This window comes from Chlorocebus sabaeus, chromosome 1 (assembly GCF_047675955.1).
Source record: "Chlorocebus sabaeus isolate Y175 chromosome 1, mChlSab1.0.hap1, whole genome shotgun sequence".
Taxonomy (NCBI): Eukaryota; Metazoa; Chordata; class Mammalia; order Primates; family Cercopithecidae; genus Chlorocebus; species Chlorocebus sabaeus.
In genome coordinates, this window is record NC_132904.1 from 31,874,876 (window position 1) to 32,000,852 (window position 125,977).

At 39.8% G+C, this 125,977-nt stretch overlaps 1 protein-coding gene across 1 annotated transcript; it reads right to left on the reverse strand.

Moving 5' to 3' along the window:
- Positions 1-12,278: 12,278 nt before the first annotated feature.
- On the reverse strand, positions 12,279-96,870 carry QSER1 (glutamine and serine rich 1). The gene is made up of 13 exons (XM_008002673.3): positions 96,573-96,870; positions 60,035-60,147; positions 59,181-59,342; positions 51,583-55,272; positions 39,007-39,329; positions 37,485-37,601; positions 36,755-36,888; positions 34,813-35,030; positions 26,552-26,689; positions 23,801-23,898; positions 19,699-19,851; positions 17,923-18,018; positions 12,279-16,920 (listed from the first exon to the last, which is right to left on the reverse strand). Exons 1-13 carry the CDS (start codon positions 96,773-96,775, stop codon positions 16,780-16,782), a joined length of 5,586 nt encoding a protein of 1,861 aa, XP_008000864.3. The 5' UTR covers positions 96,776-96,870; the 3' UTR covers positions 12,279-16,779.
- Positions 96,871-125,977: the final 29,107 nt, after the last annotated feature.

Here is a 125,977-nt window from a genome sequence, read left to right on the forward strand (position 1 = left end):
TTAGAAAGTCACAAATTATGGAAACTGACTTAAGAAGAATAGACTGAATATACATAAATATTCAATAAATCTGCATAGACCTACAACAAGCAAATATATTGAATTAGTAATGAAAAGAGTACTTACAAAGACAAGTCCAGGCCCAGAGGTCTTCACTGCTGAATTATACCAAACATTTAAAGGAAAATTAATACCAGTTCCTCACAAATTTCTTCCAAAAGATAGAAGACAAAGGAATACTTCCAAACTCTATTTTTATGAAGGCAGTTTACTCTGATAGCAAAACTAGACAAAGATGTCACAAGAAAAAAAAAATACAGACTAATATCTCTTAGGAATATGAATGCAAAAATTCTAAAAACATAATAGCAAACTGAATCCAACAACATGAAAAAATTATACGTTATGATATCCCAGAAAATGCAAGGTTGATTTAACATTAAAAAAACAATTAATAGGCCAGGTGTAGTGGCTCATGCCTATAATCCCAACACTTCGGGAGGGCAAGACGAGAGGATCACTTGAGCCCAGGAGTTGGAGGTTGCAGTGAGCTATGACTGCACCACTGCACTCCAGCCTGGGTGACAGAGCAAGACCCTGTCTCTAAACAAAAACAAAAGCAAAAACCAATTAATATATCAATAAGATAAAAAACAAAAATCACACTATCATCCCAATAGATGCAGAAAAAGCATTTGACAAAATCCAATACTTTTGTAATAAAAAAAACACTCAACAAATTAGAAATAGAAGGGGGACAGGTAGTTCACGCCTGTAATCGCAACACTTTGGGAGACCGAGGTGGGAGGATCACTTCATCTCAGGAGTTTGAAGCCAGACTGGGCAACATAGGGAGAACCCTGTCTCTGCAAGTATTACGCTGGTACAAAAGTAATTGCAGTTTTTGCATTTGACAAAATGCGAAAAGCCAGTTAATATATCTAATAAAAATCTAACAACAACAAAAAAATTCGCTGGGTGTGGTGACATACACCTGTGGTCCCAGCTACTCAGGGGGCTGAGGTGGGAGAACTGCTTGAGCCAGGGAGGTTGAGGTTACAGTCAGCTGTGATCACACCACTGCACTCAGCCTGGGTGACAAAGTGAGACACTGTCTCAGAAAAAAAAAAGAAAAAGAAGGGAACTTCCTCAACCTGATAAAGGGCATCTACAAAAAGCCCAAAACATAATGTCATACCTAATGGTGAAAGACTGGATGCTTTCCACCTAAGATCAGAAACAAGGCAAGGGTATCTGCCTTCACCACTTTACCACTGTCCTGGATGTTCTAGCTAGGTGATGAGACAAGAAGATAAAGTAAAAGGCACACAGATTGGAAAGGAAGAAGTAAACCTATTTGTATTTCCAATGACATGATCAAATATATAATATCCTAAGAAACCTTGGCCAGGAGCGGTGGCTCATGCCTGTAATCCCAGCACTTTGGGAGGCTGAGGCAGGTGGATCACTTGAGGTCAGGAGTTTGAGACCAGCCTGGCCAACATGATGAAACCCTGTCTCTACTAAAAATACAAAAATTAGCTGGGCATGATGGTGCGCACTTGTAGTCCCAGCTGCTCGGGAGGCTGAGGCAGGAGAATCACTTGAACCCAGGGGGCGGATGTTGCAGTGAGCCAAGATCACACCACTGTACTCCAGCCTAGGCAACAGAGCAAGACTCTGTCTCAAACAGAACAAAACAAACCCTTAAAAAACTATTACAACTGCCGGGTGCGGTGGCTCAAGCCTGTAATCCCAGCACTTTGGGAGGCCAAGACGGGCGGATCACGAGGTCAGGAGATCGAGACCATCCTGGCTAACACGGTGAAACCCCGTCTCTACTAAAAAATACAAAAAAAACTAGCCGGGCGAGGTGGCGGGCGCCTGTAGTCCCAGCTACTCGGGAGGCTGAGGCAGGAGAATGGCGTAAACCCGGGAGGCGGAGCTTGCAGTGAGCTGAGATCCGGCCACTGCAGTCTAGCCTGGGAGACAGAGTGAGACTCCGTCTAAAAAAAAAAAAAAAAAAAAAAAAAACTATTACAACTAAGAAGAACTTTCAGGGAGATTGCAGGGTAAAAGATCACATGGTTTATTTTTCTTGAATGAGCTTTGATACTTTCTGTTCAAAGGATTTATCAATTTCATTCAAATTGTCAAATTTACTGGCATAAAATTTATACTTTCTAATGTAGTTTAAATAGTATAAATTTCCCCATAAGCACTGCTCTAGCTACATTTGACACAGTTTGATGTTATCTTTTCATTTAAATACAGTTGAAATGTTTTCTACTTTCTTTTATTGTTTTCTTCTTTGATCAGAGGCTAATTTGTTTAATTTACTAGTATTTGGGGGATTTTCCAGCTATTTGACTTTTTTTGTTTTTTGAAACAATCTTACTCTGTGGTCCAGGCGGCAGTGCAGTGGCAGGATCTCAGCTCACTGCAACCTCCAGCTCCCGAGTTCAAGCGATTTTCATGCCTAAGCCTCCCGAGTAGCTGGGATTACAGGCGTGTGCTACCATGTTCGGCTAGTTTTTGTATTTTTAGTAGAGATGGGGTTTCTCTATGTTGGCCAGGCGGGTCTCAAACTTCTGATCTCAAGTGATCCGCCCACTTCGGCCTCCCAAAGTGCTCTAATTACAGAGGTGAGCCACCACACCTAGGGGTATTTTTCTGGTATTGTATAATATAATTTAATTTTATTGTGGTCAGAGACTAAACATACCCTTGTATGATTTGAATCCACTAAAATTTATTAAATTTTGTTTTATGACCCAGAATATGATCCATATTGGTAAAACATTGTGTGTGTACTTGAAAAGAATGTCTTCTGCTGTTGTTGGGCATAGCATATTATAAATATCAATTAGGTCAAGGTAGTTGATAGTGTTATTCAAGTCATTTATATCCTTAATGATAGTCTGCCTACTTGTTCTGTCAGTTATTGAGAGGGATATTGAAATATCCATCTATAGTTGTAGGTTTGTTATTTTCCCCTTTCCATTTATTTATTTATTTTGAGACGGAGTTTCCCTCTTATTGCCCAGGCTGGACAATGATGTGATTTCGTCTCACTGCAACCTCTGCCTCCCAGGTTCAAGCGATTCTCCTGCCTCACCCTCCCAAGTAGCTGGGATTACAGGTGTGCACCACCATGCCTGGCTAATTTTTGTACTTTTAGTAGAGATGGGGTTTCGCCATGTTGGTCTGGCTGGTCTCAAACTCCTGACCTCAGGTGATCCGCCTGCCTCAGCCTCCTAAAGTGCTGGGATTACAGGCATAAGCCACAGTGCTTGGCCATTTTCTCCTTTCATTTATATCAGTTTTTGCTTCATGCATTTTGGAGCTCTGTTATTAAGTTTTCTTGATGCACTGGCCCCATTATCATTATGAAATGACTCTCTTTAATCCTGCTAGTAGTCTTTTGCTTTGTAGTCTACTTTTATAGTAATATAGGCCATCCAGTTTTCTTGTGGTTAGCATTTACATGGTATATTAGTTTCCTAGGGCTAATATAACACATTATCACAAACGTGGTGGCTTAAACAACAGAGATTTCTTCTCTTACAGTTCTGGAGGCTAGAGGTCTAAAATCAAGGTGTCCGCAGTGTCACACTCCCTCCAAAGGCTCTAGGGGAGAATCTTTCCTTGCCTCTCCCAGTTTCTGGTGGCTCCAGGTGTTTCTTGGCTTCTGGCTGCACAACTCTGGTCTCTGCCTGTGTCTTCACGCCACCTTCTCCTCTGCATTTCTTCTTCTCGTCTCTGTTTTATGCAGACACTTGTCATTAGAGTTAGGATCCACTTACTAGGATAATTGAGGATGATCTCATTTCAGGATTCTTAATTTAATTATATCTGCAAAAAAACCTATTTCCAATTAAGGTCACGTTTATAAATTCTGGAGATTAGGATGTGGGCATATGTTTGTGGGGGCCACCCTTCAACCCACTATGTATAGTATATATTTTTTTCATCTCTTTACTTTTAAGTATTTATATCTTCTTAGTAAAGTAGGTTTCTTGTAGGCTGCATGAAGTTTTTTTAAAATCTAATTTGACAAAGGCCGGGCACGGGGCTTATGTCTATAATTCCAGAACTTTGGGAGGCCAAGGCGGGTGGATCACCCGAGACCAGCCTGGCCAACATGGTGAAACCCCATCTCTATTAAAAATACAAAAGTTAGCCAGGTGTGGTGGCAGGTGCCTGTAATCCCAGCTACTTAGGAGGCTGAGGCAGGAGAAACGCTTGAACTTGGGAGGCAGAGTTTGCCGTGAGCCATAGCACTCCAGCCTGGGCGACAGAGTGAGACTCTGTCTCAAAAAAAAAAAAAAAAAAAAAGTCTAATTTGACAATCTCTGCCTTTAGTTTTTTGTATTTAAAAGTAAACATTGTATATATTTAAGGTATACAACATGTTTTGATATATGTATACATTGTGGCTAAATCAAGCTATTGAACATATGCATTGTCTCAAATACTTACCATTTTTCCTGATGAGAACACTTAAAATCTACTCTTAGCAATTTTCTCTCTTTCTCTTTCTTTTTTTTTGAGACACGGTCTTACTCTGGCTATCCAGGCTGGAGTGCTGGAGTGCTGGAGTGCTGGAATACAGTGGCACAACCGTGGCTCACTGTAGCCTCAACTTCCTGGGCTCAGGTGGTTCTCCCACCTCAGCCTCCCAAGTAGCTGAGACTATAGGCACACACAACCATGCCTGGATAATTTTTTGCATTTTGGTAGAGACAGGGTTTCACCATGCTGCCCGGGCTGGTCTTGAACCCCTGGATTCAAGCAATCTGCCCACCTCAGCCTCTCAAAGTGCTGGGATTACAGGCCTAAGCCACTGTATCCGGCCTATTTTCAAGTATTTATTGTTAATAACTATAGTCACTATGATTACAATAGATCTCTTGAACTTATTCCTCCCGTTTTACTGAAATTTTATGTCCTCTGACGAAAATCTCCCAATCCCTTCACTCCCAGCCTCTAGCAAGCACCATTTTACTCTCTGCATCCAAGAGTTTAGCTTTTTCCAATTCCACTTATTAGTGAGATCGTGGAGTAATTGTTTTTCTGTGCCTGGCTTATTTCACTTAACATAATGTCCTCTAGGTTTGTCTGTGTTGTCAAAAATGACAAGACTTCCTTTTTTAAGGGTAAATAACATTCCACCATGTGCATATGCCACATTTTCCTTATCCATTCATTTGTTGATGGACACCTAAGTTGATTCCATATCTTCACTATTGTGAATAATGCTGCAATGAACATAGGAATGCAGATAACTCCTCAACATACTGATTTCATTTCCTTTGGATATATACCCAATAGTGGGATTGCTGGGTCATATGATAGTTGTATTTTTCCTTTTTTTTTCTTTTGAGACCAAGTCTCGCTCTGTCACCCAGGCTGGAGTGCAATGGTGTGGTCTCAGTTCACTGCAACCTCTGCCATCCAGGTTCAAGCGATTCTCATGCCTCAGCCTCCTGAGAAGCTGGGAATACAGGTGCACACCACCACACCTGGCTAATTTTTGTATTTTTAGTAGAGATGGGGCTTCACCATGTTGGCCAGGCTAGTCTTGAACTCCTGACCTCAAGTGATCCACCCTCCTTGGCCTCCCAAAGTGCTGGGATTACAGGTGTGTGCTACTGCGCCCGGCCTGCATTTTTAGTTTTTTGAAAAACCTCCATATTGTTTTCCATAATTGCTGTACTAATTTATATTCTTACCAAGTGTATGAGGGTTCCCCTTTTTTTTTTTTTTTAAGATAGAGTTTCGCTTTTTTTTGCCCAGGCTGGAGTGCAATAGCATGATCTCGGCTTACTGCCACCTCCGCCTCCCGGGTTCAAGTGATTCTCCTGCCTCAGCCTTCCGAGTAGCTGGGATTACAGGTGCAGGCCACTAAGCCCAGCTAATTTTGTATTTTTAGTAGAGACAGGGTTTCACCATGTTAGCCAGGCTGGTCTTGAACTCCTGACCTCAGGTGATCCACCCACCTCAGCTTCTCAAAGTGCTGGGATTACAGGCATGAGCCACCACACCTGACCAATGCTGATCGTTTTTCTGTATACCTGCTGGTCATTTGTACGTCTTCAGAGAAATGTTTACTTAGGTCCTTTGTCCTTTTAAGAATTGAGTTGTTTTCTTACTACCGATTTGTTTCCCTTCTCTCAAGATTACTGTCCTGTGCGGCACATTGTTCAATGTTTGAAAACAATTTTCACTTCTTTTGTCCTCACTTTTAAATGAAGCAGAAAGATATATCTGGCCCTGTTAGTCCATGATGGTTCAAAGTAGAAGTTTCCATTAGCGTTTTGGCCTTTATCCTAACAACAATAGGTAGCATTGATGGATTTCCAATGGGACTCACATGATCAGAGTTGTTTGAAAATCAGACTGCTTTGTTGAGAATGGACTGAAGGAAAGCAGTTGGGAAGGGGGAGGCAGCAAGCAGTTCAGAGATTACTATAGTAGTCCTGGCATGAGATGATGGTGGTTTGGACCAAAAAGAAGATAGAGGAGAGAGATAGAAAAAGGTAAGATTTATTTAGGAACTGACAGAATACAATTCCCTTTGTGAAGTTCAAAGAATATTGCTCAGTGGCAAAGTCTCTACTACTGGTCTTTACTGTCTGTGCTAAAAGTTATCTGTGAACATCTGAAAATCCTACAGCAGAAGAGAAGAGTGTAAATAAATGATGGTCTTGCTTCTGGATAGACTAGAGAGAATTTTAAGCCAATCAGTGATGACTGTCTGCAAGGCTTTTACCTTTTCTGTGATGTAGCTGACACCTGTCAGTGGTTGTTATGGACTGCATGTTTGTGTACTCCTGCTATTCTTATATTGAAGCCCTAACCCCCAATGTGGTAGTATTTATTTATTTATTTATTTATTTATTTATTTATTTAGAGACTGAGTCTTGCTGTGTTGCCCAGGCTGGTGTGCAGTGGTGCCATCTTGGCTGACTACAACCTCTGCCTCTTGGGTTCAAGTGATTCTCTTGCCTCTCAGCCTCTCAAGTACCTGGGACTACAGGCGCCCGCCACCACGCCCAGCTGATTTTTGTATTTTTAGTAGGGATGGGGTTTCACTATGTTGGTCAGGTTGGTCTCGAACTTCTGACCTCAAGTGATCCTCCTGCCTCAGCCTCCCAAAGTGCTGGGATTACAGGTGTGAGCAACCCTGTCCAGCCCCAATGTGATAGTATTTAGAGATACTTTTGAGAGGTAATTAGAGTTCATTGAGGTCATGAGGATGGGGATCTAATTATGGGAATAGTTCCCTTATAAGAAGGTACACCAGAGGGCTTGCCATCTTTCTGCCATGTGAGGGCTGTTTGCCAGCAACTGACTCTGCCAGCCTTGATTTGGGATTTTTAGGCTCCAGAATTATGAGAAAATAAATTTCTGTTGTTTAAGCCACCCAGTCTATGGCATTTTGTTAGGGCAGCCTGAGGAGACAAAAATAGTGAGGCTCTCAGCTATAGCAGTCACAGCGATGGCTTTTCTTTTTCTTTTTTTTTTTTTTGAGACAGGGTCTCGCTCATTCAGGCTGGAGTGCAGTGGCGTGATCATAGCTCACTGCAGCCCTAACGTCTCAGACTCAAGTGATCCTCTTGCCTTAGCCTCCCAAGTAGCACCATCACACCCAGCTAATTTTTAAAATTTTTAGTAGAGACAAGGTCTTGCTCTGTTACCAGACTGGTCTTGAATTCCTGGGCTCAAGCAATCTATCCACCTTGGCCTCCCAAAGTGCCGGGATTACAGGCATGAGCCTCCATGCTGGCGGACTTGTATTTCTCATTTGGATGGCAGAATATTTGTTCATGAACAGTACGGGCACAGTTAAAGCAAGTTTTTGTTTTGTAGTGCCTTTAAAAGGTGCTTTAATGTGTAATCTTTTTGATAATGGATTGTTTGCAAACTCCTGTGATGATGTTAATGCATTCACGTTAGTGTCGACTATGAAAAACCCTAACTTCCTGACTTCTACTTAAGTCAAATATTATAATAAACTCAATGGAGGACTGACATTATAAAGATCTACTAAGTGACCCATAAACGGTTCTTAAGTCATTGATAAAGTCTAAGTAAACAAGGTTAATTTTAAAACTTCATTCGAAAGCCAGGTTCTTTCTGTTAGCCTGTTGCTAGTGTTTTGAATTCTGTTGCTTCACTGCTCCAAGATACCTGCTCTCTGATGATAGCCCATTCACTTCCATGGATTAAATAGAAATTCAAAATACAAATTAGGAGAATAGACTCTGGTATGTTGTGAAGTAAGCAGAGTGAGGAGAATTAGAGAGTGATATGAAAATAATTGGTACTGTAAGAGAGGTGCTTTCTCTTAAAGACAGAAAGGGAGGCTGGCCATGGTGGCTTACACCTGTAATCCCAGCACTTTGGGAGGCCAAGGCGGGCAGACCACGAGGTCAAGAGATCGAGACCATCCTGGCCAACATGGTGAAACCCTGTCTCTACTAAAAATACAAAAATTAGCCGGGGGTGGTGGCAGGAACCTGTAATCCTAGCTACTCTGGAGGCCGAGACAGGAGAATCACTTGAACCCAGGAGGCGGAGATTGCAGTGAGCCGAGATTGTGCCACTGCACTCCAGCCTGGCGACACAGCAAGACTACCTCTGGGGGAAAAAAAAAAGAAGAAGAAGAAGAAAGGGAAAGCAGGGAATGTACCACTGACAACAGGGTATTTTGATCTATTTTAAGAGGCCAGCTTGAACACTTTAAACTGATTCCAAGTAAACTCTCATTTATATATTCACCCATCTATGTTACACATACCTATTAAATACCTATGGAGTCAAATACTTTGTGCTGTTGGAGATATAAAAATGAAGACTATGTGCATACAGACCTTAAGCATTTCAAAATTGACTGGCGACACTATGTTTCTAATTAATTTTACAGTAGTGTCACAAGATGAACTAGATGGCTAAGGTGTGTGTGTATGTATAAAATAGCTTTTAATGGTTTTGAAATAAATCTTGTAAGATAGTGAAAAATGTAGTAAGTCCTTTCCATTCTTACTATTCTGCTGCTCTGATCTTCTGGTGCTGCTAACTGAGCCTCTTTGCATTTCTATCAACATTCCAGTTTATCTAGAATCAAAGAATATTGATAGCTTTAAAAGACTGTTTCTTACTTCACTTTGAGGATGAGAAAACGGATTCAGATTAGGTTTCGCATGGCATGCCTGAGGATCGAGCCAGTTTAGTGGCAAAACTGGAGCAGAAACTATTCTCCTGAAAACAAACTAAGCATTATGCCTTCTTCATCAGCCAGCTCTGTTAAGTCTTCCTAACCACTGAGGTTCAGCTAATCATTGTTGTTTCCACGAAGTCTTCCCTTACCCTCCTCAAGTAGATGAACTCCCCCTACCAGAGTGTTTAGTTCATGAATGCATCTCACAGAAACTGTTTCTTTAAGACAGTGTTGCCCAGCTTGAGTGCAGTGGTGAATCATAGCTCACTGCAACCTTGAACTTGGGCTCAAGCAATCCTCCTGCCTCAGCTTCCTGAGTGTGACACCACCTCAGGCTAAAAAAATTTTTTTTGACAGTACTTTCTTCCCCAGTTATTCTATTGGAGAATCTCAAGCCCCAGATAGAGAAATGTATGTCCCGGTCCCTGAGATCTTTCTGCATATGAGGGTAAAATGTAAAAAATGATAGCTACTGCATTTCAGTCTTTCATAAAATATCAGCAATTTTTGTTGGTGTAGTCATTTTCTTCTGAAGTTGCAATTCTCCTAAAGTTGTGTCTTTATTACAAAATCCAATGAATACTTTCCTGTTTTTAACCTTTTTAATATTCCCTGTGACTTTTTTCATATGTCCAATTATTTGCCAAATGTTTAATGAAAATATATTATGTTCCAGACAGTGCATGAGATGATGGGGATGCAGTGGTGAGCAAAACTCGTAAATCCTATTATCAGAGGATAGGAGCCAGCAGCAAAGAAAGTCCAGCAATCACACAACCACAAAAAAGCATCAAACATGCTCTTGCTGGAGGAACCAAGGGCACTTGATCTGGTCCATTGGATTAAACCCTAATCTGGGCTGGGAACAGTGGTTCACAAGTATAATCCTAGCACTTTGGGAGGCCAAGGCAGGAAGATCTCTTAAAGCCAGGGGTTGGAGACCAGTCTGGGCAACAAAGAGAGACTCCGTCTCTAAAAAAAATTTGTAAATTAGCTGGGTGCAGTGGTGTGTGCTTGTAATCCCAGCTACTCAGGAAGCTAAGGCAGGATTGCTTGAGCCCAGGAGTTCAAGGCTGCAGTGAGCTGTGATGGTGCCACTACCCTCCAGCCTGGGTGACAGAGCTGAGACCCTATCTCAAAATAAGGGAACAAACAAACAAAAAAACCTAATCTGGTTCAGTAGAAGTGAAGTTAAAATGAAATCTGAAGACTGAGACGTGAAGAAGACTAATTCAACAGGAGGAACAGGAAGGACTGGAGGCAAGGAAAAAACCATATACTTTAGGGAATTTAGATGCCCTCAGGCCTGGGCCACCATGGGTGGGAAGGCAGGCAGGTGAAAGGTATTCCTGGATGTGGTTTTAGAAAAGCTTTTCTACTATGCCCTTTATTTTTTAATCTATGTCTTAAATTATTTTTGTTGTTGCCTTATTCTAAATACTTTAAGGAGTAAAATTAAAAGAAAATCCATACTTTAGGTGAAAATAGTAAACTTTACCCACAGGTAAATTATATGCAAGACACAATATTTTTGTAAAGCAATATCTTGACTCCTGATTAACATCATAAAATAGATAAGGTTTAACAATAGACCAATTGGTAATTGTATCTTCCTTTAATTTGAAACCAGTCAGCTCTAAATTATTCATCCTACCTAAAGAAGAGATATATACATAACCTAAAATGATCAATAACCCAGATCATTTTTTACTTCACTTCAGAACGTGCTTTTTAATTTACACATTGGTATGCCAAATTTAGGAATTCACTTAAAGCTATGCCACACAAAAGGAACAACCCATAGTACCAAATCTTGTAACCCATCCCATATTGAACTGAAAGCATGTTTTAGGCCTGTATCAAGACTTAGTATGGCCAGGTGCAGTGGCTCATGCCTGTAATCCCAGCACTTTGGAGGCCCAGGTATGTGGATCACTGGAGTCCAGGAGTTTCAGACCAGCCTAGGCAACATGGTGAAGCCGCATCTCTACAAAAACTACAAAAATTAGCACGGCGTGGTCGTGCATGCCTGTAGTCCCAGCTACTTGAGTCTGAGGTGGGAGGATTCCTTGAGCCCAGGAGGTGGAAGCTGCAGTGAGCAGTGATTGCACCACTGAACTCCAGCCTGGGCAAGAGAGGGAGACCCCACACCACCTTAAAAAAAGGCTCAGTGGAGAGTAGTTTATATCTCTTTCTTTACACTTTTCCATATTGTTTTGAGTTTTTAAAAAACAAGCCATGAGTAGCTTTACTATTTTTCGAGTAAAAAAAAATTTCTATTTGGAAAACCAAAGAGTAGAAGTAACCTCTTTCACTTCTTCCTAGAAAAGGTTCAGGTTGAGTTTATAGAGTGTGTCTGAGACAAAGTATGGTAAAACAAAACCAGACAGCAGGCCGGGCGCAATGATTCACGCCTGTAATCCCAGCACTTTGGGAGGCTGAGGCAAGGGGATCACTTGAAGCCAGAAGTTTGAGACCAGCCTGTGCAGCATGATGAAACCCTGTCTCTACCAAAAATACAAAAATTAGCCAGGCGTGGTGGCTCATACCTATAATCCCAGCTACTTGGGAGGCTGAGGCTGCAGTGAGCTGAGATGGTGCCACTGCACTCCAGCCTGGGCAACAGAGCAAGGCTCTGTCACAAAAACAAAACAAAAAAACAGTAACAAAAAATTAACAGAGCAGTGTAGTATATGTGCTGTCATTCAGGTTTATATAGAGCACTCGAATAATGACTATTTTCTAAAGTATTTTGTGGAAAGAACTAAAATGAACAGCAACTTCAACAACCAATGGAGAATAAAACAGATGTTATAGAAGTAAAAAAAAATTTTTTTCAGACTTTACTGAGATGATAAATATTTGATACAGATCACTTGTTACATTATTCATTTTCTAACTGTATAAAGGCATGAAGATTCACTGCATTTACAATCCAAACTACAAGATAGCAAGCACATTGACAGTATCTTCACTTGAAATACTTAATATGCTAAAAATATTATATGAAGATTAAGGCAGAATCTAATTCAGAAAATCAACTCACTAGTCCAGTCAGGACACGTTTTTATTTTTTTAACTTACTCAACAGAGATGACAGAAATAGCTTGATATTATCAATTACTTCTAGTTATGGACTATTTTCAGATAAAACTAGAAAGATATAAGTTAACAGATTTATACGTCAATGGATTGATACTTTTTTTTTTTTTTTTTGATGGAATCTTGCTCTGTCACCAGGCAGGAGTGTAGTGGCGCGATCTTGGCTTACTGCAACCTCTGACTCCCTGGTTCAAATGATTATCCTGCCTCAGCCTCCTGCATAGCTGGGATTACAGGCATGCGCCACCATGCCCAGCTAATTTTTGTATTTTTAATAAAGATGGGGTTTCACCATGTTGGCCAGAACAGTCTCGATCTCCTTGGCCTCCCTAAGTGCTGGGATTACAGGTGTGAGCCACTGTGCCCGGCAGATTTTTAACTCTTTATAGGTAGAAAAGGACTAAAAGAGTTATATCTTAAAACAGAAACTCTTAAATATGGTCTGCTATTGTTAGCTAAAGATGCAAAGTTCATCAAATACTAACTTAAAATAATCTGAGAAAATAATGGGTGGGCCCTATACCATTTGTAACTAATAACTGTTTAGTTTGTGTGAGGAATCTGTAACATGACGATGATTTTGGCTATATGATACCTGTTTTCAATTCTTAAAAAAACAAACAACAAAAAAACCCTCAAACATTTTGATTTTCTTGTTTAAAAAAATTGTTTTCATTTTAATGATCTGAGTTAGTAACAAACAAATGTACAAAATTGTCTTTCACATTTCCATACATTGTGTTATGGACCAAATGAAAATGCTGGACTACAAATGCAGGTTTCTTTATATCATTAACTTCAAATATTGTCACTTATAAATAAAGGTGATTTGCTAACACATGCATTTGTGAACACAGATGCCAAAAATTATACATGTAAGTTAACGCACAACCAAGAGTATACACTGTTCATTTGTGCAGTTATGCGTCAAATGCAACTGACACAGAAGCAGTTATCCTGGGATATTTTACTCTATATGAAAAGCATCTTGGAGAAATAGATTGAAATACAGTTTAAAACAAAAATTGTATTCTACAAATACAATAAAATTTGCAACTTGCACATCTGAAGCAACATTTGAGAGAGCTGCTTCAATAACCCTGCTGTTATATTGGTTTTACAGGTATCTCTCCAAAGTCATGGGTTGGGATATAGCTGCTTTAAAGAAAATAAATATGTATATTAAAAGGAAAATTACACTTTAAAAATGTGAAGAAAGCTTTGAAAACAATCTTAATGCATGAGTCCATCTACATATTTTCAAGTTTTAGAAACAAAGAAATTTAGAATTTTCAACGTAATCTGAAAACTTTCTAAGCCATTTTAAAATAAGACTTTTTTCCCCATCTTTCCAATGTTTCCTATTTGATAGTGTAATACAGAAATGGGCAGTTTCTAGTGTCAACTTACTGTGCTATTTCATAAATCATTACACATTTATGACTGAGAGGTCAAGTAAGTGGAAACTGGGTTTTAATGAAAATGACAAGGGGGCCCTTCAGCAGGCACTCATCTGAACTAGTAATAAACACCAACACAAACTGATTTTTTATATTAAATTTTTTTTAGATCTCTAAAGGTAGGAAAATCCAGTCTTTCTTAAAAATACTTTCCTGGGTTGTGGCAACATGTGCTTTACCTCTTTAACTCTACCTAAAACCTAAAGTTATTTCTATATTATAAATTTCAAACTCCCTGGCAAGGAATGTAAATGCTAACCAGCTAGGTATTTATAGTCATGCGCCGCGTAACAACTTTTCAAAGACAGACCGCATATCTGACAGTGGTCCCGTAAGATTGTAATACCATATTCTTACTGTATCTTTTCTATGTCTAGATACACAAATGCCATTGTGTTACAACTGCCTACAGTATTCAGTACAGCAACATGCTGTACAGGTTTACCATACAGCCTGGGTATGTTGTGGGCTGTGCCACCTAGGTTTGTGTAAGTACACTATGATGTTCGCACAACGGAATTGCCTAACAATGCATTTCTCAGAATGTATCCCTGCTGTTAGGCAACACATGACTGTATTTAACTTCATAAAAAGCGATAACTCATGGATGGTTGTCATAATAACATTTCCACTTTTCTCTAAGGCCTGAGGTTGATGTCTTTGCCTATGCTCTATGGATCAAATGAGAGAAGATGATGCATCTAAAAAATAGGGTCTCTTTGAGGCAGTATCATAGACTTGGCCTCCCGTATTATGAAAACCTTTGTTGTGCTAAAATGAATATAACTGCAAGCAGTTTGAGGGCAACTGCAGTGCCAAAGGAAATGAGTTATTTTCTATGGGAAACATAAAATTCATCTTAAGGAAACATCTTTGTTTGCCACGAGGCATATCATGAAGAAAATGTGGCTAGTGAATTCAAACATCGACTCCAAGAGCCACCTAAATTAAGGTGGCTTTTAAAAATGTTTAAATTATCAATGATTTAGAAACATAAGCTGGAAGAGTAATATAAAGATGTATATTTATAATGCTACTTTAGGAGATGTAGTTCCCTACTCTGCATTTTGGAAATGAAAGACATCAATTCTGTCCAGAGTCAATACTATCAGAAAGAAATATGGCTGCTTCCTACTCTTCTCCACTTGGAAAATTCATTTTATGATGCTCTCACCATTGATACTCTGTGACTCTCATATGAGTTAGGCAAAATGAATCTAATAGGTTACTTTTGTTTTCAAAATAAACCACCCAAACAGGTTTTTTAAAACTTTCAAAAATGGAACATTTAACCCTTGAGAGAAACTTCCATTACTGAGTACCTAGTCTAATGGCAAGTATAGTATTAAGGATTATTGCTTTTAATAAGATAACCATCAGAAATAAATATGTAAGCTTAACTCAAATACTCATTTTTCACCCAATGCTACAATGTTTTCTTCTCAAATCAAATCACATTACCTTCAATTCTTTGCCAGTTTACTGAGGTTTTAAGTATAAAAAGTTGGCCTGTTAACTCAAAAGCAAGACAATAGCAATATCCACGTGTCTTATTTGGGCATTGAGCAGTAACACTGCTTTCTTGATAGGATTTAAGGCACTAAACGGTGGTAAAATAAACAAAAGGATGATGATTAACTTCTTTAGAATCCTAAAAAAGGAGATAGTTTAGAATGACACTAGTAAATCTTTTTCTCAAACAAATAAGGCATCCTGTTGGCAAACACAAATAAAACACAAGGTCATGTTGAACCTAATACATTCACTGTCTCAGCTAAACTACTTGAAACGCTACCTATCAAACCTAAGAAAGCTACAATAGTGTGTATAAAGGCTGGAAAGGCACCAAAAGGAGAGCTCTACAACTTCCAGTTCTAAGAGTTAAGGAAGCTGTGTTTAACACTGCAAATAGTCTAATTATCAGTTTTATTCTTCAAAATGTAAATGTAGTTAGATTTTTACCTCGACAAGTTAATCAAGTGCTAGTTTAGTAAGAAGTTTATTTTATGAATTAGAAAATTACTGCAGTGTCTAACACAGCCCTATTTATAAAGCTAAACTAATTCTAGTACTGAATGCATATTCTGGATAACACTGAAGCAAATTTGTATGAACAAAAATGGTTACCTCAAGATAGAATTCACAATAGAAATTCAACATATAACTAAATAAGATTTACTGAAAATAACAAAAGGTGTTGTAGAGATATATCAAACATAATTATAACCACAACATTTTCCTTGTGAAAAATACAACTATTAGTGAAATAAAATGTACAATTGAAAATTTTCCAAAGGAAAAAACACAGTATAAACGAAAATACTTTTCTTTGTGATAGGGAAAATAGTATGTCATTGTTTTTTTGTCACAATATAATTTGACACAAAAAGCAGTCAGAGAATTGCACCAATTCCACATCCAGTTTCCTGAACATGTTAAGAGTAAAAGGAGTCTGTAAAGCAGAACAGTTTCCAAATTTTATATTTTAAATTGATGATATTCTCATACAGGATGTCACACCACACCAGACCTCTTTACATAATGTACAATATTTCTGGTTTTGTGGCCAGATGTGAGTACAAACGCATGGTTTCTGCCACTTCTCTGTCATTCTGGTGTTTAGCCAGAGTCAGAAAAAAAAAAATCGTTACTTTAAGTGTTATTTCTCTAGCAATAAAGAAAAATTATACTTAGTGCATGCTTCATCATTTGTCAAAAAATGTTTCTGAAAATATAACTCAAGTTACCCAATGGTTTACAAAATAGAAAAATCATTCATTAGGGTAAAAATGTGGTGGGATTTAGGTCCATTTCCAGAGGACTAACTTCCTTCCTAAAGGCGCACCACTGTCCTTCCGCAGAGGTGGTGATGGCAGGTCCGTGATGGAAGCGGCTGGCCTGCAGACCACTACTTGACATCTGATTATCTTTGACCGCCCCATATCTGCCATTTCATTAGTGCTACAGAAAGATGGGAATTTTGTGGAAAAGTTAGGAACATTTCTGCTGTACATGATTTAGAAGTTCTCCAAATTTTTCAAAGAGGTCCTCCACCCATTTTACATTTTTCATACAAAGTTGAACAATTTCCTCCTGTCCTAAATCTTCATTTTTTTTCTGCACCGAAGAAATCTAAAAAAAGAAAATTGCCAAATTAGCTTATACTTATCACGTCATACTTAAGTTCAACTACAAGTAGTACTGGTATTTAATTTTTTTCTTCATTCTATCCATGGAGAATTATTATTTCAGATAAATTTGGGTGAGCTCTAATCCTCTCATCTTTGGCTCCAAGGGGGCAGAAAGGAAGGCTAGAAAACGTACTTCAAAATTCCTCCATTTCTTCCAATTACGTTAAAAGCCAAATGACAAATTTTGGAGTCGATTCTGCATTTTAAAGCATTGTAAAAGTAGTCAACCTATTTTGCATCACCATCTTTGCTTTGTCTTTTGCTATATAAAGGTTAGATTTATGAGCATCTTTCCATACCAGACTACTGTCAAACACATTAGATATAGCCTTGGACCAACTTAACCCTTTTTAATTAACAGAAGTGATAGTGCTGGTTAAATAGGTAGTATTGTCTACAACCATTTAACCTGTCTGTGGAAATTAATGCTTATATCCCATCCATGAGGTAATATTTTGTCATGTATAATTTCTGAACAACTGAAAAGCTACAATTAAATTTTAACTTTTAGTTTTTCATGCCAAGGCACAAAACCCCATTTCTCTGCGATTAAGTGGGATAAGGCCTTTCTAAGTAATAAGTAAAGCAGCGAGATGTCAAAGCAGTGACTGAAGTGAATTAAAGCAGATCATCATACACTGTGAGAGAACAAAACGCAATAAAACATCATTTATTATGGCGATGTAAAGCAAGCATCGACAGCTTTAAAACATTACCAATTATAGCTGCTACAAGAGGTGGTGAGGCTAGGGTAAATCTGAGCACAAAACATAGCAGAGAGACTCAGAACAATAAATCGATTCATTATTTATAGAACACATAGGCAAAATATATACACACAGGTGTTTCACAATTCTCTTTAAAACATTCCAAAATACTATAGCTAGAGTCTCCTTAACGTTCTGAAAAACATTTCTTTTTTAAATAAATGAGAAGAAATTACCTCATCCTTACATATCAGATAAACATGATATTTATAATGATGGAGTGAATGATACAAAGAATACAACTGTATTTTCTCTGGATCGACAGCAAACTCCTATAAAAAGAAAAAAGTTTATAGATATATTTCATGGAGTATCTGAGCTAAGAACACTTTGAGGAAAATACTGGATCAAAAGTCTCAATGGCAATGTCAAAAATGACATATATGGGTAGGTATTCAGTTGTGTTAATATGGAGAGACTTATTCAAAATAAGAATTTAAATTATATTTTAAAATCTAATTCTTTATCCTGAATATAAATATGCATTATTGAAAAAACTTAAGCATTATAGAAAAATTTAAGTAATAAACATATGAGATGATTTATAAAATAAAAGCTCCCTATAATCTCCTGCTTCAGAGCTAAACAAAGCCGATGGCATGTTATATATTTTTTAATGTTTTTCCCCTAGGTATAACATGTATGTTAATAACACTAATTCTGTATTGAGAAGGGAATCACACTATACATATTGTCCAGCAACTTTTCTTTCTTCCAACTTGTTTTTTGACCGAACTAAAAATTGGTTATCTTTTCATTTAGTACATATAGCTGTCCCTATATGAGGGTGAGGACTTTTAACCAGTTTTCACTGTTGTATCTTTAGTACTTAGAACTGTACTTGGCATGCTATAGGCACTCAAAAAATTTTTTTTGAAAGAATGAACAAATCTATCTCTTCTTTATAAAAAGCATGTAGTATGACATTAGGTGGCTCTTCATTTATCTAACTTCACACTGGTGGTACATAATTGGATTGCTCTTACAAACAATTCTACAACGAGCAAAGGTATGTATTTTTATGCATTTCTGAATCTGTTTCTACAGAATACTTTTTTTTTTTTTTTTTGAGACAGTGTCTCATTCTGTCACCCAGGCTGGAGTGCAGGGATGTGATCACAGCTCACTGCAGTCTCAATTCCCTGAGCTCAAGCAATCTTCCCACTCAGCTTCTCAAGTAGCTAGGACTACAGGTGCACGGCACCATGCCTGGCTAATTTTTTTTTCTCCCCGCAGGGTACATGGGGTCTTACTTTGTTGCCAAGGCTGGTCTTGAACACCTGGACTCAAGTGATCCTCCTGCCTCAGCCTCCCAAAGTGCTGGGATTATAGGCTTGAGCCATTGTGCTTAGCCCTGAATACATTTTTGCTGTGAAGCTGATATGTTGCCAAACTGTTTTCTGAAAAGGTTATAACAATTTATACTATGTTTGAAGATGAGCAAATTCCAATTTTAATGACTTTGCAGATATGAAATAAACATTTCATCTTTTTATGGAATGTGTTGTGCACACTCGCTTATCTATGTGCATGCATACCCAATTAAAAATATACCTATAATACAGGTAATGCATATGTTAATGAGTTCGAATTGGCCATCTCACAATATATACACATTTCAAAACATAACATTTTGTACATAATAAATATATGCAATTAAGAAAATAAAAAACTACCTACGAATATATCAACATGAACGTGAGATAATTTATTCCATATTAGTCAATTTAAGAAATTTGTGAGCACATATTATATGCCTGATACTGTGCTATAGAAAAAAAATAAACAACCATGCGTCCCTCTTCCTTAGGCCAGTGCTGCTTATACCTACCTGAAAAACCTTCACACTTAATGACAACATAGTAAAATATTTGCTTGTTTCAATGTTTTAAGTAGGAATTATATTAACAATTGGAAAAGGTACAGTTGCATTAATAATCAATTACACTTACTTGTGCAGATTTAGCGGTTGTTTTAGAGGTCCTTAGAGTTTTCTTATTATAAGCTTTGCCATTCATTTTGATTTTAGAAATAGCAGTTCCTCCACTCTTTGCTTTAGAGTCTCGAGTAATTATTGTTAGTTCAGGAAAACTTTCCAAAGCATTCTGGAAAACAATGAAGCAAAATAACTGACACCAGAAGAAAACTAATCTAAACTACTTCTAGCTATCTAAAATTTAGAAGTGTGTGTGCACACAAACACCTATCTGCAGAGAGGTGTGTGGGTACTGATGGGATGTGGTAAATATATACACATATGCATACATATACATACACAGGCTGGGGTTTAAACATGGTCACAAGTTCTTTGCAGCTCTTCCTATTGGATATGTAATCTATTTCCCCATCCCTTGAATCTGAGCCAACTCTATGACCTGCTTATTTAAGCAACAGCACACCACACTGGGAATCCTAGTAATGTCTAATTTCTAGTAATGTCTCTGGCTTCAAGGCAGGAGAAAGAGACACATATATGTTTCAGTAAAGCCCTACCACTTAAACCACTGCTCGCCCCGTGAAATGTGGCTGGACCTTGCTACAAAGAAGTCATCTGCCTCTGGTGAAGATGAGGACAGAGGAGAAGCAGCACTGTAGTGCTTCCCTGACTTCACTCTTCTCTTGCTTATTTTGAATGCGAGACAAGTACCTGTAAGATAAGATCCTAAAACAGAGCATGATGGGTTTTTTGACAGTGGTCATGTGGTAAAACCAATTCCACTCCATCCTTTAAAAGGCATTGGTGGCCAGGCAAGGTGGCCCATGTCTGTAATCCCAGCACTTTGGGAGGCCAAGGTGGGCAAATAACTTGAGGCCAAGAGTTCGAGACCAGCCTGACCAACATGGCAAAACCTTGTCTCTACTAAAAATACAAAAATTAGCTGGGTGTGGTGGTGCACACCTGTAATCCCAACTACTCAGGAGGCTGAGGTAAGAGAATCACTTGAACTTGGGAGGCAGAGGTTGCAACGAGCCAATATCACGTCACTGCACTCCAGTCTGGGTGACAGAGAGAGACTCTGTCTCTAAATAAATAAATTAATAAGCCACTGGCCTATTTATGCCCTTACCTACTTGGCAAATCATCCTGCCTGACTGAAAAGCTACAAACAATAACTGAATGATACTTGTAGTGACATTTAACTAGTTCGATTATGACTTTATAAAAATTAAATCAAGCTCCTACCATCATTTATTATTTTGACACTAAAAATGTTGACGTTCTCCTATAATATTTATGATTCAGAATGCAGTCTTCATTCGATAAGCACGTTTTGTGAACAGTTACAACCTTTAAGGCCACTCTTCTCCAAACTCATCTATTGTTTCCAAGCACCTGGTATTGGGGCCCTGAAAATGGTACCTTTTTAAAAACAGGCAACCTAAATTTTTCTTAGTATAAGTGTATTAAGGAACTCAATTTCATTTGATAGAAACAATAACACTTTTGGCATTTTCTACCAGAGTGAGCTACCATCACGTTCTAGCTTTGTTCCTTTCTCAGATTATTTGTGCTCTTATCATGTACTCTGGTGTTTTCCATTTAAAACATGCGCCTTGACAATTTTTGGATCCAGAATTACTATTTGCAACAAATAGAATTTAAAGTCTAAACATTCTAAATTTGGAAACAACGCACACTAAGTCAGTGGAGATGAAAGAAGAAAATTTAAATCTTTCCAATGACCACAAGATGCCTAAGATGATCCGAAGTACACAGATTTCAGAAAAAGGCAGAACATCATTACCTTGAAAAGGCTTCAGGACTCCTAACATCACGAAGATCAACATAGGAAAGCACACTAATTATTTCTAAAGAACAGAAAAACCTTTCTTCATCTACTATTTGTAATATTTTACTTCAAATCATTATAACTCTTAATATTATGTAATTTGGCTTTGAAATGCAAATTGCTAAGGCTGGGCATGGATTACACCTGTAATCCCAGCACTTTAGGAGGCAGAGGCGGGCAGATCACTTGAAGCCCGGAGTTCAAGACCAGCCTGGCCAACACGGTGAAACCCCATCTCTACTAAGAATACAAAAATTAGCCAGGTGTAGTGGTGGGCGCCTATAATCCCAGCCACTCCAGAGACTGAGGCAGGAGAGGAGGAGGTTACAGTGGGCAGAGATAGCGCCACTGCACTTCAGCCTGGGAGACAGAGTAAGACTCTGTCTCAAAAAAAAAAAAAAAAAAAGAAAAAAGAAAAGAAAAGAAAAAGAAATGCAAATTGCTTTATATGACAATTATCAAAATTAATAACTAATAACAGAATTAGAAATCTTGTTAAATAACTAGTTTGACGTTTCTACAGTGATTAGCCAAACCTGGTAATTTTTAAAATTTAGTAAATCTTTAGAAAACACCTATCTAAAAATGTTCCCTTGTCTCCACAAAATATAGTATTTCACAAAAGAGTATTTCATTTATTTGAAGGCAGCAGTTAAGTAGGAAACACTGGGCTAGAGCCAAGTGCCATGGCTCACGCCTATAATCCCAGCACTTTGGGAGGCCGAAGCAGGCGGATCACTTGAAGTCAGGAGTTCGAGACCAGCCTGACTAACATCGTGAAATCCCGTCTCTACTGAAAACACAAAAATTAGCCGGATGTGGTGGGGCATGCTTGTGGTCCCAGCTACATCCAGTCTGAGTAGGAGAGGCTGAGGCAGGAGAATCTCTAGAACTCAGGAGGTGGAGATGGTAGTGAGCTGAGATCACGCCACTGGACTCCAGCCTTGGCAAAAGAACAAGACTCCATCTCAAAAACAAAAACAAAAAAACACAAACTGGACTATGAGTCAGGAGACCAAATTCTTAGTACTGGATTTCTTACTAGCTTCTAACTTTTTTTTCCTGCTGCGAGTACACGGCAGTGAAGAATATATGACTACTATGATAGTTTACTGTCATTTAGTTTTAAACACAATCTAATAGCCTCAGTTTTCACCTAATTGAAATGAAGTCAATATTCACTTTTACATGGAGTTCACATAAATAGGGATGTGAACAAGTTATTCAAATGTATAATATTGTTACCATCAATTAAAAAATGTTCCCCAAAGTAGATATAACCAAATGATTCTCAATGTGACATACTTTGAATAAGAAAGGCTAGGGAGTAATCACTCTGTGATTCTCTCCCATGTGCACGTTAATAAATTTGCGTGCCTCTTCTCCAATTGAAATAAAAAGCTCGGCCGGGTGCAGTGGCTTACGCCTGTAATCCCAACACTTTGGGAGGCCAAGGTGGGGGGATCATCTGAGGTCAGGAGTTCAAGACCAGACTGGCCAGCATGGTGAAATCCTGTCTCTACTAAAAATATCAAAATTGGTCGGGTGTAGTGGTGGGCACTTGTAATCCCAGCTACTCAGGAGGCTGAGGCACAAGAACCGCTTCAACTCAGGAGGCAGAGGTTGCAGCAAGCCTAGGTTGTGCCACTGCAATGCAGCCTGGGTACCAGAGCAAGACTCCGTCTCAAAAAAAAAAAAAGCTAGAAATTTTTAAATTACTAAGTAGCTTCTATGATAAATTATCTGAGTTTAAATTAGCTCTTTTCTATATTTCTGATAACACCAAAACCAACTTATATTGCCAAGATATTAACAGATAGAATTATATACATTTCCTACCCTTATAAAAATCAATGTTTCCTCTGATATTGAATAAATGAGGCAAGTAAGGGGAATTCTGACAACTGTGCTAAGGAAAAGGTAATTTTAATTACAGACAAGACGTAAAAATTTTGAAATGTTAAAAGAAAAACAAAATTAGAATACAGTAGTTTAAAGGAAATACTTTCAGAGACATTTGGAAATTATTTTATAGAAGATACAAAATAGATAACTATAAATGCCTAAAAAATAAATTTAAGTGGAGAAAAGCAAATGATTAACACTAAAAAAGACAAACTAAATAGACTTACAATGAATAAAAACCAAATTTTTGTTAGGTGAAAAATTTTGTAAGTGAATGATTTTCATAAATTTCCTTCCTATTATACTGAAGACTATGATTGCCATTGAGTTTTGCTAATAAGTCATCAGAAGGAAATACCTTGAATGATTGATCCAAATGAAGATTCAAAAGAAGTCTCTTTCGGTTATCATTTAGCATGCCATCTATTTTTTTCATATGAGGTAAAAGTAGCTCATCTGAAACAACATTATAATTTAACAGGATAAACTATCAATAAATACTTAATAAAAATTCCAACTTTTTCTCAAAACATGTATTAAAATACACTAAATTCATTGGCATATGTAAAATATTGATTGCAAAAAACTGGACGTGAAGCTTTCTGAACAAAGGTTAACTTGAAATGTAGGTTTATAATAGCAAGTGAGAAAGAGGCAGCTCAGTATGATGATGGGATGAGCACTATATGAGGATCCAAAGTCCTAAGTTTTAGCTGAACTAGAACTGCTGGATAAACTAGAACTGGCTTTTAACTGAATAGAACTGATATGTGGCCGCTATGTGACCAATGGGCAAGCTGCCTAATTTCTTCAGACCTCATTTACCCTCTGAACAATCTGAACAATCATAGTATTACAAAATACAAACTGATCTAACAAAACACTGAGTATGACCAAGGGATATTAAGTCACTTTAATTTGAAGCAAAGAAAAAGTAGGGGAAGAAAAATGATCAAAACCCAGTACCAACAATATGAATCAAAATAGTTATTTTAGAAAAAGAGGGGAGAGTACAATTATGACAAAGACTCCTATTCAAAGCTTTTGGCTTTTCAGTGTCAACACTCTGAACTTTAAGTTCCACTAAGAAAAGCACTTTTAGAATATAATTAGTTTGGTGTAGCATTAAACATTTTAGATTATTAGACTTTTAATTTATCAGCATAGTAATTTATTATATTTTATAATACTAACTGCCTCTAATAACCTTTCTGGAAAAAAAAAAAATCCCCAGAATCCAGGTCACAAGTTTCACAGCTAAGTAAAATGGTTGTTTACATAGTCTTTCTGTTAGTGATTAAATCTGTTCTAATACTGTATTTACATTCTACAAAAACAAGTTTTAAACATTTGTGATTTAAAAATAATAACCTTAAAAATTTTTCTCCCCTTGTATTAGAGAAAAATCAGAAAACACTGATAAGCAATTTTTAAAAATCTTTCAGAATACAACTACACAGAAATGACTACCACAAAGAGAAGCATATTTTATGATGCAAGGAATATAACATTTAGTAGCAAAAATGCTGACCTGGGATTAACTGGGTTCTAATCATGGTTCTTCAACCTCTAACTTGTTATCTAACTTTAATCTCTTTTGAACTTTAGTTTACAAAATAAATGTTTTAGACTAGTTAATATCTAAAGTCCCTTTCAGCTCCACATTACTCGAAAATGACTGATATATAGGTTACTGTCTCTGATTACGTGGTAACAAGAACTGGACCAGAAATTAGAAGACTTTTTATTTTAATCCTTTCTCTGCCACTTTCCAGTTTGTGGGCCCTTAAGTCACTTAACCTCTCTGAACCTGTCTTAATCCACAAAATGGCTAAGTTGTTTTAAGGTTAAACTAGAATATGTGCCTAAGTATGTGAACATAATAAAACACTATATAGTCATGCACTGCATAATGACATTTTTGGCAATGACAGACCACATATGCAATGGTGGTTTCATAAGACTATAATGCCATATTCTTACTGTACCTTTTATTTTCTTCTTTAACAACAACTTTTGAAAAATTTCAATAGCTTTAGGGGTACAGGCAGTTTTGGTTTCATGGATGAGCTGTATAGTGGTGAAGTCTGGGATTTCAGTGCATCCATCACCCAGGCAGTGTACATTGTACCCCATAGGTAGTTTTTAATCCCTTACGCCTTTTCTCACCCTCTCCCCGTCTGAGTCTCCAATGTCCATTATACCACGCTGCCTTTGTGTACCCATAGCTTAGCTCTCACTTATAAGTGAGAACATGCGATATTTGGTTCTCCATTCCTGAGTTACTTCAGTTAGAATAATGACCTCCAGTTCCACCCAAGTTGCTGCAAAAGACATTATTTCACTCTTTTTTATGGCTGAATAGAATTCACTATATTTTCTTTATCCACTCATCGGCTGATGGTCACTTTCCATATCTTTACAGTTGTGAACTGTGTTGCAATAAACATACATGTGCAGGTGTCTCTTTGGTATGATTTATTTTCCTTTTATGTAGATACTCAGTAGTGGGACTGCTAGTAAATTAGTACAACTGCTATGGAAAACAGTATGGAGATTTCTCAAATAACTAAAAGGAATAATATTAATTGGTATAACCCAGTGCATTTACTGGTTTAATACTAATTGATTAGAAAATAATTGTTATGATGTATCTTTTACTAAATATACAAGTATATGATTTTAATCTTTATGCCACTTTTATCTGGTTCATCTTTTCAATTATTGGAAAATAAAATATACTGACATACAGACCTTCTATGTAATACCAAAACTTAGTAAACTATTTATGAAGATGATTAGATTCTAGAGTTGGAAGAAACTGGTTAGTAGCTATACAATTTTCCCACAAGTAGAAAGCAATAAAAGTTCAAATATTCAGAGAATGCATGAAAAGATATGACCATTTTATTGGTCATATCATAGAATTAAGATGATTAACTTAATCATAGAATTAAGATGCTATGTATTTAATTGACAATTTATAGGTATATATTACACAAGCCACCTATAAACATGTAACTACATATAAACATATAATTAATGGACAAGATTTCCTTTTTTAATTCCAGGAATTACTACCAAGAAAGTACTGCTTAGAAGACTGTACCATTGCTCTTCTCTAAGGCTTGCATTGTGTCAGGGTCCAAGGCAATGCTAACAAGCAATTCCATGTAGCTCTTAAAGGTTTCCTTCATTGCTCTTGTGTTCAAAAAGCGAGTGACAAAGGGAGCGGGAGGATCAAATTCTGGGAGGGAGAAAGGGTTAAATGTTAAATTTTCCTTCCTGACAATTTTAAAAACACTTTTCTCTATAACGAGACCCTAGAAGCAGATTGCAGATACAATTTCTTCAAATTCAAGACTTCTCACCTTACCTTTAAAAGGTCTGAGGTTCTCAAAGCTGGTTTGCACATCACAATGACTGCAGAGCTTTGTTAACAATAGAACAAAAAACGAGACTGCTGGACTTCCTAAAACAGAATCTTTGGTAGTGGTGGTGGTTGTGGTAGTGGTGATGAAACTTAAGTATTATGCTCTTAAAAAGCTTCCTAGGTGATTCTTTTGTGGGGTGTGTGTGTGTGTGTGTGTGTGTTTTTAAGACAGAGTTTTGCTCTTGTTGCCCAGGCTGGAGTGCAATGGCGTGATCTTGGCTCACTGCAACCTCTGCCTCCCAGGTTCAAGCAATTCTCCCACCTCAACCTCCCGAGTAGCTGGGATTATAGGTACACACCACCATGCCTGGCTAATTTTTTTTGTATTTTTAGTAGAGACGGGGTTTCACCATGTTGGCCAGGCTGGTCTTAAACTCCTGACCTCAGGTGATCCGCCCGCCTCAGCCTCCCAGTGTTGGGATTACATGCGTGAGCCACCATGCCTGGCCCTTCCTAGGTGATTCTGAAGCCCAACACCAGAAAAAGTAGACTGGGTAAGAAACTATTTGTCTTCCGCTGGATCCCACCACAGACATCTGGTGCCAGGTGGTGCTCCTCTAGTCTTGATGGTTTCTCTATGTTTAGTAGTAAAGAAATCGTATGACATTCAACGTATGAGTAATACATAGATTTCCATTTTATTCCTACACATAAATTGCTATAAAATTCTTGCCTAGGATGTATTAAAATTTTTAGAAGTATGCCAGGTGCAGTGGCACATGCCTGTAATCCCAACACTTTGGGAGGCCAACGTGGGAGGACTGCTTGAGCCCAGGAGTTCAAGACCAGCTAGGGCAACATAGTGGGACATCGTTTCAATTAAAATAATAAATTAGCCACGTGTGGTGGCATGTACCAGTATTCCCAGCTATTCAAGAGGCTGAGGCAAGAGGACTGCTTGAGTCTAGGAGGTTGAGACTGCAGAGAGCTGTGATTGCGCCACTGCACTCAAGCCTGGGAAACAGAGTAAAGACCCTGTCTCATAAAGAAAAAGAAAAAAAGAAAAAAATCATTTTAATGTAAACGCAGCCTGTGCACAGAGGAAATTTCATTCAAATCCAATGGGAAGAACTACGAGATTAACTTGTTGGGTGTGCTGGTGCACACCTGTAGTCCCAGCTACTTGGGAGGCTGAGGTGGGAGGATTTTGAGCCCGGGAGTTCAAGACCAGCCTGGTCAATATAGCAAGACTCCATCTAAAAAAAAAGTTTGTTTCAATTTTGACTTTTTGTATTCAAATGTATAATCAAGTCACACCCTTAAATAGCAGGTTTAAAAATATTTTTAATGTGGGTATATAGTGTGCATATGTGTGTGTGTGTGTGTGTGTGTGTATATATATAGAGAGAGAGAGATGGGGTTTCACTGTGTTGCCCAGGCTGGTCTTGAACTCTCAGTCTCAAGTGATCCTTCTGTCTCAGCCTCTGAAAGTGCTGAGATTAGCTGTAAGCCGCCGTGCCTTGCCTATAGTAGGTGTATGTATTTTAAACAGCAGTTCTTAAAGTACAGTCCATGGACCCCAGGGGGGACCCCAAAACCCTTTCAGTGGTCTCTGATACCAAAACTGTATTCATGATAATATTAAGATATTATGTACTTTCTTCACTGCACTGCCATTTGCAAAACCAATATTGGGTAAAATTGATGGTGCCTTACTTACCACAAATGAAGGCAATGACAACAAACTCTACTAGTAGTAATATATTTTGCATGGCTTTGTCATGTCACTACCATGTATTCGGAGGGGGAAAAAGTCAGTTTCACTTAGGAATAGTCCTAGGGGCTGGGCATGGTGGCTCACACCTATAATACCAGCACTTTGGGAGGCCAAAGTGGGAAGATTGCTTGAGGCCAGGAGTTCAAGGCCAGCCCAGGCAATCTAGCGAGATACCATCTCTACAAAAAAATTTTTAAGTTAGCTAGGTGTGGTGGCATGCACCTGTAGTACTAGCTGCTTGGCAGCCTGAGGTAGGAGGATTGTTTGAGCCCAAGAGTTCGAGGCTACAGTGAGCTAAAAAGGTACCACTCCTCTCCTGCTGGTGATAGAATAAGACTCCATCTCTTAATTAACAACCAGAATAGTCTTAGGGCCAGGTGTGGTGACTCATGCCTGTAATCCCAGCACTCTGGAAGGCTGAAGCAGGACAATGGCTTGAGGCCAGGAGTTTAAGACTAGCCTGGGCAACAGAGTGAGACCCAGTCTCTACAAAAAACTTTAAAATTAGCTGGGTGTGGTGGTGCATACCTGTAGTCCTAGCTACTTGGGGGACTGAGGTGAGAAGATTGCTTGTGCCAGAAGTTTGAGGTTACAGTGAATTATGATTGCACCATGCGCTCCAGCCTGGGTGACAGAGAGAGACCTGTCTCTAAAAATACAAAATTAAAAAAGAGCCTGGGCAAGGCCAGATGCGGTTGCTCACGCATGTAATCCCAGCATTTTGGGGGGCCGAGGCGGGTGGATCACGAGGTCAAGCGTTCAAGACCAGCCTGGCCAACATAGAGAAACCCTGTCTCTACTAAGAATACAAAAAATTAGCCAGGCGTGATGGCGGGCGCCTGTAATCCCAGCTACTCAGGAGGCTGAGGCAGGAGAATCGCTTGAACCTGGGAGGTGGTGCAGTGAGCCGAGATTGCACCCCTGCACTCCAGCTTGGATGATAGTGCGAGACTCCATCTCAAAAAAACAAACAAAATACAAACACAAACAAAAAGAGCCTAGGCAACATGGAAAAACCTCGTCTCTACTAAAAAATACAAAAAAATAGCCAGCTATGGTGGCACACATGCGCCTGTAGTCCCAGATACCCAGGAGGCTGAGGTGGGAGGATCACCTGAGCCTGGGAGATTGACGTTGCAGTGAGCCGTGACTGCACCACTGCACTCCAGCCTGGGTAAGAGTGAGACCTTGTCTCAAAAAAAGATAAAATAAAAAATAATAGTCCTTGATGAAGGAGTAAAAATTACTACTTTTATGAAATTTCTACTCTTGAATAGATGTCTTTTAAATATTCTGTGTGATGAAATAGCAGGTACACATAAAGCTCTTCTGTGTAAGTATAATGGGTATGACCAGGAGGAGCACCCATACAGTTGTGTGAGTTACAAGATGAACTAGCTATTCTTTCCCCCAACAAAACACCATTTTTATTTGAAAGAATGACTGACAGGTACACTATGGCTATCTAGACTTGGGTATTTGGCAGACATTTTCTTAAAAATAAATTAAGAGAATCTGTTCATTCAAGGAAAACAACTGACAGTATTTGCTGCCAATGATAAAATTTGAGATTTCAAGTGAAAATTAGAATTATAGACATCTTCTATCCCTACTGTGAGTTTGAGAGCTTCCCAATTAAGACTTCATTAATGAGATCATTCATAGAATTGATGAGTGCTATTTTTTTATAGTGTAAAATGAAATATCTGACCTTAAGAGCAAGAACCATAAAACTCTTAGAAGAAAATGTAGGAGTAAATCTTTATGTCCTTGGATTTAGCAATGGATTCTATGTGAACAAAAGCTGAGCAACAAAAGAAAAAATAAGTAAATTGGGCTTCATCTAAATTTAAAACTTTTGTGCATCAAAGGACATTATCAAGAAAGTAAAAAAGACAACCTACGAAATGGGAGGAAACATTTTCAAATTATATATCTGATTAACAGTTTAATATCCAAAATATATTTAAAAACTCCTACAACTTAACAACAAAAAGACAAATAACCCAGTTTAAAAATGGGCAATGGATCTGAATAGACATTTCTCCAAAGAAGATACACAAATGGCCAATAAGGACATGGAAAAAATGCTCAACATCATTAGTCACTAGAAAAATTCAAATTGAAACCACAATGAGATACCACTTCACACTTGCTAGGATGACTTTTAAAAAATGCACACACACACAGAAAACAACAAGTGTTAGCAAAAGATGTGGAAAAATTGGAACCATCACGCTTTCCTGGTGGGAATATAAAATGGTGTAACCATGTGGAAAACAGTTTGGTGGTTCCTCTAAAGGCTAAGCACAGGATTATATGTGACAACAATAACAATTCTGCTTCAGGTATATGCCTCCAAAATTGAAAATAGGAACTTAGATACTTGTATGCCAATGTTTATTACACCAATTATTCAGTTAGCCAAAAGGAAGAAATAAACCAAATGTCCATCAATAAAACGTGGTATGAACATACAATGGAATATTATTTAGCCATAAAAAGTAATGAAGTTCTAATATATGCTTTTACATGGATGAACCTTGAAAATATTCTGCTAAGTGAAAGAAGCCAGGCACAAACGGAAAAATATTATATAATTCCACTTATATGAGACATTTAGAATGGACAAAATCAATATACAAAAGGTAGATTAGAGGTTATCAGTAGCTGGAGGAAAAAGAGAGTAAGTAGTTGTTGCTTAATGGTTACAGTTTCTGTTTGGGATGATAAAAGTTTTGGAAATAGAGGTGAGGGTTATACAACAGTTTGAATATAAATAATGCTAATAAATTGTACACTTAAAAATGGTTAAAAAGGCAAATTTATATTTAACCACAGTGTTTTAAAGTGTGAAAAAAAAATACTGGAAAATCTATATCACCAAGCTAACTAATATTTTCACATGACCAATTAACAATGTTATAAATCCATGCATGGATGAGAGATATGTAAAAGTTAAGACAAACCAATAGATTTTAATGTAATAGCATGAAAACTCAAGAAACTACTACTTGTCAGTATCAGGAGCATCTATAAGTATCTGAGAAGGCAATTGAAATCCTCCTCCTTTTCCTAACTACATACAGAAGGAATATTTCAATTGCTTTCTCAGTTAAGTATGGATATTCTTGATACTTTAGCCAAAATAACATATAATAACAAACTGAATGTAGAAGCAGATATGTACTCATCTCGCTAAATACTGTTAATTTTGTTTTAAAAAACACACCTCACATTAATAAGTAATGGGTTCATTTTAAATAAATATTTTAAAACTTTGAATTGGTATTTAGTAAATATCAATAGATTTAGCACACATAAACCAAAGTATCTAGAATCCTCAGTGTGTTCGAAGACTTCATTGGAGTCCTGAAACAAAGAGTCTGAAAATCACCAGCCTATGAATATATGTTTGTTATCAATATTTGACTTCTTAAGCGAACTAAATCCATTCGTTAGCCTGAGAATGTAAAACAAGGAACAAAAAGGCACTAAAAGTGTTTGCTTAACTATTAGTGACACCTAGTGGTCACTCAAATTACCAAGGGAAGAAAATGTTATCTTGTCATTTGAAGAAACTATAATTGAGAGCAAATTCAGAACCAGACATTTTGATTCTAAGCAGTAGGCAAGACTGCTAACTGCAAAAATTATGTATAATGCCTTCTATGCATATTCAAGGCATTGAATTTCCTTATATATTCTGATGTATATATTTTTCTTTTTTTTCTTTCTTTTTTTTTTTTTTTTTTGAGATGGAGTTTCGCTCTAGTTGCCCAAGGCTGGAGTGCAATAGCACAAACTTGGCTCACTGCAACCTCCACCTCCTGGGTTTAAATGATTCTCCTGCCTCAGCCTCGCGAGTAGCTGGGATTACAGGTGCCTGCCACCACACCTGGCTAATTTTTTATATTTTTAGTAGAGACAAGGTTTCACCGTGTTGGCCAGTGACATCAGGCGATCCACCCTCCTTGGCCTCCCAATGTGCTGGGATTACAGGCATCAGCCACCACGCCCAGCCTGATGTATATATTTCTAAACAACCATTTACAAGTAGCTTTATTTTTTTATTATTTTTTTTTAAGAGATGGAGTCTATGTTGTCTAGGTTGGTCTTGAACTCCTGGGATCAAGTAATCCTTTCTCCTGAGCCTCCCAAGTAGCTAGGAGTACAGATGTGCACCACTGCACTTGCCCACAAATAGCATTTAAAAACAGTACATTTAGACTGGGCACAGTGGCTTATACCTATAATTCCAGCACTTTGGGAGGCCAAAGTGGGAGGATTGCTTGAGCCCAGGAATTTGAGATCAGCCTGGGCAACATAGTGAGACCCTGTGTCTACAATGATAAAAATTTAAAAATTAGCTGGGTGTGGTGGTGCCCACCTGTAGTCCCAGCTACTTGGGAGGCTGAGGTGGGAAGATCACTTGAGCCTGGGAGGTTGAGGCTACAGTGAGTCATGACAGAACCACTGTAGTCGAGCCTAGACAATGGAGTTGACCTTGACTCAAAAAATAAAAAAATTAAAATTAAAAACAGTAAATTTAAAGTAGACTTCAGCACCAAAGAATTTTTTAAATTATGGTTCTATTTCTAATCAGATAATTTCTAAGATAATCTCTCAAGCAATGATACTTGTAATGTCAGAAACCATCTTGGACATCAACTTCAACCATAGCCCCAACAACTAATTCACCATTCAAGTTCTGCCAAGATTACATCCTGAATTTCTCAGAACTGTCCCCTCATCTCCATCCCTGCTGCCACTATTTAGGCGCAGACTCAATTTATGCCCGAATTATGTCCTGTAATTCAAATTCAATTTCACCATATTGCTTCCCCTTTATAAATCCCTCTAAGGACTCTCATTTGTTTACAAGATCCCAAGCTTCTTAGCTTTATTATGGCATACAAGGTCTTTCATCATCCCTTACTCTTTTCTTATATTCAATTTTATGTTCTAGAAAAATAGGGGCCAGCAACCTTTTTCTGTAAAGGGCTATAGGTAAATATTTTAGGTTTTGTCATATGGTCTCTGTAGAACTACTCAAATCTGCCACTGTAGTGGGAAAGCAACTGTATGGAAATACGCAAATGAATGTATGCAGCTGTGTTCCAATAAAACTATAAAAACAGGCTGAGGGTCAGATTCAGTCTGCAAGCCATTTGGCAACCTCTGTACTAGACTACTGAACCACTTGAAATTTCTTACATATATCACACACCATGATTTGTGTGCTGGTATAATCTTATATATTACAACTATCTCAATTTTAATTTCTAATATAGTAAATATCAATAGATATACCTACATAAATGCATTTTAGGATCTTCAGTAATTTTTAAGAATGTAAAATGGTTCTAAGGTCAAGAAGTTTGATAACAGATTATGTCAACCTTTCCATTTTATAAAAAAAGAAAAAACTAAGACAGAGGATATCCTACCTTCGTCACAGGTACATGATTAGCTAGTGGCAGATATACAGTAGTAAGCATTTATTAAATAATGTAGTGGTATATGTTATTAAATATATTACTATATTATAATTTGAGTTCCTCTTTCCTAGGCTTAATTATTCTTTTCTTCTAGCATAAACTTAAGACTCAAATGTTTAGAACTAGGTGGGGCGTAGAGGCTCATGCCCATAATCCCAGCACTTTGGGAGGTTAAGGCAGAAGGACTGCTTAAGCCCAGAAGTTTGAGACCGTCCTGAGTGACAAAGCAAAAGCCCATCTCTTAAAAAAAACATTAGCTGGGCTTGATGGTGCACACCTGTAGTCCCAGCTACTTTGGAAGCTGAGGTAGGAGAGTCACTTGAGCCCAGGTGTTCGACGCTGCAGTGAGCTAGGATCATGCCATTGCACTTCAGCCTGGGTGACAGAATGAAACCTTGTCTCAAAAAAAAAAGTTTAGAACTAGGTGATTCTTAGTAATCATCTCATCTAACCTCCATCTTATCCAGAGTTGAGATAACTGGCATTACTAAGGTAAGTTCTGCCTTTTCTATTTACAAGGCTGCATGTGTGGGTCAACTGTGCTTCAGCTGGTATGTTCAGGGAATGTGAACTTACTTTCATAAAAACCTAAACAGAATTTATTAGGTAGATAAATTCCCTGAAAAATACATACATTTTGAATTGTCAGCATCACCGCTCCTCGCCACTCATGTAGATAATCTAAAGTTATCAAGATAGCCATTTCACGGAAAACTCACCCTCATCATCACTACTACTAGTATGGATCTCAGGAGATGAGTCAGATTGGGATGATGAAAATTCTTCTTTCCATTTTTTCCGTTTCTTTGGTGGTGGCTCAGCCTTTACTTTTAGCTGTTTAACTTTGGGTTTCACGGAAGGGGTTTTTGTAGTTGTAGTTTTTGATGCTGGAGGATCAGAAGCTTTACTACTACTACTTGGCTTAGCTTGAACAGTTCTGCAATGTTATAAACAAACTTCATTAACACACTGAAATCTTGTTAAACTAAAATAAAATACAAAAATACAAAAGAATCACAGAAGATTATCTAATTACCCTCACCAATACCTCCAAAATATACAGTCCAAGTCCTATACCTCTCAATGGTGATTCCCATAAAATTTTCTTAAAATACATTCTTTTCATCAGTAGCATTCAATATTCAGTTACTAGGGGACTTTTAGTTCAGCCCTTATTTCTACTTCCTCATTCCCCTCCTTGATTTATGGACTTATTTCCCAGAGACTATAAGGCTGTACAACAGATGATCAGTGGGCTTAGGAAGGTAATGAATGATATAACCATAATTGCCACATGTAGCTCTGACCCTAAGAAACTCTCACAGGCTCTGGTGGTGTCAGGTTTTGATGTAGAAACCCAAATGTGGCCAGGCGCGGTGGCTCATGCCTGTAATCCTAGCACTTTGGGAGGCCTAGACGGGTGGATCACCTGAGGTCGGGAGTTCGAGACCAGCCTGGCCAACATAGTGAAACCCCATCTCTACTAAAAATACAAAAATCGGCTGGGAGTGGTGGCATGCGCCTGTAGTCTCAACTACTTGGGAGGCTGAGGCAGGAGAATCGCTTGAACCTGGGAGGTGGGGGTTGCAGTGAGCCAAGATCACACCACGGCACTCAAGCCTGGGCAACAAGAGCAAAACTCAGTCAAAGGGGAGGGGAGGGGAGGGGAGGGGCCCAAATGCATCTGTCCTAGAGTCCCTCAAGATTTGCTCTATGCCATCTGGGTACGGTGGTTCACGTCTGTAATTCCAGCACTTTGGGAGGCTGAGGCGGGCAAAGTGCTTGAGCCCAAGAGTTCAAGACCAACCTGAGCAACATGGTAAAATCCCATTCCTACAAAAATTAGCTGGGCACAGTGGTGCACACCTGTAGTCCCAGCTACTTGGGAGGTTGAGGCAGGAGGATCACCTGAGCCTGGGAGGTCGAGGCTGCAGTGCTGTGATCACACTACTACACTGCAGCCTTAGTGACAGGGTGAGACCCTGTCTCAAATAAAAAAGATTTGCTCTCTGCCAGGTCTGAAGATTTGAGTGGATAAAATTCCATCATAAAAATAAGGTAAGCTGCTTCCAGTAGGTGGGAATGTTAATGAAACTGGACCTACTTGGCACTAGATTAAGAATATCTAGGGTCATACCTGCTTTCTCATATAGACCACAGGGTCAAGTCAGTTATCTTCCAGATTCATGCTCCAGACAACCCAGAGTCACATTAATACACAATCATAATTCTACTGTGTACACTTGTCCAGTAATGTAGAGTTCTCATAGTTTTTTTCTCAAAAATTATTTTAAATTTAATTTATTTGTTATTTACATTTTATAGATGAAAAAGAGAGCATCAGGGAAGTTGTCTTCTTTAGGTCACATAAAGCTGGACGCAAACTTTCTGCCTCTACAACTTTTTTTCACAATACTAGGGTGACACCAAAAGGACTCAGGGAAAAGAAAAGGGCACCCACCCACCACAGAAAGCCATGAGCTTTGCAGTGCCCATCTCATGCCTTCAAAAGAATCACTTATTTCATCAGGCTCTGAAATTTTTTGACTTGTGTATAATAAAAAAATATATATCTTTAATTGATATGCTCCTTTGTACATTGGTATCATTAATAATACACCAATATATATGCACAAATATATCATCTAAGAAAACACATACCTGATAGCTTGTGAAGGTTTATTTCTTGGCTTTTTAGAACACACTCTGACATATTCCTTCTTGTTTGCATTTTCAATGAACTTCACATATATTCTTTTGTATTTACTCTTTGCATCTCCAAAATATCCAAGATACTGAAGAAAGAAATACTTTGTGAGTTACATAATTGTTCAATCTACATATAAATGCTACTTTGTTGGTTCGATTGACTATCACATAGCCAACCTTCAAGTTTTTAAAATGCAGCTCTGGCCGGGCTAATTTTACCCTCTAAAAAACTATCCCAGGCTCATTATTGATTTCATATGTACAACCCCATATGACAAGCAATCATGATCATTAGGCATATTCTTACTTCCAGTTACATAAGTATGACAGAATAACTTCCATCAGTCTTCTGGTATATCAGGATATTTGACTAGTAGAATAATCAATATAAAGGAGCCTCTGAGTTCATCTGAACTCTTCATAGGCTAACATTAATCCCTTTCCTTTATTAAAAAAAAAAAGTTAAACAATAGTACAAGGTCATTTAATTTTAAATAGCTGATATTTAACAAATGACTTTATTTTTATATTAGACTATCAAAGAGCATCAATATTCTAGTTCAAATTATATGCAATTTTATATCAAAAATATTCAATATAAAATGCTTCTAAATTTAAATCATTCTGTTTTTTTTGGGACCACTGTCAAAATAAGGCTAATATAAACATGCATTTTACTTACACTATTTGTAGCAGCAAATTCTCTTTGACCATCTCGAATTTCAGGAACAAATTTCTGTAATAAAGCTTTTTGTACTTTCCAAATAGCTGGAGGTTCTTTTCCTGTTTTTAAAGCCTCCTGTAATAACCAGAATTAATGATACTTTATAAAACACAGCAACATATTTTAGATCTTAGAATGTTAGAGATGAAAGGAATCTGAAAGGCCTACCCTAGCTCAACCTTTTATCTTACCTCTCCATCTGATATTCTGCAATAATTCTTATAAGCTGATTAGGTTATTCAGTCTCTGCTTAAATTATTCCAGAAATAGGGAGTTCATTAACACACAAAGTAGCCCATTACCCATTTGTGCAGCTAAAACTACTGGAAAGTTTTCTTCTAATGACACTGTCCTATGTTACATATGCAATTTTATAACCATGTATACATATCTTAAAAGACCCTAAACAAACACGTTAAAATATTAAAAGTAGTTAATTGTGAATAATGAGAATACGGAATGTTATATTCTTCACTGCACTTTTTTTCTTTTTTCTTTTTTTTTTGAGACGGAGTCTCGCTCTGTCGCCCAGGCTAGAGTCTCGCTGTGTCACCCAGTGGCATGATCTCACTCACTGCCAGCTCCGCCTCCCGGGTTCATGCCATTCTCCTGCCTCAGCCTCCCGAGTAGCTGGAACTACAGGCGCCCGCACCACGCCTGGCTAATTTTTTGTATTTTTAGTAGAGACGGGGTTTCACCGTGTTAGCCAGGATGGTCTTGATCTCCTGACCTCATGATCCGCCCGCCTCGGCCTCCCAAAGTGCTAGGATTACAGGAGTGAGCCACCGTGCCTGGCCTTCACTGCACTTTTTAATGTCATTCCAATGTTTTTTAAAAAGGCAAAAGTGGCTGGATGCAGTGGCTCATGCCTGTAATCCCAGCACTTTGGGAGGCCAAGATGGGAGGACTGTTTGAGGCCAAAAGTTTGAGACCAGCCTGGTCAACATAGCAAGATCCCATCTCTATTTTAAAAAATACATAAAAAGGCAAAAGCAAAGCAAGCAAACAGAAACCCCAAAATATGTTATTTTAAACACAGCTAAAACTTACATAAAATTATTACATTTTCTTCATGGTTATACAACTTGAAATTATGAAATTAAATTTAATTTTACTTTTATGTGATAGTCTTGTTATTTTTGTTTAAACTTTTAAATTATATAAATAACGATTTTCTCCAAACTACTAATAATGAGTTGGGAACCTTGAAAAAAGTCAACATTTTAAAACTACTGTAATTACTAATACTGAAATGCAACTGACTACATTTGTACAGAAATACATACAACTAAGTTAAAGTTAAAATTATCTTCAATGATATCTGACATCTACTCTTAATATTTTGATTTTATCAAACACTTATAACAGGATAAAACTTTCTATAATTCAAAGTAGATGCATGCTATTAAAGTCATAATGAAGGCTATCACAGGCACACCGGCTAAACTATGACCTTTACACTGGTGAACACTGACATCACCTTAAAAGTCTCTATGTCTTCTATCTTTACCACAAATTCATCACGCTCTCTGTATTGGCCTTCTCCTCCGCTTTCTGCGTTCTCCTCATCTGTAAAACCTTCTATGGCAACAGTGTCCTGTCCTTTGGCAAATTGGTCTGAAGGAAGACCATCAAGTTCAATGGGCTTTGAGGATTCCGAAGAGCTTATATTTTCCAGAATATTCACTGCATATGAAGTAGAGTGGAGAGGTTCTTGCTTAACTGCACCCACAGTGGTGGAGGAAGTAGTAGCCGTACCAGTAGTATTGGCAGTTGGGCTAGTAGTTGCCACCTGTAGGGCTTCTGAAACGAAACCAAGCAAATGCAAATCAGTATTACAAATATTTAAACACTTACTTGTTTTGTGTAAAACTTAAACAGTTTAAAAAGACAGACTTGATTATTTTGTAATAAAATTGGTTGAAACAAAACCACAGGAAGAAATTAGACAATAGATGTTAATTTCCAAGAATCAAGGATGTGAGAATTGAGTCTGAATGACAAGTAGATTGCAAACCTGCACCTATCTACCTACCCTCCCGCTGCCAATTCCATGTAAGTAGAGCAAAACTATTTTTAAAAGAGGCTGGGTGTAGTGACTCACATCTGTAGTCCCAGCCCTATTAAAAAAAACAAAAAAATTAGCCGAGCATAGTGTTGTGTGCCTGTAGTCTCAGCTCATCAGGAGGATGAGATGCAAAAATTGCTTGGGCCCAGGAGTTTGAGGGTTACAGTGAGCCATGATGGTGCCACTGCACTCCAGTGTGGGTGAGAGAACAAGACCCTACCTAAAAAAATAATAAAAATAAAGACATGAAAGTGATAAAAGATAAGGAAGGGTCGGCCAGCCACAACTGTGACTCTTCATAGAAGATGAAAAACCAAATACATGTGGGGGAAAAAAAAAACCCAAAACATTCTGAAACAGCACTAGAGGCTATCAAAATTTAAATGATTATAAGGTAGTACTATGAAAAACTGTATGCCAACAAATTAAATAAGTTAGATGAAATGAACAAATTCCTAGAAAGACACAAACTACTAACAAAGATTGGGGGCCGGGCACGGTGGCTCATGCCTGTAATCCCACCATTTTAGAGGCCAAAGCGGGCGGATCACGAGGTCAGGAGTTCGAGAGCAGCCTGACCAACACGGTGAAATCCTGTCTCTAATAAAAATACAAAAATTAGCCAGGCATGGTGGTGTGTGCCTGTAATCCCAGCAACTCAGGAGGGTGAGGCAGGAGAACTGCTTGAACCCGGGAGGCGGAGGTTGCAGTGAGCCAAGATTGTGCCACTGCACTCCAGCCTGGGCAACAGAGACTCTGTCTCAAGAAAAAAAAAAAAAAGACTCGGGAAGAAATAGAAAATCTGAACACCCCAATACAAAGTAAAGAAAATAAAAGTAATTTCAAAACATCCCACAAAGAGAAGCGCAGGCCCATATGGTTTCACTGGATGATTCTATCAATAATTAAAGAAGATATCAATCTTTTATAAACTCTAAATAGGGGGAAACACTTCCCAACTCATTCTGTGAAGCCAGTATTATGCCAATACCAAAACCTGACAAAAACAGCATGAGAAAACTATAGACTAATATCCCTTAGTATATAAATACAAAAACCCACAATGAAATACTAGCAAATCCACCAACATACAAAAAGAATCATACAATGTGACCACATGGGATTTATCTTAGGAATGCAAAGTTAGTTTAACACCTGAAAATCAAAGTAATACACTATGTTAATAGAAAACAGCATAGGAGCACAGGATCATCTCAATAGGTGAAGAAAAAGCATCTGACAAAATATAATGCCCTTTTATGATAAAAACATTCAACTACCTGGGAACTTCCTCAACTTTACAGAGGACATTTAGAAAAAATCAGTAACTAACATCATACTTAGTGGTTAAAACTGTAAACTTTCTCCCTAAGAAAGATATCTGAAGAAGCAAAGCTATATTTGCAGATTACATGATCCTATATATAGAAAATCCCAAGGCCTGGGGGCAGTGGCTCACTCCTGTAATCCCAGCACTTTGGGAGGCCGTGGTGGGCGCATCACCTGAGGTCAGGAGTTCGAAACCAGCCTGGCCAACATGGTGAAATCCCATCTCTACTAAGAATACAAAACAATTAGCCAGGCATGGTGGCACACACCTGTAATCCCAGCAACTTGAGAGGCTGAGGCAGGAGAACTGCTTGAACCTGGGAGGCAGAGGTTGCAGTGAGCTCACCACTACACTCCATCCTGGGCAACAAGAGCAAGAACTCCATCTCAAAAAAGAAAAAAAAAAAAAAATCCCAAGGAATATACTGAAAAACTATCAGAACTAAAAAATGAGTTCAGCAAGATTGTAGGGTATAAGATCAATATATAAAAATCAAATGTATTTCTATACATTTGCAGTAAACAACCCAAAAATAAAATTAAGAACACAATTCCATTTATAATAGCATCAAAAGTAACATTTAGGAATAAATTTAACAAAAGAACTGCAAAACTTACATTGTAAAAACTATAAAAACACTGTTCAAAGAAATTATAGAAGATCTATATAACTGGAAAAACATCCCACGTTCATGGATGAGAAGACGCAACACTGTTAAGATGGCAATGTTCCCCAAACTGATCTATGGAATCAACCCACTTCCTATAAAAATCTGAGCTTCATTTTTTACAAAAATTGACAAATTGTTCCTAAATTCATATGGAAATGAAAGGGGCCCGGAATAGCCAAAACGATCTTGAAAAAACAAAGTTGGAAGACTGACATTTCTCAATTTCAAAACTTACTATAAAGCTATAGAAATACAGACTGTGAAACTGACACGGACATACATGGGTACAGATCAATGGAATAGAATGAAAGTTCAGAAATAAACTCCTATACTTAGGAGCAAATGATTTTCAAAAAAGGTGCCAGAACCATTCAATAGAGAAAGAATAGTTAACCATCCTACCATGATGGTTATAATTAAAAATATAGACATTAACAGATGTTACCAAGAAAGTGGAATGAATGGAGTCCTTATACATCACTGATGAAAATGTAAAATGGTACAACCACATTGGAAAATAGTTTGGCCATTCCTCTATTAAGCATGCAGATACATGATTGAGGAATTCCACTTCTGGATGTGTACCCTAGAGATAATAAACATCCATACAAACCTTTGTACATGAATGTTTACAGATTTATTCATAAGAGCCAAAAACTCTATCAATGGATAATTGGATATACAAAATGTGATATATCCGTATTAGGGAATAAAAAGGAATTAGATACTGAAACATGCTACAACATAGATAAACCCTGAAAACATTATGCTAAATTAAAGCAGCCAGTTACAGAAGGTCACATATTTTAGGATTCCCTTTACATGAAACATCCCAAATAGGCAAATCTACAGAGAGAGAAAGATTTGTGGTTGCCTATAGCTGGGTGTGGGTATGGGAATGGACTCCTTAATGGATACAGGGTTTCTTTTTGAAAGATGGAAATGCTATACAAGTCTATGAACCACTGAATTGTACACTTTAAATGGGTGGATGTTATTGTGTATGAATTATAATTCAATAAAACTTAAAAAATACTTCAAATACCAGAGCTGATAGAGGAACTCTGGGCTGAGGAACAAATATAAAGAACATGTAGCATTCCAGTGGTAAGTCTGAATAATACTGATGAACTAAAATACTCACATATACAACAATAAGTAAGTAAAAATGGGAACGCCAGGCCGGACACAGTGGCTCATGCCTGTAATCCCAGCACTTTGGGACGCTGAGGCAGGCAGATCACTTGAGGTCAGGCATTCAAGACCAGCCTGGCCAGCATGGTAAAACACCATGTCTACTAAAATACAAAAATTAGCCAGGCATAATGGCAGGTGCCTGTAATCTCAGCTACTTGGGAGGCTGAGGCAGGAGAATTGCTTGAACCTGGGAGGCAGAGGTTGCAGTGAGACAAGATTGTACAACTGCACTCCAGTCTGGGTGACAGAGCAAGACTCCCTCTCAAAAAAAGGAAAAAAAAAAGGAAGGCCAGTGATCCCTTTAACTGTACTGAGCTATAGGCAGAAGGGGTGTTTGACCATAGGCTAAAATGCAAAAGCTGTACTCTGAAGAAAGTGAATTCTACTTGCCTAGAATGGTGGAGGAGCTGAGAGAAAACCAAAGCAGGGCCTGAGGCAAAGCCAGACTTCTGATACAGAAAAAATGGAAATGCAGACTGGCAGGGGAAATCCATGAACTAAAGTGCTTGACAAATAAGAGTAAAGACCTCCTTATTGCTACCAGCCAGCCTACCTGTTCCTGTCCCAAATTAAAGCTATCCTCATACATTTACTCATTTCCCACTCAAGGGAAAAGGCCTGTTGAGGAAATAGAGATGAATATTCTAATCATGTTAGGAGCCCATACTATTTTATCCTAACATATTTCTATAATGCTATAGTTACACTGTCATACTTTTCTGTCACAAAAATATGTGTGTAAATGGATACTGATTTGTAACTGAAGGCTCAAAATATTACACATTTCTAACATTACACAATTGTATAGTTGATCCAAATTAATATCTTTTCACATTTTAGACAAGTATGAAATGTAAAAATCATGCTTCTGTTGGACATGGCACTTAAAATTATTCATACATGGATCCATGGATAGTATTTATTGAGAGAGATTTTATAACCAATTTTACTTGTCCTTCACTTTTATTGATATAAGAACTGAGAAACCATGTTCATATAAATAATGGACAAATTAAGGAATAAAAGTGACTTTGTTATAGCAATGTCACTGACTTCTGCAAATACTTTCTAAGTTATATGGCAAAACAAATCACATAGCTATCTGTGAACAAAAACAGAGATGCTGCAGCAGATTCTGAGAAAAGGAAATACTAAAGGTATTTTAGTATTTAGTTTGCTTTAATCAGATGCAGAATAATCCCAAGGAGAAGCTATGAGGTATAAGAATGAATGAAGGGTAAACTGGGAAATGTATAAGTAAATGTAAACAAATGACTATTTAAAAGACTATTAATGATGAATTAAATACGTGTAACAATAACATTTATGTCAGGAGGGGATTAAATGGAGCCCCACTGTTCAAAAATCTGTATTATTCAGAAAAAGGAAGATACTGACAGATTTGGAGAAGCTAAAGGTGCATGTTGTAATTTCTATTGTAACCAGGAAAAGAACAGAAATATTTCACCAAAATAATCAAGGGGTGGGCAGCTAGATAAAGGTATGAATAAAGCAAGACTGACCACATAATGATTATTGAAATGGATGATGCCCCCAGAATTGGGTTTCATTATGCCAATCTCTGTACTTTTGTATATGTTTGAAAATTTCTATGAAAAAAGCAAAAAAAAATTTTTTTTAAAAGAATGTATAACTTCTAGTAGAGGGAAAGTTCATCAATACTTTATTTATATGCCCTTTATAGGAAGTTTTAAAACAAACCAAACAATAGTCTTTTCTTTTTTTAAGAGATAGCATCTAGCTCTGTCCCCCAGGCTGGAGTGCAATAGTGCACTTGCAGCCTCAAACTCCTGGGCTCATACGATACTCCTGCCTCAGGCTCCCCATTAGCTAGGAAGACAGGCACATGCCAACATGCCCAGCTGTTTTTTTGTTTTTTGTAGAGATAGGATCTCACTATGTTTCCCAAGCTAAAAAGTATAGTCTTTAGAGATGCATACATACATGGTAAAATTATATTAAGAAAAGTAAGGAAGTGATTACCATCCAAGTCAGTTAGTGATTTGCTTTAGAGGTTAACAGTGGGTTTAATTTAATACTCAATTAATTTTGATACTTTCTTGCTTTCCAATGAATGACATTTAACACTATAAATCTGCTTCTTCACACCAAACTCTGGCCACATCCTATTAGTTTCAGTATATAATGCTCCACTGTCCATTCCAATTAGTCTGTCATTCCAGTTTTGGTTTCCTTTTTAAGCCAAGAGTTATTTAGAAGGGTGAATTTTTCTTTGTTCCTTTCTTTTTTCTTTCTAGAAATGGCTGCACTGTACCCAGGGAATATAGCTCGAATAATGTCTGCATTTTCAAATCTGTGGAAGTTTTGTTTTGTATTTTTCTTTATGCATGTTTAATTTTCATATGTGGGTTGTATTTCACAAGAAAAAATATTCCAAAAGAAAACATAGATATGGAAAATATACTAAAAAATGCTAATAACAAAATTAGTATGACAATATTAAAAACAGAAATCATTAAGTGGGAAAAAGAAAGATTTTATTATGATAAAAGGAAATTTAACTGTAGTAAAATTTTATGCACTGAATTACATGGGTTCAAAATATCAAGTAAACAGTATTAGAAAAATAATATAACATAACGGGAAACTTTAACACACCTTTCTCAGGAATCAACAGATCAAGCAATCTAAAAACAAATAAGGGTAGAGAGGAGTTTTAAAACTTTTTATTACTGTGAAATTTTAGACTACACAAAAGTAGAGAATACAAACCCTACTACAACCCAGCTGTAACAAGCACAAACATTTTGGTTCATATGTAAACATTTTCTTAAATAACCTAATATCATTTATTAAATAAAAAAGATATAAAGGATTTGAACACTATTAATAAAATCTATTAATACTTAGTATTTATAAAAATTGGACTATCTATAAAAATGGACCATTGACCAAGCTACTAACATTTCCATAAATTTCAAAATGTGAACATATTCCCTGTACACAATACAAAAGTGTCAAATTAATAATTAAAACAAAAACTACTAGAAAACAGACAAAGAACCCCTGACCATTCTTCATAACTCCTGGGCTAAAAATGAAATCAAAACTGAAATAATAAACCAGTTTGAAAAGAAAGTGAGACCATTATAAACTGAAACCGTTAGATATGGTCAAAGTATGGTGCAAAGAAGAAAACTTACAGCTTAAATGCCATTAGACAGAAAATACAAAAATAAACTAAGGATTAAACTCAAGAAGCTAGAAAGAGATTATCAACTTATACCCAAGGAATACAGGTCAAAAGAATTAAGATAAAAACAGATATTAAGAAAAAGAGTAAAAAATAGGAGCAAAAATATAAAAGTAAGTTGGCTCTTTATAAAAAACCATTTATTAGGCAAAACCTTTCACTGACAAGGAAAAAATGCAAATAATTATTTAGAGGAAGAAAGAGGGTATAATAACTACAGAGGTAGAAGAGACTAAAACTTAGGGATTACTATGGACAACTTTACAGCCACAGAGTTTACAATCTAAATGAGTGATTTTTCCTAGAAAACGTAACTTTCTTAAATTGACCTAGACAGACCAAGCAACCTCAAGAAAAACTGGAAAGATGGTTAATTAGATCTATTCTTAGAAAGTTTTATCAAATCCCTATTATTTATGATAAACTTTCAAAGCTTAGATGAACAGAAAAATTTTCCCAGTTTAATTTGTAAGATCAACATAATCCTGAATACAAAAGTGAGTCAGATTAAGACAGAAAATACTATAAGCTAATCTGACTTATGAATCTAAGTGTAAAACTCTCAAATAAAATACTAGCAAGTTAAATCTTTCAACAGATTAAAATCATCTGTCATGACCAAGCAGGGATCATGATAGTCCCTAAGCAAAACTATACAACTCCAAAGCAATGAAACTTCACAAAAAAAAACCCTCTTTCTGGCATGAGTAGTGGGTAAAGAAGCCTTGTGCAAGGCTAACAGTAAGGGGAAAATCTATTTCTTTTTTCTCTTTTTCACTCCCAACTCTGTCCAGAGAGGGGCCCAAGTCAAAGAGCTGAAATGCAGTAATAATGAACCAGAAATCTAAAACCCTAACAGAAATCTTGTCTTTTTGGCAAAAGGAAGCTAGAAACAAGGCCCCTAAGGCATTAAGAGAATAGGGAGAATCCCTGTTCCTTCATTTCTCTCACTGCATTGTCCCAAGGGCAGTCCCAGTTGCAGAGAATTATGTCTAAGCATGGGCAGATAAATCTCAAAAAAAAAAAAAAAAAAAAAATCCCAGCCTTCTAGGCAAATGACTAGGAAAGGGGACTCTGGGATCTGGGCAGTGTGGGGAAAATCCCAGGGAAAAGGGAGCTGGAGAATGGGATCCTCTCATTCTATGTATGAACCCACACAAATCAGAGTTTCATACCTAGGATGCACAAGTGTAAGATAGACCAAAACTAGCAAAAGAAAGCCTTTGAGATCTGAACTACAACACAGTCTACCACACACCCAAGTTCCAGGCTAACTGCTGAAATAGACCTATAGCAGCAAAGCAAAAGTCTTGAAAACAGAACTGATACTGGAAACACCATTCACACAAAGTAAGACAGAACTTACGGTCTGACTGCCTGCTAAAACAGAACAAAATAAATCAATATGCTCCAGAGGATGTTAATAAAACCTAGAGTTTTATAATACAGCACTCAAAATGTCCAAGATACAATCCAAAATTACACAATATACAAAGACCCAGAATATCCCACAATGCCAAATAAATTTCAGAGACAAAGAACTAAAACAGACCTTGAAACAAAATTAAAACCCAAATTTTAAGTTTATTTAATTTATTTTATTTTATTTTTGAGACAGAGTCTTGCTCTGTTGCCCAGGCTGGAGTGCAGTGGTGCAATCTCGCCCTCACTGCAAGCTCCGCCTCCCGGGTTCACACCATTCTCCTGCCTCAGCCTCCCGAGTAGCTGGGACCACAGGTGCCTGCCACCATGCCCGGCTAATTTTTTGTATTTTTAGTAGAGACGGGGTTTCACTGCGTTAGCTAGGATGGTCTCGATCTCCTGACCTCGTGATCCGCCCACCTCGGCCTCCCAAAATGCTGGGATTACAGGCGTGAGCCACCGTGCCTGGCCCCAAATTTTAAGTTTTAAAAGATCTTCAAGAAGCCCAGAAAACTGACAGTGGTATTACACATTTTTTTTTAAGCTTTCAACACATTTCAGCCAAGTCCATTTTATCCAGAGATGCAAACAAAACTGAAGGGAAACACCAATTTTGGTTTCATTACATTGTTGAGATCTGGGTGCCTGTCACTTGTTTCCTTAACAGTTTGTTCTGCATACCCATGGCTCCCCTAAGAAGTCAGGGCTGAGTGCTGTTCGTCAGCTTTGCCTTCATTTTGAAAAAATGTACCAGTCACTTTGAATGAAATCAAGTTGTAACTAGACTGTATAACTCTAACATTCTGCTTCCACTGACTGATAATAGTAAATTACTTGATACAGATTCAGAAACATTTTAGTAATGCAAAAACTAGTTTTATTTATTTATTTATTCCTTTCAATCTGAAAGGAGTAAGGAATGGTGAAAACAGCACCCATCCCTCGTTTCAGGATTCAAAACTAGGGGTGGGTTTTAATATTCCATTGGTCTTTTTAATGCAAATATAGAATTCAGAGTGTTAGACAACTGTGCACCATCTTGCCTAAAAGAGCCCAGGATTTAGTTTATGTTGTTGATACAAGATACAGTTCCATTAGTTTTTTCTTTTTTTCTTAATCCAACTCCTATAATGAAAGTAAATATGTAAATTTCTTACTTTATAGATAATTATTTTATCACAAACTTAACTAGAAAACTTTATTATTTTAGAGCAAGGAATATGCCCTTTAGGCATCTGAATAATTTAAAGTCAAAAATAATTTAAAAGTCAAAAAACAGGAGGAAACAGCTGCAACTAAAGACATCTTCATATGCTTAGAATGGCTACAGCAGTCCACAAAAAACTAACAGCAAGCCTATGTTACAGAAAATATTACAAGTATTTGGAAACTGTCATCAGTGGAAGATATACTCACTTTTAAGTTATTTACCATGGAACTGTGAAATGTGGAGTACCACAGGCTCATCGTATCTCTGTGACTTCATTTTAACTGTTTGGGACTGTACAACCTATGTGCAAAATGCAGAATTCTACTCACAAAATTAAAACCCAAACCTGGCTACTTTAACTCACGGTCACCTCAATGTTCTACTTTTACATAGCCTCACTCATTATTCGAGTACCTGCTACATTTCAGGTCTTTCAAATACAAAGATGAATACAGTATAATAACTACAATTAATGACTCAGATTGTGCATTACGTTCTTTATGTCCCTGAGTCCTTTCAAAAACCCGAGAGGTTACTATATACTGACTATATCTATATATACTGACTGTATCACCATGTCCCATTTTACAGATGAGGAACATGCCCTAAAGTCACAGAGCTATGATTCTAGAAGTTGAACCCAAGGTGATTTAACTCTAAAGCCTAAATTCTCAACCATAACCCTGCACTAGCTTGAAGGAATTCACTTTCTAATGAAATATGCAAATATAAATGAACACATTAAAACACAAAAGTAAATGCTTTCATTGACATTTAAGGGCTGTGGGAATTGAAAGGATAGGAGCACTAATTCTGTCTGGAAAAATGTCTACAACATGACTTTGAAAATAGTCTTTAAAGATCAGTAAGTATCTTCTAGACTAAAAACTGGCGAAGAGAGTAGTCTACACAGAGAAAAATGTGTTCAAAGGTTCACAACTGTGGAAGGGGGACAGACATCCAAGAAACAATGAAAAATTCAATTGTCACAGAAGAGGGACGGTGGAAAGAAGAGTAAAACACGGAAAAATGAATTTTTACATATAATCTTTATTTTTCCCATGAAGCACAGAGGTGTTTTGAAATAGAAGTAACAATCAGCTTTCCTTTTTTATAAAGATGAATCTGTTGATAATGTGGAAGATGGACTGGCATACAGACTGGTGAGAAAAAATTCTAGGCCAGGCACAGTGGTTCATGCCTATAATCCCAGCACTTTGGGAGGCCAAGGCGGGAGGACTACTTGAGGCCAGGAGTTCAAGACCAGCCTGGGCAACATAGCAAGATCCCATCTTCACAAGAGATTTTTTAAAAAATTAGCCAGGCATGGTGGCATGTGCCTGTAGTCCCAGTTGCTCAGGAGGCTGAGGAAGGAAGATTGCCTGGGCCCAGGAGTTTGAGGCTTCAGTGAGCCAATATCGCACCACTGTACTCCAGCCTGGGTGACAGAGCAAGACTCTGTCTCTTAAAATAATAAAAAAAGAAAAAATGTTTGTAATGAGTAGTCAGTTACAGTAGTCCACGTGACAAATGATAGCTTTTTTCAGATGAGGCAACAGGGATGGTGATAAGAGAACTTCGAAGACATAATAGTAAGGATTGGGTTGATAGTGATGATTTTAACTAAAAATGAGATAACATATGTCTGGAAGAAACTAGTTTTAGACTCATGTTTTAGAACCGAGATTACAAAAGGTTTATTCTGGGAATGTAAGAGGGAATATAATAGTGATTGCAAAGCACTCTAAATTGGGGGAGATGTTATAAAACCGTACTAGGATTAGACACATCCATGGTAGTAATGTCTTTGAATCTAAGACTGACTTTCTATCATGTTAATTTCCCTGTGTAACGAAATGAGAATTCTTTAGAAATGTATTATCAGATATTTATGCTAACAGATTATTTGGATACCAGTTGTCACGTAACACTTTAGAAGGTAAAGGTAGTCAAGTCCAGAAAGAAGCTGGGAAGTATGTTACGACACAAAGTTTAAGTCTTCAAGCACCACCCTATTTATCCTAAAGAGCTGAGAAAGAATGTGGGCTCTAGAACCAGACAAACCTGGGTTCAGATTCCAGCTCTGTCACTTACTAGGGGTATGGGCCCACATAATTCATTTATTCTCAGTTACATAATCTGTATATTGGAGATAACAATGTGTATCTCACAACATTGCTACTAGTTCCTGGCACAGAGGTGCCAGTTGTATTATTGTTACAAATATATTTTTCCTTGGCATGTTTCTTACAATAGAAAAATTCCATACTTACTGCAAATTGTTTATATAAAGTCAATGCTTCTTAAAATATTTCCTCTAAAGCTCCCTTAGCCACAGAGTCAAGTGAAACACATACCCAAAGATTTGGGTATATAATCTGGAGCCAACACAAAATTTTTAAATTTTATCTTAATTATTATACGCATGCTGCATATAACCATATTTAATAGTTCAGATTTTAACTCTGTAACATCCCTGTTGTCTCATCTGAAAAAAGCTATCATTTGTCACTTGGACTATTGCAACATATTTAAACATAACCATATTTAATACTAAAATGTTAATCTTCAGATAAAATTGGCAAACTAAGAAAATGTATCAGGTTTGTACTACAGCAATACCCACGATACAGTGCCTCAATTACCTCACAATGTCTCAGATTAGAGAAATCTGGATGGCACACTGTACAGATTATGCTGCCTTTGGCAAAAAGCCAAGAAAAATCAGAACTACTTAACCTAAAACCCAGACCTTTCCTATAGGCAAGAAAATTTTTTTTAAAAAGTCCTTAAGATACCTACCTATACGTTTTGTCCTGAAAATATACTTGCAGACCTGCTTTAAGTGAAAAAAGCTTAAAATGTGAGCTATAGCCCAAAAAAGAAGAAAGTAATAATTATGAATCTAAATTTTAAAACTTTACCTGTTTTCTTCTTTTTATCAGAAGTAGCATCCAAAGTAGTTAAGGGAGTAGAGATGCTTTTATAAGCATCTTGACTACATCCAGGATCATCTTCATCAGAAGAAAATGAAGATAAATGTTCCAAGTTTTTAAGTTCATTATCAGCTTTATCTGATGGACTGTTACCGCCAGTTTCAGACACTGAAGGTGTGGGTGTTGTAGATGAAGGCTTGGGAAGTGGTGGAGGACAAAATGTACGAACCATCTGGGTCCCTGGCCGTCTAGTCCTGTTAGGCATTCGTACAGCAAGAGTGGAAAACTGCTGCTTGGGCCCAGATTTCAGGAAATCTAAGAAAGACGCAATAAATCCTGTTTTGACTTCTGGTTGTTTTTCCTCCACCTCTTTGATCTTCTGTCTCATTTTTTCTTGATGCTGATAACCATCATGGCAGCTTTCTGAGGAAGGAGGAGTATATGGTAAATATATATCTGTTCCCCTTGGATTCTGGCGTTTGCCTTGGGCAGGTCTTTTCAGCTGTTTCTGATTACTATTGTCTTCCTCTTTAACTTGCCCTTTTCCTTTAGTTCTTTTCTTTTGAAGGTTAAAATGCATTAAATCTTGGTTTTCTTCTTCAATCTTGACACTGACTGCATCCCCAGATTGGGCCATGGCCAACAGTGCAAGTGCACTCCTAGCTGGGTTCATTGACACACCACTGTCCTCACCCCCTAAGGTAAATTCACTCTCTGATGTAGCACTCTCTCCACTTATACTTCTACTACTAGAAACAAACTCTTGGTTTCTGTTATTATTTAATGTACTATCAACAGGAATTTCACTGTCTTCTTCAGATTCAAGATTGGTAGCAGACTGTTTCTTGAATGGGCCAGAACTTTGCTCCTGGACTTCATGATTTGGTCCAACCACTGCTGAAGTTACTTTAGTTGGTATATTTTGACCAGGTGTTTCAATGTGCTGTTGATCAAGAGTCATTTTTGACTGAAGGGCAGGTACTGGTGAAAGGTTCACAGTAACCTGATTTCCATTTAAGGAAGTATCATTTATATTCTGTGGCTTTCCTACTGTAGCTGTCATAGAGTTAAAATCTGAAGTCACATGCCTGACATCTAACGACTGCTGAAAATGAGATTTAGAATCACCATCTTCAACAGCCTGCATGGTTTCATTTGAAGTTGACTTGGAAAATTCAGAAGGTGTAACTCCACAAGCTGCTGCTGTAGCTGCTAAGATATCATCTACATTTGATAAAATATTTCTTTCATCACTAAGAAGCACTGCCTCTGGGAAACACATCGATCCAAGAGAAACAAACTGATTCTTTGAGTCATGTTGATTTGTTTCACTAAAATGGCCCTTTGTTGTTAGATGTTGTTGTAATGGTTTTGAAGACTCAGAGAGGTCCATTTTCATAACTTCAGAATTTTGAGGATGGAGTTGCTGCTGAGAATGATCGCCATTGCTTTGAATAACATGACCTTCCATCTGAAGGAAAGGATGTACTATTTGTTGAGGGCTTTGAACACGCTGTGCTTGTAAAGATGCCTTTACTTGACCTAAACCTGCCTGCAGTATTGACTGCTGAAGAATCTGTAAATCACAGGCAGAATCTAAAAGGACCTGTGTATTAGGAAGAGATGCCTGATGGCCATGCCCTAAAGCATGATTTGGAATTTGAATCTGAGATGAAGCATTAATTATTTGATTGTGCTGTTCCTGGACCTTGGATTCATGCACCTTAAGTACAAGAGGATGCTGCTGCTTTAAGTCTTTAGTATTCAACCTTATTTGTGGAGTCTGTATTAAATTAGTTGCATTCTTAAGATCAAGGGTAGCTGCATTACTGACTTGGCCAATTTGTTGGTTAAGTTGTGTCACTGAACTAATAACGCTTTCTTCTTTCTTTGACGCTTGTAGAGCAACCCCAATAACTTGATCTTCAAGACGGGAATTACTTCTGATTACACTCTGAGAATATCTGTCATCTGCCTTTGACACCTTATAAGTTGATTCTTGAGCATTAATTTCCCCATCAGATAGCCTTTGGGTTGACGACTCAAGAGATGCTTGTGGCTGCAATACCTGTAACTCTTGCATTGGAAAACCATCTTCTTGCTTTGAAGATGTATACACATCTGAGTCAAGCTTTCTTTCAGCATAAGACTTTGGGTCAGGGGAAGTTATGTTATTTTGTAATGTCTGACAATGAGTAGAGGATGCAAAAGATGATGACTGGACACCAGGCAAAAACTTCTGGGACTGGGGAGATGATGACTCTTGAGTCTGAACATTTTGAGAAGAATGCATAGAAATATAATTCTGGGTCGGGCTAGAGTCTGGCAAATTCTGAGCCCGCGAGGCAGAAGAATAAGAAAGAGAAGGGGCTGTTAATGTTAGGGACTCCCCTGAAGCATAGCTTTCTGAAGGACTAACAACTGACAAAACTTGTGATTGAGATGAATAGCTAACCTGTGTCTGGCTAACTGGTGATAAACCCTGAGAGTGACCAGATGAGTAACTTTGAGACTGACTGACTGAAGACAGATCTCTTGTTTGAGCAGGGTAATTCTCATTTGTAACTGAAGACAATACCTCTTGCTGATTAGATGAATAACTAAGCGTCTGATTTTCAGGAGTTATAGTCTGAGATGACCCAGAAAAAGTCAGTGTTTTATACAAGGGTGGCAATTTTTCAACCTTGCTGGACCTATAAACCTGTGAATGAACAATAGATGGCACATTATGTGGCTGTACTAAACCATAATTTTGGGACTGACTGACTGATAAAAGGCTTGGTAGCTGCGCTGTAGAATAAATTTGTGCTTGGCCCGATATTACAGAACTCTGGTTATGTAAAGGTTTGGAATAGCTTAGTGTTTGCACAGGAGGAATTATACTTTGAGGTTTAGGGGTCTTGGTTGATGTTAGTGGTTGTTCTGTAGAACAGCTTTTTACTTTTGTAGTAGAAGGAGGATACCCTGATGATGGAATTGCAGATGAGTAAGACTGAGCAAGTTCCACTGAGACCTGGGAGGTCTTCTGTTGTAATCCTCCATTGCTCACCTGAGTGGAATCTCCAATTGGGCTACAGGATAAAGACTGCCTGGTTGTTTCCTGAAAATTAACTACACTTGAATTTGATAGATAACTATGTAAGGAGTGCTGTGAACCAGTCAGTTGTGCCTGAATTGACTGGGTACCTGAAGGCCGCTGATGGTGTTTGATAACACTACATTCTCGAAGAAGAGCTCTTTCAATGGAAGCAGTAGAACTAGTAAAGAGAGTTGAACTGTAGGCTTGAGGAGTCTGCTGGGCTCCCCCAAGTGCTGAAGGCAACAAACTAAATTGAGGTTGTAAAAGATGGGGTGCAGACTCTTGAGCTGAGCGGTATGTTGAAGACTGAGGTGGTATGCTGTTACTTAATACAGAACTGCCCAGGCGCTCAAATGCCAAAGCAGTTGGAACAGTTCCCTGGGAAGTCTTGATTTGTAGCAAAGGGTCATGATGACTTAAAATTCCATTTGATGTAGTGTTAAAAGTTGAATCCTGAAGCACCAAAGGTGAAGTGGTAGCAAAGTTTCTATTGCTGAAGGTGGTGGGATGCTGATAAGCAGAGAGAGATGGTGGAAGTGTTCCAGTGCTTGGCAAAGGTCCAGTAGCAAACAGCTCAGTTGCTGCTGAAGAATGCATGCCTATAAAGAAAAGGCACAAAGATTTTTATGTAATTATGATAACAATTACTTTAATATATGTTTTCATAGTAGTGACTTACATAACCCATTAAAATGTCTTAAGACTGAAAAACTTGACCAGTAAGTTCTACATGTAAATTTTGAAATTACATTTCAAAATAGCTAGCTTCCCACTCCCATCCTCTTTTTTTTTTCTTAAGAGACAAGGTCTTCACGGTGAAACCCCGTCTCTACTAAAATATACAAAAACTAGCCAGGCGAGGTGGCGGGCGCCTGTAGTCCCAGCTACCCGGGAGGCTGAGGCAAGAGAATGGTGTAAACCCGGGAGGCGGAGCTTGCAGTGAGCTGAGATCTGGCCACTGCACTCCAGCCTGGACGACAGAGCGAGACTCCGTCTCAAAAAAAAGAAAAAAAAGAGACAAGGTCTTACTCTGTTGCCCAGGCTAGAGCACAGTGTTGTGATCATAGCTCACTGCAGCCGCAGTGTCCCAAGTAGCTGAGACTACAAGTCATGCCCCCAAACCTGGCTAATTTTTAAATTTTGTAGAGATATGGGGTCTTGCAATGTTGCTCAGGCTATCTTGAACTCCTGGGCACAAGTGATCCTCCTATCTTGGTCTCCCAAGTGATGGGATTATAGGTGCAAGCCACCATGCCTGGGTTAGCTAGCTTTCATAGAGAAAAAATGAAGTTACAATGATATCAGCAATTCATATCTGTAATTGTTATATAAGAGAATTTATATACAGTTTGATAAGGTCATAGGAAAATGAAGAAATCAATAAAAATGTACTTATCTCTAGTGATTAATTTATCCCAAAGTCCCAATGCAAAATACCACTGGACAAACTAAAATGTACATAACATTAAAATGGAAAAAAAAACACTAACTTGCCTACATCTAACATGATAAATAAATATAAAAAACCAGTCAGTGAACTGCAGTTTCTTTTACCACAATATATTCACTTTAAAAATCTCTTGCATTTCAAGCTTTGACTTCCTATGAACAATTTCCCAATCACAATAGATGCATGTTTATCACGAAAAGTTGATCAGAAATTAATAAAGTACTGTCAGAAAGAGACTGTTAACATTTCAGGACAGCATTTTAGCCACATATAGCAAAAGTAAAAATGGGTATACCCTTGTGATCTGGGAGTTCTATAGAAATTTATTCTATAGAAATAAGTGCATACAAAAAATATTTGTACCAGATGTTCATTATACTGTTTACAGTAAGTAGAAACAACAAAAAGTCCATAAACAAGGGATCAATCAAATAATTACAGCATATAATAATAATAATACTATTGCCATAAACATTGATGAAGGTGGATGTATATGTTTTGACATAGAAGGATATCCAATAAAAATAAATAAACTGTTAATTCCTTTTTGAAAAGTTAGGAACTATCACTTTCCACTTTATATACCTTTTTACTATTTAAATGTTTTATGTGAACCTCCATTAAATTTTTTTTTTCATTTTTGGAAAAATGGGGAAAACAATTCTCTGGCTCTTTGAAAAATATTTTCCTACTTTCCATTAAATATCCAAAAAGAATTACTACTACAAAGATAGAAAATATCTAGTGGCACTTGAAAGAATAAATAACACTTAGAAATGTTTAAAATAATACACTGAAACTGACAGGAACTAGAGCAGTCTTTTGAGATAATATAGTTCAACTCCTTTGCTCTAGCAATTAGGAAACGGGGGTTGACTGATGATGTGACTTGCTGAGGGTCAAGTGATATTCATGAAACTCCAACCAACTGACTCTACTGCTCTTTACCAGAGATCTCCTATTGTTCTTTTGTGTGTGTTGGGGTGGGGGGGGCGTTAAAACATAATAAGTAAACAGCAATAAAGAACTGACATTTAAGTAAATGTAAAGTTACAAATAATGGATTCAGTTTTAATGGTTATTATGAGGTAAGTGTTTTATGTCACATATATCAAATCATATTTAAAGAACCAATTGTAATTACATGGTGACTGACACTATCACAGTTATGCCTAGAATGAGGAAGAGGCTAGTTAGAAAGGACAGAGAATATTTGGGGCTTAAGGTGGTGGTAAGGAGCTTCTATGTCTTGAAATCCTTCTATCCAGTAGAGTGATAAAAGATCTTTCTTACTTGACTTACTTGCATGATTTATTAGATTAATGTAGAAGGGAGTCACAGAGGCTAGCAAATTCACCACACTATGCCCACAGAAGCTATTTTGAAATGCATCTAATGCTCATATTATAATCTCAAACATGTCAAAAGAAGACGTTCCTTATCCTAACACACTAATACCTTCTTTCAACTAATGGTATATTTATATGTTGTGTATGTTTTTGTCTCAATTTCATTTTTATTTCCCATTTAGGGTACATTAGTTTAGGTCCAGTTTAATGTGCTCAAAAATCCATTAAATTTCTTTTAAATGTCCACATGATAGTAATATCAGTCGTGCTCTGAAAAAATAAAAATAAAAAAACTTCTACCTACTAACCTGAGAGTCCAAGCCCTTCTGAATGCAATTCAATTATAGGATCAGATACAAATGAATTGTTAAATGCAATTTAACAAATAATTGTAAAAATGAATTGTTAAAAATTGAATCCTAGGCCGGGCGCTTTTGGGAGGCCGAGGCAGGCAGATCACGTGAGGTCAGGAGTTTGAGACCAGCCTGGCCAATGTGGTGAAACCCCATCTCTACTAAAAACATAAAAATTAGCCGGGCATGGTGGTGCATGCCTGTAATCCCAGCTACTCGGGCAGCTGAGGCACAAGAATCACTTGAACCCAGGACGCAGAGGTTGCAGTGAGCCAAGATTGTGCCACTGCACTCCAGCCTGGACAACAGAGTGAGACTCTGTCTCAAAAAACAAAACAAAACCAAATTGAAACCTAAAAAGTCAAAAAAACTTTAAAAACAAACTACACAAGAGTAAAAACACTTTACAGAAATATTAACAGATTTTATTTTGTTTTAAAATTTCTTCAACTCTCAAGTTTCAGCACTAATATACAGATAGGAAAATCTAACTAATATACTAATAGGAAAATACATGAAATATAAAATTATTTCAGGCAGTAAAAATAAAGCTGTGTTTTAAAATATTTTATTTCACCAAATCATTAATTATCTCCTTAGAAGCAGGAAAAAAAATGTCACTAAGGTATACTGAGAAACTTCTATTAGTGGAATTTACCTGAGAATGTTAAAATACTATTTCCTATAGCTATCCCTTAAAAACATATTCTCAAATATACTATGACATTTCTTCTTTAAGACAACGAAACTCAAAAAAAACTCCAAAAAAAAATTCCTGTCATACCACAAAAGCAGAAATATATAGATACAACTTTTGATGAGAAATGGTTGAAAAGTAAAATAAGAAAAATGAAATAGAAAAGCACATTATAGACCTTGTAATTATTGCTGGAAAATGGGCACATCATAATATCAACTTGTAATGGCTCTTATTAATGATTTAATCTATCCAATTAAGGATAACTTTATATAACACTAACAATGAAATGAGTCCCAAGAATTTTTTTACTATACCACCTATCCATTTTGAAGTCACTAAAATAAATTTTAATCTTTGCTTCTTTCAAGTAGACAAGTAATTGCTAGATATAAACCTTATATCAGGCCTTCTTTAATCATTATCTACCCCTCAATGTCAACTTATTAGTTTTTGTCAGAATGCTAAAACTAAATTTCTGCCAGTAATAAATTCTTGAATTTTATTCACCTGAAAATTTTGAAAAATTCCAGGTCTTAGAGTTCAGTGGAAAATCAATATTGTAACAAAACTCCCAGCTACAATGACAAGGCCATCAAATGTATATTTTTCATCAGCATTTTTATAGGACTTAAAAATTCTAAAAACAGAGAATCACCTGTCTGCCAGGATGGAGCCCTGAACTGTGGTAAGAGAGTAGTTCCTGAAGCAGCAGCCTGAGCAGTTCGGGATTCAGCAGTAGACAGAAAATTCATCACTGAAGACTCTTTAGTGTTACTGCTGGCACTGTTCACACTAGTATCAAATATTCCAGAAAGACCTACATTTGAAGATAAAATATATCCCAAAGTAAAAAAAAAAAAAAATATGTACTTGTATAAAATTACATTCCTGACTCTATTTTAAAATTTCTGAAAATTGAGGCCAAAACATTCTACAACCCCAAATAGTTTTATTTTGATAGTAAACATATCAATTTGACCAAGCATATTTATAATTTAAAATCTCCAAAGATGCATGAAAGAAGATCTTTTAATTTATTAATTATATAAATATTCCCTGTTGGTAAAAACCAAAGCTTTGGCCGGGTGCGGCAGCTCACACCTGTAATCCCAGCACTTTTGGAGGCCGAGGTGGAAGGATCACAAGGTCAGGAGTTTGAGACCAGCCTGGCCAATATGGTGAAACTCCATCTCTACTAAAAAGTACAAAAATTAGCCGGGCATGGTGGCAGGCGCCTGTAGTCCCAGCTACTCGGGAGGCTGAAGCAAGAGAATCACTTGAACCCCGGAGGTGGAGGTTGCAGTGAGCCAAGATCACGCCATTGCACTCCAGCCCGGCCAACAGAGCAGTGTCAAAAACAAAAACAAAAAACAAGCTTATACTCTCATTTCATTTCCCATGGCATGAGTATGTCCTACACATTCAGAACCCAACACATGAAAATTGGTTTTCCTTCTTATTCACTAAATGTACCCAGACTCATAGTACATTTCACAAGAGAATTGTTACCAGTAGGTTGAGGTGTGGGAGCATATACAGGAAGCTGATGAGAGGCTGCAAAACTCTGTCTCTGAAGGAGATCTGTTTCAGAGTGTGAGGGATGTCCTTCTTCATAGCTTAAACTAGAGGACATTAAAAATCAGTGAACAAAATATACAGTCCAAACCATTTGATAAAAAAAACTTCTAGAAGAGCAACTATAAAAGTAGTAGAAACCTTTGACCAACTTCCTGACCTATAGATTAGTGGATCAAACACAGTCTGATGATACTATCACAATGGAGAAAATATATTTAAGATGCATTAGGAGAAAAATAATACACAGTATTTTCTTTAATTCAACTCTACCTCAAACAAGAGTCTTTTTACTGGGAGAGGTAATGTGGTACAGCAGAAAAAGCAATATCCTGGACAACAGAGAGCTGAATTCATTGTACGGGCTCTACTTCTGGCTTACAGTGTAATTTAAATAAGTGACTCAATTATTGTTGGACTAATTTCATCTGTATAAAAAAAGGACCAGATGAAATAACCTCCATAACCCAATTATAGTATTCTATAGAATAACAGATAATTCAAAAAAAGAATTAATACTATTTCCCAATAACTCACTGAGAAAACTTCAAGCTCAAACATTATCAGAGTAGTCCAAAACAAGATTTTTTACCCCCTCCCCTTGGAAAGGAAAGGTTATGTTTTTATTTTGAGTATTTTAAACCCATAGAAAAAATCGAAACTTCAATGAACACCCATATACCTGTCCCTTAAGATTCAACAACTATTAAGATTTTGTAACATCATTTATTTTTCTGTATACACACACACACACTTTTCTTTTTTTTGCTAAATAACTTGAAAATAACTTGGGAGGTATCATCAGGTACATCTCATAGGAACAACGACATTCTTATATAACCAGGTATCACTATTAAACACATTTAGCATTAATTCAATAATCATATAATATATAGGTCATATTCCAGTTTCCCTCATTGTTGCCAAACATCTAGAAGTTTTAAGCTCTTTTTAACTAGGATTCAATCAAAATTCAGTGATTTCTTTTGGTTATTTCTCTAACTTAGTATCAGTGCCTTCACCCAACCCCTAATCCCTAATCCCTTGAACTTTTGAAGAATCCAGGGCAACTAAATTATAAGATATCCCAAATTCTGGATTTGTCTTAAGAGACAGGGTCTCTGTCGCCCAGGCTAGAGTGCAGCAGCAGGATCATAGCTCATTGTAGCCTCCAACTCCTGGGCTCAAGCAATCCTCCTGCCTCAGCCTCCCAAGTAGCTGGGACTACAGGTATGAGCCACCACACCTGGCCTGTTGTGTACTTCTTATTGCATCACATGAGAAGGCACATGATGTCAGTTTGTCTCATTACTGATGATTCTGAGCTTGAAGTGGTTAAGGTAATGTGTCCTTACTAACGTCTGCAACACAGCCTGGTGTGGTGGCTCATGCCTGTAATCCCAGCACTTTGGGAGGGTGAGGCAGGTGGATCACTTGAGGTCAGCAGTTCGAGACTAGCCTGGCCAACATGGCAGAACCCCATCTTTACTAAAAATACAAAAATTAGCTGGGTATGCTAGCATAGGTCTCTAATTCCAGCTACTCTGGAGGTTGAGGCACGAGAATTGCTTGAACCCAGGAGGCAGAGGTTGCAGTGAGCTGAGATTGCACCATTGTACTCCAGCCTGGGTGACAGAACAAGACTCTGTCTCCAAGGAAAAAAAAAAAAAGGTGAAGTATCAACATTCCAGTAGTTTTACATCTGGCAATACTTGATCTTTTCAGTCTTCTTAATTTTAGCCATTCTAGGTGGGTTCAGTGGAATACCACTGTGGCTTAATTTGCATTTCTCTGATAACATACGAGGAGGTGCATCTTTCTGTATGTTTGTAAGGCTATTCTTTTAGCTTCTCTTGTGAAGTTTATTCAAATCTTCAGCCCTTGTAAAAGATCTAAGTTGTCATCAATTTCATTACTGGGTATACATCCAAAAGGAAACAAGTCATTCTACCAAACAGACATTTACTCGCATGTTCATTGCAGCATTTTCACAATAGCAAAGACATGGAGTCAACCCAGGTGCCATTAGCAGTTGACTGGATAAAGAAAATGTGGTACACAAACATCTTAGAATACCACACAACCATTAAAAAGAACAAAATCATGTCCTTTTAAGCAATATGGATGCTGCTGGAGGCTATAATCCTAATCAAATTAATGCAGGCACAGAAAACCAAATACCACATGTTCTCACTAATAAGTGGGAGCTAAATATTGGGTACTCGGACATAAAGATGGCGATAATAGAAACTGGGGGCTACTAGAGGAGGGAAGAAGTGGGGTAAGGACTGGAAATCAAACTGTCAGCTACTATGCTGAGTACCCAAGTAACAGGATCATTTGTATTACAAACTTCAGCATCATGCTCTAACAAACCTGCACATGTACCCCCTGAATCTAAAATAAAAACCAAACCTGGGTTGTTTCCATTCTTATTGGGTTTTAAGAGTTCTTTACATATCCTGGATCAAAATTCATTGTCAAATATATGTATTGGGAGTATTTTCTCCCAGTCTATTGGCTTGCCTTTTCATTCTCTTTCATTTTCCAGTGTCTTTATTTATTCCTTTTTTTTTTTCTTCTCTTTTTTTGAGACAGGGTCTCACTCCAGTCGCCCAACCTGGAGTGCAGTGGCATGATGATGGCTCACTGCAGCCTCAACTTCCTAGGCTCAGGTGATTCTCTCCTCAGTCTCCTGAGTAGCTGGGACTATAGGCATGCGCCACCACCACTGGCTAATTTTTGTAGAGACAAGGCTTGTCCACGTTGCCCAGGCTGTTCTGGAACTCCTGGACTAAAGCAAGCAATCTACCCACCTTGGACTCCCAAAGTGCTGGGATTACAGGCGTGAGCCAGCACATCTGGCCTCCAGTGTCTTTAAATAATGAGGTTTTAATTTTTGCTCAGTGTGAATTATCAAGATGTTTTGTTTTATAGTTTGTGCTTTTGGTGTCCTAAGAAATCTTCACCAACCCAAAGTCAACTAATATATTCTCCTATGTTTTATAAGTTTTAATGTTTTTGCTTTTATGTTTAGGTCTATGACTCATTTTGAGATTTTTTTGTGTGTATGGTGTGAGGTAAAGTTCAAGGTTCAAATTTTTCATATTTTCACTTTTAAAAAATTAGGTATAATTTGCATGGGTAGAATTCACCTTTTCTGGGGCTTTTTTTTTTTCTTGAGATGAAATCTTGCTCTGTCACCAGACTGGAGTGCAGTGGTGCGATCTCAGTTCACTGCAACCTCCACTTCCCGCGTTCAAGCGATTCCCCTGCCTCAGCCTCCCAAGTAGCTGGGACTACAGGCACCCACATCACACCCAGCTAATTTTTTGTATTTTAATAGAGACGGGGTTTCACCATGTTGGCCAGGATGGTCTTGATCTCCTGATCTCGTAATCTGCCCGCCTCGGCCTCCCAAAGTGCTGGGATTACAGGCGTGAGCCACCGTGCCTGGTCTTTTTTTATTGAGACAAGAGTCTCACTCTGTCGCCCAGGCTGGAGCGTAGTGATGCGATCTCGGCTCACCACAACCTCCACCTCCTAGGTTTAAGCAATTATCCCGCCCCAGCCTGAGGAGCTGGGATTACAGGCACGCACCACTGCGCCAGGCTAATTTTTTTGTATTTTTAGTAGAGACAGGGTTTTGCCATGTTGGCCAGGGTGATCTTGAACTCCCGACCTCAGGTGATCTGCCCACCTCAGCCTCCCAAAGCGCTGGGATTATAGGAGTGAGCCACTGCGCCTGGCCCTCTAGTGTGTGTTCTGATACCTGCATAAACAAACCACAAAAACCAAGGGAGAGAACACCTCCATCACCACAAAGACTCCCCGTCTCTCTGCAGTAAGCCCATCCTACCACCAAGTCCCCAGATCTGTTTTCTGCTTCTGTGATTTTGCCTTTTCCAAAATGTCACATAAATTGAATCATTTAATATGTAGTCTTTGTGTCTCACTTTTCACTTAGTGTAACACCTCTGAGATTCATCTCTGTGTTATTTCTATCAGTGATTCATTCCTTTTTATTGCTGAGCAGTATTCCATTGCATGGATGCACCAAAAGTTGGTTTTTTTTGTTTGTTTGTTTTTGTTTTTTCTTTGAGACGGAGTCTCGCTCTGTCACCCAGGCTGGAGTGCAGTGATGCAATCTTGGCTCACTGCAAGCTCCGCCTCCCAGGTTCCTGCCATTCTCCTGCCTCAGCCTCCCGAGTGGCTGGGACTACAGGCGCCCGCCACCACGCCCGGCTAATTTTTTGTATTTTTACTAGAGACGGGGTTTCACCATGTTAGCCAGGATGGTCTTGATCTCCTGACCTCATGATCCACCCGCCTCAGCCTCCCAAAGTGTGGGATTACAGGCGTGAGCCACCACGCCTGGCCGGTTGGTTTGTTTTTTAACACTTTCTCACCAGTTGAGAGACATCTGGGGCAATCATTCATAGCTGCTACACCCATGTGCATAAGTTTTTGTGTGAACGTAAGTTTTAATTTCACTTGCGTAGGGAGATGACTGAGTTATACAGTAATGTATGTTTAACTCAGATAAACTGTATGTTTTCCAGAGTGGCTATAACATATTACATTCCCACCAATAATGTATGTCTAGTAACTGCATCCATGTGGGCCCTAGGTATTGTTAGTTTGTAAGTTGTTACTTTAAAAAAAAAAAAATTAGGCTGGGTGTGGTGACTCACAATCCCAGCACTTTGGGAGGCTGAAGTTGGGTGGATTGCTTGAAGTCAGGAGTTCAAGACCAGCCTGGCCAACATTGCAAAACCCCATCTCTACTAAAAATCCAAAAATTAGCTAGGCATGGTGGCATAGATCTGTAATTCCAGCTACTCAGGAGGCTGAGGCATGAAAACCGATTGAACCTGGGAAGCCAGAGGTTGCAATGAGCCGAAATCATACCACAGCACTCCAGCCTGGGTGACAGAGTGAGACTCTGGCTGGAAAAAAAAAAAAAAAAAAAAAAAAAAGCCATTCTAATTGATGTGCAATAAATATCTCACCATCTGCCATGTAGAAATCTTTAGTAAAAGTACTACTGAAATATTCTGCCCATTTTTATTGGGTTGTTTTCTATTATTGCATTTTGAGAGTTGCTTATATATTCTGGAGCAAATTCTTGGCCAGTTATGTTTTGCAAATATTTTCTCCCACCCAGTGGCTTTCATTCTTGTAACAGTATCTTTAGAAGGGCAAAAGCTCTTAATTTTGATCAGTTTTTAATTTACCTATTGTACTTTTGGTGCTGTACCTAAGAAATCTTTGTCTAAGTTTAAGACCTCAAAGATTTTCTGTTGTGTTTTCTTCTGGAAGTTTTATACTATCAACTTTTCCATTCAGGGCTATAATCCATTCGGAGTTAATTTTTTATATGTGGTGTAAAGTGTTGATACTCATTTTTAAAATTTCAATGTGCAATGGTTCCAACACTATATATGGAAAAGATTATTCTTTACCTATTGAATTGTCTTGGCACCTCTGTCAAAAATCAGTAAGCCATATATTTGGGTTTCTGTTTCTTGACTATAGTATTACACTGACCAATGTCTGTTCATATAAATCAATCCACAAATAACTATATTTTTATACAATTGTATTTATAGTGTCTTCAATTCAATAACACAAATCTTCCAAATTTGTTCTTTTTCCAAAACTGTTTTGCTGTGCTAGGTATTTCCACATACATTTGAGTTAGCTTGTCAATTTCTATGACAACAAAAAAACTGCATTGAATCTAAACACCAATTTGGGAAAAACTATACCATCTTAAAAGTACTGAATCTTTTCAGTCATGAATACAGTATAGCTGTTTCTGGTCTTTAATTTCTCTCAACAATCTTTTGTAGTGTTTAGTGTATAATTCTTACATGTACTTTGTTAAATTTATCCCTAAGTATCTTTTGCTATTCTGTTCTAAATGTTTTTGTAAAAAAACAAACTTGGAATACAATTTTCATACCATAAAGGTCACCTTTTAAAGTATGCTAATCAGTGGTTTTTAGAATATTCAGACTTGTGCAACTGTCACCACAATGTAATTTTAGAATATTTTAATCACCCCCCAAATAAACATGTATCCATGAGCACTTGGTCCTATTTCCCTCCTCTTCTCAGCCTCTGGCAATCACTGATCTACCTTCTGTCTCTATGGATTTGCCTATTCAAAACAGTTCATAAAAACTGAATCATACTACATGTGGCCTTTTATAACTGGCTTCTTTCACTAAATATGTTTTCAAGGTTCACCTTGTTACAACATGGATATATCAGTACCTCATTCCTTTTTAGGGCTGAATATTCTGTTGCATGAATATACCACATTTTGTTTATCCATTCATCAGCTGATGGACATTTGGGTTGTTTCTACTTTGGGGCTATCATGACAATGCTATGAATATTCATGTACAAGTTTTTGCATAGATGTATGTTTTTAATTTCTCTTGGGTATATATATCCAGGAATGAATTTGCTGGGTCAAATGAAAACTTCATGTTTAACATTTTGAGAAATGGCCAAACTGTTTTCCAAAGTGGCTGTACCATTTTACATTCCCACCAGCAAAGTGTAAGTTATAATTTCTCAACATTCTTACTAATATTTATTATCTATATTTCTCGTTATCTATAATAGACATCCTAACAGGTGTGGAGTGGTTCTGATTTGCATTTACCTCATGATGACTAATAATGTAGAGCATCTCTGCATGTGCTTATTGACCACTTGCATCTTCTTTGGACAAGGGTCTATTCACATGCTGTGCTCATATTTTAACTGGGTTATCTTTTTATTATTAAAGTACAAGAGTTCTTTAAATATGCTGCATACAAGTTCCTGAAAAATCTATTATTTTAAACATTGTTTTCCATTCATTGGTTATCTTTTCACTTTCTGATGGTATCAGGTACAGCACAAAAATTTTTTATTTTGAAGTCCAATTTATTTTTTCCTTTGTCACTCATGCTTTTGATAGCATATCTAAGAAATAACTTGTAATCCAAGGTCATGAAGATTTATGCCCATGTTTTCTCTTTTTAGTTTTAGCTTTTACATTTAGGATGACTGATCCATTTCAAATTAATTATTTTATATGGTATGAGGTAGGAGTCCAGCTTCATTCTTTTGCTACTCAAAGCGCAATGTAGAAATCCCTTAATACAAAAACCCAAATGCCCAACTGTTATTTTCAAAATACTCTTACAATTTTATATGCTTTTAAAATGATCATAGCAATCATTCTCTATATTAAAACAGGCTACATGTGTATTTCCTTACTCTGGTGGACAGAGCCCAGAAGCAATGACACTCCAGCAGCAAAGAACATACCCAGTACCCAGATGGGTTTCTCACACCATTCTCCAAGAAAAAGGAACCGAGGCTCCTTGGAGAAATGGCTGATTCTAGTACTGGGGCAGGAAATATACAAGATGAGTCTGGAGCATCAGAAAGTAAGAAAGTGCTAAAAAGAAAGGGGGCAGAAAAGAAGGGAGAAAAAAAGAGAAAAAAAGACATTTATGTCAAAGGAACACACAAGCTAATTGAAAGAGTTCCCAATGATCAAAGCAGGAACATTTTGAGCAACAAAATAGTACTGGATTGTAACCCAAAGTATAAAATATATATCCACGGGTCCATACTGATAATTAAATGATTGAATAAATAGAAAGGAAGAGACAAATTTCCCTTGAGGAATTCCCAATTAATTTATGTAGATTCTCTATCCTAAAGGAGGGAGACCATTACTCCCCACGCAGGTGTGGACTGCACACAATGATGCCTTTCCAAAGAGTATAGTATTGAAAGGCGAAAAAAAAAGAGTAACTTTACAATGTAGAAACCTGATGAGAATTGACCAGGTGATAAAGGCCTATATCATTAGTGATAAATCACATTGATAGTATGTACCACTGACATGATGTGATGAAAGTGACACTTTGCCCCCGTGGTCTCCCTCCTCAAAACCGGTAACACCAGTCTAAACATGAAAAGAAAAAACATTAGGCAAATTCCAAAAGAGGGGTGTCCTACAAAATACTTGCCCAGTACTTCTGAAAACTGTGAAGGTTATCAAAAGCAAAGTAAAAAGAAGTTGAGGCCGGAGGAGTACTTGATAGCAGACTGAGCAACACAGCGATACTTAGTCTCTAAAAAACTTAAAAATTTGCCAGGCATAGTGGTGCTTGCCTGTAGTCCCAGCTACACATTTTGGCCCAGGAGTTCATAGGTGATCATGCCACTTAACTCTAGCCTGGATGAAAGAGCAAGACTCTGTCTCCAAAAAAAAAAAAAAAAAAAAAAAACTGCAACAACAAAAACAACAAACTAAGCTGGAGAAACTGTTATAGATAAGAGGAGAGAGAAAAAGACATTAAGTAAATCTATGGAAATCTGAATAAACTATAGGTGTCAGTTAATAATAATGTATTAATATTGGTTCATTAATTGTAAGAAATGTCCCTACCAATATAAGATGGCAATAATAGGGAAAACTGGGGTGGGGGAGGGCGTGTATGGGAACTCTATAATACGTTCCTGATTTTTCTGTAAATCTAAAGCAGTTTCCAAAAATGAAGTCTACATTTAAAAAAATGTAAGCCATGCTAAACCTAAACACAACTTCCTAAGAGTTAGAATAATTACTGATCTAATTTATAAATATCAAGGTTTTTGGGATGAAGAGGGTGTTCCTTACAAATCTTTGCTAACTCCAGTCACTTCTTGAACAGGCAAGGAATTATTACACCTAAGTGGTTTCCTTGCCTCTGCTCTTGCCCTTCCTTCCCCTCCTCCTCAGCCTGAGTCATTCTCTTAAAAAGGTAAAATCAAATCACGAAAAACTTTCCAACGGCTTGCCACCTCACAAGTAAGAGCCACAACTTCTTACAAAGTTCTCAAGGCACTACATGATCTAGTTGCTGCTCCCTTACACTTATGATTTTAGCTCCTATTTTTCACTCCAGCCACACAGGTCTTTTGCCTCATCCCTCAAACTCACTCCTCATTTCCCCTTAGGTCTCTGCTTAAATTTCAGCTCACTCAAGATTTCCCTGACTACTTCATATAAAACAACATCCTTACTCTGTCCTCTCTCTCCACATGCCCTAACCCTCTTTATTTTTCTCCATGCATTAATACTCAATATACTATATATATTTACTATATATAGTGTGCTAGTTTGCCCAGTATGCACTGAAAGGTAAACTCTTTCAGGACAGAGCCTTTGCTTTATTCACTGGTACATCCCAAGCACCCAGAATAGTATGTGGTACACAGTAGGTACTCATAAATAATTACAACCCATGTACAGTTTTGGAAGAGAAATCACCTTCAAGTTAGAGCTGAATCATCTCTCAAACTTTTACTGCGTGCCTACTTGACTGGGCAGGCATTCTGCTAAGGACTAGGGACTCAGAAATGAAAGATTAAGCCAGTAGGTCAGTCCATGCTAATTAAAAACTGAATTATCTGAGACTTAATATTATTAATTTTAGGCATTATATCAGGATTCCATATAAGGCCAAACCTACTTGAGCTACCATCTAATGATGTTAATTATTGAAGCACAAATCAAGAGAGCTCTACATCATAAGTCACAAAGAGCAATACAGAGAAATGGTGGGTTTTTTTTTTTTTTTGGAGACAGAGTCTTACACTGTCACCCAGGCTGGAGTACAGTGGCACAATCTCAGCTCACTGCAACCTCCGCCTCTGGGGTTCAAGTGATTCTCCTGCCTCAGCCTCCCAAGTAGGTGGAACTATAGGCCTGAGCCACCACGTCCAGTTAATTTTTGTATTTTTAGTGGAGATGGGGTTTCACCATGTTGGCTAGGCTGGTCTTGAACTCCTGACCTCAAGTGATTCGTCCGCCTCAGCCTCCCAAAGTGCTGGGATTACAGACATGAGCCGCCACACCTGGCCATAAAATAGGGTTTTTTGGTATCTTATGTGCAATGGGATAAAGATTACATTTGACATAAAATTAGCTGTGAATAAAGCAATAGTAGTTAACTGAATTAAGAAAATATTAATAAAATCTCATGCCTCCCTCAAACAGTTAAACATCATTACCACATGGCCCAGCAACTCTACTCCTAGGTATATACCCATGAGAATGGAAACATGTTCACACAAAAACTTGTACATAAATGTTCATAGCAACATTATTCATAATAGTCAAAAGGTGGAAACAATCCAAATGTGCAAAAACTAATAAATGAATAAACAAAATGTGATGTAGTCAAACACTGGAATATTTTTCACCCACGAAGAGGCATGAAATACTGATACAGGCTACAACCTGGAGGAATCAGAAAGAACTATGCTAAATGAAAGAAGCCAAACACAAAAGACCACATATAATTCCATTTAGAGTTATGCCTGGCCGGGCATGGTGGCTCACACCTGTAATCCCAGCACTTTGGGAGGCCAAGGTGGTAGATCACCTGAGGTCAAGAGTTTGAGACCAACCGGGCCAGCATGGCAAAACCCCGTCTCTACTAAAAATACAAAAATTAGCCAGGCATGATGGCATGTGCCAGCTCCTCAGGAGGCTGAGGCAGGAGAATTGCTTGAACCCGGGAGGCAGAGGTTGCAGTGAGCAGAGATCACGCCACTGTACTCCAGCCTGGGCAACAGGGCGAGACTCTGAGACTCCGTCTCAAAAAAAAAAAAAAAAAAAAGCGTCATGCCCAACATAACAATGTTTCAATCAATAGACTATATGTACAACTTACAATACCTTATTTTTACTGTACCTTTTCTATGTTTAGGTACACAAATACTTACTATTGTATTACAACTGCCTAGAGTATTCAGTGCAGTAAGATGCTGTACAGGTTTTTAGCCTAGGACTGACAGACTATACCATATAGCCTAGGTGTGTAGTAGGCTACACCATCTAGGTTTGTGTAAGTATACCCTAAGATGTTTGCACAGTGATATAACTGCCTAACGACACATTTCTCTGAACATACCCCTTTTGTCAAGTGATGCATGGCTATATATGAAATGTCCCAAATAAGCAAATCCACGGAGACAGATTACTGTATTTGCTAAGGACTGGTGAGAGGGGAAACTAGAAAAGACTGCTACTGGGTATGTGTTTCTTTATTAGGTAATGAAAATGTTCTAGATATTAGATAATGGTGATGGCTGTACAACCTTGTGAATATTCTAAAAATTATGGCATTGTATGCTTTAAAATGGTCACTTATCCATGTAAATTATATCAATAAAAATTGTATTCATCTGGCCGAGTGCAGTGGCTCATGCCTGTAATCCCAGCATTGTGGGAGGCCAAGGCAGGTGGATCATCTGAGGTCGGGAGTTGGAGACCAGCCTGACCAACATAGAGAAACCCTGTCTCTACTGAAAATACAAAATTAGCCAGGTGTGGTGGCGCATGCCTGTAATCCCAGCTACTCGGGAGGCTGAGGCAGGAGAACTGCTTGAACCTGGGAGGTAGAGATCATGCCACTGCACTCCAGCCTAGGCAACAAGAGTGAAACTCCATCTCAAAAAAAAGAATTATATTCATCCAACCTTAGTGATCATTTTTAATTTTTCATGAACTATGCAACACTACCAAATAAGAAGGTGGTTTCTAGATAAGCCTTGCTGTCATGCATGTGTTCAATCTCTTATGGTTGGCCCATCTCCATATCCCACATAATAATGTTTTTTAAAAATCTGTATGCTTTATGGTTTTAAAATCCATTTCAGAAGGTATTAATCCCAGGAATAATAATCTGATAGTCACTGGTCTGTTGAGATTGCTTATTTTTTAAACAAAAGCCAGAATTTCTTTTTTGTAATCCTAAAAGGAAAAAGCATGCCTCAAAACATGGTCTTGATTTCTAATTCCCACGTTTGGACCAGTACAGACTCTTCTTTGAATATATGTACGTTTATGTAAGATAGGACCTATGGTGGCCCAGCATAGCCCTTCTTAATCCCCAAGCCCTGAGTAGTCATGGTAGGGAGAGAATAGTAAACTTTTACCATCACCTTACATACTCCAAGTATTACCTCAGCTAAATCCTAGAGAAGAATGAACCGAATGAACGAAGTCTCAATCTTCATATTCCCAGCCTAGCATAAAACAAATCTTCCATCTCCTCCCCACACACTCATGAATAAGGTATGAAATTGAGGACAAGGAAGGTTAGAATTTTGCAAAGGGAAGTATCATCTTCTTTCAGTCACTGTCACATTTTTAAAAAATTTATAATTTCCTCAAAAAACCAAAACAGGCCAGGTGCAGTGGCTCACACCTATAATCCCAGCACTTTGGGAGGCCAAGGCTGGAGGACTGTTTGAGTCCAGTAATTCAAGATCAGCCTGGGAAACATAGTGAGACTCCATCTCTACAAAAAATAATTAGCTGGGCATAGTGGCACCTGTGGTCCCAGCTACTCAGGGGGCTGGGGTGGGAGGACGGCTTGAGCTCAGCAGGTCAAGGCTACAGTTAGCTGTGATCGGGCTGCTGCACTTCAGCTTGGGCAACAGAGTGAGACTATCTCAAAAACAAAAACAACAACAAAAAACTAAAACAAACCAGCAAAGATTAGTTATCTGGTTATCACTTTCTATACTGTTTAAGTGTGAACATTTTTTAGTCAACTTCACTATAATAAAGAAAATTAATTTCTAAAGCAGATATAGCCAAGGCAAAAAAATTCATCTAAAATGTCCACTCATGCAGTGAAGACAGTATATGACTGTAAGATAAAATGCTTTTAAATATGTGCTCTTATGGTTTATATCCACATATGAATAACATATAAACCTACTCCTTGATGCTTAAGAAATAAAACACATTCCAGGTTTAAAAATCAATTAGCAAATGTTTCATAAAATACGTTAAATCTGAGAAAACAAACCAGTACTTGCACACAAGTAATAAGTTACTTAAACACTGAATAAATGATTTTTTGCCTTAAGGAGTCATATCACTTTGTCCTTTTTGTGTTAAATAATTTGGTCACTAATGCCTAGAATGTAATAAAAATAGAATTCTCTTCAAGCTTTGAAAATATTGTTACAGTTTTAGGTATATCAGCTTTTCACAGTTGAGAAAGATAAAACATTCTGGATTGGAAGTTAGGAGCCCCAAATTCCAGTCCTGCTTCTGCAAATAAATGCTACAAGACTTTGAGCGAAGTACATACTCTTGTAGAATACTTGTTTTCCTACTTATAAAGCCTAATGTTCTTTGTAGTTCTAATATTCTCAGTTAAGATTAATATTTTTACTTCATTTAGCACACAGTATTCTTTGGTATAAAATCTGAACAGAAATAAACACTAAGTCCACTGAATTAAGTATGCACGGAACTCTAGCATATACCTATCCCATTCATACCTAAATGCCAAATATTTTTAAATCTTTATTTTGTTTTAGTTAATCCAGTTTGATAAGTTAAAAGTAAAAACATGTAGCCTAAGAATAATCAGCTCTTATTAAGAAATTATTTATCATGAATTTTAAAAAATAAACTAGGGAACTTTGAAACAACTGTGTAACAGCTGTATAAAAGCACAGCTCTGCAAACAAAGCTACAGGATTCAAATCCAGTTCTATATAAATTCTCTTGACTTAGAGGCTAGCCACACAGATAATTAGTTGGATTTAACCAAGTCTCCGTTTCCTCAACAGTAAAATATGGGTAATAGTAACACCTACCTTCATCAGGTTGTTGTGAGAATAAACAATAAAGCATATATGGTCAGCAGCAACTAGCACAGTCCAGCAACTGACACATAATGAATGCTGAATCAATGCTATTATTGTTGCATCTAAAGGTGAGGTCTGCATTTATACAAATGACATTTATTGACTGCCAAGTGTTATGCTAGGGACTAGAGAAATAAAACTGCATAAGTAAATAAACATAACACAATCTGGGAAGACTTCCTCTACGACATGACAAATGAGTATTAAAAGGAAGAGGAGAGGCCGGGCGCAGTGGCTCACGCCTGTAAATCCCAGCACTTTGGGAGGCCGAGGTGGGCAGATCACAAGGTCAGGAGATTGAAACCATCCTGGCTAACATGGTGAAACCCCGTCTCTACTAAAAAAAATTCAAAAAATTAGCTGGGCATGGTGGCGGGCCCCTGTAGTCCCAGCTACTCAGGAGGCTGAGGCAGGAGAATGCTGTGAACCCAGGAGGCGGAGCTTGCAGTGAGCTGAGATGGAGCCACTGCACTCCAGCCTGGGCGACAAAGCAAGACTTCATCTCAAAACAAAACAAAACAAAACAAAGGAAGAGGAGAAATTATCCAAGGAAAGAAAAAGAAGGTTTCAAGGATACAAAATCACATATACGAAGACCTAGAAATATTCCTAACATGGCACATTAGAACTGTAGTAATTCAGCATGGTTGTATTGGAGAATAGGGATATGAGGTAGACGGAAATCAAACAATGGAATATTATATACCAAAATAAGGATCTCACATTTTATCTTCAAGGGAATCAAGAGCCTCTCAAGAATTTTAGTAAGAGTTAAATTTATACTTTTTTGAGACAGGGTCTTGCTCTGTTGTCCAGGCTGGAGTGCAGTGGTGTGATCTTAACTCATCCTAGGTGTGACCTTCCAGGCTCAAGCAATTCTCCCACATCAGCCTCCTGAGTAGCTGGGACCAAAGATGTGTGACACCATGCCTTGCCAGTTTTTTAAACATCTTTTTATAGAGACAAGGTCTCCCTGTGTTGCCCAGGCTGGTCTTGAACTCCTGGGCTCAAGCAATTCTTCCAGTTACACTTCCTAACGTGCTGGGATTACAGGCATGGGAAACCTTGCCTGGCCTAAAGAATGGTTTGTAACCAGGCATGCTCATCAGCATCACCTGGTTAGTTTCAAACTACATACATCCAGATCTCCCTTTCAGAAATTATTGATTAGTAGTTCTGACATGTGACATAGGACCCTATAAGTTCACTCTGAAAAGTTCGAAAGAATCACTATCTTAGTCTGATAAATACTGTGCAGAACAGAGCAAACCTTAAAGAGAGAAGGCCAAGATCCTATTGCAGAAATTATGAGGGCAAAACAGTGGCAATAGTTAGATACTTAGGAATTCTTAAAAAACACAATTGAGAGGCCGGGCGCGGTGGCTCAAGCCTGTAATCCCAGCACTTTGGGAGGCCGAGACGGGCGGATCACGAGGTCAGGAGATCGAGACCATCCTGGCTAGCATGGTGAAACCCCGTCTCTACTAAAAAATACAAAAAACTAGCCGGGCGAGGTGGTGGGCGCCTGTAGTCCCAGCTACTTGGGAGGCTGAGGCAGGAGAATGGCGTAAACCTGGGAGGCGGAGCTTGCAGTGAGCTGAGATCCGGCCACTGCACTCCAGCCTGGGCAACAGAGCGAGACTCCGTCTCAAAAAAAAAAAAAAAACCACAATTGAGAAGACTTGCACAGAAGAAAGAGGAATCATGAATGACAGTGAACCACCCATAAGGCTGAACAAACACAGATGGTTTCAATTTTGAAAGCACTGAGTTTGGGGTGTTAAAAAGAGACATACTGTGAGAAATTATTGAAAGAGGGGTAATGAATATTCCTACTTCGGACTCAGAAGAGAAATCTGAGCTGGAAATAAAAAATTGGGGATCATTACAAATTAAGTGTTTTTTGAAGTCATGGAAGTGAATGAAAATGTCCAAAAGTGAGTCACATCAGAAGTGGGCTAAGGACAGAAATTATAGGGACACTGCTTTACACATATGACCAATAATATTAATTTCCTGCTTCTCAAGGATGTTATTTATCTGCAACTCAAAATTCCTTGCAACTCAACTGAAGTACCACTCTTCCCTCTTCCACTTAGGATATCACAGAAATAAATGAGTAATAATACTAATATAGGGTGTATTAGTCCATTTTCACACTGCTATAAAGAATGACCTGAAACTAGGTAATTTATAAAGAAAAGAGGTTTAATCGACTTACAGTTCAGCATGACTGGAGAGGCCTCAGGAAACTTACAATCATGGCAGAAGGTGAAGGGGAAGCCAGGCATGTCTTCACAAGGTGGCAGGAGAGTGAGTGAGCACAAGGGAAACTGCCACTTTTAAATTGTCAGATGTCGTGAGAACTTTACTATCGTGAGAACAGCATGGTGGAAACCCCACGAGCCAGTCACCTTCCATGAGGTCTCCCTTGACACATGGGGATTACAATTTGAGATGAGATGGGGGGGGGGGGGCACAGATCCAAACCATACCATTCTGCCTCTGCCCCCTCCCAAATCTCATGCCCTTTTCACATTTCAAAACTAATCACGCCTTCCCAACAGTCCCCCAAAGTTTTAACTCATTGCAGCATTAACGCAAAAGTCCAAGACCAAAGTCTCATCTGAGACAAGGTAAGTCCCTTCTGACTACGAGCCTGTAAAATCAAAGCTAGTTAGTTACTTCCAAGATACAATGGGGGTACAGGCATTAGGTAAATGCTTCCATTCCAAATGGGAGAAATGAGCCAAAACAAAGGGGCCAGGGCCCCTATGCAGGTTCAAAACCCAATAGGGCAGTTATTAAATAGTGAAGCTCCAAAATCTCCTTTGACTCCATGTCTCACATCCAGGGCACAATGATGCAAGGGGTGGGCTCCCACAGCCTTGGGCAACTTCACCCCTGTGGCTCTGTGGTGTACAGCCACTGCAGCTTTCACAGGTTGGCATCAAGTGCCTGTGGCTTCCCCAAGTGTGTGGTGCAAGCTTTCAGAAGATCTACCTTTCTGGGGTCTAGAGGACGGTTGCCCTTTTCTCACAGCTCCACTAGGCAGTGTCCCAGTAGGGACTCTGTGTCACAGCTCCAACCTTACATTTCCCTTCTGCACCACCCTAGCACAGGTTCTCTCTATGAGGGCTCTGCTCCTGCAGCAGACTTCTGCCTGAACATCCAGGCATTTCCATACATCCTCTGAAATCTAGCTGGAGGTTCCCAAACCTCAACTCTTGTCTTCTGAACACTCGCAGGCCCAACGACACATGGAAGCTGCCAGTGCTTGGGCTTGCACCCTCTGAAGCAATGGCCTGAGCCGTACCTTGCTTTCTTTTAGCCATGGTTGGCGCTGGAGCAACTGGGACACAGGGTGCCGTGTCCTGAGGCTGAACAGGGCAGCAGACTGGTCCCACAAAACCATTTTTTCCTCCTAGGCCTCCAGGCTTGTGATGGGAGGGGCTGCCGTGAAGATCTCTGAAAAGGCCTGGAGACATTTTCCTCCATCGTCTTGGCTATTAACATTCAGCTCCTCACTACTCATGCAAATTTGTGTAGCTTGCTTGAATTTCTCATTAGAAAATGGGTTTTTCTTTTCTACCACAGTTAGGCTGCAAATTTTCCAAACTTTTATGCTCTGCTTCCCTTTAAATAAAAGTTCCAGTTTCAGATAATCTCTTTGTGAATGCAATGACTGAACACCTTCAGGATCAGCCAGGTCACATCTTGAATGTTTCGCTGCTTAGAAATTTCTTCCGCCAGATACCCTAAATCATCTCTCTCAAGTTCAAAGTTCTAGAGATCTCTAGGTCAGGGCAAAATGCTGCCAGTCTCTTTGCTAAAGTAAAGCAATAGTGACCTTGGCTCCAGTTCCCAGCAAGTTTCTCATCTCCCTGAGACCACCTCAGCCTGGACTTCATTGTCCATATCACTATCAACATTTTGGTCAAAACCATTCAACAAGTCTCTAGGAAGTTCCAAACTTTCCCACATCTTCCTGTCTTCTTCTGAGCCCTCCAAACTGTTCCAACATCTGCCTGGTACCCAATTCCAAAGTCACTTCCACATTTTCAGGTTATCTTTATTGCAGTGCCCTACTCCCGGTATCAACTGTCTGTTTTGGTCCATTTTCACACTGCTATAAAGAACGACCTGAGACTGGGTAATTTGTAAAGGAGAGGTTTAACTAACTCACAGTTCAACATAGCTGAAGAGGCCTCAGGAAACTTACAATCATGGCAGAAGGGGAAGGGGAAGCAAGGCATGTCTTCACAAGGCAGCAGCAGAGAAAGAGCAAGTACAGTGGAAACTGCCACTTTTAAACCATCAGATCCCAGGAGAACTCTCTCACTACCATGAGAACAGTATGGGAGAACCCCACCCCCATAGGCCAATCACCTCCTACCAGGTCCCTCCCTTGACACATGGGGATTACAATTTGAGATGAGATTTGGGTGGGGACACAGAGCCAAACCATATCATAGGGATCAATTCTATCTTATTTAAAGACAACGAGTAATCATTCATAACTTGGTACTTTTTAATTTTTTTATTTCTTCTAAAAAATAATGGGATACATGTGCAGAACGTACAGGCTTCTTACATAGGTATACATATGCCATAGTGGTTTGCTGCACCTACTGACCCATCCTCTAAGTTCCCGCCCCTCTTTCCCCACCCCCCGCAACAGGCCCTGGTGTGTGTTGTTCCCTTCCCTGTGTCCGTGTCATAACTTGGTACTTTTAAACTCAATTACCTGAGATGCAGATTTAAGAGACAGGTAGAGGAAGAGGAAACCATAAGAAAGAATAAGAAAGTTTAACTAAAAACTTGAGAAGAAAACCAGGAATGTCTCCAAAAATTAAAGGAACTTAAGTTTCAAGAAAGGAGGACTAACTGCTGCAATAAGGTTAGACAGAGAAACTGTTTGAGGAGACAGTAATAATAAATCAAGCATAGCTATGACACATATATTACATATACATTACCTGTACAATTATTACATTGTACTATCTCCTCCCACAACCCCTTGCACTACAAAGTTCTGTGGACCAGAAGGCTAGGACCAAAACAGAAAAAGCCAACTGGAACAAGAAAGCAGTTATAACAGTGGCATGAGGGAGGTAGGAAAAGGCAGGGAACAGGAAGAAGAAAGTGCCTGTAAATCCTAATTTATGGCCTAGATCTAAAATGTCCATTCTGAGTTTTACTCTATTTACCTTTGATCTTAAAGTTTTTGTTTAAAATTTCTCACTATATTGGCAGTGTAGCTGCAGAACATTTCTACCATATCCATTTCAACATGCTCAATGTTATTTTCAAGGGAAAATTTCACCTTAAGTCTGTATGTCTTTACTGAGTATATGCATGCAAAAGGCATGAGTGAAAGATATACACAATGACAAAGTTCCTGCCATCATGACCTGTTGTTAACTATGGGGGATTAAACAGTATACAAGTGTCCAGCCAATTTTACAAAATAGAATAAAACAAATATATGGCAGAGCAGGGTAAATTAATTTATTCAACAAATATTAGATGTTATGTACCAGGCAATAAGCAAGGCACTGGGGATATAATAAAAGACAGGATAAGTCTTTGAAGAGCTGACAGTTTAGTTGTGAGGCGGGGTGGTTAAATAAAAGGAAACCAACTAATAAAACAATTATAAACTCTATCAAATGAATAAAGAAGAAAAAAGTCTAAATATAGACGTTATGGGAGAAAGAGGACACAGTGATCAGCAATGCCTCCTGAAGAAGGGATCTTAAGCAAGCCCTGCCCCAAACCAAAGGAAGAGAAATAACAGTTAGGAAAAGGCCTGAATTGGGAAGAGTCTGGAACACAGAGAAGCTGAAAGAACACCAGCATATTGTGAGTGTACTAAGGGAAGTGGGTGAGCAGTAGGAGATCCGTGGAAAGGTAGTAGTTAAGGGTCAGACATGGAAAACCTTGTGGGCACAACGAGTCTGGATTTCATTCCAACTGCAATGGAAAACCAACGGATTTTTAAGCATGGGAGTGTCTAAATTACATTTTTTAAACATAGCTACCCACTACACAACTTACCTTAGTTTCCAAACTAAAATCAATACCAAGGGAATCCTAAAATCAAAATACACCTTATAATGTCATGACCACAGCCCCCCATATACACATGACTACCCAAGTAGCTCCAAGTTTCAAGAGAAATTGCTTTTAAAATAAATGTTAAAGGATCTAGAGTTTAGGACAAGTGCAGTGGCTCACACCTGTAATCCCAGAACTTTGGGAGGCCGAGGTGGGTGGATCACCTGAGATCAGGAGTTCAAGACCAGCCTGACCAACCTCATCTCTACTAAAAATACAAAAAAACTGGCCAGGCATGGTGGTGTGTGTCTGTAGTCCCAGCTACTTGGGATGCTGAGGCAGGAGAACTGCTTGAACCTGGGAGGCAGAGGTTGCAGTGAGCCAAGACTCTGCCACTGCCCTCCAGCCTGGGCCACAAGAACGAAACTCTGACTCAAAAAAAAAGGACCCAGAGTTTAATGAACTTGGCTACCAACTGCTGAATAATCTCACATCGTCTTTTAGTTTCAAAAAAAATTCAGTGAAAATATCAAATCGATAAAGCTGTTGATAAAAGATACTTCCCTTCCTTGAACCCAATTTTAGAGAAAATAGAGGTAGAAGAGACAGATGAGTCAAACATGCTAAACTTTTCAAGAAATGAATGAGCAATAAATAAATAAGACAATCACAAGTGTGGCACAGACATGGGGAAATTGGAACATCCACGTATTTCTTTTCATTTTCTGAGATGGAGTCTTGCTGTGCTGCCCAGGCTGGAGTGCAGTGGCACGATCTCAGCTCACTTCAACCTCCACTTCCTGGGTTCAAGTGATTCCCCTGCCTCAGCCTCCCAAGTAGCTGGGACTACAGGCATGTACCACCACGCCCAGCTAATTCTTATATTTTTTGTAGAGATGAGGTTTCGCCCTGTTGGCCAGGTTGGTCTTGAACTTCTGACCTCATGTGATCCACCCATCTCAGACTCCCAAAGTGCTGGGATTATAGGCGTGAGACACTGCGCCTGGCCCATATATTTCTGATGGGAATATAGAATGGTACAGCCAATTTAGGAGAGAGAAATTTGGCAATTCCTCAAAATGTTAAACATAAATTTGCAACAGTTCCACTCCCAGATATCTACCCAGGAAACATGTTCATACAAAGTCTTACATGCAGATGTCCACAGCAGCATTATTTGCAATAAGCAAAAAGTAGAAACAACCCAAATGTCCATCAAAAGAGTTCAGATAAACAAAATGTGCTGTGTCTATGCAATGAAATATTATTTGGCCATATACATCATTAATGATCTTTACCAAAAATCCTATTTTATTTTGTACAAATGATACACTCAACTTGGTTAAGCAGAAGATGTTTGTTTTCACTAAGCAAGGTCAAATTAGTAGTATGGAATTTCCTATCTAGTGGGGTGGCAGAGTATGTTAAAAAACTTATATATCAGTTCCAAACAGTATTCACAACAAAAAGAGACAGATGTTGGCATTTGTAACACATGCGCAAGAAAAATACTGCCAAAGTCAAGGCAGCTAAGAATTTCTGTCTGCTGTTTCACAGGGAAATAATGAAATGTGACGGTGATATGGCATATGCTTGGCTACATCCATGATAACAGCCATCAAGGCCTGGATTGGACAACTCCAAAATTGCATTTCATCATCTTCCTTTTCTATTTCTGTCATCATTTGCATTATCAATCTTTCTTCCAAACAAAGACAAGATTTTTAGGTCCCAAGTTTTCCCCATTTCCAATATTTCAATATTTTTTTGTAATGCTTTTCTTTTCTTTTGAGAAAGTGTCTCATTTTGCTGCCCAGGCTGGAGTAAAGTGGTGATCATGGTTCACTGCAGCCTTGACTTCCTGGGCTCAAGTGATTCTCCTGCCTCAGCTACCTGAGTAGCTGGGATTCCAGGTGCATGCCACCATGCTCAGCTAATTATACATTTTTTGTAGAGACGAGGGTCTCCCTATGTTGCCCAAACTGGTCTCAAACTCCTGGGCTCAAGAGATCCATGCCTGCCTTGGCCTCCCAAAGCGACTCAATGTGCTATTCTTTTCTTACAAACTTTTAGAAAAGTAATCTGAAATCATCTACAAGCTTAAAAAGTTTGATGCTTCTGTTTTCCTGAGAAAATTCCACAAATTTGTAAGCCAAAGACTTAATAATAAAACCGGTAGTATTTTATCCTGTTGTAACTGTACTATACTACTTATACTATTTCAATTGTACTATAAAATTAGAAGATTGACTTCAAGTACTAAAACCAATAAAATATGTACAGATTGCCTTAAAATATCCTACCTATTATAGTTATGTCAAAAAAAATTTAAGTCTGGCTGGGCGCAGTGGCTCACGCCTGTAATCCCAGCACTTTGGGGGATCGAGGCAGGCGGATCATGAGGTCAGGAGATCGAGACCATCCTGGCTAACATGGTGAAACCCTGTCTCTACTAAAAAATACAACAAAAATCAGCCAGGCGTGGTGGTGTGCGCCTGTAGTCCCAGCTACTCAGGAGGCTGAGGCAGGAGAATGGCGTGAACCCGGGAGATGGAGCTTATAGTGAGCCGAGATCGTGCGATTGCACTCCAGCCTGGGCGACAGAGCAACACTCGGTCTCAAAAAAAAAAAAAAAAAAAAATTAAGTATTTGTCTTTCAGAGTTCTCTTTCATACTACGGTTGAAAGAGGTACATAGCCTGAAATTTGCTTTGAAATGATACATGGGAGTAGGGAGAGAAAGTATGTAGGGATATACATGAAAGACCCACCATGTGCTAAAATTGTTGAAGGTGGGTAATGGATACTCAGGGGTTCATTATACTTTTCTCTTTAAATTTGTTTGGTTTGAAATTTTCTATAAAAGTGTTGTTGGCCAGGTGCAGTGGCTCATGTTGATAATCCCAGCACTTTGGAAGGGTCAGGCAGGAGGGTCACTTAAGCCCAGAAGTTTGAGACTACCCTGAGAAAATAGCAAGACCCCATCTCTACAATGAACAAAAACAAAAACAAACCCGAATTTAGCCAGGCATGGTGGCACACACCTGTAGTCCTAGCTACTTGGGAGGCTGAGGTGGGAGGATCGCTTGAGCCCAGAAGCTTCAGGTTGCAGTGAGCCACTGCACTCTAGCCTAGATGACAGGATAAGACCCTGTCTCTTAAAAAACGGAGTTTTGCTCTTGTTGCCCTGGCTGGAGTGCAGTGGTGCGATCTCGGCTCACTGCAACCTCTGCCTCCCAGGTTCGAGCGATTCTCCTGCCTCAGCCTCCCAAGTACCTGGGATTACAGGTATGCGCCACCACACCTGGCTAATTTTGTATTTTTAGTAGAGACAGGGTTTCACCATATTAGTCAGGCTGGTCTTGAACTCCTGACCTCAGGTGATCCACCTACCTCAACCTCCCAAAGTGCTGGGATTACAGGTGTGAGCCACCATGCCCAGCCCCAATTTTTTTTAACTTAAAAAAAAAAAAAACTAAAAACTAAAAAATAGTCTTTTTTATAGTAGAGAAAATCAACTTGAAGGTGGCTAATTCTTGTTCTGCACTATGAATTCACAACAAAGGTTAAAGAAATTATAATGAATTTTAGAGACGTATATATTTTAATACAAGTTATGCACTTTATGCACTAAAAAAGATTTTATAACATATTAATCAAATGTCATAACACACAAGTTTACTATCTTTTAAATTTCCCCTACTAAGCATATCTATTAAGAGCAAATAGTAGACATACTGTGAAGTATGCTTGATATCTATGAGGATGGTGCTAACATGACCTTCTTAAAAGGCAGCCCAGTAGATCAAGGTTAATTAGCTGGTATACTAGATTAGCTTTTTAAAGCAAGTTTGGAATCTTCAACTTCTATGCCTTATTAAAACACAACTTAGGGCTGGGCGTGGTGGGTCACACCTGTAATCCCAGCACTTTGGGAGGCCGAGGCTGGCGGATCACGAGGTCAAGAGTTCGAGACCAGCCTGACCAACATAGTGAAACCCCATCTCTACTGAAAATACAAAAGTTAGCTGGGTGTAGTGGCGTGCGCCTGTAATCCCAGCTACTTGGGAGGCTGGGGCAGGAGAATCGCTTGAACCTGGGAGGCGGAGGTTGCAGTGAGCCGATATGGCACCACTGCATTCCAGCCTGGGTGACAGGGCAAGACCCCGTCTCAAAAAAAAAAAAACAAAAAAACCCACAACTTAGGAGTCTTAGAAACAATTTTAATCATTACCATGTTAGAGGATCAGATTTGAGTCAAAAACCTGCTGTTTAAAAAAAAGTAATACAAAGGTATTAACAAATAGCAAAAGACCATCTCTAAGTTTTGGGTTTCTTGAGGAGTTGGGGTTTTCCGCATAGGCACAGTTCTACTTAATTCCCATCCTTCCAAATGGTTCACACTTTTACTCTGGCCTCATTCCACCAGTGCCTTGTGGCTCTGGCCAAATCAAACTCTGACTTGAAGTAGTTTAATGTCTGTTTAAGTGAAAATAGTACCAGCTGCTTTACCAGAGTAGTGTTCATCTTGCAGTTTTGCTCAACATGAGAAATGTTTTAAAATGTTAAGCCATCTGATCTAAGCAGATCCAAGCAAAAGTATTTTAGCTTATCCACATATTTGTGTTTGCTTCACTGGGTCAGACAAATCTGGTCTCAAGTTACTTAAACAGGATCAGTGATCACACAGTAATGAGAATGATGGCATTAGGCCATATGAAAATTTCATTATTTTACGTTTAGTTACACCCCATAAATGCCTACATGCCTAGCAACATAGGAGAAGCTACACGGTAAGGATCCCTAAAGAGTCTTTAACTTAGAGAGGCCAAATTTAAACTCTGAAATATTAGACAAGTAAAAGCAGAATATTCCCCATTAAACATATTCTTTATTAAATCAATATTCACTTAACACTTATTATATGCCAGGCAAGTGGGGGGAAACACAGCTGAAGTTCTACTGTCAAAAAACACCCAAGCTAAAGGACAGAGACTACAATAAACAAGAACAGAGAAGTATTTATATCAATGATTGATAAACGTTATGAAGAAACCTTAAGCAGGGTTGACGGTGATGGGGGTGCATACCATTCTTTTGAGGGTACCAAGGAGAGGCCACTGATCAACATGAGGAACTTATGCAGATTATCTCAGGAAAAAGTGGTCCTGGCACAGGAAAAAGCACAAAGGCCGTAGATAAGAGCATTCCTAACACCATTCAAGGAACAGTGAAAAAACAGTGTGTTTCATTCAAAGATAAAAGAGAAGATGGTTCTGCAAAAAAAAAAAAAAAAAAAAAAAAAAAAAAAAAAAAAAAGCAAAACGAGTGGATATACTGAAACCAGGCCCACATCCTCTCATTTACCTCTTCATATTATACAACATCCATACACGTATTCATATTCACTGCTAGCACATTAAGAAATGCTTACTACTGGCTGGGCGCGGTGGCTCACACCTGTAATCCCAGCACTTTGGGAGGCCAAGGTGGGTGGATCACGAGGTCAGGAGTTAGAGACCAGCCTGGCCAGCATGGTGAAACCTTGTCTCTACTAAAAACACAAAAATTAGCCAAGCGTGGTGGTGCATGCCTGTAATCCCAACTACCCAAGAGGCCAAGGCAGGAGAATCACTTGAACCTGGGAGTTGGAGGTTGCAGTGAACTGAGATCACACCACTGCACTCCAGCCTGGGTGACATAGCAAGACTCTTTCCCACCCCACCCCCCCAAAAAAAGAAAAAAAGAAATGCTTACTCTTGCCTTGACTGCAGAAAGGCCTAGACTGGAAAGCCCCGGCTAGATTGGCCTGAGTCAATGTAAGGAAACTGTGTTAGTAGCAGCCTAGTAACAGAAAGTCACCTAGCATGTGGCTGAAATTAAAACACCAGAAGCAGCAACAGGGATAAACATTAAACAAAGAAATAAGATTTCCTGTAAGCAAGTTAACCCAAGGAACAGGTAATTTTTTTTTACAAAACTTTTAGTCTCATTTCAACTAGGGGCAAAAGAAACTTATTGGGGCCGGGCATGGTGGCTCATCCCTGTAATCCCAGCACTTTGGGAGGCCGAGGCGGGTGGATCACTTGAGGTCAGGAGTTCCAGAGCAGCCTGCCCAACACAGTGAAACACCATCTCTACTAAAAATACAAAAATTAGCTGGGTGTGGTGGTGGGCATCTGTAATCCCGACTACTCAGGAGGCTGAGGCAGGAGAATTGCTTGATCCCAGGGGTGGAGGTTGCAGTTGCAGTGGACTGAGATCGCGCCACTGCACTCCAGCCTGGGCGACACAGCAAGACTGTGTCTCACAAACAAACAAATAAAAAACTTACTGAAGCACTCTGTTTCCCAATGTAACATTTTTTCTTCTCATTTCAAAAGTTAGCACTTTCAAGTCATTGTTCAAATATCATTTCAATGAGCCTCCCCAGTCCACCTTGTTTGTAAATCAGAAATGCCTCCCCCATCCACATTCCATTCTTCCTTATTCTGCTTTTCTTTTCCTGGTATCACCTCCCAACATACTAGATAATGTACAGTTATGTTCATTTTTTAATCAACTGTCTCACCCCATTCGCCTCAGGATCTTGATTTTGTTCTCACATGTATCCCAAGCCCCCAGAACAGTGTCTAGAATATGAGGTGCTTCAGGTCAGTTAAAATCTCTGAACTACCCATCCCTATGGCAACTATTCAATTTGGTATAAGCCCATGTCCCCACGTTTTCTCCAAAAACTTTTAGCAAAAGTACGCTCTGGGAAAATGATTCTAATTTTTTTAAAAATGGAAAATATAACCTCCCAGCATCAATGTTAAATCACAAAGACCCAACATCCTTCTTCAAAGTATTCTATCATTAAACCTCTTTCTGACTTCATTTGCCAATTCTATTTAATCCCATACCCTCAACTTCCCAAAAGGATTTTTCCCTGAAAGCTTATGATTAATAGCACAGTTTCTGAAGTTATACCTCCTGGGTTCCAATCTTGCCTCTGCCACTTACTAGCAGTGATGCTGGACAAATTAATAATTCTCTCTTTGCTTGAGTTTCCTTGTCTATAAAATGGGCTAACAATAGTACCTATATTCTAGAATTATTGTGAGAAGTTAAATGAAATAACACTATAAAATTATTAGGCCAGTGCTCAGCACATAGTAGGCATGTAAGAGACACTATTACCTACAACGGCAAAGGCTCAGTTCTCAGACTTTCATTCTTCACCCCCAAAGACCTTATCTCTGAGATTCCACTGTTGTCTCTATACAAATATCCAGTCAGACTCCTAAACTCAGCTCTCTGGTCTTGGCAGCTAAGGACAAATACTGTGGGGAAAACAGAAGTGTTAGAACAAAGGAAACCTGGTGGGACTTTAGATCTGTTGGTCAAGGAAGGTCTTTGTAAAGAGACAATATTTAAGGAGAGATAAGAATGTCAAGAAGCCAACACTGATGAGATCCAGATCAGTGGTTCTCAAAATCTCCTCACTGGACGAGCAGCATAAGAATTACCTACGAACTTGTTAGAAATGCAAATTCTTAAGCTCCACCCAAGACCTATGGATTCAGAAACTCTGGAGTTGGGCCCAGCAACCTATGTTTCAACAAGCTCTCCAGGTGGTTCTGAAGTACCACTGAGCTACAGTAAGATCCTGCCAGGGAAGGGAACTGCCAGGCTTGTTCTTGCCTCGGGACATTTGCACTTGCTGCTTCCTCAGATCACAGGGAAGTGCACTTCCTCCAGGAGAACATTTTCTCAGTTATTTGCTTGCCCACCTCCTTCACCCAAGAATGTAAACTCCACAAGAACAGAGATTTTGTGTGGGTTTTTTTGTCATTTTTTTGAGACAGGTCTCACTCCCTTTGCCCACGCGTAAGTGCAGTGGCACGATCGTGGCTGACTGTAGCCTCCACCTCCCAGGCTCGAGCGATCCTCCCACCTCAGCCTCCTGAGTAGCTGGGACCACAGGCGCATGCCACCATGCCAGGCTAATTTTTGTATTTTTGTAGAGACGGGGTTTCACCATGTTGCCCAGGCTGGTCTCAAACTCCCGAGCTCAAGCCATCAGCCCATCTTGGCATCCCAAAGTGCGGGATTATGGGCACAAGTCACCACACCTGGCCACTCCCTATCCTTTACAGTGGAGAGACTAAACTCCATGATCTGTCATGAGAAGCCCTCTACAATCTAGTACCAATGCTCTATGATACAGTGTTACTCCGCTGAGCTCCCCAATGAATCACACCTTGGTGTAGTTTCCCTCCCATGACGATTCTGTAATGGACCAGGAACTGCTTTGACCAACACACTGGCAGAAGTGATGCTATGCCAGTTCAAGGCCCAGTCCATAACTGGCCTAGCAGATTCCATTTCCTCCCTCTTGGAACACTTGTTCTTGGAAGTCCCTTCTTTGTACTAATCCCTTATTCCACTATGCAACATTAGCAATAATTCAGATCAGTTTGTATGCAATCTACCTGACAAATGCTACCATGATCCCCCTTGAACTCAATATAATTTTCCCACTATTTCCCCTGAAGTATTTTTGTACCCCTTGAAAATAGTCTGACAAGTATTAATAGCATAGTTATTTCATTCATAACTTCATAGTTATCATTCATAACTTCATAGTTATTTCATTCATTCATTGCATGTCTGACACAATGCGTCAGACATTGTTCTAAGTGCTGACAATAAAGTTAATAATCTATATGCTATTCTATATGCTAGACATCACTCTAAATACTTTTCTAAGTTTTTCCATTTAATCTTCAAGAATTCGAAAAGTGTCCTCATTTTACATAAGGAAACTGAGGCACAGAGAGGTTAAGAAACTTGTCTAAGATCGTACTGCAAGTGGCGGAGTCAAAATATAAATTCAAACATTCTGACTCCAGAGCTTATGTTATCAACTACTATACTAACCTGCCTTGTACAGATGTGAACAAGACAAAGATGTTCCTGTTCTCATGGAACATGCATTCTATCAGTGATGGTTAGTGGTATTGGGAAAGGGTGGTAATAAATGATACATATAAATCAACAAAATTACTCCAGACAGTGAGAATGCTCTGAAGAAGTAAAATTATCATGTGTCAGTGATGTGCAGTTACTTTAGACATGGCAGCCAGAGAAAGCCTTTCTGAGAAGGTAACATGTGGGAAAAGACCTAACTATCAGCAAAAGCAGAAGCAGCAAAGCAAAGACCTGCAAAGAAAACTTCAGTTAAAGAGAACAGCTAGTGCAAAAGTCCTAAGACAGAAATAATCTTAGCATGTTTCAGGAACAGAAGTAAAGCCAGTATGGCTGAAGGATGGTGGTGGGAGGGGAATGACACGAAGTTGGATAAATTAGCTGAGGCTTAGATCATGCAGGGCTTTGTAGGCCACGATAAGTCATTGGATTTTTCTTTCTTTCTTCTTTTCTTTTTTTTTTTTCTTTAAGGAGTCGTCTTGCTCTGTCACCCAGGCTGGAGTGCAGAGGCGCCATCTTGGCTCACTGCAATCTCCGCCTCCTGGGTTCAAGCTAGTCTCCTGCCTCAGTCTCCTGAGTAGCTGGGACTACAGGCGCCTGCCACCATGCCCAGCTGATTTTTGTATTTTTAGTAGAGACAGCGTTTCGCCATGTTGGCCAGGCTGGTTTCAAACTCCCGGCCTCAAGTGATCTGTCTGCCTCAGTCTCCCAAAGTGCTGGGATTACAGGTATGAGTCACCACACCCGACCAAGTCATTGGATGTTACTGATTAACACTGGAAGGTTCTAAGCAGGGTAATGACATTACCTGACTTATACTTTTGAAAAGTTAATTCTGGCTGTTGCATACTTAATAAATTATAGAAGGCCTAAAAGGAAGCAAGAAAAGCAACAGGAGGCAACTGCAATAATCCATGCAGGAAATTACAGATATGGAGACTGAACCAACAGGATTTGCTGAGGGACTCGATATGGGAAGGAATGAAATGAATCATGGATGGCTCTAACCTTCTGGACATAAGTAATGGAGTAAATGGTGATAATAATTACTGAGGTGGGGAAGGCTAGAGGAGGCCCAGGTTGACAGGGTGACAATCATGTTTTGGACGTGTCATTTTGGAAACACCTATTCAATATTCAAATAAAGATGTCAGATGCTAGATAAGAATCCAGAGATATAAATTTGAAAGTCATCTCATATATACGGCAACTACACCTAGGGTCAGTGGAAAGAGAAGAAAAAAGGACAGAACTCCAAGTTTCTGAGCACTTCAACATTTAGAAGCCAAGCAGAGAGGAAGCAAGTGCATTGCCCTGTCACCCTCCAGATCACAAGTTCTTTAAGAGGCAAGACAGTGTTTTCTTCATTTTTGCGGCACCAGAACTTAGCTGAGAAACAGAAACTCAGAGACGGTCACTACATTTTAATGAGTGATTGCATGCTTGTCACTTGATTTCTCAAGCTTTCACTGCAGAAATATAGTAACTCAAGGAAATACAGGCAACACTGCCTTAACAATTGTAGGTACTCAAATATTTGTTTAATGAATGAAATAAAGCTGTGTTTTGGTAGACATATTTTACTACTCATTGTTCCAGAGAATATAGCAAGGAAAGGAAGAAACAAGTAGTAGCTCATATCCCCACGCTGCTAACCAAAGATAATCACAAACTTACCCTTCATCTTGGTCCCAATTACAGGGTAGAGGGGGAATGGCAGTAGAGGCTGCAGCAGGAAGAAAGCGGCTTCCAATTCCCACACTGAAGCGGAGTTCTGGCTTTCATGATATAAGCATGTATTAAGCACCAACTATATACCATGGATTAAAGTAAATACTAAGTACTACAAATATAACAGCAAAACAGATAGGGTTCCTCAAATAACCTCCATTCTGAAGAAGACACATATTACATAGACAATACATAGGTATATTTCTAAGAATATGAAAGTAAAATAAAATATTCTGTGAAAACATACACCATTGCACAAAGCAACAAGGAGTGAGGGTTGAAAATACTGCAGGTTTCTCACATGAGATACCTTAAGTCAGGGTGTAAGGTGGGGATAGGGTGAGAGTTATCTAGGTGAAGGTAAAGGCGATGAATGAAAACTTTAAGGTAAGAAGGAATTTAGGATGATTCAAAGAATTTAATATGGGCCAGTGCTAGGCATGGTGGCTCACTCCTGGGAGGCTAAGGCAGGAAGACTGCTTGAGGCCAGGAGTTTCGGACCAGTCTGGTCAACATAGCAAGACCTCATCTCTAGAAAAAATTTAAAAATTAGCCAGGTGTGGTGGCACATGCCTGTAGTCCCAGCTACTTGGGAGGATCACTTGAGTCCAGGAGGTCGAGGCTACAGTAAGCTGTGTTCATACCACTCTACTCCAACCTAGGCGGCAGAGTTAGATCGTGTCTCAAGAATAAAAAAGAAAATAAATTTAAAAAAAAATAGGTCAGTAAATGCAGAGCCATACAGAGCACATTACAGTTTGTGTGTGTGTGTGTGTCTGTGTGTATGTGTCTGTGTGTGTGTGTGAGACAGAGAAAGAGAGAGAGAGACAGGTTCTCCCTCTGTCGCTCAGGCTGAAGTGCAGTGGCACCATCACAGCTCACTGCAACTTCCACCTCCCAGGCTCAAGCCATCCTCCCGCCTTAGCCTCCAGAGTAGCTAGGACCACAGGCGCAAGCCACCATGCTTGGCTAATTTTTTCTATTTATTTTTTGTAGAGCTAGGGTTTCATCACATCGCATAGGCTGGTCTCAAACACCTGGGCTCAAGCAATACTCCCACCTCAGCCTCCCAAAGTGCTGGGATTACAGGCATGAGACACCACTCCTGACCATATTACGGATGTTTAAAAACGTGACCTTAATATGTAGGAGTACCCATGGAAAGGCTTTAAGCAAAGGACCAAGAGCAAACTTGTAGATGTGTGTTTTTAAAAATCACTCTGGATGGTTTAAGAAGAATGAATTGAAGGGAGGAAAGAAAAGGTCCAAGATGACTAAATTAGGAAGCTACAGCAGTTGTCCAAGTGAAAAATAAGGGTGGCTTGGATCAGCTGGAGCAGTGGATACAAAAGAAGCAGAGAGTTTCAAGACATTAGATTCAAAAGCAGTAGGTCTTAGTGACCAAGCACACAACTCCCACCATCTGAGGGCAACTAGGTGGACAGAGGTATGACTTAATGACTTACTGAGATGGGCCTCACTAGAGAAGCAGAGGTGTGATGGGTTGGGAAAGCGTATCATTAAGCTCAAGTAAAAGCTCAAAGAGGTAGTTGGTTATGTGATCAGGTTCTCAGAAGAGTCTGAGGACCTTAGAAGAGTCTGCTCAAACATGGGCATCTCCACTGAGATAGTATTTAAAAGCATGGACATGGATGTGAGTCCTTAGGAGAAAGCAAGGAATGAACAAGAAATTTACCAATCCCAAGCCCTGAGGAAACAGTAACATGCAGAGATTAGAAGAGGAGTAAACACCAGTGAAGAACAGGAAAAAGCAGTGGGCCAGAAAAGTAGGAGGAAAACCAGGCAAGTGCAGTGCTATGGAAGTGAAAAGGAATATATTTCAACTAGGAAATGGTCAACAGTGACAAAGAACACTGAAATAAGGATATTAATGATGCTTAGGTTTCCAGGACAGCTCACAGAAGCTCATTTCACATATAGGTGGATTACAGCATTCCACTATCTTACAATAAAGCAGTGTAGTTACACTGGCCATCACGCAGGCTCCAGATCCACAATGCCCAGTTTTCAATCACAGCTCCACTATTTACTAGCTATGTAGCTGTAGGTATAAATTACTTCATGTCTCTATCCCTCAGTTTCCTCATCCATAAAAGGATGGTAAAAAGAATGCCTACCTCAAAGGATTTTTATAATGAATTTTGATAAATGAATGTGTGTATGTATATGTGACTTAAAACAGCTAGCACAAATTAGTTGCTCATGAGGTAAATGACAGCTACTATTACTTACAACATGGTTTCCATGGGAAAAAACTCTCTGAACTCTAACAGTGGAAGTTTGTCTGAAATAAACTTTCATTAACTTGAGATTGTTCTTACTCCTTACAAATTATGATCTTTAAGGCCTTTTTCCAAAAACCTTGAGGAAAACTCTAGATTTGAAATGTATCAAACAAATGTCCATCATATAGAAACTGACAGGTTTTAGAAGAGCTAATCATTACTTTGGTTTTTCAGAGGAGTATTTATCATACTCATTATACATCCTACTAAAAAAAAATTGCATTAGGAATTCTAAAAATAGGTGCCAAAAATCATTTCAAGTTAGAAAGGTGAAAAACAGGCCGGGCACAGTGGCTTACACCTAATCCCAGCACTTTAGGGGGCCAAAATGGCCGGATCACCTGAGGTCAGGAGTTCGAGACCAGCCTGGCCAATGTAGTGAAACTCCACCTCTACTAAAAATACAAAAATTACCATCCTGGCCAATGTGGTGAAACCCCAACTCTACTAAAAATGCAAAAATTAGCCAAGTGTGGTGGCAGGCGCCTGTAATCCCAGCTACTCAGGAGGCTGAAGCAGAATTGCTTGAACCCAGGAGGCAGAGGTTGCAGTGAGCTGAGATCACGCCAATGCACTCCAGCCTGGGCAACAAGAGTGAAATTCCATCGCAAAAGTAAATAAATAAATAAATAAATAATAAACAAATAAAACTATTTAAATGCAAAATATTTCCATTCCCTTTCTGGTGCATATTCAAATACGAACACATCGATTATCACCATAAAACAGCCTGCCTCTTCCTGTTGTGAACAAGATAAAGTATCAAGTACAGAATGGGACAGTGGATCTGCAGACTCCTGATGACCTTCTTATTTCCCAAGCCACGCAAAGGTATTTACAACATCCAAAACTGCACCCCAAAAGGTATTTCCAACTGCATGGTGTTCAGCAAAGGACATGTTCGTTCATTTAGTTCCTAAAACTAACTGAAAAGAGCACAAATAAATGAAGATTTATATGGCCAGTCCTTATTCCTGCACTTTCCAAGTACCTAGCAAGTACTCTCTAAGAAATATTCACAAATCTCTCTGTAAGCCCTATTTAAGGTAAAATGCTCGAGTTTCCCACTCTATTTTTCAACTGTTAGTACCATAAAACTACCTAATAACTAATAGAGCTGTTGTATTCAAAAAAAGTATTGTTTCAAACTCATGAAAAGCTCTTTATCATGTACTTTCCTATAAACTGATGAAAATGATGTATTTCAAGACCAAGAAGGCATAAAGTAGGATGTTAGATCCCTGTCGGCAACAACTGAATGTCATTACCATCTGTCAGCTTCTGAATAGGTTACAGGAAACAAGGTGTCAGACAGGCTAATTCTTTACGGATAAGCATCCATATTACATCATCACAACTAGTACTCATTTGCACCTTCAGAAGAAACTGCCACAAAGGGGAACAAAAACATTCAACTGATACGTGCATTATGAAAAAGCTTTTTAAAATGGTATAAAAATATAAATAAGCTTCTGAAATGTAGAATATTTAGACTTACAGGGCATATTTCAGATTTGCTATTGTTGATATAACTGAAATCAAAGAGGAATATTTGCACAGTTTGAGGAATAAAATGAGGTATAATTCAGAAGTGTGTGTAACTCTGTACAGATGGCCTGATCCCAATACAAGATGTTAACAAAGCAGGTTGGCGGGGGAGGGGGGTAAACCTGCATTTTCTATGCTGTATTTTAGCTGATTCCCGCCCCCCTTATTTTTTAAAAAAGCAGGGGGAGAGGGCATGGGGGGTAACATTTAAGATTCAATAACTTCCAGTAAACAGAAAATAAATCTCCTTTAGATTATGTATGCCAAGTGAATCTACTTACTGTTTTCAAGTGTGTTTGGGAAGTCATTCCGTGTTACTCTGATAAATAAATTTGGAAAATATGACAAGTAGATTTTAGTTTCTTGCCTCAGAACTATTCTACCAAAAGAAGTAACTAGGTAGTATTTCAGTTTCATTTACCTAATGAAATATTTTTCATTTAAAACATAAAAAATGTGGCACAAATACCTATCATGCTGTTCAATGATGAGAAAGTAATTTTAATTTGTAAATTATCCTAGTCAATGCAAAAAGCTACTTGAAAAAGGATAGTCAAATTACCATCAAAAAGAAATAACGGGTGAAGTGCCAACCGTCTTTCATAAAACTCCTTAAAATGGCTTACTTGTATGTAACACAAAATTATGGCTATTTCTGAAAGGTTTCAGCATTTAATTACTTAGCTCCAAACTGGCACATCACATTATTTTTGTTAACTCCCACGTCTTTCAAACAAAGGGCCTAAAATTTTCTGAGAAAGCTTATATCCCTATTCTTGAAGCAAATTTTTCTCATTCTTTCACAATCATCCCAATGGACAATCTAAGACAAAGACCAGCTACTCTTCACACTTATATGCTCAATCATGAACGTGGAACTTTCATAAAAACAAAGAAGATAACCTGGAACACGGTAATGTATAAACTTAAAACAAAAGTTCACTTCTGTCGTGAAAAATAATGAAGAAATCTGATGAGATCATAAAGCCACGAAGCTTCCTGTTGGTAGCTGAGGATGAAGTCATTAGCAACCCAGGATTCCCTGGTCAATGTAATCAGAAGCTGCACCTACCAGATTCTGTATTGTTCGGGAGAGGTGGCTTTAAAACACCCCGCTCACCAATCCTCCAAACCAGACCACGCCTTCCAGTTATCATTCAAATGGGACCGTTTCACAGTGTGGCACTACTATACTACACATTTCCCGCGAGCTTAAATATCAAGTAGGAGTCAACGTTTTAGATTCCCTTGGTCATGCTGCAGGAAAGATGAACTCTTGAACCTCGCGCTACATAATGCACCCGGACTTTAGAGGCCGAGATGGAGAAGCATGCTTTGGTTCTTCAACCTTTATGGCCTTCACTACCCCCACCCCAACCCTCGCCCCATTTCTTCCCAACTCTCTGTCACCCCGAGGCACAGAAAGATTCCTTACTTCCTGCTGTTGTTAAAAGGGGAGGAAACCAAAGAGCAACTTTGAACGAGTGGAAGAGAAATCGCCTAAATCTTGGCCACCAGCGCAGACATATGTCACCCGGCCCTGGAGCCGCGTTCGCGCCCTGCCGGGCCCCCTCTTCTGCCCTGCGCCCCGGGGGTTCTCCCGTAGCCCAGCCCTCCTGGGTCCTCCAGTGTCTCCGGGACGCGGCTCCGCGACTACTCCTCTCCCGCCTCCGCAACCCTCACACGCCGGGGTCCCCAAGACTGCATTGTCGGCCACCCAGGTTCCAATACAATGGATCGCCACTGCCCCAAACTCTCCGGCGCCCCCTTCGGACCCCCGGCGCCAATCTTGGGTCTCCCAGATCCCGAGTTCAGCCACGAGCCCAAACTTCACCATGTGAGAGCCCAGGACCCGAGAGGTGACGGAGCCCCACGACTCCCGCCCAGGTCTCCCTTCACCCGCCGTCCCCAGGCACGAATCCTGCACTGGGTGCCCCCACCCACCCGCGACCACCCCGTAGGAGTCATCAGCCGCCTCCCCCGAGCTGGGCGAGGGCTAGCGGAGGGCTCCCCGCCCGGCCCAGACCTCTGGGCGGCGCTGCAACGGAGCGAAGGCCCCAAACGCATCCCCGGCCTTTCCTGGTCCACCGCGACCCCGCCGCCCACCCTCCCTACCTGGCCTTGAGGCTGGGGCTGCTGCCGCTGCTGCAGCTGCCGCTGCTGCAGCTGCTGCTGGCGGCGGCGGCGGCGGCTCGGGGTTCGTAGGCCCAGGCTGGGGCGGGGGGCTGCGCTGCGGCGCTGGCGGGGGCGGGGGCGGCGGGGGGCGCGGGCGGCGGCGGCGGCTCGGTGAAGCCAGAGGTCGCGTAGTTCCTGTCCATCGTGGGGGTGGCGTAGGGAGGGCGGGCAGCAGCGGGGGATCCTCCAGGGCTCCGTGTGAGGGGGGCGGGCAGGGAGAGGGGGCGGGGGAGGAAGAGGAGGCGGCGGCGGCGGCGGAGGGAGCTGCCTCCTCACATGGCCCCTGCGAGCAGGCGGGAGAAGGGCGCGCTGTCGAGTCTGGGACGCAAGGACCCGGGCCGCGGCGGGCGGCGAGGCCCCAGCTGGGCGTCAGGGAAGCGGAGGCACCCGCGGCCAGGACTCGCGGCGACGGCGGCGGCGGCGGCCGCTGCGCCCCATGTTGGTGGATTTCCCAGGATGCACCTCCCGCCCCCCTCCGCCCCGCGGCCTCGCCCCGCCTCCCCTCTGAGCCCCGCGCTTGCCGCTCGCGGGGCGGGCGGGCGGCCGCGAGGCCTCCGTTGCCGCCGGACGCTTCGCGAGGGACAGCTGAGGCCGAGGAGGCGCAGGCCTGGCCGACTTCAGGGACTCCGAGAGGCGCCCGCCGGCCGGAGCCCGCGAACCGCAGACTTCCCGCCCTTCGCAGCCCCGAAGGGAGGTGTCCGCACTCGCTGCGTCCCGCGTGGGAAGGGACCGCGCCTGGCTATCGCCCTGCGCGGGGGAGGGGAAGTGGAGCGGAACCCAGCGTAGGGCGCTGCGCAGGGGTAGCCGGGTCAATGCTTTGCTTGGAGCTCACTATTTGACCCTTCGGGTTATTTTGAGGGACTCCAGTACTCAGTTCTCTGATCGCGATTTCTTTCTCTGCGCCCCAATCCAGAAACAGCTGAGCGGGCTCTTTTACAGTTCCGCTTACTCCCTCCCCAAAGCTTGCTGAGCTAGAGGAGCCTTTTCCTGCTGTTAGGGGAGATTTATATTCAAAAAGATTCAAATTCAAACGTATTATTTTCCAATCCTCGCTGAAAGGGCCTTTCCCAAGGGCTCTTATTAACTGTCCCCACCCCCACCTTGAGGATTTTTCTCACTCTGGGTTTCAGAATCTTCTATCCCAAGATAGACAACCACCTCTTCACTGATTAATCCAACTGCCATCTGGATGACTTTAATTACAATAAATTTAAACTCACTATGCACTCTGATGTTGAGGGGTTTTGTTTGAGATTTGGAACTTAAGCAGGACTCTCTCTCCAAACATTTCCTATCTGATTTCCAAGCTGTTTGGTGTGCGGTAATTTAATGACTATTTGCGGTTCTTCTGTTGCATAGCAGACTTGTATTTCTTGTAATAACACATGAGTAGTGAAACTAGGGAATCGTACAAATCATCGTTTGGCCCTTGAGCCGTAAATTTAAAGGTTAAAATAACAGTAAAGTTTCGATTTAATGACCACCTCCTTTTAAAAATCAATATTGGTTTAACACCTATTATGTGCTTAGCACAGAAATCTATCCCTCAAGATAAGCCTAACGTAAAGGTTTAAGCAAATCAGACAGCCGCAGTGAAAGACCTAATAAACTTGATACATTATCTCTGATGACCATTGAAAAAGTTTAAACTTTTATAATATCTGGTGTTGGATCTGCTATGCCTTGCGAGATTAATTTTGTTCTGGAAGATCCTGTTTTCCTCCTGGCGCCTACATCCTTTTGTTCCTATTCATTCCTTTTTGCAAGTTTTTCTGCACCTGTGATGCTTGGAGCCTGGTCCCCGGGTGGGTAAGCAAGGAAGTGAGTAGTCGTTATTTACAAATGAATTCAAACGTGTAGGCACAGCGACTTTGCCAATTTTATGTTAATTACAAAATGCATTTACCGAGGATATCTTTGAAAAGTGGTTTTTCTTGGAAAAGGAATTTGCCAACTAATCTGAGTTCCTGCAGAGAAGTACCGTAATTCTTCATTACATTTATTTTTCTTCCTGCAAACTGGAAATGTGGGATCTAAATTAAAAAGTTTTCACAACTAGCTATTATATTTATAAGTACTTTTGTGAGCGCTAAAGTTCTGTCTCTGTGAAAAGTATAGGAAATGGAGTGGCATGCTATAAATGTTTTATGGCACTTAGTTTGAGATACCCACAACTGGCACTCAGAGTGACTTAGGCAGGCAATACCAAACAAGTGGCAATAAAACCTTTATAGTCCCTCACACCATTATGTAGTTTGTTTATGTCACATAAATCAGAGAAAGATATTAAGGAAAAATTCTAGTGAGTATTTTTAGTAATATTACTCTGTCACCATATGTTCCTTTGCCATTTAAATGAAATTTCCTTAGTTCACTCTAAATCAGTACAATTATATTTATTTTCAAATGTTACATGTCTACAAATAACATGATTACATTTTTTATTATACTATTTTTAATTGACAAATAGTTGCATACATATATGGGGTACAATGTGATGCTTTGATATATGTAAATAAATCTTTAAAGAATTTGTGCAGTTGATGATACTATCTGAAGAATGTCTTCTTTCCTACTGAAAATACACTTCCAGCTCTGTGAACGTTTCGGGATCTCTCAAATGATTCATAACCAAACTGCTTCAAGTCTGATCTAGGTAGTGTCAAACTCTAGAATGAGCATTGTTGGTCTCCCGTTTTTTGATTGTTTGTTTGTTTGTTTGTTTTTTGAGACAGTCTCGCTCTGTCGCTCAGGCTTGAGTGCAGTGGTGTGATCTCGGCTCACTGCAACCTCTGCCTCCCGGATTAAAGCGATTCTCCTGCCTCAGCCTCCAGCCTCCAGCCGTGGTCTCGTTTTAAATAAAAATGTTCCTTTTATTCTTTGCCCGGATCCTACTCATCCTTCAAGATCCAAATAAAGTATTACATCTATCATGACATTATGCAAACTGCCTTAGGCAAAATCAATTCCTTTTCATTTGTCCTCTGGTGCTTTATTCCAATTTCTATTACGTTTAACACTATCCTATTGCATTACAATTAGTTGGGTGTCTGCCTCTTTTCCTCATAAATTACTTCCTCATAAAGGTCTTAGGTTCTGTAAAGACAGGGGTTGTATTAAATTTACTCTCGTATTTGCAGCATTTAGTATTATGCTTGACACTATATTAGGCTCTAAATGCATATTTATTGATGAATAAATATGCATGCTACTTAAAAAATGCCCATTCCGAAGTTCCAATTAGTAATTTACATATTCCTTTCCTTCCCCCCACCCAAAAAAAAAAGACACTATTTCTATCTCAATTCTAAAATCGGGACAAGATTTGAAAATCAAAGGCAGTTTGGTTGTAAGATGAATTGGAGTAAATTCTACACTTAAGAAGGAATCTTCAGCACTTTGGAAGGCTGAGGTGGGAGGATTGCTTGAAGCCAGGAGCTCAAGACCAGCCTTGGACACCATAGCGAGACCTTGTCTCAAAAAAACAACAAAAAAAGCTCTTTCCTTCTTCCTCACCTCTATGTCCACTTCCTTCTGAGTTTGTTGTCTAGAATTAGTCATGCCTTAGAATATGCCCATGAACAATCCCCCCACATTTTCCACCCTAACTCCCATCCCATTAGAAAATCAATACGTATTTCACAGGGCGTGGTGACTCATGCCTGTAATCCCAGCACTTTGGGAGGCTGAGGCAGGCGGATCATCTGAGGTCAGGAGTTCGAGACTAGCCTGGCCAACATGGTGAAACCCCGTCTGTGCTAAAATACACAAAAATTAGCTGGGCATGGTGGCGTGTGCCTGTATTCCCAGCTACTCAGGAGGCTGAGGCAGGAGAATCTCTTGAACCCAAGAGGCAGAGGTTAAAGTTAGCTGAGATAGCGCCAGTGTACTCCAGCCTGGGTGACAAGAGCAAAATTCTGTCTCAAAAAAAGAAAACAAAAAAAAGAAAAGAAAAAGAAAATAAGTATTTCAACTGGTAGAAAGACTGTAGTTCTATTGAGTACATAGTTCATTGCCATCCTTTTGTAGTTGAGGAAACTGAGGCCTGGCATTGAGTGACTTGCTTTATAAGGTGATGGAGGGAATCAGTTGGGGCGAGACCCAGGAAACCCTGTCTTCACTGAGGTGGCCTTGTTCATTAGCTTGTTGGGAGATGCAGAATTTGGGGTTGCCTAACTGGAAATGTAGTCAGTTAAGTCCACACACTCTATGTTACAAATAGACCAACCATCAAGAAGAAAGATCCAAGAAGGTCAAGTTTGCAGTTTCACTGAGAATACAAGGAATACGTGTGTGAGAAGTGATTTGAACAGGGAAAGAAGATATGGTTTAAAATTTTTCCCTTCTCTTCTGTCATTGAGGGAAACTGTAAGCCCTGTCTTTGCCAGAGCAGCCCTAGTTTCCATCTCTTAGGTCAACATCATAAATCAAATTAAAACATTAAAAATGAAGTAAAAATTAGCCAGGCATGGTGGTGCACCTGTAGTCCTAGCTACTCAAAAGGCTGAGGCGGGAGGATCACTTGAACCCAGAATTTCGAGGTTATCATAAGGAACGATCATGCCACTATGCTCCAGCCTGGGCAACAGAGCAAGACTCTGTCTCTAAAGAAAAATTCAAATAAAAAAAGTTAAAAAGAAACAAAGTCCCACTATAATTTCCTCTGTCTCTGAGGCTTGACCCTATCAGTCATCTTTGACTCTGCTCTTTATTGCCTGCCATACCCCTCCCCAGAGACAGCAATGGAATCAGGAAAGCTGCTGTTTAATCCTGCTTCTCTGGAAGCTGCAGCCTCACTAGGGGGTGTCCCTGAAAGAGCTTCAAGAAACGTACTTGATCATCAATTTTGTGTGGAGAGGTAGTTTTCTGAGCTATGGATATGGAGGGACTTTGGGGCACTGATGAATGGTTTCGTTGATCAAGGGCCTGCAAAAAGCAAGGTTGAATGATTAGAAACCAGGAGGTCTGGGAAAGGAGTACAATTTAAGTATAAACTGGAAAGACAGGACTGTGGCCTTATCATGAAGTCTTCCACTGAGAGGATATTTTATCTCCCTAAATAGATTACAGGAGATTTAAACCTATTCTGTAGCTGAGAGTGATTCTCGTAAGAATAACCAATACATATTGACCATGTATGTCTTAGGTCCTGTGCTAAGGGCTTGATGTGGAATTGTCACAATCCTCATAAGATCCTTAAGATGTGGGTATGGATTATTATTAATCCTGTTTTATGGGAAATTGAAGCTTAGTGAAATTAAGTAACTTTCCCAACATTGTACAAGCTAATATAAGACGGTGATGCAGGCAGGGCCCGGTGGCTCAGGCGTGTAGTCCCAGCACTTGGGGAGGCCCAGGTGGGCGGATTGATTGAGCCCGTGAGTTCGAGATCAGCCAAGGTAACCTGGCAAAACCCTGTCTCTACAAAAAATACAAAAGTAGCTGGGTGTGCTGGTGCATGCCTGTATACCAGCTACTTGGGAGGCTGCAGCAGGAGGATTACCTGAGCCTGGGAGGCAGAGGTTACAGTGAGCTGTGATCTTGCCATTGCACTGCAGCCCAGGCAAGAGTGAGACTGTCTTAAAAAAAAAAAAAAAAAAAAAAAAAAAAAAAAGACAATGATGCAAGAGGAGCTTTAAATAAGCTGTTTGACTTCAAACCAAATAAGCTTGGTTAGGGAGTTACTGCCAGATTTCTTCTCTAAAGAGTTACTACATTTTACTTTGTAATCAATAAGTATTTTGTGGATACTCGAATATTGTGTAAATTCCTGAGGCCGGTGCAGTGGTTTACGCCTGTAACCCCAGCACTTTGGGAGGCCAAGGCGGGCGGATCACCTGAGGTCAGCAGTTGGAGACCACCCTGGCCAACATAGTGAAACCCCATCTCTACTAAAAATACAAAAATTAGCTGGGCATGGTAGCAGGCACCTGTAATCCCAACTACTCAGGAGGCTGAAGCAGGAGAATTGCTTGAACCCGGGAGGCAGAGGTTGCAGTGAGCTGAGATCACGGCATTGCACTCCAGCCTGGGCAATAAGAGTGAGACTTCATCTAAAAAACAACAACAAAAAATTCCCAAGGCATCATTCTTTCACCTCTGCTTTTAGCATATGTATTAGTGAAACAAGAGTGTTCCCTAATCTCCCTGGCAGGATGTGTGACAGGGGTGTGGTTTGCCTATTTGGTTGCCACCACTGCTCAAACCCCTGAGGGGAGGCGGAGCACGCCGACAGGCAGGCACAGGAGCACAAGGGGGGGTGTGTTACCGTGTGCCCTTTTAGCCTTGCCGTCTGCAGACAGCTTGAGTGTTGGCCAGCTCAGTGGACCCTCTGCCTTTTTGCAAGAGCAGAGGGCCAGTGTGACAGCTTTCTGTATCCTGAGCTCTTGTCTAGCATCCCGTAAGAATCACGTCACACACAGGCTTGAAGGATGAATGTCGGGTTTTTTTATTTTTTATTTTTTGAGACGGGGTCTCGCTCTGCCGCCCAGGCTGGAGTGCAGTGGCCGGATCTCAGCTCACTGCAAGCTCCGCCTCCTGGGTTTACGCCATTCTCCTGCCTCAGCCTCCCGAGTAGCTGGGACTACAGGCGCCCGCCACGTCGCCGGCCAGTGTTTTGTATTTTTTTTTTAAGTAGAGACGGGGTTTCACCGTGTTATCCAGGATGGTCTTGATCTCCTGACCTCGTGATCCGCCCGTCTCGGCCTCCCAAAGTGCTGGGATTACAGGCTTGAGCCACCGCGCCCGGCCGAATGTGGAGTTTTATTGAGTAGCGGAGGTAGCTGTCAGTGGGATGGATGGGGAGCTGGTAGGGAGGATGGAGTGAGAAGATCCCTTAGAGTTTAGCCTTCCAGCGGCCAAACTCCTCTCTGACTGCCCTCAGCCAAACTCCTCTTGGTATTCAGACGTTCCTCCTCTTCTCTCTTTCCCTGCTGTGCTATGCCACCGCTCATCTGCTTGTCTCCTTGTCTCCTCATCTGCTTGTCTGCTCATCTGCTTCTGGAGCCTGAGGTTCCAGGTTTATATGGGTAAAAGATAGGGCGCATGGTGGGCCAAAAGGCAATGTTTTGGGCATGAAAATAGGAATGCCTGTCTCCATTTAAGGCCATGATCTCCAGGCTTGAAGTTGAGGCATTTGCCCGGGAACCACCCTCTTCTACCCAGAATTTCCCAATCTCCCTGTCTCGTGTTCATATCATTAGTTTCCTATGACTCCTGCAACAAATGACCCCAAACTACATGACAATAGAAATTCATTATCTTACAGTTCCAAAGCCTAGAAGTCTGAAATCAAGGCATTGGCAGGGTCACACTCCCTCTGGAGGCTCTGCTGTACACGTACAGAGGACCAACTGTAGTGATTTTTCTAACTTCATCATTCCTTCTACAATCATTAGTTATCATTCTCCAAGAATGATTGTTCCTTATCCCTGTTAAAAAGAAAAGTCTCAGATAAATTAAATTTAATAGAGCTTAATTGAGCAAAAAATGACTTGGATTGGGCAGCCCCAGACAAGAATAGGTTCAGAGAGGCTCCAGCACAACTGTGTGGTGGTGGAAGATTGACAGACACAAAAAGGAAGGTGATATACAGAAAATGGAAGTGAGTATTGATATCATTTGGCTCTATGTCCCCACACAAATCTTATGTTGCATTGCAATTCCCAGGGTTGGGGGAGGGACCTAGTGGTAGGTGATTGGATCATGGGGGCGGGTTTCCCCCTTGTTGTTCTCGTGATTGTGAGTGAGTTTTCCTGAGATCTGGTTGTTTAAAAGTGTGTAGCACTTCGCCCTTTGCTCTCTCTCTCTCATGCTGCCATGTGAAGAATTGCTTGCTTCCCCTTTGCCTTCTCCCACGATTGTAAGTTTCCTAAGGCCTCTCCAGCTTTGCCTCCTTTACAGCCTGCAAGTCAATTAAACCTCTTTTCTTGATAAATTACCCAGTCTCAGGTAGTTCTTTGTAGCAGTGTGAGAACGGACTAATACATGTATACAAACAGCTGATTGGTTACAGCTCAGTGTTTGCCTTATTTGAACATGTTTTGAACAGTTGGCCACCCTTGGTTGGCTAAAACTCAGTTACTGGCACAAGAATAGGTACAATCTATTTACACATCCCATTAGGTTGTAGTTCACCATGTACGGAGAAACTTTTAGGCTGACGTTAAAATATGTAAGGCAGCAGCTTTAGGCTAAGCTTAATTTAAAATTCCTTGTTTATTCATATCAATATGTACTCATGGATTTTTATTTTATTCAGCAGATTTGTAAAGGATTAACTCAGCAGGTGTGGGTTGTTCAAACCCTGTACATCGCAAAGAAAGGTTTGGCCCTTGCCTAGTTTCAAGGCTCTTAATAGAGAGTATTTTTGTTTAATTAAGGCCTTGGGCCACACCAGATCATTCATGCTAACAATGCAATTTATAGTGGGCGCTTTGGGCCACATAATATCAGCTTGACCTCTGGAGAGATTGGAGAGTTCAGGTCAGCCATAGAAGCAATTACATGACTATGCAAATGACCCCCAATAAAAACCGTGGACACCAAGGCTTAGGTGGGCTTCTGATTGAAAATACTTCACGTGTGTTGTCACATAGTATTAATGTCTGCACAGCTCCACTGAAAGGGGACACTGGAAGCCTGCATCTGGTCTCTCTTGGACTCTGCACTATGTGCCTTTTCCTATTGTTGATTTTAATTTGCATCCTTTTACCGTAATGTATCATAACCATGAGTATAACAATGTGTCTAAGTTCTTTGAGTTCTTGTAGCAAATCGTTGAAATTGAAGGTGGTCTTAGGGGTTCCCAACCATAGGATTATAATCCATTACCACATTTGTTTATTTTGATGTTCAAATAGTCTCAGATTTGGACTATCATCCAAACATATAAGTACTTTAGTATACTTTCTCACAATAGGGAGTGTACTTTCTCACAATAGGGAGCCAGGAGAACATTTTAAGCAGGAGGGTGATTTGATCAACGCTATGGAAAACATTCTCTTGCCTTTGCTAATGTCCCACTGTAGTCTACATCTTCAGCCTGGTTGGAACTGGTATGCCAACAAGACAAGTATAGACCCTTCATAGATTTACACACACATAGTACACACACACACACACACACACACACAAAGAAAATTAAAAAAAAAAACATTTTATTACCTAGGACAGTCTCATTGTACACCTGTTGTCCCAGTTGTTTGAAAACACAGCTTGAGGCAAATATTTTTCAGAGGGTTTGTCTCCAGAGGACTGAGCCCCAAACTAAGGGTTGTAGAGCATATATTCTCAAGCCTCAGCTTCTCTTTGCTACAGCCTGGCCTAAGATACCAAAGCACACTCTGCCTTCTGCACAGCTGGCTATATCCTCCCCCTTTCCTTAGGTACTTCTCTATTCCCTTTATTGCAAAGCCCCAGATATGGTGGTGATAAAGGAAGCTTGTTGGGAGAGATCTAGACTTCATTTAAGTATCATGCAAGTTAATTTTTTTTTTGAGACAGAGCCTTGCTCTGTTGCCCAGGCTGGTGCAGTGGCATGATCTCGGCTCACTGCAACCTCCACCTCCCAGGTTCAAGCAATTCTCATGCCTCAGCCTCCTGAGTAGCTGGGATTACAGGTGTGCACTACCACACCTGGCTAATTTTTGTATTTTTAGTAAAGATAAGATTTCACCACGTTGACCAGGCTGCTTGTTAATTTTAGTATATGTATACTAACTGATATAGTTTGGCTATAGGTCCCCACCCAAATCTCATGTGGAATTTTATTCCCCATGTGTCAGGGGAGGGACTTAGTGGGAGGCGATTGAATCATGGGGGTGGATTTCCCCCATGCTGTTCTCATGATAGTGAGTGAGTTCTCATGAGATCTGATGGTTTAAAAGTGTGGCATTTCCCCACTTGCTCTCTCTCTCTCTCCTGCTGCCATGTGAGACGTGCCTTGCTTCCCATTCCCCTTCTGCCATGATTGTAACTTTCCTGAGGCCTCCTGACCTCTCTCTTTTTTTTTTAAGATGGAGTCTCGCCCAGGCTGGAGTGCAGTGGCGCGATCTCGGCACACTGCCACCTCTGCCTCCCAGGTTCAAGCGATTCTCCTGCCTCAGCCTCCTGAGTAGCTGGGATTACAGGTGTGTGCCACCACATACAGCTAATTTTTTGTATTTTTTTAGAGACAGGGTTTCACTAGGGTCAGGCTGGTCTCAAACTCCCGACCTCATGATCTGCCCACCTTGGCCTCCGAAAGTGCTGGGATTACATGCATGAGTCACCACACCCAGTCACCTCTTTTCTTTATAAATTACTCAGTCTCAGGTAGTTCTTTATAGCTTTGTGAAAACAGACTAATACACTAGCTAAACATATCATTGCTTGATATCAGGTTAAATTTTGTCACAGGGATTTTTCTGTTTCTTAAGATCCAAAAAGGTAGACTCAAGCTTTTGTGGAAGTCCAAAACCCTCTCCCAAATATCTACAAATTCTGGAGGGGCTTACAGTCTCTTGTCCAATATGTCTTCAACTTTCTGCTTCCATGAGTGCTTTCTCTGTTCAGTGGAAAAATTGAAATTCAGCCTCTTCATAGAGTCCTTCCTCCACCAAAATACATGCTCACAGAACATTTATGAAAGTAACAAAGTGAACACTGGACTATTCATTACACCTGTTTAATTTTATTGCACCATCAGTCTATTTATGTATACTCATTTTGCTCCCGCTCGTGGAATATGGCTGCTTGCTCACAACTTTAAAAACTCAGAGGAACATTGCTCATGGCATGTTGTAACAGACCCCTTGAATGCCCACATCACATCCCCTGGCTCAATTCTGAGACAGTTCTAAACCTACTTCACACTCACAGCATCTTTCCTCAAGATCCTGCCATGTGTCTTTCTATATTCTGCTTTTTCTTTTCTTTTTCTTTTTTCCTTTCTCCATTTTTTTTTCTTTTTTCTTTTTTCTTTTTTTTTTTGAGACAGTGTATCACCTGTTGCCCAGGCTGGAGTGCAGCAGCTCAATCAAAGCTCACTGCAGCCTTACCCTCCTGGGCTTGAAGGATCCTCCTACCTCAGACTCCTGAGCAGCTGTGACTCCAGGCACACGCCACCATGCCTGGCTATTTTTTTTTCTGTAGAACAGGGATCTCCCTATCTTGCCCAGGCTGCTCTCTAACTCCTGCGCTCAAGTGATCCTCCTGCCTTTGCTTCCTAAAGTTCTGGGATTACAAGCATGAGCCATGGTGTCCAGCCCTTTTTTTTTTTTTTTTTTTTTTAAGAGACAAGGTCACACTCTGCTGTCCAGGTTGGAGTGCAGTGATCATAGCTCACTGCAGCCTTAACTCCTGGGCTCAAGTGATCCTCCTGTCTCAGCATGTGGAGTAGATGGGACTACAAGTGTGCATCACCACACTTGGCTAATTTATTTTAATATTATTATTTTTGGTAGAGACAGGGTCTCGTTTATTTGCCTAGGCTGGTCTGGAACTCCTGGCCTTAAGCAATTTGCCATCCTCAGCCTCCCAAAGGCCTGAGCCACTGTACCTGGCCTTTATTTATTTATTTATTTTATTATTATTATTATTGAGACAGAGTCTCGCTCTGTCACCAGGCTGGAGTGCAGTGGCGCAATCTCAGCTCACTGCAACCTCCACCTCCCAGATTCAAGCGATTCCTCTGCTTCAGTCTCCTTAGTAGCTGGGAGTACAGGTGCACGCCACCACGCCCAGCTAATTTTTTGTATTTTAGTAGAGATGGGGTTTCACCATGTTGGCCAGGATGGTCTCAATCTCCTGACCTCGTGATCTGCCCACCTTGGCCTCCCAAAGTGCTGGGATTACAGGCATGAACCACCTGGCCTATTTTTTAATTTTTTTAAGAAACAGTGGTCCGGGCACAGTGGCTCACGCCTGTAATCCCAGCATTTTGGGAGGCCAAGGTGGGCAGATCACATGAGGTCAGGCGTTTGAGACCAGCCTGGCCAACATGGTGAAACCCCATGTCTACTAAAAATACAAAAATTAGCCAGGTGTCATGGCATACGCCTGTAATCCCAGCTACTTGGGAGGCTGAGGTAGGAGAATCGCTTGAACCCAGGAGGCAGAGGTTGCAGTGAGCAGAGACTGCACACCACTGCACTCCAGGCTGGGCAACAGAGCGAGACTCTGCCTCAAAAAAAATAAAACAATAAAATAAATAAAAAGAAAGAAGGAAGGAAGGAAGGAAAAAAAGAAGGAAAGAAAGAGGAAGAAAGGAAGAAAGAGGAAGGGTTGGTGTCGGCCGGGTGCAGTGGCTCATGCCTGTAACCCCAGCACTCTGGGAAGCCGAGGTGGGTGGATCACCTGAGGTTGGGAGTTTGAGACCAGCCTGGCCAACGTGGTAAAACCCTATCTCTCCTAAAACCACAAAAATTAGCCGGGCATGGTGGTGCATGCCTGTAAGTCCCAACTACTTGGGAGGCTGAGGTAGGAGAATCACTTGAACCCAGGAGGTGGAGGTTGCAGTGAGCCGAGACTGTGCCATAGCACCCCAGCCTGGGCGAGAGAGTGAGAAAGAAAGAAAGAAAGAAAGAGAGAGAGAGAGAGAGAGAGAGAGAGAGAGGAGGGAAGGGTAGGAGGGAAGGGAGGGAAGGAAAGAAGGAAGGAAAAGAAAAAGAGGGAAAGAAAAGAAACAGTGTCTTGCTTTGTCACCAGGCTGGAGTGCAGTGACACAATCACAGCTCACTGCAACCTCAGTCCTCCCACCTCAGTTTCCAGAGTAGGTGCATGCCACCCCACACCAGGTTAATTAATTATTTGGTAAAGATGGCTCCCATTTTTTTCCCCAGGCTGGTCTCAAACTTTCTGGCCTCAAGAGAGCCTCTAATGTGCTGGGATTACAGGTGTGAGCCAGGGCACCCAGCCTGCTGCTTTGTTTTTTTTTTTTTTTTTAAACACCACTGAGCTCTCCTTTAACACCACTGAGTGCATCTCCTTCCCAACACACCCCACAAAGCAAAATAAATCCTCAATTAATAGAGGAAGTCAATGGGTAACTGCGGCAGTCTCCCAGCTTCCAGGTGGGCTGTTCTAGGAGGCATTCTGCACCCTTCTCTAGGAGGCAACCTACACCTCTAGGAGGCTCATAGAAGTGAGCGCTTGTTGCCTACAGCAGCCACTTTAATAATATACCCCTGGCTTGTCCATTTTCACTGTCTCTCTCCCTGTTCTGTCATCCTTGCTTCCTTCCAAATAAGCTACCTGCACCTAAATCCTTGTCTTGGGATCTGCTTTTGGGGAAACATTGCTTGTATTACTGTTTGATATATAATTTTAGTTTTTGTATTTTAACTTTTTATGGATGTCCTTTCGTAAGGGGCTTGCCCTCAAGTCTAATTACTTATTGGGTCTTCTTCTGTCAGCTGTGAGTTGAATAAAGAGACAAGACAAAGTAATGTTGCTAAAAGTGCTCAAAGCTTCATCCTAAAAGAATATTCAAGAGGTCAGAACTAGGACAATATTAAAGAAGCTATCAACATAGAGGGTGAAATAAGTGAACTTGGTCTTTTTTGTTCTTTCCTTTTTGGAGACAGATTCTCACTCTGTCACCCAGTCTGGAGTGCAGTGGTGCCCTCACACTTCACTACAGCCTCAACCTCCTGGGCCCACGCAATCTTCCCACGTCAGCCTCCCAAGTAGCTGGGACACAAGCATGTGCCACCACGCCCAGCGAATTGTTTTATTTTTGTAGAGACAGAGCCTCCCTATGGTACCCACGCTGGTCTCAAACTCCCAGGCTCAAGTGATGCTCCTAACTTGGCCTCCCAAAGTGCTAGGATTACAGGTGTGAGTCACTGCACCAGGACCATCTTTTTTTTTTTAAACATTGCAATCCTAAACAAAAACTTACATGCTACTTCAGTATACAAAAGTGGTGGCAGGCGCCTGTAGTCCCAGCTTCTAGGGAGGCTAAAGCAGGAGAATGGCGTGAACCCAGGAGGCGGCAGAGCTTGCAGTGAGTGGAGATCACGCCACTGCACTCCAGCCTGGGCGACAGAGCGAGACTCCGTCTCAAAAAAAAAAAAAGTGGAATCCTGAGGCGTATGCGTCCTCTCTCTTGCTCCTCAACCACAGCTCCCAAGGCACCTGATAGAACTCTGAAGCCCCTAGGCAAACAGTTTGAAAACTATTGCGCTAGACAAGCAGCTACAGCCTAGCGGGAGAGCAAAGGAGGACATAGATGTGAGAGTTGCTAGGCCGGGCGTGGTGGCCAGGTGTGGTGGCTCACGCTGTAATCCCAGCACTTTGGGAAGCTGAGGCAGGCGGATCACCAGAGGTCAGGAGTTTGAGACCAGCCTGACCAACATGGAGAAATAACTCTACTAAAAATACAAAAACTTAGCTGGGCATGGTGGTGGCACATGCCTGCCATCCCAGCTACTCGGGAGGCTGAGGCAGGAGAATCTCTTGAACCCAGGAGGCAGAGGCTGCAGTGAGCCGAGATTGGGCCATTGCACTCCAGTCTGGGCAACAGAGCGAGACTCCGTCTAAAAAAAAAAGAAAAAAAGAAAAGAAAAAAGAAAATAAGGTTGCAACACCCACATTTGTGTCATTTGCCTTACGGTTTTGAGAAGCTTAGAATCATAATTGGGGACCAGGCTTGGTGGCTAACTCCTGTAATCCCAGCACTTTGGGAGGCTGAGGCCGGCAGATTGCTTGAGTCCAGGAGTTTGAGAACAGGGTGTGTGACATGGCGAAACCCCATCTCTACAAAAATACCCCCAAATAAATATAAAAGTTAGCCGAACATGGTGGCATTTGCCCGTAGCCCAGCTACTTGGGAGGCTGAGGCGGGAGGATCACATGAGCCCAAGAGGCAGAGGTTGCAGTGAGCTGAGATCACACCACTGCACTCCAGCCTGGGCAACAAAATAAGACCCTGTCTCCAAAAAAAAAAAACCACAAAAAAACAAAAATAAAAAACCATAACCATAATTGGTCCCTTTTTTCTTTACAGTTAGTGCTAGATAGTGCTAATGTTACATATAAGTCCCTTTGCCTCAAGCCCTACACCAGACATCCTCTTGACCTGAGCATCTTCACCTTCTGTGCTATCTTATTTAGAGTGACAATACTCTGCCACGTTTTCAGACCCTTATCTATCAAAGTCAATAAAGTTCCGTGGTTCTTCTCCAGCTATCACATTTAAGTTCCTCAACAAATGAATAAACAAACAAGCAAAACCTGAGGCCAAGAGAAATTCTAGTTGAAGAACTTAGCCTAATGGGAAAAATTAAGTTAGAGGGGCTGAGATTATGAAAGTTCCCGTGAATGTCCTCATAAAATAAATAAAAACTAAAGATATGCTCTTTGGATAGACAGAATAGCATACTGGATAAGGGCAAAGACTCGGGAGCCAGGCTGCCTTGATTCAAATATTGCTTCTACTAACTACAAACTGTGTGATCCTGGTAAAGCCACTTAACCTTTCTATGCCTCAGTTTCCTCCTTTGTAAAAGTGGGTAAAAATATCTGCCTCAGAGGGATGTTGAAAGAATTAAATAACTTAAAATATGCTTAGAACAGTGTGTGGCACATAGTTTCTTACCGTTTTTTCTTTTTAACTATTTATTTTGACATAAAGAAGGTTAAAGAATAGTACAAAGAACTCCCTTGTATCCATTATTAACATTCCCTAAATATCAACATTTATATTAGCTATCAATCGCTCTCTGTCTTACCATTCTATTCAACATTGTACTGGAGATCTAGCCAGAGCAATAAGGGGAGAAAAATAAAGTATATATAGGACAAAAATTAAACAGTAAAACCCTTTTTATTTGTAAATGTCATAAAAATCTGAAGGAATCTACATTTGAAAAGTAGAACTGATTGTCTTCGTTCATTTTGTGCTGCTATAACAGAATAATATCTAAGGCTGAGTAATTTAAAATAAACAGAAATTTATTTGGGTCATGGTTCTGGAGACTGGGAAGTCCAAGATTGAGGGGCTGGCATCTTGTGAAGGCTTTCTTGCTGCATCATCTCAGGGCAGAAGGCAAAAAGACAACAGAGAGAGAGAAAGGAGAGAGAGAGAGAGAGAGAGAAGGGGTTCAAACTTGAACCTGCCCCTTTATAACAAACCCATTCCTGAAATAATGAACTTGCTCCTGCGATGATGGCCTTAATCCATTCATAGAGTTGGAGCCTCATGGCCTCATCACCTCTCATTAGGCTCTACTTCTCAATAACGTTACATTGAGGATTAAGTTTCCAACATATGCTTTTTTGAGAATACGTTAAAAACATAGTATTCTATCCTTGGCCCCCCAAATTCACATACTTCTCACATGAAAAATATATTCATTTAATCCTAATAACACCACATCTTAAATCATTCCTGCACCAATTCAAAAGTCCAAAGTCCAGCATCTCATCTACATTAGATATGGGAGAGACTCATGGCACAATTCATTCTGAGGCAAACTTCTTCCAGCCTTGAGCCTGTCAAATCAAACAAGTTCCACTATGCGATGTCCTAATGGGGACTCTGGTGCCTCCAGGATACTCTCTGCTGTGGCTCTGACCCTACACATTTCTGCCTGGGCCCCCAGGCTCTCCAAGATATTCCTTGAAATCTAGGTGAAGGCTGCCATGGCCCATAGCTTGCACCCTCTTGGCATCTGCAGAGTTGGCACCATGTGAATACTGCCAAGATTTAGAGCTTGCGCCCTCTGGAGCAGCAGCACATGCTGCACCTGGCCACACTTGAGCCAGGGCTGGGGTGGCCAAGGAGTGCTGTGCAGGGAGCAGAGACTTGAGGGAATGCAGGTAGTAAATGCTGATCATCTGCTGGTGCTTCTCTGGAAAGCTCACCCTCAATACCCTGCTCTCGCTTGTGATGGGAGGGGCAGCCTCGTCCTCTCATTGTCTTGATTTATAGCACCTGACTCCTTTCCAGCCCTACTGATCTCTTTAGTAAACAGTTGCTTTGCCACACCTTTGGTTTGCTCTCCTAAACATGGCTTTTCACTCTTTACATGGCCAGAATGGACATTTTCCAAGTCTTTCTATTCTGCTTCCCTTTTAAGTGATAATCACCATCTTTAAATCATGTGCGTCCTCTCTAAATTTACCACATATAGTTAAGAGAAGCCACGCAGCTTCATGATGCTTTACTTCTTAGATTTTACTTCAGCCAGATATCCTAGTTCATGATTCTTAAGTTCTGTCTTCCATAAAGCCCTTGGGCATGGACACAATTCAGCTAACTTCTTCGCCACTTTATAACAAGGATGACCCTTTTTCCAGTTTCCAGTACCTTGTTCCTCATTTTCATCTGAGACTCATCAGAATAGTCTTCACGGTCCACATTTCCACCAACATTCTGGTCACGACCCTTTAAGTAATCTCTAAGCAATTTCAGACTTTCCTAACAGCTATTCTCTTCTTCTGAGCCTTAATGCTCTGTACAGTTTTTTTTTTTTTTTTTCTAGGCTTCTCCTCCAAATTCTTCAGCCTCTACCCATTACCCACTTTCAAAGTCACTTCCACATTTTCAGGTATTTGTTATAACAATACCCCACTTCTCCAGTACCAGTTTTCCATTTTTGTTTTTTTGTGCTACTGTAACAGGATGCCCAAGAACAGAAGTTTATTTGGCTCATGGTTCTGGTGGTTGGGAAGTCCAAGACTGAGAGGCTGGCAAGGGACTTCTTGCTGTGTGATCTCATGGCAGAAGGTAAGAGGGCAAGAAAGAGAAAAGGGCACTGAACTCACCTTTTTACAATGAACCCACTTCTACAATAATGAACTCACTTCCACGATAACATCACTAATCTATTTATGAGGGTGGAGCCCTCGTGGCCTAATTGCCTGTCATTAGGCCTTAGCTGCCAACACTACTGCATCGGGGATTAAGTTTTCAATACATGCTTTTGGGGGAATACATGCAAACCATAACACTAAAAGTTGAATTTAGCAAGATCGTAGGATACAAGGTCAATAACCAAATATTAATTGTACTTTTATATACTAACAATAAGCAATTGGAAAATAATTTTTTTAATTGAGGTATAATTCTTGTACCATAAAACTCACCATTTAAAATTATACAATACAGTGGTTTTTTTTGTTTTTTTTTTTTGTTTTTTTGAGACAGAGTCTCCTTCTATTGCCCAGGCTGGAGTGCAGTGGCACAATCTAGGCTCACTGCAACCTCCGCCTCCTGGGTTCAAGCAATTCTCCTGCCTCAGCCTCCCGAGTAGCTGGGACTACAGGCACGCCCCATCACGCTGGGCTAGTTTTTTCGTATTTTTAGTAGAGACGGGGTTTCACCATGTTGGCCAGGCTGGTCTCGAACTCCTGACCTCGGCCTCCCAAAGTGCTGGGATTACAGGCATGAGCCATCGTGCCTATCCAGTGGTTTTTAATATGTACATAAAATTGTGTAACCATCACCAGTATCTAATTCTAGAGCATTTACATCATCCTAAAAAGAAACCTCTTATCTATTGGCACTTGTTCATCATTTACCCCTCCCCACAGTTCCTGTCAATGACTAATCTACTTTCTGTTTTTATGGATTTGCTTATTCTGACATTTCATAAAAATGGAATCACCCAATATATGTGGGCTTTTGTGTCTGGCTTCTTTCACTTACTGAGATGCTTTCAAGGTTCACCAATGTTGTGGCATGTGTCAGCACTTCATTCCTTTTTATAACTGAATAACATCCCCTTGTATGTATATACTACTTTTTGTTTATTCACTCATAGGTTGATGAACATTTGGGTGTTTCCACTTTTTGGTTATTAGGCATAATGCTGCTATAAACATTTGTGTGCAAGTTTTTATGTGAACATACGTTTTCAGTTCTCTTGGAAACATAATTGGAATTCTCTTGGAAAGAAAGTTGGAAAATTAAATTTTAAAGATGTCATCTGGAACAGTATAAAAAGACATTAAGTACTTAAGGATGAATTTAACAAAATATACGTAACACCTATATACTGAAACCTATAAACATTGCTGAGATAAATTTAAAAGATTTTAATACATGAGAAAACATACTATGGGCTGGGCGCAGTGGCTCACACCTGTAATCCCAGGATTTTGGGATGCTGAGGCAGGCAGATCATTTGAGGTCAGGAGTTCGAGACCAGCCTGGCCAACATGGTGAAACCCTGTCTCTACAAAAAGTACAAAAATTATCTGGGCATGGTGGCATGCACTTGTAATTCCAGCTGCTCAGGAGGCTGAGGTAGGAGAATCACTTGAACCTGGGAAGCAGAGGTCGCAGTGAGCTGAGATCGCACCACTGCACTCAGCTTGGGCAACAGAGCAAGACTCTGTCTAAAAAAAAGAAAATACTATGGATTGTTTAATTTAACACATGTAAGTTTTTCTATAAATTAAATGCAGTTCTAGTCAAATTTTCAGCAGTCTTTTGATTTAGAAATTGGCTAATTCCAAAATGTATGCAAATGTTAAATGTATTAAATAGCCAAAAAATTTTTGGGAAAGAACGAAGTTTCAGAACTTAGACTACTTCTTTTGAAGACTTATGATAAGGCTACAGTCATCAAGATAACGTGATACTGATATAAGGATAAACAATGATGAGTGAAACAGAACCCCACATGGGTGATCAACTGATTTTCAGTAAAGGGACCACGGTAATTCAGCAGAGAAAGGACAGCCTTTAAAGATGTGTTTCTAAAAGAACTGCATAGTTGCAAGGAAGAAAATAAACTTCAGTTCCTACCTGATAAACATAAAAATTAGACTTACATGTAAAAGCTGAAGTTATAAAGTGACTAGAAGAAAACATTAAAAAAAAATCTTCTGGCTGGGTGCGGTGTCTCAATACCTGTAATCCCAGCACTTTGGGAGGCTGAAGCTGGCAGATTGCCTGGGCTCAGGAGTTCATGAACAGCCTGGGCAACACAGTGAAACCCTGTCTCTAGTAAAATACAAAAACAAAAAAAAAAAAATTAGCCGAGGGTGGCAGCGTGTGCCTGTAGTCCCAGCTACTCGGGAGGCTAAGGCAGGAGAATTGCTTGAACCTGGGAGGCGGAGGTTGTAGTGAGCCGAGATCATGCCACGGCACTGTAGCCTGGGCGACAGAGTGAGATTCCGTCTCAAAAAAACAAATAAACAAACAAAAATCCTCACAACCTTGAGTACACAATGATTTCTTAAACATGAGTTCACCATGTTATTGGTTTTGCTGGCTATCCAAATAAATCTGGCTTTTCCTCCCACCAACCCTCATTTCTCATGTCTAGTTTTTGAGCAGCAAGCAGCCAAACATAGGTTCAGTTACAAAATTTGGCACCCAACGTGGGGCTGTGTTCCCTCTGGTGGTCTAGCCTGCCTGGTTTCCATGGATGGAGCAATTGGCAGCAGCAGTGTACCAGGGATTACCTGTTCATGTTATCGGGCAGATCAACAACCGCTTATGAGTGCCAGTTGCTGCTCATGGCTAGCTGCCCCTGTGGCTGGGATTCCAGGGGTGTCCTAGCAGCAACTGAGAAATCTTTTTTCTTTGGGACCTTCTCTTCTGTCCCCTTCATGGAATCAGCAGCCTGTAACACTTTGGTGGTGCAAGAAGTCGTACCCAAGGGAATTGATGGGCCCCAAGACTGGGTAAGTCAACCCAGGCACACACTGGAAATCCTCTGTCTATGCTATTTGAGCTTTTGTGTCATTTGGACCTAGCATGGGTTGCCTGTGTACCATTTGGTGTAAGATAAGATTCTTAAAGACATTTCTCCAGTGTCCCTTTTCAGGAATGAGTTTGGGAGTGCTCCATTTGTTTTGGTTTCTATGTGTTTATTAGTTTTTTAATTATTATTATTATTATTATTATTTATTTATTTATTTTTGAGACGGAGTCTTGCTCTGTCACCCAGGCTGGAGTGCAGTGGGACGATCTCAGCTCACTGCAACCTCCACCTCCTGGGTTCAAGCGATTCTCCTGCCTCAGCCTCCTGAGTAGCTGGGATTACAGGTGCCCACCACCACGCCCGGCTAATTTTTGTATTTTTAGTAGAGATGGGGTTTCACCATGTTGGTCAGGCTGGTCTTGAACTCCTGACCACATGATCTGCCTGCCTCAGACTCCCAAAGTGCTGGGATTACAGGCGTGAGCCACTGCGCCTGGCCTTAATTATTATTTTTTAAAAGACTTTCAGGCCTGGCACAGTGGCTCACGCCTGTAATCCCAGCACTTTGAGAGGCCAAGGCAGGCGGATCACCCGAGGTCAGGAGTTTGAGACCAGCCTGGCCAACATGGTGAAACCCTGTCTCTACTAAAAATACAAAAATTCGCCGGGTGTGGTGGCTCGTGCCTGTAATCCCAGCTACTCCAGAGGTTGAGGCAGGAGAATTGCTCAAACCCAGAAGGTGGAAGTTGCAGTGAGCCAAGAACGCACCATTGCACTCCAGCCTTGGCAACAAGAGTGAAACTCCGTCTGGAAAACAAAACAAACAAATAAACAAACAAACAAAAGAATTTCAGTTAGTTTATCTTGAGACATAGCTTACATTAAAATTATATTAAAACAAACTTTAATTTTGAGCCACAAATTGATGGATTATTTTATCACAAGTAGTTCTTTATTTCTACTCACATTATTTTATTTTCTTTTCACTTTATTTTATTTTTTACTCTTTTTTAAACTTTTAGGTTCAGAGGTACATGTGAAGGCTTGTTATATAGGTACACTTGTGTCATGGAGGTTTGTTGTACAGATTATTTCATCACCCAGGTATTAAGTCTAGTACCCAATAGTTATTTTTTCTGCTTCTCTCTCCTCCTACCCTCCACCCTTAAGTAGACCCTAGTGTCTGTTGTTCCCTTCTTTGTGCTCATGAGTTATTTAGCTTCCACTTATAAGTGAGAACATGTGGGATTTGGTTTTCTGTTCCTGCATTAGTATGCTAAGGATAATAACCTCCAGCTCCATCCATGTTCCTGCAAAAGACATGATCTTGTTCTTTTTCATGACTGCATAGTATTCCATGGTGTATAGGTACCACATTTTCTTTACCCAGTCTATCACTGATGGGCATTTAGGTTGATTCCATGTCTTTACTATTGTGAATAGTGCTGCAATGAACATTCACATGCATGTGTCTTTGTGTTAGAATGATTTATATTCCTCTGGGTGCATATACCCAGTAATGAGATTGCTGGGTCGAATAGTAGTTCTGTTTTTAGTTCTTTGAGGAATCGCCATACTGCTTTCCACAATGGTTGATCTAATTTACATTTTCACCAACAGTGTATAAGTGTTCCCTTTTCTTTGCAACCTCACCAGCATCTGTTATTTTTTGACTTTTTAGTAATAGCCATTTTGACTGTGCAAAATGGTATCTCATTGTGGTTTTGATTTGCATTTCTCTAATGTTCAATGATTTTTTTTTTATATATATGCTTGTTGGCCACATGTGTCTTCTTTTGAAAAGTATCTGTTCATGTCCTTTGCCCACTTTTAGTGGGATTGTTTTTCTCTTTTTTTTTTTTTTGAGATGAAGTCTTGCCCTGTCACCCAGACTGGAGTGCAGTGGTATAATATTGGCTCACTGCAACCTCTGCCTTCCAGGTTCAAGCTATTCTTCCACCTCAGCCTCCCGAGTAGCAGGGACTACAGGTGCGTGCCACTATGCCCAGCTACTTTTTGTATTTTTAGTAGAGACAGGGTTCCACCATATTGGCCAGACTGGTCTCGAACTCCTGACCTCGTGATCTCTCCACCTTGGCCTTCCAAAGTGCTGGGATTACAAGCATGAGCCACCGTGCCCGGCCTGATTGTTTTTCTATTACAGATTTAAGTTCCTTATAGATGCTGGATATTAGACCTTTGTCAGATGCATAGTTTGCAAATATTTTCTCCCATTCTGTAGGTCGTCTGTTTACTCCTTTGATAGTTTCTTTTGCTGTGCAGAAGCTCTTAAATTTAATTAGATCACATTTGTCAACTTTTGGTTTTGTTGTGATTGCTTTTGGTGTCTTTGTCATGAACTCTTTTCCCATTCCTATGTCCAGGATGGTATCACCTAGGTTGCCTTCCAGGATTTTTATAGTTTTGGGTTTTACATTTCAGTCTTTAATCCATCTTGAGTTGATTTTTGTGTATGGTGTAAGGAAGGAGTCCAGCTTCAAACTTCGGCATATGGCTAACCAGTTATCCTAGCACCATTTATTGAATAGAGAATCTTTTTCCCATTTCTTGTTTTTGTCAGCTTTGTCAAAGACTTTATGGTCATAAGTGTGCAGCCTTGCTTCTGAGCTCTCTATTCTGTTCCCTGGGTCTATGTGCCTGTTTTTTGTACCAGTACCATGCTGTTTTGCTTACTGTAGCCCTATAGTATAGGTTGAAGTTGAGTAATGTGATGCCTCCAGCTTTGTTGTTTTTGCTTAGGATTTTTTTGTTCTGTATGAATTTTTAAATAGTTTTTTCTAATTATGTGAATAATGTCATTGGTAATTTGATAGGAACAGCATTGAATCTGCAAATTGCTTTGGGGAGTATGGCCATTTTCATGATATTGAATCTTCCTATCCATGAGCATGGTATGTTTTCCATTTGTTTGTGTCTTCTTGAATTTCTTTTGAGCCATGTTTTGTAATTCTCATTGTACAGATCATTCACCTCCTTGGCTAGCTGTATTCCTATGTATTTTATTCATTTTGTGGCAATTGTGAATGGGATTGCCTTCCTCATTTGGCTCTCAGCTTGGCTGTTGTTGGTGTATAGCAACGCCAGTGATTTTTATACATTGATTTTGTATCCTGAAACTTTGCTGAAGTTGTTTATTTATCAGCTGAAGGAGCTTTAGGGCTGAGACTATGGGGCTTTCTGCTTATAGAATCATTATCTGCAAACAGGGGTAGTTTAACTTCCTCTTTTCCTACTAGGATGCCCTTTATTTCTTTCTCTTGCCTGATTGCTCTGGCTAGGACTTTCAATACTATGTTGAATAGAAGTAGTAAGAGAGAGGAATCCTTGTCTTGTGCCAGTTTTCAAGGGGAATACTTCCAGCTTTTGCCCATTCGGTATAATATCAGCTGTGGGTTTGTCATAGATGGCTTTTATTATTTTGAGGTATGTTCCTTCAATACCTAGTTCATTGAGCGTTTTTTAACATTATGGATGTTGAATGTTATCAAAAGCCTTTTCTATATCTATTGAGATAATCATGTGGTTTTTTACTTTAGTTCTGTTTATGTGCTAAATCACATTTATTGATTAGTGTATGTTGAATCAAATTTGCATCCTGAGGATGAAGCCTACTAGATCATGATAGATTAGCTTTTTGATGTGCTGCTGGATTTGGCTTGCAAGAATTTTGTTGAGGATTTTTGAATCCATGTTCATCAAGGATATTGGCCTGAAATTTTCTTATTTATGTGTTTCTCTGCCAGGTTTTGGTATCAGGATCATGCTGGCCACACAGAATGAGTTGGGGAGGAGTCCTTCCTTTTCAATTCTTTGGAATAGTTTTAGTAGGAGTGGTACCAGCTCTTCTTTATACATCTGGTAGAATTTGGCTGCAAATCTGTCTAGTCCTGGGCTTTTTTTGGTTGGTATTCCTGATTCAATACAGGAGCTTGCTATTGGTCTGTTTGGGGGATCAATTTCTTCCTATTTCAGTCTTGGGAGGGTGTATATATCCAGGAATTTATCCATCTCTTCTAGGTTTTCCAGTTTGTGTGCACATAAGTGTTCATAGTAGTTTCTGATGATTATTTTTATTTCTGTGGGATCAATGGTAACATCTTCTTCATCATTTCTTTCTTTCTTTTTTTTTTTTTTTTTTTAATTTGAGACAGAGTCTCACTCTGTTGCCCAGGCTGGAGTGCAGTAGCACCGTGTCGGCTCACTGCAACCTCCGTCTCCTGGGTTCAAGCAATTCTCCTGCCTTAGCCTCCCGAGTAGCTGGGATTACAGGTGCCTACCACCATGCCCGGCTAGTTTTTATATTTTTAGTAGAGATGGGGTTTCACCATGTTGGCCAGGCTGGTCTCAAACTCCTGACCTCAGGTGATCCACCCACCTCGGCCTCCCAAAGTGCTGGGATTACAGGCATGATCCACCATGCCCAGCCTTTTTTTTTTTTTTTTGAGACCGAGTCTTGCTCTGTTGCCCAGGCTGGAGTGTAATGGCGTGATCTCCGCTCACTGCAACCTCCGCCTTCCAGGTTCAAGCAATTCTCTGCTTCAGCCTCCCAAGTAGCCAGGATTACAGGTGCCCGCCACCAGGCCTGGCTAATTTTTTTGTATTTTTAGTAGAGACGGGGTTTCACCATCTTGGACAGGCTGGTCTTGAACTCCTGATCTTGTGATCCACCTGCCTCGGCTTCCCAAAGTGCTAGGATTACAGGCCTGAGCCACCCTGCCCAGCTCCCTTCATCATTTCTAATTGTGTTTATTTGGAACTTCTCTCTTCTTTTTAAAAATTATTTAAAAACAGAAAAGTTCAAAGGCATGCTAGATTTTTCTGGGACTCCAGCTGGTTATACATTATGGCTCATTTTTGTGCACATTTTAAACTGATAGGCAAATTATGGCAAGAAAATTCTGAGTTCAAATGGTTAACCTGCAACTATAGAGTTAAGTAGAGTCTTTTAAATTCTCTATTTCTCTCTTTTCTGTCTCCTTTGGGTTTTTGGGTTTTTGTTTGTGTGTTTGTGTTTGTTTTGAGATGGGGTCTTTCTCTTGTGCCCAGGCTGGAGTGCAGTGTCACAGTCTCAGCTCACTACACCCTTGACCTCCTGGGCTCAAGCGATCTTTCTACCTCAGCCTCCTGAGTAGCTGGGACTACAGGCATGTGCCACCATGCCTGGCTAATTTTTGCTTTTCTTTTGTGGCGGTTTCACCCTGTTGCCTAGGCTGGCCTCAAATTCCTGAGCTCAAGCAATCTACCTGCCTTAGCCTCCCAAAGTGCTAGGATTACAGGCATAAGCCACTGTGCCTGGCTGTTTTCCTGGCTACTTTGAATCTGCTGTTATTAAGTTACTGCTATTGAGATAAAGCTCACTAATTCAAGGATACCTGGAAATTTTGTTTTTCTTATACAGTTCAGCCAGTTCTAGCTAAAATGTAAACATTGGAAACTCATTTGAAGCTGAAGGAAAAAAGGGTAAGAGAGGTTTTAAAAATAAACTGCCAGAAAGAATAAATAAAAAATACAAAAAAAGATAAAATAAATAATAAATACAAAATATGAAAAAAAATAAACTGCCACGAAAATGACTTTTCCCAAAAATTTGGCCTACAGCCTTCATTGAATTACCAATTGAGGCAAACAAAGTTTAACCACGTGAACGGGTTCCAATTTTGTCAGAAATAATTTGGATCTAGCCATCTTTTGTAAACTGGTTAGTTTGTCTTTCTATCTCATGGCTAGATTACCAAGGTAAAAGCTATAGGACCTTTATACGTGTGTGTATATATATGTTTAGGCGTGTTTGTATCTTGTACATGTATTATGATATAAGTTGTGTCTACATGGTACCAAAATGGATTATAAATAAAAGAGCACTGATAAATTAAGTAAGTCAGTCCAAGTGTTCTTCAAGTTCATATGACTTAAGTAAATCTTTAATAAATAAGCTGGTTTTAAAATTATTGGTAAGATAAAAATGTCTTCAGAATTGTCAACATACACTTTTATCTGAGTTTATTGACCAAACAGTTTTGTATTTGTCTCTGCTAGATATATTAAGATGTCAGGGTTTGACACAAAGATTATAAGAGTATAAACCAAGTCAAAATGAGAATAATGTTTGTGTGTGTGTGTGTGTGTGTGTGTGTTTTGATACATAAGACTATTTTAGCATTGTTGGTTCAATGAAAACACCTGAATCTTCTGAGTTATTAGCAACTTGCTCATGTGTTTCACTTTAAGATTTTTACCTAGGTGAATACTTGATGTTCACAGATTTTAAAAATGGTTAATAGGAAAATAACTTTAAATAATGAGTAGCTTTGGCTGGGCGCGGTGGCTCACGCCTGTAATCCCAGCACTTTGGGAGGCCGAGGCGGGCGGATCACGAGATCAGGAAATCGAGACCATTCTGGCTAACACGGTGAAACCCCGTCTCTACTAAAAACAGAAAATTGGCTGGGCGTGGTGGCGGGCGCCTGTAGTCCCGGCTACTCGGGAGGCTGAGGCAGGAGAATGGCGTGAACCCGGGAGGCGGAGCTTGCAGTGAGCCAAGATTGCGCCACTGCACTCCAGCCTGGGCGAGAGAGCGAGACTCCGTCTCAAAATAATAATAATAATAATGACTAGCTTTTTGTGATAGCTCAGTTTTTAGAAATAAAATAATCTAGATAAACTGTTAAAAATGAAAAAAATGATACATGTAAATGTAACAAGTGCTTGTAGGTGAACTTTTTATGTAATTTAATGTCTCTAAATTATTTTAAATTAAATAACAAATGCTCATTGGATGTCTGGTTCACTACCAACTAAGAAAGTTTTGTGGTATAGGGTAACATGTTTCTAAAAATTGTGGCATAGTTTCATCTATAAAATGCTATTATCTGATAAATAGTTCAGGATTTCTTGCTTCCTAGATTTTCATTAAAATTTAAGGTTACTAAAAATAAAAATTCTAGTTAATACATAATTTTGTAAGTTATGTTCTAATGGAGAAAAAATTCTATATAATTTAGAGCTTATTTAAAAGTTATTTATGAAGGAAGGTAGAAAGGAACCAGTAAGAGAGGAAAGTATAAGAAAAGTTATGAATTAACAAAAATTTTGTTTATGGCTGGACATGGTGGCTCACACCTGTAATCTCAGCACTTTGGGAGACCAAGGCAGGCAGATCATTGAGGCCAGAAGTTCAAGACAAGCCTGGCCAAAATGGTGAAACCCTGTCTCTACTGAAAATACAAAAATTAGCCATGTGTGGTGGTGCTGTACTCCCAGCTACTCAGGAAGATGAGGCACGAGAATCACTTGAACCTGGGAGGTGGAGGTTTCAGTGAGCCGAGACTGTGTCACTGCACTCCAGCCTGGGTGACAGAGTAAGACTCTATCTCAAAAAAAAAAAAAAAAAAAAAAATTTTTTTTTGGTAGAAAAGATTATAAAGAAAAAAAGATTGTGTGTAAAAAAGGATTCTGTATGGCACATTTTTGTCTTAAAGTAATATGTTTATTTAAAAAATAAAAAAATGTAGGACAAATCAGAGTGTCCAAGCAAGTCATGGGTGTTGTGTATGAGTTGTGATAAGGTTTGTGAAGGGGGATTTACAAGAGGAATTTTGTATGTAATTAAGTTGACTACAATTTAAAAAGAATTATTCATAATAGTCCTTCTAATATTGGTCCTCTATATTAAAACTAGATTTTCTTATGGTATTAATTTGATCTTAGTGAATTTTTTTTTTTTTTTTTTTTTGAGACTTTGCTCTTGTTGCATAGGCTGGAGTGCAATGGCGCAATCTCGGCTCACTGCAACCTCTGCCTCCAAGGTTCAAGCGATTCTCCTGCCTCCGCCTCCTGAGTAGCTGGGATTACAAGCACCTGCTACCAAGCCCAGCTAATTTTTTGTATTTTTAGTAGAGACGGCGTTTCACTATGTTGGCCAGGCTGGTCTCGAAGTCCTGACCTCAGGTGATGCACCTGCCTCAGCCTCCCAAAGTGCTGGGATTACAGGCGAGAGCCACCAGGCCTGGCCGATCTTAGTGAAATTATAAGACATTTTGATTTTTAATTCTGAAACCTATTTCTTTTGAAAACTTCTCAGATTCTTATCTTAGAAGTTCAGCTTTTGTTGTGTCTCACTGCTTTCAGCTTATTCTCCTCTTGAGAAGGCCTGAAATAAGAAATCTCTCCTTCTGCTTTTTCATCAGCTTCTGTAACTTTTTTTTTTTTTTTGAGACGGAGTCTGGCTCTGTTGCCCAGGCTGGAGTGCAGTGGCCAGATCTCAGCTCACTGCAAGCCCCACCTCCCGAGTTCACGCCGTTCTCCTGCCTCAGCCTCCCAAGTAGCTGGGAGTACAGGCGCCCGCCACCTCGCCCGGCTAATTTTTTTTGTATTTTAGTAGAGACGGGGTTTCACCGTGTTAGCCAGGATGGTCTCGATCTCCTGACCTCGTGATCCACCCGTCTCGGCCTCCCAAAGTGCTGGGATTACAGGCTTGAGCCACCGCGCCCGGCCAGCTTCTGTAACTTTTTTCCTCTGGTTCTAACTGTTGTTGTGGCCTAATGCTGAAAAGTGGTATCTTGAAGGTCTAAAACAGCAATGCTTTCCTCCAGTATAACTTGATTCTGTACTCTTGACTTTTCTTGATATGTCTAAATTTTTAAATGTAGTTAGGAAACTTCTCATGCAATTACTGAGAGTCAT

What these genes read in the sequence shown, in the direction of transcription:
- QSER1 (XM_008002673.3), bottom strand. Translation starts at nt 96,775, where the DNA reads ATGGACAGGAACTACGCGACCTCTGGCTTCACCGAGCCGCCGCCGCCG. An exon ending in AAACCTTCACAAGCTATCAG is followed by an intron (nt 35,031 to 36,754) that starts GTATGTGTTTTC and finishes ATAACATTGCAG; the next exon opens with AACTGTTCAAGCTAAGCCAA. An exon ending in TAGTAGTAGTGATGATGAGG is followed by an intron (nt 26,690 to 34,812) that starts GTGAGTTTTCCG and finishes TCTCCCTCCCAG; the next exon opens with AATTTGATCCTCCCGCTCCC.